General features: G+C 38.3%; 2 protein-coding genes across 28 annotated transcripts in view; both read left to right on the top strand.

Annotated features, from left to right (window-relative positions):
* LOC128025378 (vesicle transport through interaction with t-SNAREs homolog 1A) overlaps positions 1–5509 on the top strand; it is a 123655-nt gene extending 118146 nt beyond the window's left edge. For all 4 annotated transcript variants that reach the window (XM_052611694.1, XM_052611696.1, XM_052611693.1 and 1 more), the window contains one exon: positions 1183–5509. In XM_052611694.1, the coding sequence (XP_052467654.1) occupies positions 1183–1276 (94 nt within the window). In that variant the 3' untranslated portion in view covers positions 1277–5509. The remainder of the gene's footprint in view (positions 1–1182) is intronic.
* Positions 5510–25102: 19593 nt separating this feature from the next.
* On the top strand, positions 25103–111208 carry LOC128025372 (transcription factor 7-like 2). Of its 24 annotated transcripts, none has more exons than XM_052611665.1 (15): positions 25105–25608; positions 25750–25816; positions 25971–26095; positions 55444–55545; positions 62864–62923; positions 95656–95779; positions 97344–97446; positions 98810–98896; positions 103406–103543; positions 103637–103799; positions 104099–104207; positions 105215–105277; positions 105966–106016; positions 107703–107775; positions 110641–111208. In XM_052611665.1, the coding sequence occupies exons 1-15, from the start codon at positions 25420–25422 to the stop codon at positions 111074–111076; spliced, it is 1890 nt and encodes a 629-aa protein (XP_052467625.1). In that variant the 5' UTR covers positions 25105–25419; the 3' UTR covers positions 111077–111208. The 24 variants fall into 24 exon arrangements, with proteins under 24 accessions (XP_052467647.1, XP_052467640.1, XP_052467643.1 ...); XM_052611681.1 differs by lacking the exons at positions 62864–62923; positions 107703–107775 and adding exons at positions 107144–107216; positions 108340–108400 and having other exon boundaries at positions 95647–95779; positions 104099–104206; positions 105229–105277; positions 110641–110772; XM_052611667.1 differs by having other exon boundaries at positions 25106–25608; positions 95647–95779; positions 103421–103543.
* Positions 111209–144179: the final 32971 nt, after the last annotated feature.

Raw genomic sequence — 144179 nt, 5'->3', positions numbered from 1 at the left:
GACTTTTTTTGAGAATTTTTTTTTTGTAATTTTCTTTCTTTTTATATATATATATATACATATACATATACGTACATACATACATACACACATACACACACACACACACACACATGTTTGTTTTTGTGAAAAGTGGGGACATCCCATAGGCGTAATGGTTTTTATAATGTAGATACTGTAAATTCTATCGCCCTTCACCAACCCTACCCCTAACCCTAACCCTCACAGGAAACTTTGTGCATTTTTACTTTCTCAAAAAAACCTCATTCTGTATGATTTATAAGCGTTTTGAAAAATGGGGACAAGTGTTAAGTCCTCATAAGTCACTCTTTGTAATACCTGTGTCATACCCATGTCATTATACAGACACACACACACACACACACACACACACACACACACACACACACACACTTACACATATATATATATATATATATATATATATATATATATATATATATAAAGCATCACAATTGTTTTTAACATTAATATTAATAAGAAATGACCATCAAATCAGCATAATATCATGTTAGATAAAGACTAGAGTAATGGCTGCTGAAAATTCAGCTTTGCCATCACAGTAATAAATAACTTTTTTTAAATATATATTAAAATAGAAAAGTTATTTGAAGTTTGGTAAGGATAAGAAGCTTCTTTCTAAAACATTACTCAAAAAAAGAAAAAAACCTGAGCGACTTCAAACTTTTAGGTGGTAGTCTAAATGCTATATGCATATCAAATCATTTTGAGAATCCAGTAAGAAATAAATGTGCACAATGAGATTTCAAATACTTTTCTGCAGGCACAGATTGCCTTTTTGGTTCGGTCATGTGACAGTAGGAAAATCGGTTTTATGGAGAATTCCATCAGTAAATATGTGAAATCTATTAGCTTGAGAAATGCCACACTTTTTATTTTCTGGAGAAAAATAAATGCTCTAAGCATGTCTACAGACAGGTGGAGAGAAAAAAGGCTAAGTTGTCACGCCGGGTGACATGTTTTGCACGATAGATGTTTAAAAGAGGCGTCTGACTGAAGTGAAATGTGTTTATCGAGTTGCAGGGCATGTGCTCAATTACATGCATGCTAGTTTGTGGGCAAATGTTAAAATGGGTAGTTTTTACTATTGTCTAATCTTGTCTTCTCTTTCTCTCCACCTCTCCCTCTCCTCACCCACAGGATCATTCAGAATCGTGTCCTGGTCTTCATCCTGGGTGCCATCATCCTCCTCACCATCGTCTTGGCCATCTATTTCAATTTGCGAGGGCACTGATCTCCACTGACTGGCCCTGTGCTTGCATGTTTGAGTTTGTGTACGAGCGTGTGTGTTTGATTAATAGTGACAAAAGTGTTGGGCTGGAGTAATTAGGACAAATTGTTCACATGAATCATTCCTGGTGGGCAGTGACAGGGGGCCTCTCCTCACTGCTCTCGAGCAGAGCGGGACCGTTCTCACCCTCTCTCCCCTTATATTTATGCTGCATCCATTATTTTTTAAACTTACTGACCCATAGAGAAACCCAGCATGAATGTGTGGACACGAGGACCATGATGAGAACACCAGATGGATGAGGAACATGAAGAGGAACATCAACGTATGTCAAAACCTGCTGTTTAATGTTTAGATTTCTTTTTCTGTTGGTGGGAAAAGGGTATAAGAGTTAAAAGCTACTAGCAAAATTCAATTTATCAGGTATATGTGTGCGTGTGTTTGAGAGAGAGAGCCATATACAAGGCAAGGCCCCCGGTGCAGTACCATTTAACACACGGTGCAGAATCACACACAACACACAGCCCAAAGGTCACGCGCCCGTCTCTCAGTCCCCCTTCATCCAGGATTAGTAGCTTCTCACGCTGTTCCTCTAAGGTCAGCAAAGACCTCGCATGTGTTTAGTAAAACCAGCAGGACCGCTTTAAACAAGAACACATAATAAGAAGTGTTTCCTGTATTTATTTGTCTTTTTATCAGATTAATTTTGCTGTATTTTTGGCTGTAACTTTCTTTTGATTCATCTGGAATCTGTTGCAGCTATTAGTGCTTGACATTAAAATTATATCATTTTGTCTCTACTGTACAATAGTGTTGCAAATGCGCTTTATTATTACTATACAGGGACCAACTAACAAGCATCAGTATGGAAATATGCAAAATGTGTGAGTCTGCTCCAGGCTTTCACCTGCTGGTTGAGTATTAGTCTATCAGAAAGACGGTAACCTTGGCTGTCTACTAACAGTACAATTATTTCGTTTATCATGTTTTCATCCGAGGATTCCTTTGTAAGTTTTTATTAATAATGTTTATTGTCATACTAGCTCAGTTCCAAAACTTAGTGAGTTGTTTTGCTGTCTTATGCATGCATAGGCAGTTGAAGTCCAAGGCAGCATCACTAACTGAAATTAACCTAATAAAACTTCATAAATGACTGTTTCTAAACCCTCGACATAGTCAGCAACTTTGAACACATAAGAGACCAACTTCACAATTGGTTTAAAAAAAGTTAGCTGTTAGCTTGTTGCTAATATAATTGGAATGTTTTAAGCATAAAGTCAAATAATCAATTTGAATGAATCAGCCATCAAATTAGCCATCAACATTTCATTTTGTTTGCCATTTTGGAATAGTTTTTTTTATATAGTTTGATATTAGCATGTTGCTAAGCTAATTAAAATGTGTTAAGCATAAAGACAAATAATCTATGCTAGTGAATCAAGTTAGCTGTTAGCATGTTGCTAAGCTAATTACGCTATACTATAATAAGCACAAAAATACAAAGCACACAAATATTGGGTAAAATTAACCATTTCAATTACATTGAGTTGTCACAGTGCATTCTGTGATTTCTTGTTTCTCTCAGAGGGATATATGCAATGTTGTCTTAAAATTTGCCCAACTGAAGAAATCTTAAAGAGAGCAGATTATAAGGCACCTCAGTCTTTACATTGGGAGTGTGCCTGTGATGCTGCCTATGTATGTGACTCACTAGGTTTTGGAACACTGTTGATTAGCACACCGCCGGCTCTCTTCCCAACACCCCATGATCAACACCCCTTCCACATGGGATGCATGCGCACCCCTCAGCCAGTCGAGGTGCCTGATAGACAGACGGACGGACCGTCAGATAGACAGGCAGACAGCATTTGATATTCTGTTTCAGGCCGGGTGGATTGTCTTATTTTGGAAGCTGCCTAGTGGGGGGTTTCTCTGCCTCTGCTTCACAGCTACGGCTTCAAAGCACCAAATTAATGGCCAACAAAATAGTGCGTCTCCATCTGTCCCATGTGGGGCCAACCTATTGAGAGTTATCATTTAAGTTAAGGAAGGAAGAAAAAGGATGAGGGCGAGCTGAATCCTGCCAGTTTAACAAAGCTCAGCAATCTCTCTGATTGGAATTTGCATCGAAATGCGGAGATAAAGATCATGTGCAATTAAGTACGATAGAGATGAGATTTGTTTGTCCTTATTTTCTCACATGCATGTGCATGCGGGGGACGAGCAAGCATGTTCGGTTTCCACACCTGCGCGCGTGTATGCGAGACATCAGTCGGCTGTGCGTGTAATGACTTCGATGTGTGTCGGTGTGTTTTGCTGGCTCAGTCTGTGTGTGTGTGTGTGTGTGTGTGTGTGTGTCTCTCTCTGTCTCTCGCTCTCTCTCTCTTTCTCTTTACTCGGGCCTGTCAGATCCTCTCAGCAGTGTGTGGCTGGTGGAGAAGCAGCGTGGCTGCGGCTCTATTTGAAGTTGTAATGGTGTCAAAAAGTCAGAGCTGACTGACAGCCGTCAGTCCCACTGGGGCTCATTAAATCATAACAACTTGACAAGGAAATAATTGAGCGCTGACGATAAGTTGGGGCCCATTTAGATGTTTTTATTTTCTTTCATTATTAGTTGTGGCTATTATGTTCATTAAGAAATTGCATTAAACAAACATTGGGGGGGGGGGGGGGCTAATGATTTGTTTATATCGCCTTTTTTATTATTTAAACATGAGGTGTGTCATGTGACACTTTCTGCAGGCTGGCGCATCTATTTTTCCCCTTCTTTTTTTCTTTTTTTGCTCTTCCTTTTTTAGCCTTTTTTTTAGCCTCCCTGGCTCCTTCCCTCCTTTCTCTCTCTCTCTCTCTCTCTCTCTTTCTCTCTCTCTCTAAGCAGCGGGTGTCTTTAGAATATGAAATAGGTTATTCATTACCCTCTTCCCTGTAGCTGATTTGGTTTGCGTGTAGAGTCTTCTATGTGAGAAGGATGAAAACTTGTCAAAAATGGGTTATATCTTATTCCGAGGGGCAACAATAGTGGCAGTTACAGACACACTTTAATATTTCATTATGCCTGACTTTAACCCTGCTAAGTGACTTCGGCTAGCAGGCCTTTAGTGAGAAAGAGACTCTGATTAGCTCCTATCACAGAGCAGGGTCCAAAAAGACCCACTGCGGTCACGGCAGAGATGAGCGCTTGCTCATGATTAACTGACATCTCTCTGACATTTTTTTGAATAAGCCTTTACTAAGTTCTGCCCACCTTGGTTACAGTTGCTAAGTTGGAAATGCTTCATAGATTTATGTGAACAGTGCAATTTTATATAAAGTGATGAATACTGAATAAGTAATTATTCACTTGTTGGCTGTTTATTCTTTTATTCTTTAAATACTTGTATTCTTTATTACGTCTAAAATTAGAATACAATTAAAAAATGTTTAACCTGTTTATTTTCTTATTATTCATTATAAAATTTCTCAATTTTATGTTGGGCTTAGTGAAAGGTCAATAAAATTTGACACTAAAATTGATGTCACATTATCAGTCTGTGTAAATGAGTGTCAGTGTTTGCTGACTGCGCTTTTTCTGTGGTTACTGGAGAGCATGATGGGAGGTCCACAATTTAAACTGTGCATCTCTCGCTATTTTTACTCCCTCACACATCCAGGGATAATATTTCACCCCATAGATAATACTGATGGCTCTGTGTGTGTGTGTGTGTGTGTGTGTGTGTTAGTGAGTGAGTGATTGTGTTAGATTCAAGTTAATGTAGGGAGATCTGTGGCCTCTCTTGTTAAGCACTGTTGGATAATAGGTTTCCTTTTATTATTATTTTAATTTGTTATCTGGTTAACCATGCACAATTGTACATGTAAATGTGTTGCACAAATGCACACGACAATATCCTCATTCTCCTGTGAATAATGAATGCAGTTGATGTGACATGACATCCATCAATTATGTTTTTTTTTTTGGTGTCCCATTATGTGAGTGAATACCCATCCGCTGGAACCACGGATCTGATACTGAGTTTGCACTGTGGACTATTGTGTGTCAGTGGGTGTGACTTTACATGTGGCTGTCTGCTCCAGGCCAGAGACCCAGTAATGATCAGAACCCTCTTACTGCTTGTGTGAATAATCTCATGTTTGTTCAACTGGTGATTACTTTCATGAATAGTGTTTTCTGTAGATATAGTAAAACCTTGTCTAGGTTCAACACTGTCATTAAAGCAGTATTGTGTTTTTCACCCATGCAGTGTGTCCTTGCTCTCATTAGACATCTCGTTTTCTTCACTTGTTGCCTTCTGAGCCCTTTTCACAGGCCGACGTCTCAAAGGCTCCTTGTGGAACAGAAGAACAGAGTATAGCTGTGGTACTTTTTAACCAGATAAACCACCAGTCGTGTGCTACTAACTCTCTCCCTTTGTCTTGTGTGTGCCGTTGCAGTGTGAGCGTGTGTGCAACTGAACACAGAAGCAGGCCTGACCTATATCACGTAATCTAAACACTGCTCACCTCCACCCTGCACTTCTGCTACACTGACCTACTCTCACTTGTTAGGTTCCTTCTAGAGAAGTTACGTATACTGTGAAATAGATCTATGTGTAGTATATGTATATATTGTAACTCATATACTGTATGTTGATATTTCTATATAGTAGTAGTCACTCAGAGGTGTGTGTGTGTGTATATATAGTGAACGACCGTATGAATATCTGAAAGGATGGATGGATGTATAGATAATATCTAGAGATAAATAATTAATATATTGCCATAGCTGACTATAGATTGATAGAGGGATATAATATACTAGTCGACTATAGTAGATGTTCAATGTAGTTACTGTCCATTTAGTGTTTTCATGTCAAGTTTATTTATTATTATGTAGATGTTTCAGCAGGACCATGAAAGTGTTTTGCAGGAAGCGGAGAAAGAGATGAGTTCTGTGATGGATGGCGTGGCCTGACTGTCGGGTTTCATGGCATGACTTATTTTGCATATGGTGTCTTACCAGACAATATTCTAAATTTCCAACTGGGAGGCAACAGTGGAAAATCACTGTCTTCAAAAGGCAGCCTGCCATTCATGTTCCCCAAAGCAGGAGATCTGAGCGAGTGGTGATACCCTGCGACATCTCTCTGGAAAACGAGAGTCAATCAGCTTTGATGGAGCACATCCTCTATGACAGGCTACTGAAGAGCACACTAATGAACTGGGGGGGTTGGGGTGGGGGGGATCGCTTAGCAGCCCCGTATGTAGATTGCCCGGACTGAAGGGGGGTGTGGGGGAGCGCTGGATTCTGTGGTTGAAGCTTGTGTGTGATGGTACTCCATAAACACCAGGGTGGGGAGAGGCTTGTGTATATATGTGTGTGTGTGTGTGTGTGTTTCATTGTCTTGACGCGACGCCTGGAAAAGGGCATATCGGTGGGCCCCCCATGTCTGTCTTTCAGTCCCCCTCGGCGACACCTCCTCCTTAGCTGGGGGATTCGATTAAATATTCATGAGCGTGCATCCAATGGCAGCACTGGTCTGGTGTTTTTCTCCCAGGGCAGGAAATGGAAGCAGATTCATGCATGGGGGTCCCTGCAGGTTGGCATACAGGGTCAATTGAATGGATGGTTCAAAGGTTACAAAATCTGTATGATGTCCCTCTTCTCTTCCACGCTCGCCTGCCGCTGAAGATGACCAGTGAGAACAGTTGCTTCAGAAACACAACATTTTACAAAGGCTGAAAGAAGACTCCTGTCGGTTTGACTGCACCCAATTAGAAACTGTTGTTTTAGCGGCACGTTAACACGTTGTATTCTGACATGTAAACACACGCTCACCCACTTGCTCTCGCAAGCTAGTTTATTTTTAAAGATGGCAGCTGCTCTGAAAAAGATGTATGGTACTGGCAACAAATTTCACAACTTTTGTTCGTTTCAAGGATTCTGGATGGCCCAGGTGAATTGAGAGAAGTATTGATTTTCTTTTTTCCCATGCAGTGACTCTGGGATTACCGATTTTCTCATTTATTTTTAAAGACAACTCGTGTGGTGTTTTATATATATATAAAATATACATATAAAATATATATATATACACACACCCCTTTCTTCTTTTCTTTTTCCTTTCTGCTAATCTTTTTTTTCCCTATTATCAATTGTACCCATTCCTTCCTGTCTCTGAATCCTTCTTCACCCTGAAAATTGTAATTCTGCTATAGATCACAGCTGTTGAATATTAGCTTTTACAAAAATTGATAAATAAAATATGGTCAAATCGCTGGATCCCCAAAGGCCAGGGCAGAAATTCAAATGAGCGTAGGGGGCAGGAGGAACGGACGAGAGAAAAGGAAATGATCTGAAACACCTGCCCAGAACACATAATGTGGAACTGAATGGACTCACTCTCTTTTTGGGCAAATGAAATAACAGAAAAAGGATAAATGATCGTTTGGAAAGTGGATTTTGCTCTTTACGCGGCAAACCAGTAATTGGTCTAAAAATAATTCCATGATTAAATGTTGGACTTTGTCAGATCTTCAAGAATCCCAAACGTTGGCTTCTACTAAATGCACAAAATCCTTTTAAAGAAGATGAATGGCTTGACTCTAATTAAAGTCTTTTGAGTAAAAAAAAAAAAAATCTAACAATTCAAAAAGGAAGTAATAAAAAAAAAAATGCTTCCTACTATGAACAGACAGGGTTTTAGTAAGATTATCCCCACAGTATTTGTTGTCAATGGAAATCCTGACAAAAACTTCACTGCTTTGCGACCTTTCTGATTTATGCAGCTCATAATTCATAAGGTTTTACTGTAGCCCAGTAGCAGTAGTATTAAATAATATTTAAAATATCAAGAAAAAAATGTAAAGTATTGTAACGTAATACTAAAGTAAATCCACTGTAAAAAATAAAAATAAAAATAATGAAAATATATATATAAAAAAATTGTTTTGTGAGAAATTTCTATTTCAGTCTTTCTACTTCAAAATGTCATCTTTATTTTAAATCATTATTTACCATTTATTTGTAATTAGTCTGTGTACAAATTGTTTACGCTTTTAAGTGTAGGAGAAAAAAAGAAGTAAAGACATTTATTCTCATAATTTTGCCTTTGTTCTCAAAATAGAGTTTAATCCGTAATGTTAGGACTTTATTCTTAAAATATTTCTTTGTTTTTATTTTTTATTAATCCATCCACAGTATGAAAAGCGTGTTCTGGTGCTTGTTCTCTTTCACCATCCAAAAGAAGCCACCCACTTCTCAAACTTCATTCAAAAGGCTGTCTCAGTGACCTGAGTGATTGTTGTTTTATTCCGGTGGGCTTTTAGGTGAGTGTTTTATGCTCAATCGCCCTCTCTAGCACAAACCCAGAATTCACTGGCACCTCTCACAGGCATGACTGACAGAACACAGCCAACACTCACAGTTGGCGGCAACTCTCCAGAAGAACCATGCTGCTCAGCTAACGTTTTATTTATAGCAGATACCTGGTAAGGAATATCTATAGCCACCTTGAACTACAAATTATTTGCAAAATGTGTGAAATGATGTCGATGTAATTTTCTAAACATATATATATATATATATATTTTTTTTTTTTTTTTTTTTTTTTTTTTTTTGTGAAGGGTCCAGTCTCCATGTGGCCAGTAATAGAGTAATGAAGCCCAGGCAGGAAGCTAAACCTCCCCTCATTCTGTGCAAATATCATCACGAATGAGGTGAAACCACTTGACACTTTTCGAGAATTCTCTCCAACCTCAATTATCACATATTTACTCTTATAAAGACCAAACTGAAAAGAGAATGAACTGGCAGAACAGGCGATTAGCTCTCTGTCTTTAAGTTAAGCATTCAGTCTACACCCTACACAATAGTAAACCAAAGCGAAGATTGAATTAGTCATCATCGAGGTGAATGTGAGTCAGTTTTAAGAGAATGTTTTTACACAGGTACGTAAACACTTGAGGAAGCATGAGACAAGGATGATGTGTTATTTCTCTATGAGCATCTTTTGTACGCTGTGATAACTTTCACATGCCTGGATGAAGGACATAGCTCTTGAGAAATGGGTTTCGTTGGCAGTCAGAATTATAAGGGTAATTTTCAGTGAAGTGTGTGCTTTTAAGCAAGAAAAATAATCTTAGTCGACTGACAATAGAGGAGAAGAAGGGAAGTAGATGAAAGCGTAAAGAATGGAGAACAAACTAAGCAGACTTGCAGCTTTTACCACAAACACAACATTCAACATTCTTCTTTCCTTTTGTTTAACAAAAAAAAAAAAAAACTCGCATTTGCGTTTCTCTGTTTAGCCTTGAGACCGAACTGAATGCTGTGAATGAGTGTGTCCCTGGATTGAGGTTAAGTCTGTCCGTGTGAAGGACCAGGCGGATCTCTTCCATCTTCAGTTTCCAGGACATCGGTTTGAGTGACGGAGAGCATCTTCATATACTCTGGTCAAAGCTGAAGTCTGGATTGTTCTTGTGTCTGTATAAGGTGCTGTAAGTTCATCTCTTCTAGTTCTTTATTGCTTATTGGAAACTTTGGACTTTTTATGGACCTCTGTGCTTTTTGTTGTGTGAATATGTTTATTTAACAGAAAATTAATCTAGCATTAAAAGTAGATTGTGTTAAAAACATGGGGGCCTTTTTAAAAGAAATAACAGTTGATATATTTTCATTTACTTATATTCATATATTACAATATATTTCTAGAAAATTATAAAACCACCAAAAAAATATATATATATATATATATATAATATATGTATATATATATATATATATATATATATATATATATATATATATATATATATATATATATATATATATATATATGATCAAAAGTGACCTAACTAACTAAACAAATACATAAATGTTTTAATTTCTTTTCTTTTGAACTTTCTGTTCACGGTTAGTTACTATATTACGGTTCCCCGTCAAAAGTATTTTATTTTACATTAATAATAGCAAAAGCACCAAATCAGCACATCAGAATGATTTCTGAAGGATCATGTGACACTGAAGACTTGAGTAATGGCTGCTGAAAATTAAGCTGTGTCATCACAAAAAATAAATTGCATTTTAAAATATATTGAAATAGAAAACAGTTATTTTAAAATGTATTAATATTTTACAATATCAGGTTTTTCTGTTTTGATCACATAAATGCAGCCTTGGTGAGCATAAAATACTTCTTTTGAATAGTACTTTATATTATATTAATCAAGAAAATTAACCTTAGTTTGCATAACAAATATTACATATAAGATTTAATTAGATTTTCTAAGATTAGCAATCAAAACATTTTACATATTTACCACCTCCTTAAACTGAGCATTTGTTGAGAAATATAAAAAATGTTTTTTTTTTTACTTTATCATGGAATTAATAAATGATGTCCCTCTTCCTTAAAATTTTTCTGATATTTATTCTTTGATTCATCATTATAAAATGTATTACTAACAATATAAAATGATTTGGGTGTTTCCAGGGAAATATGCCATTAACCTCCTACAGGAATCTCTGTCCAGGTTCACGCAAGGCCTGGTGAAATCGGTCTGGGCACAGTGTGACTTTTAAAGTGTTCCTGTAGCAGCAAAAGGAGGATGCTGGGAAGGGAAGGTGAGAGGTTCAGCCGTCAGAGAGGTTCACGAGTGATGGATGGCGGTCTGAGCTGTGCACAGCACATCTACTGTAGCCTTAACCGCCGAAAAGGCCTGCACACAACACAGATAAATAAATAAATAAACACACACATCAAAGGAATTTTCAAAAAGAAAAACAAAGCCAGAGCACATTCGCAAACTCTCTCTCTCTCTCTCTCTCTCTCTCTCTCTCTCTCTCACACACACACACAACCGTGCCAGAAAAAAAAAGCAAGCAGTCAAAGGCCTGAAAATGCACACATAGATAACTGTCTGATAACGGTGGGCTTGAGGTAAATGAGACAAAACAAAACAGAATGGCGAGAAGCATAATTGTAATCCTGGATTCAGTTTGAAATGCTGTAGTGAGATTTTGCTGAAACGGATTGTTGGACCTTTTTGTATCCTCTTACAAAAAGTGTCTGTTATTGCTTGTATTGTGACCTGGGACACAACGAATGAAACAGCTGAACTGCAATTTGAACGGCCTCATGGTAAATTTGGTTTATGGAGTAAAATTGTTTTAAAATTAAAAGTAAAATTCTTTTTTGGTTGATGGAGGAAAAGTTCACCCAATATGAATATTTGCTGAAAATGTACTCCCCAGGACATCCAAGATGAGTTTGTTTGTTTCCACATCAGTCCATAATCCATGCTAATGCTTCCTCCAGAGAAAAAGCCCATCCCCTGTTGTCCTTTCACATCACAATCCAGACATATTTGAAATTTATTTAGAATAGAACTTTTTTTTTTTTTTTTTTTTTTTTTTTTTTTTTGCTTGCAAGCGGTGCTTGATCTGTTCATGTTTCTCTCCTGATTCAGATGAGAAGATATTTTCACTTAAGAAAGCGAATTCAGAGGTAGAGGGTTTGTTACAAACATAGCTTTTTGCTTCACAGTACTTTAATTAATGGACTGGAGTGGTGTGGATTATTGTGATGTTTTTATCAGCTTTTGTCAGTTTTACTCTCATTTTGACGGCACCCATTCACCGCAGAAAATCCATCTGCTTCAGAATAAAATTAAAACTAAAGTAAAAAAAAAAAAACTATCTCACACTGTAAGATACAGTATGAAGCAATAACTTTTTTATTAAATTTTTTTAGAATTTAGCGAAAACTGGATTCCACCCTTTTTTGTGTTTCATTGTTTATGTAATGTATACATTATGTTTACAGATTTTCCCCTCTAAAATCGCTCAGAAAAAAAAAAGAATCAAAGATTCTGTCTCAATCTGATCATATGTCATGCATACTTTCAGCGATAATGTTTCAGTAAATAGTGCATTATGGGATTACTATTGTCTCTTAGGAATAAACTGTGGTTCTGGAAGTGTGTTTCTAAAGCAACTACGAAGCATATGATTCCCTAATGGTTTGTAAATGGTGCTCCTGTATGTATTTGATATCCCTGACCACAGAGATTTGAGGCCTGGCGTACAATCTCTGTCGAAGAGACCAGTGCAGACCAGCATGTAAATTGAAGGCCTGTTAATAAAACAATTTTTGTACTGGTCTTGGAAAAAAATTCACAAGGGTCTATGCTTGTGTATCGGTTTTAAGGCAGGAGGGACGATCTGGGTCAGTTTGAATAAAAATGCTTTGAGTTTCCTTGAGACCAGGTTGAGATGTGGCCTTGAGCAGCTCTGGCCTTCAGGACAGGATGAAATATTAAGTGTGCTCAGCACCGTGGCCGAAAGGCTATGACTCTTTGTCCACACCGCAGCCGAAGGAGCTAGGTCCCAACGTCCCCTCAACATCCTCTTTGAGCTGAATCTCCAGTGGATCAGTCGGTCAGTGCTTCATTTTCCATTTTGCTTGCCTTTCTTTTCTCAACTTCTCTCTCTCTCTTAATCAGGGCACTTCTGTGACCTGGACTCAGTTTAGTACAGTTGAAAGAACACATCAGGTTGTGCTGCTCTCTCTGAGGGGCTGATATTACGGTACCTTTTACCTGTTAGGAGCTAGTGAGGCATCTTGCCCCTCTATAAATGAACTTCAGAGGTATGTGACTGACAGAAACACACTGTGAGCTCACCTGTTTGACTGGCGGCTCTCTCAGGCCCTCTCCTCTCTTTTTTTTCCACTCACTGACTCCAGAGCTCTTTTTGGTCTTAATGGCAAAGTGATGGCTTAAACAGACCGGCCTAGGACACACTCACATATTCACCACCTGAATACAAACACACCAACACATGGCTTGTTAAACCGCCTCTGGACTTGAAAGGTAGAAATCTAACATGCTTTTGCTCCATTTAATGAGTTATTAAATGAGCACTTCACTATAGACGGCGTGGATTCTAAAGTATCGTTATAAAAATCACTTTAACATAGCCATAATACTCTTTTTTTTTGTGTGTGTGTGTGTCATCTTCGGTATCAGTCATGAAGAAAACCTTTTTTAAAATCAACAAGTTTATGAGATGAGGTTATGAGGGATTTATGTGAACATGCAAGTGAACAACATAAAATACAGAATAGTACTTTTCAGCTATTCATCTTTAACATTGCAGAAACGTGAAGTAAGTGAAAGCGCTCCACTTGTTTCTTGTGTTTCATTGGCCTTGAATGCTAATGAGAGTTTTTTCAGCTCTAATAACCTGTATGATGACACTTTATCTGTAGTTTGTGCATATAATCACTAAACTAAACGGGACGACCCCAGGCAGAGGTTCACTGCCTGGCATTTGACATCTACATAATTAACTGGGGAGGTATGATCTCTTCCTTCAAATGACGTGCATATCTGCTCCATTTAATATGCTTATAAGCACAATGTATTATTCAAATATGCAGATGAAGGCTGGTCAGAAAACAGACTTTTTGACACAGGTTTCACAGTTGTCGGCAGTAGTTACCCCAGCCTGATAATGAACGCTAGTCCATCTGGAATTAACCCAACCTCATAATGACCTATAGGGTGTTTAACCCCTTTATAAAAAGTCGAAATTATCTATGAACTGTGTATACTGTTTGTTTTTCTACAATATTATTGGATTTGTAAACCGTGTAGACAGGTTCGATGTTTGAGTTCTGATGATTGCCTGCTGTTTGTTAATGTACAGTATACAATTTTGGTACTTTGTCTGGTGACTACAAGGACCAGGTGATCAAAAATAAATAAATGTGGGATGGGAAAGGAAAAAAATATTTGAATCCTTTTCTGTTCACTCACCAAGCTTTAGCATTCTCTTGCAAAAGTGTTGAGTTCCCCTGAGAAACTTAGCGTTCTCTCGCGAAAGTATTGCATTTCTCCGCAAAACATTGATTCTCTCGCAAAAGTATCTCCGTTTCCCGGAGAAACTTTGTGTTCACACACAAAACATTGGCATTTTCTCGCAAAAGTGTTGCACCCCTCCAAGAAACGTTGTCTTTACTTTCAAAAAAGTCGCGTCCAACTGAGAAACTTTGCATTCACATTCAAAAGCATTGAAATAAAATTCTCATTTTTAGGCGCCCCATAGGTTGCCAATTGATGTCCAATAATAAAAATAAATAAAAAAACGGTTGAGAACTACACTAGACGTGTGTTTATTTTGGATAAAAAATATATAACATCTCTGCATATGTTCCCTTATGGTCTTTTGTAGACGAACATACTGGCTGTCCCCACAGAGATGACTCTTCATTTAGGAGTCCGAGCACAGAGATGGTCAACCACTTCTATGATCTGAGGTGTTTGGAAGAGCCTGCAGTTGTTTTTATCTAAAGCAGAGCTCTTATTAAAGATGTGGTTTTGAATCGGGGCCGAGAGAAAGACTCTTTTATGTGCTTTTTTGGGTTGCGTTAGTGTAAAGCACAGGCTACTGGCTCGGCTTTGGCTTCACTGAGCCGGTAACCAGTACATGAGCCTCTTGTCCTCACCTCAGCCTTCTGAAAGCTGTCTGTCTCCTGCTCACACTCTAGACACTGAGCGTTAGAACGCAAGCACATGCTCTATTGCCTCTGCCTCTGTCTTTCTGGGACAAATTATAGATGAAATATAAAGTTTTAAATTATTCATCTTTTCACTAACAACATTATACAGCTACTCCCATTCAAACTAAATCATTAGTTGATAAATGCTCCTCATTGGTAAGGAACGTTACACTCTAACATGTTCCCCACACAGCACAGTTTATTCTGCAGACATGGGACTGTAGACCATTTATAAATCAATTCCAAAAGACAGTCTTTTCCATACAACAATGAATGATGATGACCGGCTGCCAATGTCTGGGTCAATTTTGCTTTGTTATAAATATACTACTGTTCAAATGTTTGGGGTCAGGAAGATTTATTTTTTAATGAAATTAATACTTTTATCCAGCAAGGACACATTCAATTGTTCAAAAGTGAGTGGGGAGACATTGATAATCTTACAAAAGATTTCCATTTCAAATAAATGCTTTTCTTTTGAAATTTCAGTTCGTTAAAGAATCCTGAAAGGCTTCCACAAAGGTTTTAAGCAGCACAATCATTTTCAACATTGATAAAAAAAAAAGAAGAAGAACTGAGCTTCAAATCCCCATATTAGAATGATTCCTGAAGGATCATGTGACACTGAAGACTGGAGTCAAGCTGAAAATTCAGCTCTGCCATACAGAAATAAATATACAAATTCTAACTAGTTAAATTAATAGATACAATTATTTTAAATTGAAAACAAAAATTAATAGTGATTCTCAATATTCCTGCTTTATAGTATACACATTTCAAATGTTATGTCTAATAATAAAGGCTAACAATAACAGCAGTAAATATAAACTTTGGAAACTATGGTTATATTTTGATATTTCCTTTGGGCCACACCGACAACTGGGTTCAGTCAGTCAGTCCATAAAAATACCTACCACTTCATTGTCAGTTTGTTTAAGATACTGAGACAAGCCACTATGTATTGAGTGAGTGCATCTCAATATTGGTTCATGTGCCAAACAGAATAATTTCCTTCCTGGGTCTTTTAAATAGGAAAAGGAGGGTGTAGAGGGAGAATGATGGGGAAAGGAAGCAGCCCATAAAAAAGCCCGTCCACATTTTGTTTACTTCTGGAGCTCATTGCAAATATCGAGCAGGATCGACAGCTTCTCCTCTTTTCCTTAAAGGATGTAAACATTTGTAAATTTGGGCTCACATGTGTCGAGGTGGATCAGTTTCCCCCGTCCACGAGGGGTTTATCGAGTGTGCTATTGTTGATCTGCGAGTAAATCCCTGCATGCCCCCTCAATGCCTGGAGCCAGCCCCCAGCCCCTACTGCTCCCCTGCTGCGTCTCTCTCTCTCTTGCTTTCCATCTACCTGGCCAGAGCTCCTTCTGTCTTGAGGTTTCCGCCCTTTTCTTTCTCCACTTCTGCCGCTATCAGTCCAGCGGCTTGTTTGGTTTTATTTCCTATGTGATGAAGTGAATAGCTCTGTCCCAAAACCTAGTCTTCTCACTATAGAGGCAGCAGAGGCACACATCAGATGCAAAAGCTGTTTCAAATGGTAGCCAATAATTATGTTGCCTCCTGAGATACTTTGTCTAATCACATTCATCCTTAACAAATGCCATCCCAGAATGCATTACAAGACATTGCATTAAAAGAACATGCACAACACCAACAATATGAGTGAAATATTTATTGTAATTTATAATTGTTTTATATTAATAGAATTGCAATATTTAATTTGTATTATAATGTATAGTTCATGCACTGAATGTAGAAATCTTTTTGCATTTGTAAATAAAACCAAGTAATTTTCTACTCTTTCAGTGTGTAATATTTTATTTAATACACAATATAGTATTAATAAAACATTATTTAAAAATCTTTTAAATTTTAAAACAATATAAGACTATGTATTTGTTTTATATTTTAATATAAATAAATTAAATAAGCATACCATCAAAAATACAGTAAAAACAATAATATTAAAATATATGTATATATTAAAATGTAATTTATTTCTTTGATGGTAAAGCTACTACTCCATTACTCCAGTCTTTAGTGTCACATGATCCTTTAGAAATCATTCTAATATGCTGTTTTGGTGCAAATTATACATTTATTAATATTATTATCAATGTTGAAAACAATTATGCTACTTAATATTTGTGTAATAATATTTTTCAGGATTCCTTGATGAGTAGAAAGTTCAAAAGCATAAAAAAAAAAAAAAAGTGAAATGTTTTGCAACATTAAAAATGACCCCATAGCTGGCTCGCTGTATTGAAAGGTTTTGAGTTGTGCTCTTAATATGAGCAGCGCTATTATATGATGCTCAAAGTTTATTTCTATAAAGAGCATTCCAAATTAGTCACTTATGATGTTCCATTTCAGTTCGGATGCTGCTTGCGGAGGCAGCAAGGTTTTGGAACAGAGCTTATTTGTCTCCGTAACATTCTTTCTTCGTCTTCCCATCTTGAAGTGATCATTTCATACTGTTTGCGTGAATCTGTGAATCCCACACTGTTCTCATTGCTGCAGTATTTGGAGTTGTGATGACACAGTGCCCATGGGAACTGTGGGAAAGCTCATGTGGTGTGTATCAACACCATGATTGAGTGCTGTTACATTCATAGCGTGCCTAACACAAGTATACATCATTAAGTCTGGTTTGGGCGGTCTCCGTATTTTCCTATCTTTAGTTATTTCACCAGGTGAACTGGTTTTATCTCATTTAATCGAATTTCTGTTTAAGCCTGAGTTTTCCTTAAATATGCTTCACGAGGAGATGTTGTTCTGCGATAAGTATAATGTCATATCGCTATCTTCCCATTACATCTTATGTCTTCTGATCTTAATACAAAAACCCACTTTTGTTGTCATGAGCGAACAAGGCCATTTTGGTCTGGCAGTTTTCCATTAGACTTCCCCCCCCCCTCTCTCCTTTGTCTTTGTCTTCTCCCATCTCTATTTGTGAGTCAAATCCCCCTCAGGTTTACCCAGCATGGCTAGGCTTTGTTATGCTGGATACTGTGCCCTCTCTCCATATATTTCAAGTAGAGGTTGGCAGAGACTTCAGTCACCCAAGGGAGCTGCAGCGGCCGGTGTGGAGATACAGTGAGGAATATCTCAGCATAGGTTTGACTGTAAAGGAATAGTTCACATAAAAATCAATATTCTGTCATTATTTGATCACCTTCATGTCTTTCTAAACCTGTGACATCCTTTCTTTAGTTTAATACAAAATATATATGTTTAAAGAATATCCTGGCCAATTTTTTTGTGAATGAGCTGTGGGGCTATCAAGAAAATAAAAAAATCTTAAAAGTGTTCCACACATCGTATGCACTATATTTCAAGTCTATTGAACTCATACAACAGATGCGTGTTAAAACCGACTGAAATTGCAATTCACAAATTTGAACTGTATGATTCATATAAAAAAATTGGAAAGTTTCAGTTTGGGTTCGAATCACTAATTCTGACAGATTAAATATCAATATCAGCTAATATATGACTTGGAATATAGCACATAGGTCTTATTTTATGGCTTCTTGTATGGTGCATCTATGGTTCCATATACAACCTTAAACATTCAATGAAACCTTTCAATTGCACAAAAGGTTCTTTAAATTGAAGAAAGGGTTCTTTGATTAAAACGTTATGTACATTAAGAAAAAAGATTATTTTAAGAAGTGTTCAAGTAAAGATTTTGGGGGGGAACCAAAATCGCCTCGTTTGGCACTTTGAAAAACAACAACAACAACTATTTATTGCATGCAAAAAGAGTTATCAGTCCATTAATAGAAATGTCTTCCTTTGTGTTCCTAGAATGTCATATAGGTTTGACACGAGAGTGAATTAATTATGACATCATTTTCAATATTTAGATGAAGCATCGTTTTCGTTCCCAGTAGATGTGCTTGTTGTGAAGTTACTATAACAGTACGTATTTTGTTACAGGGATGTGAAATTTAAGTCACATCGAACAACCAAACCCCAAACCTGGTTTGTTTTCCATTAACACTCAGACTCGCCGGGAACTTTGGTCTGAGTTGTTTTGAGCTTGTTCTATTTTGAAACCCTGAAGCTCTGTGGTATGGGAGCGCATGGGTTTTACATCTGTTTGTTAGTACGTTCAGCTGGACACATTGTCTCCAACATACCTGTGCCGTGACCTGTGGGCTGCCTCGCCAACACCTTCCAACGTTACAAAAAAAAAACACAATCGAGAGAACCAGTTTTTCTCTGTTCCATGTTCCCTTTCTCTCTTGCCGTTTCTCCTCCCTTCCATTTCTTTCCCGTCATTTCATCTCATTAAAGCACATGGATTGTCACTGTTATTTACCAAATATAGTCTGACAAAGAAGTGGGAATTTTTACTGATTGAAGATCAAAGTGGCAAAGTCTCCTCCTCAAATCCCACCCTTTCTATTAGAGCCCCTTAAGAACAGAGGAAAACATCAATTTCTCACACATCAATGGCTGCTTCATAATCAATTGAAAAAGACACTTGTATGGGGATGCAAATCTTATCTTTGTCTTATTAAAGCTTTTAGAAGATACATGCCAGGATTTAATGTTATTAAATAAAAGAGGTTGGTTTTTAATCTAAAGATGCAGAAGCGTTAGTAATGGTCTGAATCAAAGACTGGGGAGTCTCTTAATAACCAGAGTTTTCCTATCCTTATTGATATAGTGATAAAATATACTGTGATGTGATCTCTGTACATATGATGCATTCTGGAGATGGTTGATGAACAAAAATAGGATGTGGGATTCATTTCCCTGCGAGAGGATGGCATGGATGACCCGGGTGGAAAATGAGTTTAAATGAACATATGAACAAAAGCTCATGCAACTGAACACAGACCGCACTGCTTTTCCCATCTAACAACCGAGTTTTATTCTGGAGTGGTTTGTTTGTGTAAATAAATCACCTTCTGTTTGTTTAAAAATAAAAAAAAAGACAACGGCTTTGCCCTCTGACCTGCCTTTGTTCGGGTCATGAATTGCTTTCTGGAAGTATAATGAGTTGATTTTATGTAAAGCTTGAGCTCAAGGTTGTTGCTTGCAAGGAAATATTCATCATGATTGCAGTTTGACACATCTTAAGTGAATCACATTCATGATGCTCCTGGCATTATGTGATTCTCCGAGACTTTACATTTGCATACAAGCACACAAAAGCATCAGGTGTAAGGAAGTGCCATGCAGAAATAACGAACCATTCAAATAAAAGAAGGAAATAATATGATCAGGGACTGTACTGGTGTTCAAGTTCACAGACACAGAGACAAATACGCTTAAAAAATATTATATTCACGCAACCTACTGCTTTTATTAATTAAATGCATTTAAAATACAATAAAAACTCCAGCTATCGTTTTTCAGAAGAAAGCAATAGAGATGTACTTTGATTGGTGGAGGACATGTTAGCTAGATCAATTTTCTTGCATTAATTTCTTAATTAAACCATGGTATGAAGACCCTAGCAGGTGGAATCTCATCTAAGGTTCAGTAGAGAACCATGCCTGAGATTTTCTATAGACTTTCCAATAGGAAAAAAAAAAATGAATTAGGTCAATTTAATATGGTTGCTGTCTGTTCTAAAAAGCAGAGCGATTAAATGGTGAGCAAATTGACATTTCTATTTGAATTGAATGCTTTCAAATATTTAATCGGAGAACAGTGTGTCTCCTTTAGAGTTTCAGAAGATCTAGTCTGTTTTATCTCCATGAATTTACATTACATTAATATCTCAGTTCTCTTGTAGGCTACAATTGCCATATTTGTTTCTAATTTAAAGAGTTTCAGAAGATAAAGCTGAATAAATCTGAACTCAGACCTCCATCAAGTCTCCTGAGATTTGAAAGAGCAACCTGTGTCTATTACATTATGGATTGTTAAACACTTTAGAGCTGTATACATTTAATCCTGATGTTTAGAATGGAGCGGATACATGTTCATGATGTAAAACACATCCACTGAGACTAATATCCAAAGTCTATAGTTCAGAACCATGTGCACTGTGATCTATGATAGCTGTCAGCTATTGCCCCTACTGTGTTGAAAAGCTTTCCTGCTCTTTCTCTCTGGGAAACTGCCTGCTGTTTCCTGTATCTTGCTCAGGAAGAAGCTTTTCGGACACGTCCTTGAACTCAAAAAGTGATAAGGCTGCTGCTAGAACAAATGTTCAGCAAATAATGCAAACATATGAGATCACCAGCAGAAAATAGGCCTAAAATGACATTTATAAGTGTAAATGCTTTTATGCCATTTATTTTAAATCTAAAACCCAAAAGAGTAAAAAGAAAAAAACTCACAATCTTAAGGCTAGTCTATAAAGTTCTATATGTCTATATAGATCTTTAAAGGGTTCTATCGCTGACTTCATATTTGCAACTCCTAAAATATGATGGAAGACTTGTGAACTGATACTTTATCACTTAAAATTCATATAATCATATTCATAACACAACATTGATATAATAGGTAAGTATTACTATGTCTTAGTATTATTTCATAGATTTAATGTTAGTGTAAAAACATTTTGTACCATTTCTTTATTACTACTATAATTACTTTAGTTTTTTTTCCTGCAGAATTTTTTATTATTGGCATAAAGTTCTTTGAAGCTGAGTAAGAACCCTATAGGCTCTATATAGAACCCAAATGAGAACCTATATGAGAGCCAGCTGGTGCTTAGTCGCTTTTAGTCCAGTGTCTGTGCTTCTCTAAATTCAGTAAGATATCTACTCAACAAGTTCAACTAATCTATTATAGAGAAGCACTCATAAATGGTAAATATTTGGATAACAGAGAGCACAGCAAGCTAAAACACAAGCATTACAAAGATCCAGAGGACTTTATGTAATCATACAACATTAAGCTTTTTGCCTTCATGACAAACTGTTGTTGACATTAGTGTAATTTATACAGAATATATGAAAACTGTGGGCATTTGATGCAGAGGCTGTGCTCGAGAGATAACTCTGGGGTCATGGGTTCATCCTCTGAGTAATGTAGGTTTGGTGTGATGTCAGAGAGTTTCCTCTGTGTGTGCCTTGGCTCCAATATTCGATGTGACCACAAGGTTTAAGAGATGTGAGCACACAACGATGCACCTCTGCAGGTGGTCACATATTTGTATTGCTCCAAACCCAAACCTTGATAAATGGCAGTCGCGTCCATGTACGAAAACGCTGTTTGTTTTGGAAAACAGATTCAGTGCTCCTCCTTTCCCAAATATATTTCCCACTATGGAGTATTTGACAGACTCCAGGGGTGAGAGACATGTTCAGACTCAGTTAGTGTCATGGATGGGAATACAGTATTTGAACACACAGATGTTTTCTCCAAAACAAGTTTCTAGGTCTAAATGCTGATGTGGCGATCCAAGCTGGATTCACAGAACCAATTAAATGACACATCCCTGAGTCAAATCCTGTGGTTCATAAAATAACAGAAAGAAAGACTTTGTTTGGAACTTTAATAATCTATGAACATTTCCATTCCATCAAAACTCATTTAGTCACATTCAAATGATTAGCTTGACTCGATTCTGGGTCTAATCTTTTCAAAATGCTGAGGATAACACAATTAGTTTGATTCCGTTTTTCAATCTGCCTTTAAAATATACATTATAAAATTAAATTTTGCATAATGTTGTAAAGAAAATAATTCTCCTTTTGTTGGTTTGTGCATGCAAAACATGAAGATCCATTAGAATTGCATAATTGTGGTTAACCACATCATTATTCACAGGATAAAATTCATCTGAGCTCCTACCGGGAAAAAAAATGCTAAAATGGTACAAGGAGGCTCTCTCACAATGGGGAAATTTGCAATTGACTAAATGCGAAAAGGTTAAATGCCAAGTTCCACTTGTAAAAACTAAAAAACTTTTTTGTTTTTGTTTTATTCAGCTAGCTTAGAGGGGATCTGGCATAAATCATGTTGCATTCACTATTAACCCAGCTTTTAAAATGCACATATTGTTACTCTAAAAAACAACCGGGAAGACCATTAACAGAGCCCATAATATGCTAATTAAAAACAGAGCCATTTCATCCAGAGCAGGAACACGCAGGCATTGTGTACAGACACAAGTATCTTACCTGGTAACATTATACACAAAACACAGTATGGAGATATTAGGGCAAGTGTGCAGAAATCACCGCTCGTCTCTTATTTTATTGTCATTACCAGAATAAATCAGAGTGAGATAATTATTAATTTCCATTTTTGGCACAGAAAGAATAGGTCAGTCTGAAGCGTGGTTTAACACATGGATCAGTCACAGGTTTAGATCCAGCAGGGAAATAAATAGAGCAAGGCTTGGCTTAGCAAGGCTGATAAAACGCACCCAATCTAAGTGAACTCTCAGTAACCTGCAGAGGCAATCCAGGGAGATGCTAGCTAGGAGCTCAGCTGCTTTGGTCTGGTATCTGCAGGCTCCAGACTTCTGAAGTCAAAAAGCAATGGGGCATCTTTTAGCTGCTGACAGCACATTTTAAATACTGAGTCGTTATTGTTCAATCATATTGACTCACTCTACAACTAAGGATGCATATCTATCCAATAGATCTTATATTTATAAATAACTTCAAAGAATGTGAAGATGTGTCATGCTGTATTTCTGCAACTGTTTCGGGAGATTATAATAATCAAAAATCATATACATAATTTGTGCTATTTATATGAAATATTATTTTTAGATTATTTTGTCAGCTCTAATATTGCAGTCTTTGTAATATGGTTGCTTACATTAAAACATTTTCTAATTTGATAAAAAAGAAAGAAAGAAAAAAAAACATTATATACTGTATAGGCATGATGTATTTTTATATTCATGATACCAATACTGTTTTTCTTTTTAAGCATTATTTTATAAAGGCAATACTGCGAGTTCCTTCAAATGACGTTGTTTCTGCATGATTCCACTATGGTGAAGTTTGGGTAGGGAAATATATAAAACAATACAAAAATGTTGTCTTGTAGAGAAGAGACATGAGAGAAAGGATATTCAACTCACGACTTGTCTTTTTCACAATGAATACAGGTTAACTGGCCTCAATTAACCCATCTTAAAACCTATTTATAATACTGACACACACACACACACACACACACACACACACACACACACACACATATATGCATTGTATCACCATACTGTGTATATACATTGCATTGTGTGTGTGAGTGTCTATATATATATGTATGTATATAATTTAATTCAAAATAAACGTTTTAATATATTTTTAATAATTTATACATGAGTATTATAAATATACTATACATTTAGATAATTTGATCACTTTGATTTCTTACACACACACACACACACACACACATATTGAATCATATATACATTGCATTGTCTGTGTATATATAATTTAATTCAAAATAAACGTTTTAATATATTTTTAATAATTTATACATGAGTATTATAAATATACTATACATTCAGATAATTTAATCACTATGATTTAAATAAAAATAAATGTATTTCTATGTATCGATATGCAAGCATGAAAGTACTTAAATTGTACATGTAAGTATCCTTACATGAAAAATGTGTGTCTGTGTATTTATATATATAATAACAAATCTAATCACTCTTTAATCACTGCATGATTAAGTACAAAATGTGAAATTTATTGTGACAAGTTACTAGTATAAAAAATAAAGATGTTGATCTAATGATAAAACAGTACATAAAATTTTATACGTAGGATAATGCCAGTCTATTCTGCAATTTATCACATTTTAAAACACCAATAAAAAGGACATAAAAATCGTCATATAAATGATTGCTGTTTATTTCCCCCACGCATATTTAGCCTTTGTAAGGAAAATCGTTTTTGAAGTGATGTTTGCATAAATAGATTTGATTTAGTGCAATTCAGAATTGATGGTCATTTAAGTCCATGTTTGGAGTGAGTGGGGTTATTTCAGCCCACCAACACCTCCCAAAACATCTGCAGAAAATAAGGAAGCCAATAATTGTGAGCCGTTTCACTGCGCAGATACATGCAGACCAGCGCACAAGTGTCTTCCGCCTATTTTTCCATTCATTCCTGTACAAAAGCAAACAGGGGCGACTCGTTTTAACTGTCCTGCTCTTCACCAAAAGCTCTTTTCCTCTCCCTCTCTCTCTGTTTTTCGCGCGCGCTCTCTCGTTCTCGTTCAAGCCCTTTCCCCCCTCCAGTACTTTTTCCTGCCCCTCTCTATTTATGAAAACGTCACTTCAAGTCCCTCCCTGTTTGAATCTCATTAGTTTTTTTTTTTCTTGTGTGTTTCTCCCTGTCAATAATCCCGAATCCAGACTCTCTCTATTTCCATCCCTCTCTATCTGTCAATCAGCGCCGCCTTTGAACTGAAAACCACTCCGACCAACTTCAACTCCCTCAATCCGAGCGCCTCAGCTCCGTCTCCGGCTTCTGTTTCTGCCAAGATTGCCCTCTTCTTTTTGAGTTTTGAACACTCACCCAGCCAAACGACACTGCGAGTCCCTAAACTTGAAACTCGGGATTCGGGGATCACACCAAGATCAAGGGTTTAAAAACTTTTGGGTGTTTTGGCCCCCCGCAAAATTAGCGCTCCTCGGGAAAAATGCCGCAGCTGAACGGCGGTGGAGGGGACGATCTGGGTGCGAACGATGAAATGATTTCCTTCAAAGACGAAGGCGAGCAGGAGGACAAGATTTCGGAGAACTCCTCAGCAGAAAGGGATTTAGCAGATGTCAAGTCTTCTCTGGTAAACGAGTCGGAAACGAATCAAAACAGCTCTTCGGATTCCGAGGTAAGTGACAAATAACCGCGAATCCGCGACTTTGTCCAGAACTTCACACGCACTTTTCTTGTTTAAACACGCTGCTAACTAGCTAACGATCTCCTCGCTGTGATTATTCAATGCATTCCCTGTGTTTCGTTGCATTTCAAGGCGGAAAGACGGCCTCCGCCTAGATCTGAAAGTTTCAGAGACAAAACAAGAGAAAGTTTAGAGGAGGGTGAGTGCTTGTTTTCTCTAAATCATCTTTTTTTGCAGAGGACAACAACACGGTTCCTCTGTTCCGTTTGCTTCTGCACATACGTACAAAGTTATTTTTTTGGGAATGTAACTTAAACTAAAAGTTTTCCTCTTCTTTTCCCCCGCCATGTTAGCTGCGAAAAGGCAAGATGGAGGGCTGTTCAAGAGCCCACCGTACCCGGGCTATCCCTTTATAATGATTCCCGACCTCACGAGCCCGTACCTCCCGAACGGATCGCTCTCGCCGACCGCGCGCACAGTAAGTGTTTTTTAACGTGTTTCTGTAGCCACATGCACCTAGCTAAAGCACCACGTCCATGTTTAGGGATTGCTTTGGTCGGCTCGTGAACTTCTGTCACACTTCACTCTGCACTGTACAGCTGCAAGCAGAAGCAGCTCGCGCGGATCCACTGTGGCGCGTGGAAAGAGCCGCGCGGGCTGCAAGGAACGACACAGTGGAACGAATAATGTGCTTTCATGACGTGCACAAATACACGGCCACACTAACTTTTAACGCCGTTATTTGTATTTTTATTTATTTTTTTCTTTATATTATATTTTTAGATTTACATATTTTTCAGGTTAGATTTTTTGCTTTATATTCTGCATTTATTTATTTTAATTCAAGCACTTGAATAACTAACGTTAGTGGATTATTAGCTCGTTTGCTTTAGACTAAGTTAGACATTTCATTTACAGTTGCGTGTGTTCCGGAATTTTTAAAACGGAAATGTACAATAATGTTTGAATTTATAATAATAGTAGTATTATTACTGTCGTTATTATCGTTGTTATGATTTTTACACATGAAGAAAAAGCGTTTCTGTTATTCAAGAAGTTCAACCATCAAAAATTAAAATGTTAAGTTGAATTGCAGCCTTAATAGTTTTAAAATGAAATCACAGTGGTGCTATAATTACAAGCTGCGCCATTTCTGCCACTTTGAATTGAATTACTGCTGGAGAAAATCGAGTAGAAATTGTTGTGACAGTTTAAACGGATGGAAACAAAGATGCTGTTATGACATGACGATGAAAACATTTTTACAGTGTGCCACATAAAATGGCACATTAGTCATTTATCTGAGCTAATTCATGACTAATTTATCCGAGCTTAACATAATACTGCTGGTATTATTTACAGAATTTCAACGCACATAAATGTTATTGCCAAAGAGCATCATGGGAAATGTTTATGGTAATTAGTGAAAGACAGTCAATGAATTTGTGATCGTTAGAATAAAAGCACAATATTGCTCATTTCCACCCTTTACATAGTGTATTTGTAAAATATTACACAGTAGTGTCAGAAATATTCCAAAATCAAATAAACATTTGCTTTAAATGCACATTAAATATATGTTTTATATTTACATTTTGTCATGGCATGATGGACTTCTTATTTAGAGCATGCATAATGTTGATTAACATGTAATGAGAATATGTGCTTAGTTATGCAGATTTGTCCAACACTTTTCCTGGCACCAGAAATAATTAATTTTGATTTAGCAGGTTAATATTTTTATTCACAATTGATATAAATGTATATATATTTTTAAATGTCGTTGCTGTAGAAGCAGGACAATTGTGCAGTATGATCGTGCTGTCATTTCTGATTTTCATAATCCGCTCTAGGCTTAATCTAAAACGTGAAGGTACGCTTTATGACAATGACATGTGGGGTAACCTGAAATTAAGTAAATGACCACGTTCAAAATGTCCTGCTCTGAAATTGTGGATTAAACTTCTATTCTTTTCTAGTATGTGTGAGACATTTCTGTAGAAACATCTCTGGCTTTTTGCTGATTCTGTTCTTCACTTGCTGATAATTACTTTGCTGCTGTAAATGCACAATTGAAACATTCACGTATAAACAAAAAGACAGACAATTACGAAAGCATCAGTATGACCACTGCAATTGTGCATAGATTAGTAGGAATATGAAGGAAGTATTTGCTGTACAGCGTGTCTTCTGTATGGCAGGTTGTGAAGAATCTAAGAGATGCTGTTAGCAGAGCTCATAGTCTGATAGTTCCTCTCCCTGCTGGGATGGAGCCTTGTCTAAATCGCTGGCTTATTCATTTTTGGCTACAGAGAATATATTTAGCGATCTCTCACGGAAGTAAGGATCATTGTTTGATATCCTCCCCTATATGTGGGAGTCAATCCAGGTCTGTTCTGACCCTCTAACCTAAATATTATACCCATAGATATAGTCAGTTTCTTTATAGTTGTATGTTGTAATGTTTGATGTCTTACTGTACCAGGGCCTACAGATCTCAGCCTTTGACATCGCGCTGTATCGCTTCACCTCGCTTCTGTGCCATGAGGTCTGCTTCCTATGAGCTGCCTGGGCGTCCGACCCACACCGCTTTGAAGTTGAAAGCCGTTGTATTCATAAATGCATTACTTAAGTAGAGGATAAATAATTCACCTGAGCATCGATTAGCTGTCGCTACGTTTAACGAATGCATGGGGCTTGTTGGGTTTAGCTGCCGATGATGTACATTTTAACATTTCTAAGCGTTTTTTTCTAATAGTCTAAATTGTATAAAAACAAACAGGTGATCTATTCCAGTTTTATTGCATTTCAAACATTTCTGTATTTATTGATCAGATGTCTTGTTTTTTTAGGATAAATTTGCTAATGCTACATTTTTTAATCTGTAAGGGTTTATTTAATGGTGCATGCTTCTCTACAGGTTTATATCGGAGATGTGACAATTAAAAAAATATATATCTGATTTAATGTCCATAGGCCATGTGTCAGCTAAAGTTCCCTGATCTCCCGCTCATGCAATAGTGATGAAATGCTTTTCCCCTTGTGTGTGTTTGACTGAAGGGAGGGAGCGAGTTGAATTCATCTGACCTCTGTAATAACGGGAGCTCGTATTTCCAGCCACCTCCGCCGGAAAATCTTCACAATGATTTGGTAGCAATTAGCAATTTTCTATCGACAATGCCTGGATTCTTTTTTTTCCCCTCACGAAAAACTGCAGACAATAGCCACTCTTCCCCCTTTCATCGAGAGCAGTTTGCATGGCAGACACACAGCTGCGGACACAGTCTACGTGTGTGTTGTGGTTGGAAAGGTGCTGGGTTAAATGGGTGGCTGTAGGCTAAAACCACACCTCAACAGGTCTGTGGAGAGGGGAACGCGAGGTAGAGCAGAGGTCTGGCCGGCTGAGTTCTGGCAGGGGGCTTTATGCCCGTAAATCCGCTGGGTTTATTTACTGCCTCTCTGACTTATGAATGTTAAGATATTTGACGCCACCCCTGGCCCCATAATTCCTTAGGCCTGCAGACTTTTGGCAGAGGTTTCAGGTTTCAGCATATAATTATGCGTGGTTTAAAAAAGGAACATAATATAAAAAAAGACAAACTTGCAACACCCAAATACACTCTCTGTTATTTAGAGCAAAGAAACGGAGATGCATGGCGTATTAAATGTTTTTTCTTTTTTTATGATAGTTTTCATTTTTATAATTTAAATGCAAAGTATAATTGAATAAAACAATTCTAAATTGATTTTTTGTTTCAAATCAATTAATTATTATTATTATTTTTCAAAGATGTATTCAACTCTCATGTGGCCCTCATGTACATATTTTATTAAACCACGGCTGAATCTTTTTAGGCTGCGACGTCAATAACAATGCTTTATCGTATGGATTATGTGTGTTGAATAGCCTGTCGTGTGAGGTGCAGATGATAGTTTAATGCGGATTTACAGGGATAGACTCATACCTTATCAAATTGGCTTTACATGTTAATAGCCCCTAATTGCTATCCGCAGGGGGTTCACCGAGCTACGCGCTCGCGTTTTGTGCCGCCCTGCACACAATACAATCCCAGTTTATTTAGAAGGTTGCCATCCTTTTGTTTTGCAAATCACTTTTGTTTACAAAGAATGACGGAAGCAAGACTCTCTCTTTCTCTCCCTCCGCCACTCTTTCCTTCTCCTCCTGGTCTTTTTTTCTCCTCCTCCCATCCTACATGCAAAAAAAAATAACGGTTTCTGTTTGCTGGGTTTTGATAAACACCCATAAAAAAAGTGCAATCTGTTTCGGATTTGTGCGAGTTAAGTTGGGGAGCAAAGTTTGGCACCATTAAACTGAAAGCAGGGCCTGTGAGACATTAGCGGCGCACAGCACATTCTCAGGGCTTAATTAGTCCAAACTGTAATTGTTCATGGTCTGCCAATAGGAGTAATGCTCAGGAAGAGTGGAGTTGCGCTAAATCGGCCCATGGTTTTTAAAACAATAAATCACTTGCATATTTGTGTCATGATTCAGATAGAGTCCCGACCTCTCCCATCTCGACATGTGGTAAATTGTAAAGTCAATGAATCGCAGATGTGTGTGTGTGTGTGTGTGGGGGGGGGGGGGGGTGCTTGGTAAATGAATGGAAAAGATTTGTGCTGTAAATATTTACTGAGGTGTTTTAAAAAAAAAAAAAAAAAAATCTTTTTTCTACTTACTCTGCTCAATTGTCTTACATTGATGAATTTGGCAGGCTGCTCTCTATGACCGTGTGTGGAAAATAACCTGGTGTTATTTTTCTTTCTCTTTTCTTTTTCTCTCACTAGTTTAATAGTTAATGAAGGTTTCTTGTTCGGATGTGGACTGTTAAGAATTTCGCGACAGTATCGAATAAATAGAAATAGTCCCCTTTTTCACATTTTATTGGATGCCACTGTTGAGAGTTATACTTCTGTCTTTTTCTTGATTTATTTCCGTCGCGCTTGTTTTTAAAGCTGCGAACGCTATCCTGTCCTGTAATTGATGAATGGGGAACTGCTGTTGTAAATTCTGCATCTCATGGAGCTGCAGTGGCTCAGCAGCTGTGTGTTGTTGACCCCACCCCTCACCTTTCTCCTCTTCACCATTTATTACCATACACAAAGTTCAATACAAAGATCGTACTGTACGTCTGGAATGCAACTATTGTCATCTGTTAAATATAGTCCTGCTGTTGGCCTTCACATTGAGGGGCTCCTTAAACATGGAAATGAAATGACTCTTTCTCTCTGCGCAGCTGTATGATAGCTGCATGTGAATTATTTCATGGTGTGTGATGTTAAGGCCTTTTGAGGACTGTTTAAGAAGATCTTTAATATCGATTGATTACAAGATGTGCAAGAATTTAATACAATTTTCGGTAACACTTTAGAATAAGGTTCCATTAGTTAATGTTAGTTAATGTATTAATTAACATGAACAAACAATGAATAATACATTTATTACTGTATTTATTCATCTTCGTTAATGTTAGTTAATGAAAATACAGTTATTCATTGTTAGTTCATGGTAATTCACAGTGCATTAACTAATGTTAACAAGCACAACTTTTGATTTAAATAATGCATTAGTAAATGTTGAAATTAACATGAACTAAGACTTATAAATGCTGTAGAAGGATTGTTCTTGCTTAGTTCATGTTAACGAAAGTAGTTAACTAACATTAACTAATGGAACCTTATTCTAAAGTGTTACCCAATTTTCAAATCTATGAAAATACTTGTGCTGGTACTTGCCTTAATATTTAGATGATTTGGCATATTATTTTTATTTTCATTTGTAATGAACTTATACATTTGTAAATAATAAGGTGTTAAAAGAGAGAGGTTTTGTCAAAGCTGGGAAATTTGCATGGATGTAGTTTGACGTTGATGTAGTTAATCTACAGTAAAGTACAGAAAGCCTTCAAGAAAGAGTCAGATTAAATATTAAATATTTTATAATATTTTCATACATTTCAAATGTTTTATAAGTCCTTGATCTAAAATGTGATGTATAAATATACTATATTTAAGTATGCAAGGGCATACTTTATTTTTAAAAAATAATTTTCTGTAATGGCACATACTGTTACCTTAAAATTCTGGCTTTAAAAGGCTATTGAATATTTCCAAAAAAAAAAGATGTGTTTCATTAAACACATTTTGTTGCATTAGTGGGGCAAGTTGTCACAGTGTATGCAGACTGTTAAGCCTTTTTAGGAAAAATTTTATGAAACACAATTATGAAAATTTGTGAAACAGAAAATCTACTAAATTTAAAATACATATGTTTTCTCCTGAGTGTATGCTAGTGTAAAAATACGCAGGATTTATTAAAAATATCATATAAAATATAAGATTTTACAATCAGAACATTTTAGCATATCTACTTTACTCTGAAGGAATGTTTTCATCTGCTTGTTTTAGAGAAGTTTACCTTGTGCAGTATGCTGGACTGGAGTGGGCGATTAGGAGAAGCGGGAAAAAGCAGGGTCAATTTGCCCGCCATGGCATAGTGGGGGTGAAGGGAGATGCACAAAGACAGTCTGAATAGGGCGCATAATTGCTGCTAATGTGGGGGCAATGAGAGTGGCGACAGTTCCTGGTTAGATGTCCAAACAATAGAACCCCCAGGTCTCACATTTATCTGCTAAGGAAAAAAATGAAGGAAAGAAAAAAAAACACAGCAGGGACTGAAAATCGACAAGGAGGAGGTGACAAGTTTATAGTCATGTTTGATAGACAGGCCATGTGTGTGGCATCCCCCTCTTTTAAACTTTTTTTTTTTTATGAATCAGGTTAAGTTAGTAATGCTTCCTGATTCCCGCTTCGTCATCAAAATGTCGGCTGGAAGTTCTCCAGCTTAGAGGCTTGGGTGACGCTGTTGGAATTTGGTTGCACTAGGCTTTTGTTTGGATTGGAACATGCTCGGGTTGGGCCAAAGTGCACACACATGCTCTCTGGAGCTGCCATCTGACTTGTGTGCTTAATGATAGGAGCGTGCAAGTTTCCAGTGAAAAAGCACGTGTGCGTCTTGCGCTCATTGGCACAAAGTCTTTTTACTGTACATCATTCATTATCAGACTTTAAAAGATAATGACTGCCTTGTCATACATCAGGTGGACCCAATGACACAATCAGACTGAGTACGTGGTAAATATTCTCCTCTGAGAAAAGGCCTGATAGAGTGACCATCGCTGTCTTTGCACAGGAAGTCCATTGCTGACGTACATTTCCGGTGCAACTTCTGCACAGTTTAAACAAATACCTATCTGCATCTATTTTTTAAACACAAAAAAGGGACACCATTTTCTTCGTTAAGGCATGTGATTGAAGCTTCTAAAAAAAGATGAAGCTTGACCAGTCACTGTTTTGCTTCTGCGTTTATTATTCAGCCCTGTGAAATGTTTCTCTTTGATAAGGAAGTGAGCTGATTAAGTGTCACACCCACAAGTTTGTCTTCTGGCTCTGATTGCAAAATGAGATTCTATAATGTTGCATTGCAGAATCTTAAATCCTGTTTACTTCGATAATCTGCATCAATTCCTGTAGATACGTCGGAGTGTTTTGTATGGGTTAAACACGTAATTGAGAATGCATTAGGCTATAAAACTCAGCCTATGTATTTTTAATCTTTTAATTAAACTTCTAATTGCCAAGGGATAAGCTCTGAGCAGGGCCCAGTGTGTGTGTGTGTGTGTGTGTGTGTGGATGCGCGTATGCTTGTCTCTTTACTAATGAGTTTATTGCATGCTTGTTTCTTGCAAAGGTACTGCGTTTAGAACTGAACAAAAGGTGAAGGAGATTTTCTACCAGGGTAGAAAGAATCTAATCCACTAATCAGGGATTTATATTAAGATTAGAGGTACAACAGGTCGATATTTGTATGCTTTAAAAGAGATAAGTGCTTCAACTTTAGAAACCAGTATTTTTTTATTTTTTGTACAGGTCTTCCCGTCTATCAGAAGATAACCATCCTCTGTGTTAAATAATGGGTGTGCGATGGCATGCACGGAGCCTTACATTATTCTGTTTCTCCGGCCATATCCTGCTGAATGGCTGTCAAACAGTATAGATACTATTTCAGCTGATTAGCATTGTGGTTGTCACCAGTTTTGTCTTGCTGATGTGTCTGAGGATAAATATCACATTGAGACTCGCATCAAATTAGAGGGAATTGTCTAAACCTCCAGCGCACACATAAAATGTTTTTCGCACCGACTGTAGGAAATGTTGGTTTGTTTGTCTGTACATCGTCACCCTTAAGGATTAGCCTGGATCAACTGTCGCTGGCTACATCTCATTAGAGGACGGTGTGAACACTCAGTATGGTCGATTCCGAAACGCGGGGAATTGACTTCCCTTGCTGAACGAATTGTCAATTGCATTGTGAGCGAGGGGTATAATTGAATGGAGGTGTATCTTTGGCCGGCTGCCCCTAGGGCTCCGTGAGTCAGATCAGTGTTTGCCAGAGGTGGCAGATGTGGTTACTGATTGCAACCAATGTCCTTTCACAATATTAAGATCTGAACACTGACATAGAGGAGGTGTAATTCAACAGCCTTCTGAGTTAAATAGTGATGATGACTGCTTGCCAGTCATAGTGAATTGTGATCTCTTCTCCACTGACTATCTGCTGAACGGAAAGATTTGGTGATGAGTTTGGAGTGATTTATAAGGAAAGAGAGTTTAATCCTGACCTGGAGCTGTTTTCTTTGGCCAGCAATCAGCTTAAACGATGCTGGTATGGAATAGGCAAGCCACAGCGGTGGTGTTACATTCGTCTAGATGCCCTTTAGAACCGGCAGTTTTTCTTTATCATCAGCTTTACAGCACCTGTATCTTTATAGGCCGTCGCGCTTTGCATTTTTCAAATATCAGTAAAGATAAACGGCCTGCTTCGTCATAGCATGGGGCGCCGGAGTGAAAGATTTCAGGTCATTGAGGGGGAAAATGATCCAGGATTTGAGAACTGCGTTGAGTACCATGAAAGCTTAAAACCCAAGAATGAAGTGGTTTTGATGCAGAGGCCTTGACATCTCTCAGGTTCATTTCTTTGTGATGAAAGACATACGTGACGATGTTCCTTAATTGTGTGTGCTGTCTTTTGGAATGGGAGACGAAGACGTGAGATGTTAGGCGGTAAGCAAGAGCAGGAATTTGTCTAATTTGGTGGGTTGTCTAAGCCCAGATCTTAAGGTCTGCGGGGAAGGAAGGGCCACAGTGTTTACATAGCCCAATTGTCCTGTGAGTGTCTAATGCACTACTGTTCAAACACTTGTGTGTGCACAGATGACCCTTGCAGCAGCCTTTGACACAAGTGCTGTGTCAGGCGTGCAGAGAATGCATTTGCTTATGTGTGTGAAAAGTAGTCACAATTCCCATTTACTTGGGACTCTGTTAGCTGCTGGTGCCTAGTGGTTTGGATGAGTAGTACTAAAAAGCAGCTAAGCTCAGTTCATCTCAATAAGGTGATTGGATTGGGAGTGGGGGGTGTGTATAGTGACAGAATACCCACTTGCTCCATCAAACCCTGGAAGCCAGACATTGACATACGGGGGAGTTATCAAACTAATTGTAGTTTGAATTACCTGTTATGATCCAGTGACAAATCTCCTTCTCTTCTGCCATTGGAGCAGAAAATGTAGCCTGGATTGGCATGATGTTAGCAAGTGTGTAAACTGTGCTTCAACAAGATGGATAAATGCAATTATTGGCTAGGCCAGGAGAGGAAAAATCCATTTAAAGCCTGAAACGCTAACCAGGGGCCATGGTTAATTCATTTGGCCAATTTGTGGGTGATGTACGAGTGTCGTGGCACATTAGTCAAGGAGAATGTGTGTGTGGGTTTAAGTAATTAGTGTGTTTGTCTCAACCAGGGGCATTGGGGGTGTTTCATTGGAACTGTCTCCTTGTGACTACTCCCTGAAACCCCTCCTTTTTCCCATCAACCCCCCTTCTCCTCCTCCCCTTGTTGTCATTTCAGTGGATAATACAAATGGGGCATGAGCTCTCAAATGACCAAAAGATGCACTGAGAGCAAAAGAGCAGGATTGCAGTTCAAATGAGCCGGGAAGAGTGCCACGCTTCACAAGGTGGCTCACCGAACGTGGCCTAACACCCCCCGATGTCTTCAATCAAGACTAGTCAACCAACTAAATCACTCAGGGTGTGAGGAAGACAGGTTGAGGAAGCAGTACTGGGTCAGAAGCTTAGTCACGCTGAAGTTGGGTCCTCACTAACCTAGTCTGACTCTGACATTTTTCCTGAACTCTTCTCGGGTTACAATTCAGTTACAACTAGAGAAACTGCCATTTACTCAAGGCACGGAAAGCTGAGGCCACTGTGATGAGTGGAGTGCTATCACCTCTGCATGCCCATCTCCACCCATCTCATTATCTTTCTGAAGGGCACGAAGGTTTTGAGCAACCCTTCGAACAGAACTGTTGTCTAAACCTTAAGGGTAGTAAACTCTGGGGTCCTATCTGGGGACTTTCTCTTTTTTAACTTTACTTGGCATGTCTCTGTGTTAATAAATAACGCAGTTTTGTTTACTACTCGTACTGAAGCACGCTTGACGCTTTCAGTGATTTCAGCGTCTGCCGTCTCACTAAACATCTCTAGAACTGCTCTAAGAGTTAATTCATGAGCATTTGACTGTTTCATTAAACTATTCTCATATCATATTACTTTGTGTTATTAAATAACCTTTATTTTCTAAAAAAAATATTGTTTTACATTTTCATTACTTACAAGATAGATTAAATGAGTGTTTTATGAATGAATGTTTCATAAATCTAATAATAAGGCTGTTGTAAGAATAAATGAAACTTGTTTTATGCTTTAAAATAATTAGACATGCTAAAACTGAATTTTGCAACAATAAAACATAAGGTTGGAAAAAATAAAACATTTCATAGGCCCCCCCCCAAAAATGTCATATTTGATAACATTTTAATAAATTGATGTTAAATTGTTTAAGTTTCATAATTGTAATCAATTAATGCTTTTTGATTAATACAATTAAATTGAACCATTGAAAAGGAATCCAGAAAAAAACCAATCTTTTCCGCTTACCTGCGAATAAAGCACAGCTCTACTTTGTTTACAGCAGTAACCAAGGGAACATTATATCGTGGCTGGTTCATAAGTGCCACCTGCTGTCAGAGAGTGAATTTGCACCTCATTCAGACCTGCTGCTTTTGTTTCATGCAGATGTGATTTATTTTATACGGTCTATAGTTTTATGTTGCAAAAAAATAAATAAATAAATAAAACCTAAAGTCAGAACATTCTGTTTTTGTTTAAAACCATGAAATTATGCAATCTAATTCAAATCAAAAACATCTGCTCATTGCAACATGTGTGTAGCATCTTTGTTTGGATTGTGATTAAAATCCAGTGGTTGCCTCTAATTTCAAATGGTTACAGATATTTTGGTTTAAGGCCAGTTTTTATATTTATTAATATTTTAAATAAAGCAAATAGCCAATAAATAAATTTGCAATCAACCAACTTGCTAGGTAATTTTTGTTTTAAATTCTGATTCTGAATAGGCTATGATTGGTGCATCACTAATTAAAATACTAAATAAAAGGCCTCAAATTGAAAGTATAAGCTGGGATGTCTTTATATCAATTCTTCAATAGGTAGATCTTGTCGTTCATAAACCTGAAGTCAGGTATCTTAGGTTTAAAAATGTTGGTGACCACTGGCTTACACACTATTGATTTAGAGTGGATGAATATCCTCTATTCCATTTATGTAAAGTCTCGTTGGTGAGAAACCACTTGACTGTTACGCAAGATTTGTGGTATGCAAACACGGTGGTCACAGCCCGGGGAGCTCTATGAGGAAAAAGGAATCGGTTTTCAGAGCTCGGCCGCAGATTGAACCAAAGTCTTTTAGCAACACACTGAGCAAAGGGAAGATTTTTAAAGCAGAAAGGTGTGTGGGTGCCCTTTTGCCCAAGAGTCTGTGCTTGGGTGGTTGAGGACATGAAGAAGGTTTTAGATCTGGTCACCTGACTGTGTGCTTCTCAGACTGTGAGGTCAGGAAATCAGAGCCGGCAGGGAAGCAGCTGGCCCGGTGCCTTTCTCACAGCTGCTGTGCGGCCTAAGACACTCGTATACTCAACTCAATCGCCTCTGGGAACGGACTCCAGGAGTGCGACCGCACACTTGAGGAGAACCACTCATGTTGCTTTTTGTGGTCAGATCTTACTGATGCTGCTTAAGTGTGTGCAAATTTTATGTTGACAGTCATTTGGTTGCTTCTGTCTTATTACAGAACGGATAACCAGAGATGGATTGGTGGATGTGACTGCTGTTCCCTGAAGCTCTGTGGCTATTTCATAAAACCTCTCATTTCAGTAGCATCTACGTTAGTAATTTCCGGCTTCCCCCCAACTGTCGACAAGAAATTATGATTCATCCCACTGTGCATTCCCCAGGATCCTTTTCTTTTTAGGCATACTGGTTGGAATCTCAAAGTACCCTTTGCAGCACTCTTGAGGTCCTCTTCTAGCTCGGTATCTACCACTTCTTCACACATGACCAACTGCATGCAGTGTCCTATTGACCAATAATCAGAAAAGGATTAAAAGAAACTGCTTGGGCGTTTTGTGGGTGCTGCTTGGATCACTTTACAGCAACGGACATGCCTCTAGATGCAACTGCTCCAGTTTGTAGGGAAGCTGCCAGTCTTATCATTTCCAAGCAAGTATTTTAAACAGCTATTCTATATGAACTAATTTGATCTGGGATTAAACTAATTGGATTTTGTGACCGAGTTGTTGTCTTAAGACATGACCCTGTGCCCTCTGTCTTATGGTAGAAAAAACCTCCCAAAGTCTGGGAGCGCAAAGACAAAATTGTGCCTTTGCCTCGTTGTGTTTTATGAAATGGAAAATGTTAGTTTTATGTTATGGTGTGGCTTGCACCCCAATAATTAAATGTAGATTTACTGCTCCAGTGTTGGGCCGAGGAACTGCTCCCATCTGTGGCATGAAGTCTAGCCACCCAGCATGGAATACGACACCCTGGGGTCCAGCCAGAACATGCACCAATCAAACATACATTAACACCAAGCAACACAACAGGTGAGCAATCAGGCCTTTCTGCAAGCCAAGAATACAGGCTCCAAATATTTTTATTGACTTTCTTACAGCCTATGGCTTGTATAATCATGATTTTGACTGAGTTTGGAGTTTTATATTAATTCTGTCAAAAACAATTTTACGGGAATTGTTTGTTTATTGGCACAGAGCTATGTCTCTTCGCCAAATGATGTTGCAATCTGTAATTTATGTTGATGGACTGATTGGGAGGTTGCATAGTTTAATGCTCGGGTGCTGTGGTCTGGGACTCTGGAAGACGCAACCGCTAATTGTTGACAGAAGCCATGGGCAGAGGAAAAGAGACAGACAGACAGACAGAAAGAAAGAAAGAGCGAGTGAGCGAGCAAGAGGAAGAATGAATGGGCTCTGGCAGCAAGGTTGTGGACTGAAGCTTGGTGTTTGGTTTTTAGGAAAGAGTGGATTCTTGGGATGTTCCCCAAAGACAAACGGCGGTGCTGAGCAAAGCCCATAAACCAAACACACTCCTTCTTTTAAGAAAAGAAACTCTAGTCACTTCTCAGTTGCGCTTGTTATGTGGTTTACCAAACCAAGTCGGTTGGAAATGTCTTGTCCGGTAGAGGAATCTTTTTTTTTTTTGTATGTTTTTCCCAACTGATAATAGGGTTCTGCATTTGCTTGCACTGATTTTAATATTACTCATTTAAAACAGCCCCATATTTCCACTTCCCATCTTTACGCCTTCTTGATCTCTGTCACAGATCCTCGACAGGAGGGCACATCTGCTTTCACTAGCTTCTCGTGCGAGCAAAGAAATTAGCAAATAACATCAGTAATGATTCAACTGGGCATAAAGTCATTGGGTGTCTGCCTGTTTGCCATTTGTCTGATGGGATTACTGTTTCTATGTAATTAAAAGTGTGACCCCGTGGGGAGGACGGTGGAAGGCACGAGGCTGAGTAGTACACCTGCTGAAGGGAGGAGGAGGGGCGACCTCAGTTCAGCACTAAAGATAGGAGGCGCAACAGAGCGCTGCAGAAGTGCCAAGCTCTTTACATGGATGTGCACATGTGTGTCAAACCCCTGGCTCGTTTAACTTCAATTTAGTTGAGTAGAGCAGACACCCAAAGTCTGAGTGATCCCTGTGTGCAGGCAGTGTGTCGGAGAGAGGTGGGGATGCGGGCTCCTGCTTTTACTCTGATTTCACCTGGGGTTTTGTTTGGACTCTTGAGCCTCAGTTTCTTTTGGACACTTTCCAGAGACTACGAGCCTGGCTTTTTTCAAGGCTCCCTCAGAACTAAAGTGAAAGGCCCTGGTCGGGCCTGGAATTGGATTTCAGATTTGATCTTGTTGTGTGTAGTAAACAGAACATTAAAGGCAAGAACATGGTACCTAATGAGTGGATGCATGTCTGGGTGTGTTTGAATGATGCATCCCTGTCACTGCCAACAACAAATCAACAACATCCTTGTTTCTCTTTTTCTTCTTTATAGCTTTATACACGTACACATATACAATATGTGTATATATGTAAGTATATATATACACACACGAGAGAGAGACTGTTATTGTAGACTGTTATTACTATTATTTTAATTGTATTACATGCTAGTAATAATAGTAGAACTATAACAGTGATTATATGAATAATAAATTGTTTACATATTTTATTGGGATTTTTTTTAAGTATAAAGAACAGTATATAATACAAATGTAAAATATATCTATGTCTCTCCAGTCCTATATTCATAGACAAACAGGATGTGGGTCTCAAAAGGACATTAGAAAAGTAACCAGAAAAGACAGGATGGCGCGCCTCAATCATTCCGTCCAGCAGAAAAATAAAGATTGGTGAAGAAAAAGAAAAAAAAAGCTCAAACAAACAAAAATAACTAGTTTAATTAGCATGGCAGGCTATGGCGCTGACTCTTTGTGGTTGACCGGGCATGACCGAGGTGGCACTGGACATGGGCATAGGGCCAAACATACAGGGAAATTACAGGGTGCCCAGGCAAGAAATAAAGCCTCTGCTGCCTCCCTCTCATATTTCGCCATATCTCTAGCATAGCTACATATTTTAGCATGCAATAACCCATGGTCTGTTTTCTGGACCTCTTTGTCTTTCCCCCCACTCTACTCTCTGTCTGCTTTTCTCATACAGCCTCTTTATTCCTGCCTTTTAGACCTTTTCTTACTCTCTCCTCCCCTGCCATTCTGTCTTTCTCTCTCCTCCCAGTGTGCACTCTGATTACCTCTCCAAACTGGCAATAAGTTGATTGCTTTACAGAGATGATGTAAGCCCTTGCCCTAGGGTACATCAGGTTGGCTTTCGCCTGCTTTATCTTGTAAAGCCTAAATTAACAGCTGGTTTGGTTTGAGTTCTTCTGGATCTGACTAAAGGATTAGGCCTCGTTCTCATGCGAGTCAATCTGGTTTGATTTATTGCAGGTCTATCAAAAAAGATCAATGGAGGCCCTTTTGAAAGTAAATCCTTAATCGCTCTTTGCACTTACGTGTCATCATTGTGAGTTTTCTCTCCCTCTCTCTCTCCCTCGTTCTCATTCCCTGCCTGTCTTCCTCCAGCTCTCTTTTCTCTTCGCCTTTTTTCCATCTCATGTTGAGAACGCGGCGATCAGGAGTGTCAGTGGTATTTTGTTGTTATACGGATGGATTTTTTTGCTCTCATTAGCCATCCATCACCGCAGCTCAAATTGAAGCCTAGCTTTGCCGGCACAGGCCCCGATGGCGGCTTGCTGCGTATTTTTATCGAGGTGCAAATCTAGCTATACGTGTCTACACATCCCAATACCCACAAATCCAAGGGATGAATGCAAGTATAATCATTTTAAAACATGGGCCCTCATTTTCATTTTCAGCTGTACCTTGCAATCAGACTGGTCAAAAGTGAACAAGGTGCACAACTAAATGGGGCCTTTTTCTCTATTTAATCCTTAAATGCATACATTGGGGCTTTTGCGACCCGGGACGCTATTCACTACCCTCTCCCTCCTTAATTTTTTAAAGTTATACATCAACTTAGTATTCCTCAAGCTAATCATTATAAACAATATAACAAGAATTTTTTTTATTTTCATTAAATTTTTATGTAATAATGATTGGCAAAACATCCATGCATTTTAAGGGTTAAGTGTATCAGTTCACAGTTTACAGAAGTCCCAGCTATATTTTGCAAGTTTGTTTGTTTTTTTCATAAGGAAAATAATGTAAAGGTAAATATTAAGTCGTGAAACCGAACACACAGGTCTTAAAGGGGTAGTTCACCCAAAAATGAAAATTCTGTCATCATTTACTCACCCTCAGTATTTTCCTTCTATGGAAGTCAATGGGAACCACCAACTGTTTGATTACCAGCAATCTTCAAAATATATTCTTTTTTGTTCAACGTAAGAAAGCAATGCATACACGTTTGGAACAACATGAGGGTGAGTAAATGATGACAGAATTTTCATTTTTGGGTGAACTATCCCTTTCAGTAACATTTTGAACACTACCGTTGCATTTAAGAGTTTTGATGTTCACAGTCTGATAAACTAGTGAGAGGTGGTGCAGTGGCCAAAGGCATCCGGCTGGCACAAATTTACATAATGACAGCAAGTGCAGCAGCAGCAGCAGCCCTCGGATGACCTGGAAAGTGAAACGGGAGCTGCTTGTCTTTAATATTCCTCCCCTCTCATTCCCACTTTCATTCACTTGTTTCTTCTCTCCTCCATTATTTTAACAACAGGCCTATTATCCACGCTCGTTTTTCCCTCCCTCTCAAGGCCATGACTCTTAAAGAATCTGGTGCTGGAGCGTAGACACTGGCATGGCCTGGCTGACAGGGAGCCACACACAGACACACTCTGACCCATTACGACCGGTAATAGTGGTCAGACAATATGTGTGTGTCCTTTTGAGAAAAGGATCATGTATGCTGTTTTCAAACACAGGTGAAGGGGAAATCGTAAAATGGTCAGGATTAGGGATTCACCGATATATCGGCAGCCGATATTGCACAATTGTACCAGAATTTATAACCATCGGTATATCGGCTGTATAAGGAAAAAAAGCTTATTAATTATTTTCGTGAAGGCACTGAGTTGTATAATGTCTTTTGAATAATCCTAGCTCTGCTGTCTGCACTTTAATGCTAATCAAAAAACAAAAGAACACACACTATTCTCGACTAAATAACTTTTGTACCTTTCGTAAGTGTAGCGGACCTCATCTGAATGATGACCTAAACTTTACTGATGTTTTATTAAGTTTATTGTGTCCTTTTTCACTCCGAAAAATCACCATTAGAGCTAAACAAAACACAGTACGAGAAGTGCACATTAAACACTCTCTCAGCTGCATTATCATCAACATACAGCGAATACAAAACACTTATTACAACTAAAAGTAAACAAATATATACAGACCTCATGCCATTTCGGGGGGTGGTTAATAAACGGACAAACTTTAAATCTGAAGAACTGCGTGCTTTCATTACCCATACAGCTCCGTAGAGTAGAAAACCCATCGAAATAAGAGTCCCGTCTTAGTAAAGGAGATCTCATACATATTTAAACTTAAACTAATATAAAAATTTATTCAAACTAATTAGAAGATTAAGCATAAAGTATGTTACAATAAAAATGATTAATATGTATTTAATTTATATAGTGAAGTGTTATTTTACATATGTTTACTTTATTTCTCTACCTGAAAACTGTTAAGCCTATGTAAAAAGCACTATTTAATTAATATGTATCTTTATTCTGTTGTATTTATGTAGGCCTGCTGAATGTTAAATGGATCGAATCCACGTTCATTAGAAATTATTTGATGATGCAGCAATAAAACTGCTAGTGTAATTTAATGCAGATGTTTTTGAACTTTGCTGATTTAAAACATGATCAAAATACTATCTATTTTGATGTCGAAATTTCAAATAAGAGAGAAAGTGACAAATATCGGTATCCGTATCGGCCAATAAGTATTTGTTAAAATCAGTATCGGTATCGGCCTTAAAAAAATCCTATTTTAATTGTATTAAATGCTAGTAATAATAGTAGAACTATAATAGTGATTATATAAATAATAAATTGTTTACATCTCTATTATAGATGTTTTCAAATAAATTAAATTACAAAAGTAAAATGTGTTAATTTATTTGTTCGCACAACCACTCAGTATTTTACAGCAGCCTCCGCAGCATTTTACAATTCAATTTTGTAGTGTCATTAATATTATTAATATTTATTAACTCAATTTAAATTTATATTAAAACAATTTATTTCAAATATAGATTCAGTCTTTATTGCAATTTTTAAAAAACCCTTTTTAAAAGAACACTATTCCTGCAGCATTTCTTCTGTTTCCAGTATCCTCCCCCATTCATTTTCTGTAGACACAATTCATTTGTATTGTGGCGTGTGTGATTCTGCATGTGTGAGTGTTGCTGAGAAAAGCTCAGGCAGATCGATGTCAAGTTCAGGTGTGTCCTCCTCCCTGGCTGGGAGAACAGTGCCGAGGGGCCGAGCAGGCAGGAGGGAGGGAGTGAATTAGGGTACGTGGGAAGGAAGGGCTCGCTGTCAGCCAGACAGACCTCTTAATCCTATAGCCCTGGAGAAAGGGTGTGTGTGCATGCACATTTAGACCTATATTTCTGCATGTGTGTGTGTGTGAAAAACCTTCAAGCGGGGTTTAGTTGGTTTAAATACCTCTGCTGAGCCTATTGTACCCATATGTGTGGGTCTTGTGCCCGTCTTTGTGTTGTTTTTTTTTAAAGGACAGCATTTTATATGGCCAGTGTTTGTCATAAGTCAGACATCTGATTGTATATTTATGTGAGTTTGACACAATGAATGTGAGGGAAAGGGGGTGTAGTAGTGGATCTGTCTGTGAGGTATGATCATCCACATTTTGCACCTGCAAGCTTTAGCCTTTCTCTTGGCGTACCCTCATTGTTTTCAGCACTTCACTGTAAAAGACCCAGAGAAGAAGGGTTGCATCACCTCAGAGTTCGTTAAAGTAAAGCACACTATTTAGCTACATTCCATACAAGCCTGCTGTCTCTAACTTTCATTCCCACCCTCTCTCTCTCTCTCTCTCTCTCTCTCTCTCTTTTTGGCATAGACTTTTGCATATATCACAGGCTGCCAGGCTAAGAGCCTGGGACTTCCCCACGCCACACTCCAAGCCTTTGATCCCTTGCTTTGGAGGTAACATCAAAAGGAGAGGCATAGAAAGGCAGCTACTACTGTGAAGTTCAATGTTCAACTTGATGGCTTGGCTGAGGGCTTTTTTTTTATCTGTACTTCTTCCCCCAGCTGACAAAAACACACAGTTTGTAGCCATGGCTTTTTTTCCAGTGCATGTTAACCTTTATAGAACACATCTGTAAAAAAAAAAACATCACCCACCCCCAAATCTGCATGTCCGTGTCTTGCAGCCTTGCATGAAGGTGGCTTTGGAAATGCAGCCGGAGCATCAATATTGCAGCTTTGCATCAAGTAAACGACTAGATTGGAGAGAGGACACGATGCTGAGAAGCCAGCTTCATGCAAGTTCAGGTGCACACGTCATCAGCAACTGTCAGTGTGTTATAGGGTGAAACAAAGCATTGTAGGTTGGTTTTCAGCACACTATTACTATGGAACAAATGATTATCAGACTGACATTGTAATTGAATCATCGCTGTTTATTAAGGTCTTAAAGCTGCTGTCAGACAAGAATTTCACCACGTTCATGTACATGCAAACACAGGACAACAAAAACTCAAGTGAAGATTTTTTTGTGTTTTGTTTTGCACATCAGAATGTAGAAAAGTAGAGTAGATTCTGTGATTTCATATTTTGAATTGGTATTTTTTTTTAAGTTTATATATTTTTAATTATATATTTTAAATGTATATTCATTTTTAAATATTGTATACTTCTTATGTTATATTTAAAACATGCATTAAAAACAAAAGCCCTACAGTGTGACATCATATCCTATTAACCATTGTAGTGTAAAAAAAAATTGCATGCTCAGTGTCTAATGTGACCCAGGCTTAAGATGTCAGGACATGGTCTGTTTGTCGATTTGAATTAATGCATATAAAGATGTGTTCTTTCATATGGGAAAGCTACAAAAGATTGAAAGTATAGTACAGGATCATCCTATGCATCTTATGAATAGCCCTCTTAGTATGTTCAGACTTTACATGTCTGGAGTGTGTTACTGTTTAGTTAAGAATTGAGATTAGTTTTCACACTCATCCTGCATTAGTCATAGCTGTGTCCAGCTAACTAACCACCTAACTAGTCATTTCACATGCATACACAGATAGACAGAAAGGGAACCTGCATCTCATCTGTGCAGTATTGAATTGATCATTAGCGAGAAGGGGGTTGCATTGAACACTCAGTTTATTTTTGCTTATCCTTGTCCCAATGCCCTGTCACCCTTCTGTCTGTGGTTCGAGGAGACAGGTCTGTGGTTTGCCCAAGAGAGACACAGAGCCGGAGAGAGTGCATTAAAGATTCAGTAGTAATTGCTGTGTGTGATGGTGTCTGTTGCTGACATTTGTGGATGGATGTCAGCAGTAATTAACAGAGGTGGAGGCAGGGTTATGTGTGTTTTGTGAGGGGTGTGGTGGGGAGGGGTAGTGGCATTACTACAAAATCATTACTACAGTTTATTTGGAGGTGAAGGGTGCTCTTTGTGGGGTGAGGAGGAGAAGATAGGGTTCTCAACATCACCCACAGTGCTTTACCCATAGCTTCCACTGCACGACCTTCCCTGAGTCTTATTGTCATCTGTGCCTCCTCCATTTAAATGAGCTCTATTAACCAGTCCTTTATTTACTTATTTATCTGAGAGCAAAAGAACGGGCTTGTCTCTGAAGGTAGTAATGTTCTCATGGACAGGTCGTCAGCATTTTGTTACACTTTTTGTACCATCAGTCGATTGCCATTTGTTAGCAAAAATTACCCAGTGGACACATCACTAACCAACAAAAGGTACAGAAAAATATAAACCCTTCTGCCATTTATCAGGTAGTTGACAGCGAGATTGGTCTAAATAGACTAGCCTGTAGTATCTGTGCTTCACTTAGTGTGTTTGACGTTCCCGGAGTATGGACAGGGTTTGTGTTGTAGGGTAAAATCAGAAGGGTGTCCTGTGTTGATGCTTCTGACCTGCAACCTTTTTGAATTTTGAGGCGGATAATGGTACTCAGATACTCACAGGGACCAGACCTTATGAATATGGAGTTTGGAGTGCTTCAAGGTTTATTTGTGTGTGTCTGTCTGTGTGTGTGTTGGTTGAAACTCATTTGAAAGTTGTTGTTGCTGCAGGAGGTGAAAGTAGTCTTTATTTTGAACTTGAGAGTATGCACTAGTGTGGTAATTACCTCCTCGTGGTGGCCAGGGGTGACCCCTATCTGTACAGTAAAGCTGTTCCACGGCTGAGTGTGTGTGTGTGTGTGTGTGTGTGTGTGTATGTGTGTGTGTGTGTAAATGTGAGCTCCGAAGTCCAAACTCCTTGCCAACCCAATGTTAACTCTGCAGGACCTATGAGCAAGCACACCTAGCACTAAGCCCTGTGCCCAGGCTGAAGATCAGGTAGCTGGTAAGTAGGTCACTGTATGAGATTCCACAGTGTAGGAATGGTAACTCTCTTGGTGTTGAAACACTGCAGGCTGTGTAAGTGTGCAGCTCTTGGGTGTGTTGCTAGGCCTTAGCTGCCTGTATGTCTCATTATGGGCTCTGCTGGAGGAGACACCAGCCACGAAGACTAGAGCCTGCAGGGCTATTTATAGATCACTCTTAAGGGGCCCATAATCACCCAGAAGAGAGAAAGAGAACAAGAGGAATAAAAGAGTAGAAGCAGGGGGACATGCTTTTTTGGGAAATAATCCAAAAAAAAAAAAGAGTCTTGTTGAAAGAATTGTAGCAGACCATATAAAATGTCAACTTTAAGACCAAATGGAATCCTCTCTAGTTGCCTTCCTCACAGCAAAACAGACATGCCATGTCACAAGATTAATATTCATAAGCCAAACTGGTAAATTTTATGTCCACTTCATTTTCCAGATTGTTTCTAAGGCGCTTGGGTAGAAGGAAAACATCATAGAAAAGTCACATTAACTTGTTCCTGTTTACTTACATAGAAATAATAGGGCCTTTCGCACTGCAGTAACCTTTTCATAGCACCAGAACTAATTGTGGAACTACCCACTTTTGGGCGTTTTTGCACCGCAGGAACTGGGTGCGATTGTAGTACCGGACTGCCTTTTTTGAGAACCAAATTAGCTCCTACTCCAGATCAGGGTCTAACCAGCACAACTGGTACTACTCGTGATGCATACTGTATACATTGTGTCAACTTATTTCGCAAGTATGATGAACAGCGATAGTTGGACGGACGCTCAAGTGCAGGCACTTGTAGCAAATGTATCTCTGCCAGTTGTCGTTGGAGATTCTTAATCCTCCTTTCCGTTCTTTCTACGCTTTATGTATATGTCGACATTCCATGTCCATTATTGTGAAACCCGCGAGACAAACACAGCTCCGATCACAGCGTCCTCCATACTCCTGTTGTTAACGTTGTTCTTCTTTGTTAATGTTTTTGAACGTCTCGCACAAATAACATTGCTGTCGACCGGCTTACGTCACGTCCTAGTGCACACAATCGGTGCAAATGCAACCCTTTAAATGGTACTGGGAAATAGTTCACACAAAATTGCCGCAGTACTTTAGTACTGTACATTTAGTTCTGGAACTAAAGCGGTGCAAAAGACCCTATTAATGGATTAGCAATCTATGTAGTATTCCTAGGGTGTACATTTCTATGTGAGCCTACATGGACTTTAATAGAGGAACCTCGTCACTCTGTTCAATTGTTTCCATGAGAGACTTTTTATTTATTTTACTGCCTCCTAAAGCAAGGAGGACTGCTCTTAAAGAGCTAGTCTGGCTTTGAGGCTTGGCAGAACTTCTTTATGGACTTACTTCTTGGTACCATGTGCACATTAACACTACCTAACACAGTCTGATCTCTTCAGGTGAATCAGATGCTGTTTGCTGTTTGACTAATACACAAGCCAACACCTTCTATGTAAACAGAATACCAGCACATCCATATGCATCTCATGCTACCGTGCTACTGGTGCTGGATCAGATAATAATAATTTGGGAACTGGGAATGTTTTAGCTAAAACACTTTTTTTGATCTGTCTCTTTAAATGGAAGATATGCTTAGGTTCTTGCTTTACTGTGGCACCAAAAAATAAATAAAACTATGTCTTCAGAAAAAGAAAAGTAGTAATATTGATAACCCCTAAGAATTTTTTTTTGTCATCCCTCTGAGGAATAGTAGAGATAGCTTAACATGTCTGTGTCATTATTGAATAGACCGTTTTTATTCAGGTAGCTAACTACAAACAAGATCTAACATAATCATTTTTGTTTAAATTCTTGTTCTGCTCCAATTATAGCACCCCTTGTGGTAGGGCTGGACGATTATGGCCTAAATCAAAACCTCGAATAATTGAACATTTTACCTTGATTACGATTAATGAACGTTTATTTTGTTTCAGTTTTTGTTTAGTTTTTTTGCCCTCATAGTTCACTGACAAGGTTTGTACTGTAAATATGATTGACTATCAGCAGTTATTTTATCTATGTTCATAACATTTCTTACTAGGGTTGGGTGTCGTTTGAATTTTATCGATTCCGATTCTTATCGATTCCTAGTTTCGATTCCAATAAGATAAAATATCCAATATAAAAAAATTAAGTCAAACATTTAGATGTCAAACGTTTTTACAAAGCATTCTGTTGCAGCTGAATAACATGAGCACTTGTTTACGTTCACGTAAGACGAAAACGGCTGTGTTTATGATGATATACTGATGTACTTTTCTGTATTGTAGTTTCGACTCGGGACAACCTTTTCTACAGTTAAAATACACAGAACAGTCAGAGAACGGACACAAACCGGGAACCCGCAGCGCGACCGCAGACCACTGCTCTCTATACAAGCGCTTGTGCTTCATGTGCGCTTCACACAAACATGCTATAATAAGTTTTGAGATTCTAAGCTATTTTAGTGATAAATCACAGGACAGCAATGACAACTAGTTTCTGTGTTCCTCTGTGCGCGCGACTTTCATAGCTCCTGTTTATATGAGTGTTCGTGCTACAATGCAGCTGCGCGAACATGGTAGCTCGATATAAAAATACACATCCGTTCATCTAATCGCTTGAATGTCCAAACCATAAAACACGCGCCATCAGTATATGTTGAACCAAGTCATGTTTTGCTTTTATGCCACTGACTGGAGAGCAGAGTCATGTGGCTACACACGCGCTAGTATACTTTTATGGGGGAAGTGTTAACACAATAAAAAAAAAATGAAATAACCGACATAGGAAAATTACGTCGGTTAGAGGTTATGAATTTCGGTTTTGACTATTTTTCGATTAATCTTCCAGCCCTACCTTGTGGCAGTGCTGAGAATTCAATGTGCATTCATGTAGTTTTGCACTATTTCTGAACAATACATGAAATCAAGCTTGCTCATCTCTAAGCGTCCATGTTCAATTACTTTTATAGAGTATGTTTCAGGCCTAAGTTTCTGAAGATGCCTGCCTTGTCAACTGTTGGGAGGATCAGTTTTAGAGGCAGTGTGAAAGAAAAATGTCAGTGGGAGTTTATTATGAAGAGGGCCATGGTTAGAGGCGAGGGGATAGAGGAGATCAGGCTGGGGTCTCTGGCTCTGTGCTGTCAGAGTGCTGAGAACCCCCCAGCGGTTCCAGCTTTGGAGTAAATACGGGCCCCGCGGACCCTCTCCCGCCCCGGGGCACACAAACCCCAGGCCTGCCCACATTCCAGCTTTATTTTCCTGGTTGCAGAATGCCTCAGGCAATCTGAGCTGGTGGGGTGTTCTTTTCTCTTTTTTTCCCTTTATTTACTCATAAAATGTGTATTAGAAGAACTAAGCAAGTGTGAAGAGCTTTCGTGTAGACTAACTTTCAGTTTCATCTAGTGTTGAGCCACACCTCCTCCTTTTCCATCACCTCCACCCCTAGCCCCCACATCCAGCATGCTCCCATCCATCCAAAATGAAGGCTATTTGAATGTTTCAAGCAAACATACAAAGAGAGAAAGACACACACTCACCCAAATACAATTTCTCCTTTTTTTTCTTGCTCTCTACCTCTCTAGAGATGGGAGTCTCACAGATGGCCAGATCCCTTCTCTTTGGATCAGTGAATTTCAAAGAGACTGTCTTGATCATTATTATGTCCTCTCCCCCCAAAAAAAAAAAAAAAACTCCTCTTGAGAGAGTGAGTGTATTATGTGTTCGTCTGTATGTATCCATGCTTGCCTTTTCCTCAGCACCTGTGAAAAAAAAAATGGGCTTTTTATTGTTGCTTGTTCAGTGGGAGTGGTATATATCACAAATCTTATGCAAACATGTTTGGTTCTCAATGTGAACCTAGTATCAAGCACTTGTGAAAGCCTCTTAAACATACTCTTTTTAGATTCTAATTGGTGTTGCCACTTTTGTTTACAGAGACAGGAAATAACAAGAAGAGGGTAGGACCAGGAGATTACTTGATCAGCACTCAAATTTGGATCACCGCACTGTGCAACATGTTAGAGGATGCACACTACCCAGCAGGCTGATTAGTCAATTTCAGGTGTCTTAGCCTAAATAATGTCTTGTTTTATTCTTGCAATCAGCAAGAGGTCATGCTTTCACACCATTAGAGCATATGTGGACATGGTGATGGTTAGGTTGATATTTGGATGCATGTGTCAAGTGTTTTAGTAGCTGCATATGGTCTTGACCCCTGTGCACAGATGGTCTGGGATTTTCCGGGCCTGATTGAGCATCTCTAGTGGGAAACTGGCTCACAGAGTGCTTGCTGGACCCCCTTCCACCCTTTTGTTTTCAGGTTCATCCCATGCTGGAAGGCTGAAAATAAATACACATATATCTCTAGCCTCTCTGACAAAGTAGGCATCTGATTTGTCTGATTGTGGAAAAGCCTTTGCTCTTAATCCAAAAGCAAATCATACACGCTATTTACAAAGCTTAAATTTGGTTAAACCATTCAGTTGTGTTTGTTCTTGTTCACTTAAAGTTGCAAATGCTTCAATAATCCAGATGACTTCAGCTGTGGGCCTAACATTGTAAAGTGGATTTCTGGTTTGGAATGTTTTTCCATGGAAAAATAAAGGGTTTCTACAAAGGCCAGGTTGCAAAATTCAGTTTAGGTGAAAAGATTTTGCCAGAAAACCTGATTAAGCCACTTCTTTTCTCTCTCTGTCTTTCTGACTCCTCTCTCTTTCTCCCGGAAAACTCCAGGCTATAGAGGGACAGAGAGAGAGTTCATCCCTTTGGGAGGATTTAGAGGGCTCCCTTGTCTTTCACTTCATCAGAGACAATTGAGTCATTCATTCCTATTGTCGCTACTCTGAGGCAAGGCAGGAGAAGGCAAGGCAAGACTTGAGGGTTTGCTGAAGAGTAAGGGGGGCGAAGGGGAGCCCCTGCTGTTGGGGCCCCGGGACAGAGTAAGCACTCTGGATACTTCTTAAGGCTGAGTGGGAGGTTACTGAGTTCTCCGGAGCTCCAGAGCAATTTGTCACATCAGAATAGCACTTGAGTTACGTGGAAGGGGGCCTCCTAGCTGGAGAGTTTTTAGAAGGCAGAGAAGAGGTAGGGGGAGGTCAGAGGTCATGGCCTTCTCAAACCCCAAGTGGTATGTCCGTCAGTGGGCCAGGGGTGGTGTAGGTGGTTGGGCTGTGAGGGAACACTGCTGGGACTTTGGCACTGGTCTAGGCTCAGCTTTCCTTGGCATGCTTGTAAAACTTGCAAGAGGAATTAGGCCAAGGGAAAGGTCTGAAGTGGATACGCCTGTCAGAGTACGTGCACTAAGCTTTCAGCACCCACACCGGCAAGGTGTCACCTTTCACCCCATCCAAACTCAATTGCACATTGCTGGAGCAAAGGACATTACCTGGCTCTACCTACCAGGATATTACCTAGTCCGACGTGCACACGCATTTCAAACTAAGACTTATTTATGAATATTACATGTTATTTTTGCATTAAACTTGAGCTGATCCAAGTTCAAAAAATGTGTCATTCCTCTCCACCTGTCAACAGTAGGCTTCACCATACCAGCAGTTATTTGATTAGTTGGAGGTGGGTATGTTCAATTCAAGGCTGAGGTAGGAGTCCAAAAGTCCCTCCAGGCTGGACCACAGGACTGCACCATGCTGTGAATCCACCTCTAATTAGCTCCGATTCAGTGCTATTCTTGAAGATACATGAATAGTCTTAAAACTACAGTTTTACTTTATGGATACATGCTTAAATGACGAGCCGCAGAATCAGGCTCTTTTTTTTTTATCTTTGGCAATGTGGAGATTGGAATGTCCTCATAAGAAGAGTAAAATCTCAGAGGACTGGAAGTGAAAACTTCACTGATAGGCTGTGAGTGGGGAAGGCGTGAAGCTGTATGTTTGGATGGAGAAGGACAGAGAGTAAGAGCTGAAAAGTTGACCCTGATTGGCCAGATCTGGTCAGACGTGGGAATGAATGTGATTCTGATTTGTGGCTCACTTTGGCCAAGTTTTTTCAGTTGATTTGGAGCCCAGTGGTTGATGTCCTGGCAGCTTCAGAGACCAAGTTACAAGACTGACTGACTTGTCAGATGTTTCCTTTGGGGATCTGATGAAGTATAGCTATTTTATTTTTATTTAGAGGGTATTCTAAATTATTTTTTCATGTCATGGGCCCAAGACTGCATCCGAAATTGCACCAGGGTTAAGAAATCGAGCCCCAGCTGCTGTGTCTACCCTACTCTTTTTGTCTTCTTTTCACTTCTGTCCACCATTCCTCCTTCTTTCTGGCCATTCTTCATCCTTCCATCCTTCATTTGTTTGATTCTTTCCTTTCTTCTTTCCCATTCAACTTCAACTTTGCTTTCTTAAATATTTTTTTCATCGGCCAAGCCCACATGCAAATCCACTCAACCCTCCAATGTAGTAACATAGATAGTTTGAATGCTTATTTGAATCTATTTTGTCATTCAACAGAGCAGCGGTTTCCAATGGTCACTTTTTTTTTTTTTTACCTCAGTGTATGTTGCCGTTCAGGTTTCCCATAATAACAGCAATCGGGCCAGTTAACCTCTAACCTGTGTAAGACAACAGCCACACTTCAAGTGTTAGGAATGTGCAGACCCTCACACTTCTCCTGATGAGACACCCATGACTCAGATAGCCATAGAACTTTGAGTCCAAGTCTCATGTTCACAATCAGCTGGTTGTTTCTGAGCCACTATGGAAACAGGTTAAAAGTTCAGGGGGCCAGTTCACTTGCTGTGGGCTAATGGACTAAGAACATTAGGCAAATTGGTTTTAGGATAGTAACAGCAGGTTTGTAATGAGCCCCGGCATGTGATCCTTAAATGAGAGGTCTCTCGAGCACTCAGGGTACATGCAAACGTCTAGTCTGCAGAGCAGATCCTGCAGTCCATGGATGAAAACAGACATAAGAATTCAGAGACTGTGTCCATCAGCAAGACTTTATGTCAGAGTTCACAGAGATATTAGAGGCAGTAGAAAGATGGAATGATATGCAGACTTCCTTTCACTGAGTGAGCTGGATAGGAAGCTCAGATTGCTTACTATAGGGATGGGTATAGTTAAAATTTTATCGATACCTATACCGATACTGCTTATCGATACTATTTAGTGCAAGAAGAGATGATTTGAAAAGTTGTAGAACATTTCAAGTTATTATAATAATAATAATATTTTTTTTTTTACTGATATTGTTATCACTATTACCACTGATTGCACAGAAACCCACACCGCACATGTTCATGGATATCACACGCACGTTGAGCAAATGTCGGCTACATCATTCGGTGATGAAAACTGACAAGCAGCAGCTTCTAATTCTTCATTAACATTAAAGTATTCGAAAATAAAACAACGCAGTATCATTTGTCCTGAGGCTTATCGATAGTCCGGTATTGACCCGATTACGTACCAGTCCAAAAAAAAAAAAAAACCCACCATATGAATGCATTACATTTTGGTCAAATGCTTATTGCAAAGCATGTGTTTAAAATCTGTTTGCATATATATTGAGCTCTCAAAAAATTATTTGATTTTACAGTTTAAATTAGGAGTTTGAAAAAGTCTTGGAGATCTTCATGGTGATTATTTTCATCTTTGGGCTTTGAGAGCGATGTTAGGGTTCATGAAAGGGCTGTTTGCATGTGTACACCTGATAAAGTCCGGGTCAATCATTCACTGGGACAGTCGCGGCAGTCGTGCCACACCCTTATTATGTGTGGAAAAATGCTAAAGTCCACCTGGAATTCCAGAGGCCAATAAAACATTTGTGCATGATTAATACAGGATGAAGAATGAACATATTCACCTGAATGCTTTAGAGTGTGTGGTTCAAAGTGTACTGTTTTTTTGTGAATGACAAACATAAGGTGTAAATTAATTTTAACACAAGTAATTTACATTTTCAAGAAGTTCCACCTCATGCATCATTCGATCTTGGATCGTTTTGACATGATTTCTTTTTTGTTTACTTTTACTTTCTATGTCACCCCCCCCAACTCCCCCCCCCACTCAGATATTTTAGCTCTTATGTTGTGTTTCCCTTTGTTTTCTGCATTGTTAACGTGTTTTTCTTTTGTTTTTCTCCATTTTTCTTTCTTTCTGCCATCCAGTATCTACAGATGAAATGGCCCCTGCTAGATGTTCAAGCAGGAAGTCTTCAGAGTAGACAAGCACTTAAAGATGCCAGGTCACCTTCTCCAGCACACATCGTTGTAAGTAACACCCACGAGTCATTGCATTTACAAAGCTCTTTGTTCTACAGCACAGTCCATGAAAACCAAACTACTTCCGGTATCCTGTATTGTTGGGTTCTTTGGATCCTTACACTCCTCTCCTAATCCACAGCTGTTAGTCGGTCTAGTGACCTACAAAATAAAAAAAAACTGTAGATCAGATTATGTTGGAATATTATATATCACATGGGTGCTTGTTTAGTAATGTGCTTGTCTGTAATATGGCTTCTTTGTGGAAATGAGGGTGAGATTTCAGTGTAGCTCAACAGTTTTTCCCTTTGAGGGATAGCACAAAGTGGCAAGAATGTCTTTTTACCGTGGAGACAGATAATTAATGCCCATGCTAAGCAAGGTTCAGGGAGTGAGTGTCTGGAGTATGCTATGTTTATTTAGCAATTTTATATGCTGGATTTGCGAGTGCTGTTATCCATGTGTTTAACTCAAAATGTTATACTCTTTTAAAATCTGCAGATGATAAGGGCTTCAAGGTTAGCCACACGGCTGTGCAGAAATAATTTTGCCATCTTAAAACATCACGTTATTGATTCCTCTCCTTGGACAATAGACCAAATTTGATTTTGGTCTTTCCATTGTAGTGCAGGAGTTTGGGACTTCATTGCGTTTCCATAGTTACTGGAAGCAACAGAGTGCCTCCAAGGTCTTGTTTAGGAATACAAGAGAATAATCCATCCAATCCAGGATAATATTCTGTCAGAGAGATAAACACATTTTGAACATACTGGATTCAGTTTTATTAGTTGTTCTTACTTTAAATAGGTGTGGGTTGTTTTGGTTGGCTATTTACCATGTTAATGTGGTATAATGATATTTAATATTCCCAGTTACCTTTAAAGAGGAAATTAAAATAGTTTTTAGTATGTGCCTATTGTCTTTTAGTAAAATGTAGATAATCATGTTTGGCTGTGACATAAACTAAAAACTATTAGATGTTTTGAGTTTTTTCTCCACTTGTTGTCTAATGCAATTTTATATATACTACGATTAAATATTTTTTGAGGTTGGTAAGATTTTTTTAATGGTTTTGAAAGAGGCTTGTGATGACAAAGCTTCGAATGGTAGTGTATATTTGCTACTTCAGGTTTAAGTATTATTAAAGTATTATTAAGTATTAAATAATTCCTAGACTACATGATGAATGAATTGGGAACACTACTAAAGAGCCATATCATTTTTCTACTGAACCGGTAGTAAACTATTTTTGCATTTAAATGTAGGGTAGCCATCCCATGTGCTTTTTTAAGAGAAAGAGAAAAATGATGGTCCTCCCTCTCTGAATCATTAAATGTGTGGGAGGTAGTTAAGGACAGGCTCAGGTAAATACTGCACTTGAGTTTTATCCCTCTGACTCATGAGGCTGTAAATGCTTATCAGCAAATAGCAGTTTTCTCTATTGCCTTTTAAAACAGCCCTAAAGACCTACAGCCTGAGAGCAAGCATTAATGTTTTGCTGTATATGGTATGTCTAGCTATGTAGCATTTACAGTCGTTTATTTGGTACGATTTGTATCTTTTTGATCAAGACCTAACATGGTATTCTGCATTTTTTCTTCATTCTTTCGTCTTTCTCTCTTTCTCTCGCTCTCCCATTCGTGCTCCTTCTCTCTTTTGCTGACGTGTGTTTGATTTGATGTTTCCTTGGTTTGCATCATTCTGTTGGTGAATCTGTTTGGAGACAGTTGGTATTGTCAGGGATAGATAACTGTGGAATGCCCTGAGCTGATTTTTTTTTTTTTTTTTTTAACTCAGGCCTATATGCTGCAGTACGTGAAGGCCTTATCAATAAATTGTACCGTAAACAGTAGTTTCTCTAGAACACCTGCCCACCTTGACCCATGGCTCTGAAGACGCCTGTCTGCCGTGGGCTGATAAGAGCGCGCCGATGGGCATGAGATAAGGAACATAAGCCGAAGTTCAAGTGACCCAACACCAATGAGAGAGATACAAACGCACAGGTGGACAGCGGAAGAGAGGAGGTGATACCGTAAAATGATAGGGTGGCAATGAGGTAAATGAAGTGAGAGTGAAGAAAGAGACAGAGAGAGAGAGAGAGAGAGAGAGAGAGAGACAACAAACAAGTCTACAAGTTTAGCTAAAAGAGAATGAAGTAACACACAAAGCAGATACTTGACATAAGTTGTATTCACACAGAAGCAAATTACAGTTGTCAGTCCTGTTTTAGAGCGCTAAATATGGTTATTTTCATACGCAGATCGGTTATAAACTCCATTTTATAACCGAAGTGACTCTTAAAATTTTTATGGCTATCACAAGAACAGAAAAATGTCGTGACATGGATTATTTGTTCAAATAGAAAGTATACAAAAACAAAAACAGTGTGTCACCTGTGCATGGATGCCTGTTTCAGCCTCAGAGGAAAAAATAAAGCAGGAAATCTTTAATAAAAAATTTAATGTATTATATTAATTATTATTTGTAATTAAATGTTGTTTAAAAAAATAAGTTTTGAGATAAATATTTTTTTTTATTATTAATCTGATAGGGCTGTGTATTTGCCAAGAAGCTGGCGATACGATACATATCATGATACAGGGGTCGTTATACGATATGTTGCGATACATTGCTATACTGTCAGCAAGGCAATATATTGGGATATTTCTTATTTTAGGAATAGGATATATTTTTAGGAAAGCTGTCATTAAGGACGCAATTCATTTCAAGTTTATTTGTATAGTGCTTTTTACATACAAATAGTTGCAAAGCAACTTTACAGAAAATTAAGTTTCTACAATATTTAGTAGTTGCTTATCAGTGATGACTGTCAGTTTATGTACATATGGCAGAAATATACCGAAAAATCAATTAAAGACGCAATCAAACAGACAATAAACACTATTAACAGCAACATTCTGTGATGCAATCAAACTTATAGCAAAATTTGGTAGTTCTGTTTGTTGTAAGAACACACCACCATATACAAACCTTAGCAATAAGTAAATAAAAATGATTTAACCAGAACACAGTGGGATCTAGCAATAATCAGTCCCTGTAACATTAAACGTTATTGAACCAATCTTTGTGGAGTACGAGTAAAGGGTGGGGTTGTTGGGAATTAAAGTGCTTGAAGGATCCTTTAGTTAAATGCATAATACTTATAAGATGCATCTTATAAAAAGACCATATATATATATATATATATATATATATATATATATATATATATATATAATATTAGAACCTGTTTTAAAGGTTCACAGTTTCAGTTTACAATTGTGAAGTACAATGTAATAACATTTTGATCTGAACAAAAAATGACATCTTCTTAATATCAATAAAAAAATGCTTACAGAATTCCTAAAGAAAACAAAACTATTGTAAAACAATAAGATAAATACGGACGTCGAACCTTTCAACTTGGATTTCACAGGTTTTTCATTTTGTATTTTTGTTCTGCGTGGAATCGCCAAAACCGCGATGCGAGCGCCGCCCCAACTGCACAAAATGCCTTCAAAATGAGAGAAAACTGCAGCCGCGCCATGTCGCGACCCTACAGCCAACCTTGACCCCTTTGTGAGCCCCTCTTCAAACGGGACGCGGCGGGACCGAGGCGGCGCCCTCACCACAGTCCCGTGGTGGACCTTACCACAAAAGCCTAAATAACGGCACACTTCAGCTTTGTGAGACGAACCAGGAGCAGGGATAATTATTTCATCCTCCATTACTAGCAGCGAAAAGCTTAATGCTAACATTAGTGGCATGCCCTAATGCTATTATTTCCTGTTACTGTCATTCTCGTTCAGCGATGAAGACTGCCACCAGGGTGTCAGGATGTAAACTCAAAACGAAACAACTGCCATGAATCTCGTATTAAGTCTTTTTTTTTTTTTTGATATTCCGTTTTTGAGAATCGATACAGTATCGCCAAACAAAACATTGCGATACTCATGTGTATTGATATTTTCTGACACCCCTATTATCTGAAGTGGAATCCAACCACTAGTTAACAAGTACTGTTGTCAGTCTTCAACAAAAACTGTGTGACTATAGTCATAGAAACCGTTCACACATTATCTTTTTTTGTCGCGGTCACATGTGGCCATAGAGGTGCAACACCAGGCTGCTCTTTGAATAGAGCACAGGAAGTGACCATCTCGTTTGTGTCCACGCCCGTAGAAGGCAGTGCCAGGATGCTTAAAGTACTCAATAGCCCCGCAAGGTTTTCAAAGCCTATTAGTCCTACACAGTCAGCATTTACTACCTGTTCACAAGTCATAAAGAACACATTACTGCAAAGTACCACAAGCTGTTTATCCAACAGTCATCTCCACTAACTTTTAATGTGATTTGTGAAGCCCTTTCTTTATATAGACTGTAATACAGAAATGTCAATTCAGACAGGTAGACTGCGAAACACATGTGGTGTGTATTTGGCGTCGGACAGAGTCTGAACTCAAGGATGATATGAGCAGGGATCATGAGATTGCAATTCTAGTGGGAAGGAGTTGGAAACAACGGAACGATAGATTTACCCACATCTGTGACACATTGGCCATTCGTTCCGGGATCAGTTTCCTGTTCTCGTTCTCTTGCTCGACTTGCATGCACAGCTGTCCGTCAGTTTTTTCCTGTGTAGCGTTTCTTGTTGTAGGCCATATAGAAGTTTGGTAAAGCACAGAATAAAGTCTGGTCAGCTTTTTATTATGGTCAACAATTGTCTGCTTACACAGGAAATGTCAATTTCATTATTTTTTTTTTATTTTATTAATAAGTACTGATTATTTTACAGACAAAAAAGTAACTGGCAAAAAAAGATAAAAAAAAAAAAATAATAAATATTAATAATATTACAAATTACTATTATTAATGAATTTTTTTTTAAAGTTGACTGTGCAAAGCCAGTGCAGTCATTTTGCAGGTCGGGTGACATACTAAATTGTTAGTGGAAACTGTGTATATGTGTAGCAAATTATTTTATCAAACTAATGTTATTCAGATAAAATCAGTGAAATAGAAGTTCATTGATTGCTGGCTATCTACCATATGGTTTAAGTTCATATTTCAATGTTACTCTCTAAAATAAGGCTAAGGCAAAAGGATACACTCACACACACAACCTCATGCAGGCGCACTACACACACACATTGTCCTCTTGCACCGAGTCTTGTTGAGACTGGACAATGTCTCCATTGTTTTCTGGGCTTTCACAGGCAGCAGGGGACGGCTGGAGTGTTAACCATTTCCCCACGAGGCCCCACAACAGTGTGCATATGTGTGCAAGTGAACCAACAGCAGGAAAGCGCGGGAACAGTGAGAATGTAGAGAAAGGAGGAAGCGTATAAGGGGTGGAGCTTGAAAGAATAGCTGGAGGAGTCCTTGTCTGTTCCTGTATGGTAATTAGTATTTAGGAAGTGATGGAATGTGTTGTGTTTTGACAGAGCGGGACCTCCCACCTGAGCTGCTGTACGATGAGGGCATGATTGCTGTTTGATGTCACAACACAAGTCTGTCGTAGCTGAAGCTTAAACTGTTCTTAAAGTTAGGTATTGAGGTATTTAACGTTCAAAATAAAGAGTAAAGTAAATTATTGACACAGATAAAGTATGCAGGACCTTTTCCCAGACTCCAGCTGAGTAGGAGTAGCGTCTCAAGCTAGCACGAGGCCTGTAGTTTTTGCTGGGTAATTTGCTGCCTTTTTTTCGGACTGAATGGGGGTGCACCTGGACTGGCTTGACAATGGCTGGAAGGGTCAGAGGCATGCTGGGAAACCCCAGCCCCCTCGCTGGTAATGAGGACCCCCGTGTCAAAGCCACAAGACACTGAACCAACTTCTTTTTCTTCTCTCCTTCCTTTTCTACTAACTATTTCTCACTTTTCTCGCCCCCTCATTTTCCATAGGGCCTCCACCTTTTGCTTCCCGTCTTTTTTGGTGCTGTTTGGTGCATAGTGATGTAACCCTGGCCTGTTGTATGTAATTGTAACTGGAGTTGTGCCGCTCCTGACAGGACCGTGTGAAACCAGGAGATGTCATTTGTCCTGAGACCTTTGCCAAAGCTTGGAGAACATCTCAGCTTGTGCTCTTGTGTAGTGCATAAAAGGCCTCCTTAACCAAACTCAAGGAATGTCAACAAACGCTTTTATGAGGGTCCTGGTGTCAAGGTCATCAGCTCTTCTGTCTTTTATATTGTTATGTAACCTTGTGAGTGCAGGAAGCTCGCACCTCATGACAGTTTGCAGGGCAATGTTTCAGATCTCTTTAATATCTCTCAAATAATAGTTTCTCGTAGACAGCATTGAGATTAAATGGTGACTTTAAATCTCAGATTTAAATCCTGAGATGTCCTGTTTAGTCTCTTTCAGAGTGTCAGAAGTGATCTTAACTTACTTTAATCATATTTGTCAGTGTCTGATTTGCTTAGATTGTCTAATTTTTATATTAAATAGTTATTAAAACTGTTAATTTTTTTTAAAAACTTTATTAAAATATTAAATTATATATATTATTAAATTATAAATAAATATTAAATTATAAATATTATTAAGAGGCCAAAATAATTTTATAAAGATATTTTATAAAGATAAATATTTAAAAAAAAATGTAGGGTCAGTTAGATTATTATTATATATATATTTTTAAGGAATTAGTATTTTTATTCAGCAAAGATTAAATATATCAAAATTGAACATTAAAACATCTATAAAATTACAAAAAACTTATGTTTCAAATCAATTTAATTTGTTTAAGTTCTATTCGTCAAACAGTTCTGTAAAAAAAATTATCACGGTTTCCACAAAAATATTGTTTTGTTTTTTCAACATTTATAATAATTAGAAATGTTTCATGAGCACCAAATCAGCATATTAGCTTGATTTCGGATGGATAGTGTGACACTGAAGAGTAAATAATGTTTGTTTTTTTTTCTCTGTGAAAATGTAAGCCATTGCTAGTTTAACTTTTTCTCAGATGACATGGTGCAACAGGAACGTGGTATTCACAGCCTCAGTGCCTAAAGGCACACCAGTAGTCTTCTTGTCAGTCAGATGAACAGTATCACAACCTCAAATCACTGTTAATAAACATGCACTTGTGTATTCTGCATGTGTTGTGTGTTGTATGCGAGATATGTTTGGGCTTGTACCTGGCAGCGGCCTGACACTGCAGTCAGAGAGGGAACCGACAGGGAAGGAGAGGGGTGCCACACACAGCTAGACATTTTTGTGGTTTTAAAAGTCATGACTTTTTTGCCTTCATGCCCTGGTTGAGTGATGAGTGTACCATGTTCTCAATTTGTGACACGGGACGTCCGTCTTTGCCTTGCAGGGGCCCTTCTGCTTGGAATTCCCCGGACAGACTGATCTGAGTCTTCACCAATTTCATTTGGTGAGAATCCCGAATTCCAAGTTTCTTGCAGCTGGCTTATTGATTGTTTAAATGAATTACCTGCTGGAAAATCCAGTCGCAACTGGTAGCTGGTTTTCTAGCTGGCCTGGTCATTAGCTGGTCTGAGTTTGTAGACCGTCTTTGGCTTATAACACACCAGCTAAAGGTTTTCAGGATGGATTTCGGGACACCTTGGCTGGGTAACTAGCTAATGACCAGCTTGTTAGAGCTTTGACCAACTAGATAACCAGCAACCATGTTACAGTTTTCCAGCTTAAGCTGGGTTTTCCAGCAGGGTATAGAATAGAGAATATGAAAATCATTACAATGAGAGATGTCTTTGGCTTTGATTAAAGTGCAATGTTCTGCTGTATTTGATATTGTTTGTTGCTGTGTTCTTGCTCTTTTTCTATAAAATGGGATTGAATCTGCTTTGCGTTTGTACACAAACACGCTCACACATACACACACCCTCATGAGCAGACTTGGCCCTTGTGCCTTTTGCTTGTGTGGTAATTGTAAACTGTTGCTGTCCTTTGACACCATGCTTTTTCCCTGTGACGGTATACAGTGTTTGCGTATAACAGGAAAGCATCAGCGCCACTCCAGCGGTGCAAAATGCAGCATCTCTGGATTCCTGGCAGCCCGAAATGCCTCATGAGCTTCATCTTTGTCTGCTCGCAGGCCCCGTTTCAGCCTTGTTAATTATTCTCCTGCATCTTCCGGAATGGTGGCGATTATTTCTCTCTGATTTCTTTTTCCTTTTCTCTGAAGCAGCTGGTGTGAAGAGGATGCTTTTCATTTGTAGCATCTGGGGTTGAACGTACGCCAGCGAGAAGTTTTGAGGTGGAGTGGTTTGTGTTTTTGTGTGCACACGCGCACCCATGTGTCTGTAAATGTGTACGTGACTTGGTTTGCATGGGTCGAGGTTAAGGATGTTTGGATGATACAGAGCCGCCTTCTAAATGTCCTCTTTTCCATCGACATGAGGCGGAGAGGAAAAGAACGAGAACGGCGAACAAGAGTGTCTGCCTTGTTTTTGATGTGGCGCGGAGTGACACAACATGGGGCCACTGCTGCTGAGTGTCTCAATTGCACCTCGGCCCTCCTTGATGGACACAAACAGTGTGTGGAATTCAAAAGGGGGGCACGATGGGTGCCTTGGTCTGCCAGAACTCCACAGCGGTGCAAGGATCAGTGGGGCGAGCGATTGTTTACCTCATCTCCTTGTGTTTAGGTCTGTAGAGAAAGCTGTGGCATTGCGGGATGTGCTTGTCTTATTTTTGTCTTGTCCCTCAGGTTCATGTAGTTCATGTTGAGATGGTAACCCTCATTCTGTGAAAAGTCTTGTGAGATTTAAATTGGAGTCCAGCAGCAATTCCTAGGACTAACCTTCGGAGTAGCCAAAGCAGATCTCACAGGAGAATTATTGATCCTATACTAAGGTTTTAGGATAAAATATGTGCAATTCTTGAATAATTTTTCGATTCTCTTTATTTTATTTTATTATTTGTAAAAATAAAATGACAGTCTTTGTTGTTGTTTCAAGCTATTTAGAATTTTTTTTTTAAAGATCTAAACTTGTCTTTTTATATTATTATTTTTTACAACATTTTAAGATTTTTTTTCTGAAATACAAAACATTTTAAAATGTTTCCCTTAAGTTAGAAAATAAAAATAAAGTAGTTGTTTTATAAACTGGAATATTAAATAAATTAATTGAATCTGGCCTCAAGTTAGAGTATTGCTTTCCTACTGGTTTCAGCTCATTTTTACTGGTTTGAACAAAGTAGAGACATAATTTGAGTCAAATAGTTATTCTTAGTTATTAATATTCTTTATCTTAATATTTTAACTCTTTTCTGAAATATAAAATATTTAACATGAATATGAAAATAGGAAGAAAATGATTACCCTTCCATGGTGGTTTGCCAGTTCACACTGGTTTGATGCTCCTTGAATCTAGCTGGTTAACTGAAGTACAAGGAATTGTTGCTGGGTAAGCTAGTTAAGGAGCAGTATATAAAATCACAAAACAATTCTTCTTCATATGTTTCATTATCTGACACTCATTGACACTCATTGCTGGGGGCAGAAATGTTTTGTTTTCATGAAGCATTTCTGTCAGAACTTGCTTGACAAGTTTCCACCAAGAGTTCCTTAAGTAGTGTATATCTGTTTCATATGTGTCGTGAAAGTCAAACCTTGTTTGAGTGAAAAATCCAATGTGTTGAGCTAATGCCTCCATGTGTGTCGCTGCTTGTGTTTGTTTGTGTTGCTTCAGATAACTGGCTTGAAAATATCCAGGTTCCATGTTCTCAGTTAGGATTTCAAGCTTAGTTACACATGATTTCACACAAACCACAGCATGATGCCATGTTAGCACTCTTGAGTTTACGTAGATCACTCCTTATGGTCCGTCTAAAATATAGAGAGAGCAGAAGGGATGTCGGGTGGGGAGGGAGCTGAACAAGAACTGCAAGAATGTTGGGGATTTTCATTGGGGCCAAAACTTCCACAAAGACTTCCTGTGGGCTTCCAGTGGAGCCTGGCAGCATCGTGCGCCTCCTTCCCAAACTTCTGAGAATCTAAACTTTAATAGAAGTGCCATTACTACTTCCCCTCACTACACCTTTCTGTAACACCTCCCCCACCACACACGCATTATATTCGCAAGACGGTGTTAGCCAGGACTCGTACTGTATTAGCACTTGAGGCTATTTCACAGGGAAACTTGTTTTGACAGAACTCCAGGTGTCTCATTGTTGGGAGTGCTATGGTTCAACAGATTTACCAATTAGTGTCGGGATATGGGCAGACGAGGGGAGGGGGGCAGCTTTTCGATGGTTGTTTGGAAGACGTGAATGCGAGGGGACAGCGAGTGAGAGAGAGTGTGATGGAATGACATGGGGCCTCGTGGACTGCCGAAGGGGTCATATGGTCAGAGAGGGACGCTTGGTAAGTTGATATGTGACCTCCTTTCACAGGCCTGTTTTAGAGTAGCTTGGGAAAGTAGCTCAGAATGGAGAAAGAGATCGAGTAAGAGGAGGGGGAAGAGATGATGGAGAAAACTCCAGTTTTAAAGATAGTATGCGCTTTATTTCTTAAGAAGTTTTTTAAACATTTATAACCTTGGTCATTAAATTTTTTTTGTGATATGTAGGGCCTTATGATTTCTGCGGAAAACGCGGACGGAATCATGGAATCCAGTCATAAAATAAAAAATACTGTATAACGCGGAATGTCAGAGAATTTGCCATGTTTTGGATGTATAAAGTTGGTCAGTACACTACACTTACATCAGAATGTGATATGGACTAGTGTCGCAAAAATACTATTTAAATAAGAATCCTGAATGTTTTGTGTGTCTTAATGTCGCAGACACACTGTTTCGTTTACTACACAATACAAAGGTCTTCTCTACAACCGGTCAAAGTAAAAGGTTGGTTCAACTTGAAGAAACTGTGACAGAACTATATTACTTAATGTTGTGAGAGTACTACTATTTCTAGTAATAAAATTATTATTAAAATATTATTTTTAAAGGAATATTTACTAGAAAATTGATTAACCAGAATTTATTTAGCAGATTTTTTTTTATATACACAACACCATATTTCTGAAAATATAAATAAATAATTATAATAAAAATAAATCCTTGTTAAATATTAAAAATAGATATGCTTTTGATTATTAAAATGTAATGAAACCATTTAAATGGAATCCAGAAAATTCATGGAAAACAGAAAAAAATTTAATTTGTGAAAGAATAAAATGGATTTTATAGGGCCTCAGATATGTCTGGTTGGTGTCTCTAATTCATGTTACTCCGCTGCTCTCCAACCCAACTTTTAAAATCCTATTGGTTAAAAGCTGAAGTATTTTTTTGTTATATTTCATTATTCAATTAAATTATAATTTTATGTAATTATGTTTATTCGTTTGGTGCTACATATAGACAAAATAAATACATTATATGCAAAAACAAAAAAAATTTATGATTGAATATCCAGTCACAATTTATATTTTTGCATTACTTAAAATACAGAATAATGAATGAGCATATTAAAGTGTTATTCTGTTTACATAATCTGTTACTTTACAATCCAAAAGCATAGCCTAATTGTAGATATTTTCCGCCTATTGGTCTCCATACCTTCCAATATCTTTTTTTTTTCTTTCTTTTTTTTTTTTGAGAATTGCTGTTGTTTTTACCAATTAACTCTCTTTATTTTCATTTGAGCATGCCTGTTGTGCTTCCAGGAAGTTTTAGGTGAACTTTTGAAAGGAAGTTGAAGTGATTTATTCTCCATCCCTCGGGGTGGCCTGTAGAAAGAGCAGCTTTTTTTGTGCTCTGGTTGTTTTATTAAGCTTTTTTGCTCACCACGATCGCAGATATATTCATTGCATAATTTAATTGGAGTGAAAATGAATAGTATTCTCCATTAAATGTGTGGTTATGCAAATTCATATTTGGGAAGTCATGTGGAATGATCACTCATCATGTAGAATTTGGCTTCGCACGTGAAAGTAGTGGCGGTCTGGGACCATTGAAATCACGCAGAGTCCTGCATCACGTTCCTTTGCTAATCAATTGTTTAGGTTGGACGAAGACCCCCCCCCCCCCCCCCCCACACACACTCACACACTGCCGTGCTTCAGATGCAAATGCTGACTGCTTTATGGCCAGACAGTTTTGGCCACACGATGTGAGATGCAGAAGTTTTGTGTTTGTGTGTGTGAGCTGTGAGCTGTGTCGAAGTAAGTGAGAAAGAAAGAAATGCAAAGAATTGGGGAGGGGTGAAACTGACATTCCCAAAGAACATTTATTGTTATGGCTGAATGTGCAGTGACAGTTAAAGTTTTACACCTTCCCTCTTTTGGTGCATATGTGTGCGCTGGCCCCTAAAACGTCCTTCTAGTGAGCACTTAAGCTGACCAAAATCACATTTACTTCCATAGTCCTCACTGAGAGAGCTACAGGGATTTTAATTTTTTTTTGGAAGTCACTCAGTATCTTGATTTTGGAGCCGTTTTTGCATTGTCCTCTTGCGCTCTCTCCCTCTTTAGATTGTTTTCAGATGTGCTTCAGCTCGCCTTGTGTGAGACGAACTTCCAATTTATTTGACTTCGCTCCTCTCAGCAGTTTCTTTGCAGACTTTTTTTTTCTGTTTATTTGCGTCTTTGTTTTTTTGATGTTTCTCCACAGTAAGTGCGGTCAAAGCCAAGTTTTCTGTCTCCATTATGGCTTTAAAAAAGAAAGATGACACGGGACTGTTTTTCTCAGTCAAAAAATCTCTTTGTTTTTATTGTTTCTTTTTAGTTCGGCCCTTTTTTTTGGAATGATTCAGTGAGCTAAAGTGGTCTTGTTCTGGCACGCTGTTGCAGGTGTGCACATGCTCTCTTTATCATTTATTTAGCTTTGTTTCAGATATGAGAAGAATGTTTACTTCTGCTCGTCCGCACAACGCTGTGATGAAAACAGATGTGTTGTATTTAGGCTTAATTTGTGATAGGCAGCTAACTGGGCAGCCCTGACATGTCCGGGAGAGTCTGTCACTACTCTGACCACAACATACACGACTAAACAGAGGCTGGTGGGATGGAAAAATGACAACTGAGAGGGATGGAATGGAAAAAAGTTTTTGTTTGCTGCTGGAAAGCAAATTTTTTAACATTTATGTATAAGCTTTATACATTGTTAACCCTAGTTAGATGTCGCAGTTGTGGTGAGCACTTGATCCTTGGTGATCATCTGGGATTTGTGAGTTCCAAACCATTCCCAATGAATTATAGTTCATTCTATTTGATTTTATTATTTTTATTAATTGTACTATATTTTTTACTAATTCTATTTACATTTAAAATATATTTTATTTATCATTTTATTTAAAGTAAAAATTTATTTTACTTGACTTTTTTGATCATTTTAATTAATCATTGTTTTATTATTATTATTATTATTATTATTATTATTATTATTATTAAATCATTATTTTATTTTATTATTTTAACAGTGCACATTTTGACGACTAACGCCACCTAGCCCTTTTACGTTGAAATGTTTCCTGTCTCCTTTCAACTGTCTCTGTTAATTGAAAGTATATAACGCCTGGGAATAATAGATAGCACATATTGTATGTGCTTTTATTTGTTTATCAGTACTGTGAACTTTCGGAGTTCAGTAAAAATAACGAATAAAATGAATAAATAAAATGGCGGGTCATGATTGAAGTGAGACAGGCGTGCCGTCCGTGGACAGCAGACAGGAGACAAGGCTTTATTGGGAGGCTCATTAAGGACAGTGCAGCGATGTGGAGAAAGAAGCGAGCGCTTCACTGGCCTGTATCCCTTTGAACACCGGCCTACTCTTATCTACGACATGCTCCGTTCCTCCATAACAAGACATTTTTCTTCACACAACGGATTTTATTCTTTCTCCTTTACCCCTGATGCGAACAGAGAAAAAGCTGAGGTGTCACCACTATCCTTAAGATACAGAGGTTGCTCCTTGCATGCCTTTTTATCCCAATTCTCCCAGCACCTGTTGGAAAGCCCAGAGACTTTCACTCGTCTCCATTTTATTTCCCCCTTTGTAAACGACTGCCTTAATTGGAACTCTTTTTACACTGTCTCTATGCCGCATAAGATCTGTTATGGCAGCACAGCTGTTTTACGAGTGTTTTTCGAGGAGCATTCCTTAATAATAGTGTCAGACAGACGCATGAATGCTCTGAGTGGGTTTTTATGCGCTCTGTAGTTTGCAGGTTATTGAAAAGCCCACTGCCTCAACATGGACCTCTCTTTGGCAGTAGCGCTGCGATGCTATATTATTTCTGACATACACATGCATGATGCCAAGAAATAATCCCTCCGGTAATAAAGACCAGTTTACACTGTATAAAACTGATGTATTTTTATGCAGTGGTTATGAACTGATCATGCAGATAGCACCATAAACCGTTAGCTTTCAAGCACTGAATGTTTCCTGTCAGCCATCATATGTTTTGTGTCCAGAAGGAAGCAAACTGATACCACATGGCTAATTTAATGTTAGTAGACCCCTCTCATCCAGACCAGCTGTAGTAAACTCTTGTCTTCTTATAAAAGCGTCTGCAAAATGACTAAATGTAATGTAAATGTAAAAAACAAAAGCTAGCTGTAGCACGGCGCTGGTCCAGGAAGTGGAATTATGCTCCATCGTACATAGCCGCACGTCGGGAGGCACACCGCAAACTAAAACATTAGATCATTTTAACATCGAAGCTTTTTCAGAATATTATGGCTGTGCTATAATTTTATAACTAGTTGCCTGTGTGTCTAATTACCCTATTAAACCCAGCCCGCCCGCCGCTGGGTGTTCCTTTATAAACGTTTGGTTCTGCTGGTAGCTATGACTGTGTTTCTCTTCCATCCTCAGCTACTATTAGCTTGTACGCCTGTTGGAGGACTTCCCGTATGCTAATTTGAGCTCAGGATGCGCAGCCACACTGGCTGTCTGTCTGCCCACTGCCTTCTCCTTTAATTGTTATATCTCTCCGCCATTAATATGAGCAAAAAGAGAGGCTTCTTCCATGCACGGCACATCAAAGACTACCACCCCCAGATCTACAAGTTGGCCGTCTCTTTGGAGGACAGGCTCTGGAGATGAGTGCCGATTCCTGGCTGGAATGGTTTTGATGGTCTAATTGTAGCCCCCAGTGGACACAGCTGCATATCACAGAGAGCCAGGATCCGGTGGAGCAGAAAGCACCTTTAGTAGGTGCTACCTGTCCGTTAATCATATGGTCAGCAGCATCTATTATTGACAGCCTGATTCCATCCCACACATCACAGGGGTAAACTGCCATCTTCCTTTTCTCTCTGCTTCTGTCCTCTGCCCTTTTCCATCACCTGTCATTCTCTTTTCACCTCTGCTTTTCTCTCACTCCACATCCTCTACCTTCGCTTTAGCATCCTCTGTGTCTCTCTTCCTGACCAAGGATAGGAATTCTGATTCTGGTTTCTTTGATTCTAATAGTACGTTTAATGAAGCGTGAAGGTTGCATAACCACTTTGATTATTAGCCGATATTCAATAACTTTTTTTTTAGAACTTATATAGATATTGCAGAAGGATTGCACTTGCCTATTTTTATATTTAGATTACCTTTGGTGTCATCTAATGCTTACTTAATTCTTAAAATCACTAATAACTTGATAATACTGTTAAATTTGATCTTTAGCCAATCTTAAATCATTAAGTTTTTCATTTTGGACACAGTAATGCTGCAATACATAAATTTACTTTTAGCTTTTTAATGACTGCATTTCATTTTTAGTAGTTGTCGACCAATATATCGCCACAGCCGATATTTTTTTTTATTATATTTGTATTAAATATTTATTTATTCATGAAAATACTTTGTCATCTAAATTGTAAGTATTTTCATTTTACACAAATTTTTTTTTAATCCATTGTCAAATGATTTCAAATTTCTTAAATATTAATAAAGAAATGTAAAACATTATATCAGCTTCATATCGGCTATAAGCCCCCTGCTTTCCGTAATATAGGCATCGGTTGTCAAAAAAAAAAGAGTGGTCGACCACTAATTTTTAGTTTTATTTTTTTTATACATTTTTCGATAACCTAGATTTATATAGTGTATTTATAAGTTATTTTAGTATAGTGTTCTGTATGTATCAATAAAAAAATGCAGGTGTTCAAGAACTGTTAAAAGAACTGAACATGAAGAAAATAAATTTTTCCAAAATATATTTTTTAATAATGTTTTTTCAAATGGAATGGAATTTTAAATAAAATGTTTTTTTGTTTTTTTGTCTTGATTTCCAGCTCTTTTTCTCTTTAGTTTCTGAATGTGTGGCTGTAAGAAGTTGTCTGCGGTTAACCACAGTGCAGTAGCCAAACATATTCTCTGTGTCCAGCAGGGTGACATGAATTTCATGATTACCCCTCAGCGTGTGTTAATGTTGCGTCTCACTAAAGACCACGTTGGCCTCACCAGGTCAGGGTCCTTGCCACGGGGCTTCATCCAGAACAAAGGAATCCGCACTGATACTTTCCGTCTAGCACCGCTGCTTCCAACACAGCTATTCTAGTGGTGATCAAAAAAAGATCTCCTCAGCTTTGAACTCCTTCCCTTTTTTTCGGCTGTGCATCAAAAAGAAATCAATAGACGACACTTTGGAGCGCATGTATCAGTTTTTCTGTTTCTTTCTTCCCCTCCGCCTTCATCGTTTGTACATTCTGCCACTAGAGTAAAAGCCAGTTAAAAGAGGACTGGCGGTAAAGATGACACTGTTGCGGATGCGGTCCACACTGGGAAAGGCCTCGACTGGGAGAAATCAATTCACTGGCACTGAAGAGGGTGATGCAGATTCTGTTTTTAGACTGAAATGATAGATGGGTTTCTGGTACCTAGAGACAACACAATACGTTTGAGGGTGTAAAGAAAAAACCAAGCTCTTTGGTGAGGTGTAGTTGTGCTGTTAAGGTTTGTTTTATCCAGCTGTGAGAAAGTGCATGTAGCTGTCTCGCAGAGCTTTTTGTGCCGCTGAACTTAAAGCATTTCTTGTGGCATGTTGAAGGTCTCAGATGGGTTACGGTTTCAGAGGTTTGGGTCAGGGATCTGCTGTAAGGATGGCTGCTCTAAAGCCAGAGGAAGTTAGACACTGACTTTGTGTTGTAATGAAGTTGTTTGGAATGTTATATAAAAACTTAATCTTAAATGGCAGACAGGATACAGTAAAAAAAAAAAAAAAAGTTTGGCTTTTCATAAAAAAAATTAAAATACCTTTACTCAGCAGGCATGCATTAAATTGATTAAAAGTGGTAGTAAACATTTACATTTACATTTACATTTATTCATTTAGCAGACGCTTTTATCCAAAGCGACTTACAGATGAAGACAGTGGAAGCAATCAAAAACAACAAAAAGAGCAATGATATATAAGTGCTATAACAAGTCTCAGTTAGGTTAACACAGTACACATAGCATGGGATTTTAAATAATATAATAAATAAAAAGAAAACAGATAGAATAAAAAATAAAAGAATAGAGCAAGCTAGTTAGAGGTCTTTACACATACACACACACATAATAAAAAAGCATTATAATAAACATTTATATTGTTATTTAAAAATTTCAAATGAATGTTTTTGTTTTTATTGATCAAAGTGTATATATATATATATTTATTATATATATGATATATCAGCCGATAGTTGGCATTTTTCAAATATCGGCATTGTCGATAAGTTTTTCTGTTCGGCTGATGTGTTTGAAAGCGGGACTTTTATTTTGATGGCGCTGAGAGGAGCAGCGCCTGAGCGCACGCAGTGCTCACACTTTGTCTTGTTCGTCATCGTCATTAAAATGTAATGTTGAAAAAAAAAAAAAAAAAAATATTTGAAACTGTAATAATAGAATATTTCACAATATTAAAGTATTGATCAAATAAATGCTGCCTTGTTGAGCATAAGAGACTTCTTTCATAAAAATATATATATACATCATTCTGTGATTTGCATATGTCTTCTAAGTCTTGAGTCTATTATTTGTCGGTAATATTTGTACAATGTCTAAATTTAATGTAAATTCTCTATAGATGAATCCAATGATTCCTGATGATGATTTGTTCACAACAATAGAAGGTTGGACAAGCTACTTTTTTTTAGTCTACATTATTTTGTATTGTGAGGAAAAGAGCAGTGTGGCCATTTTTCTAGATAACTCTTTTTGTTTTCTTTGGGTAAAAAACTGAGTAAATGACAATTTGCGTTTCTATCCCTTTGATGATTTAACCACTAGGGGGGAATTCGTTATTATTTTTGTAGCACTCAGACATTACATTAGAGAATCACACTAAACTGAATGAATGTCTGAAGGTCAGTGTTTCAGTGTAACAGTGTATGCTGGTGTGTTTGTGTGTGTATACGCCAGAGAGCGGGATGCATGCCGTCGCGCTGCAAAAGGGAAAAGCTGTCTGCAGCGAGCATTCTCACTTTTCACTTTTATTGTTGTGCTTCCTGTTTTGAAAGCCATTAAGGAGACGGTTTCCTTACAGAAAGGGGGGAAAAAGACACCCGTCTTTTTGTAACGGGTCCAAGCGGAGTGCGGAGAAGAGGAGGGTGATAGCGATCAGCTAACAGCCCAATAACAGGAACACAAAGAGGAAAATGCTTCGCTCTCTCACCGCTCCCTGCGAACGACAGATTGATACAGGGCTGTTTTTTGATGCGCTAATGAATGCCGAAGGATGTGCTTGTTGTTTGTTCCATCACAGCTGTACGCCCAAGTATCCCCAGCGCAAGGTCACATGACTGAAACCCCAGAATGCTTTGTGACATCTACCCCTGCCATTTTCACCAGAAGGCAGAGACGTGCTATTGGTGTTTTGGGTGTTTCCTTTGGTTTATTTCATTCTCTCTTTATCGACAAAGATGAATTGGGGTCGAGCTGTTTTTCATAAGGGATCTCGGTGGCGATATTGATCAGATTTACGTATTCAGCACTGAAAGGGTCTTGTGCCCTGCAGTATCTAGCCAGAGGGAGAGCTCAGAGTACTTATCTCGCATTGCACAAGTAAAGTCCTGCGTGCAGTGACCTCTAACTTTTCCATTCGCTTCCCTTTCTTTCACTCCGTCCCTTTATATGGGGATCTCAGGCTTACCCTGGTGACATCACTGGGGTGTGTGAGGTCATCTGAGCCCTTGACCGATCACTCTCACAAAACAATGATGGGCAATCATAGTATCTCAATATTATCTCAATTATTATTTTACATTTTTAAATCTATCTATCCATCCATCCATCCATCTGTATATCCATCTGTCTGTCTTTCCATCTGTATATCTGTCTGTCTGTATTATGTGTAATGATCATTATAATATATATACACACACACACACACACACACACACACACGCACACACACAATATACGTGATATATACTGCATATTATAGTTTTATTTAATTAATTATAAATTTATATTTCACATGAGTTATTTATATTTAGTGGTTATTCAAAACTTGTAGCTTACAATGTTTTACTTGCTTAAAATATCACAATACAATGAAGATGTTTTTTTGTTTTTTTTTTACCTCTTTTACCTTATGATCTTCTCCTGTCTGATAATATTGCATGCCATTCATCTCTGACTTTTCATGTATACTTTTTTCTGGTATTGTACAATATGTAGCTATCTCCTTCTATTACATTTATTGTATATATGAAGTAAGACATAATTTATTGTTTTTATTGTGTCTGAATTGGTTTGATTTAGCAGTGCTGAAATCGACTTCTCTCTCTCTCTGTGTGTGTGTGCGTGTGCTAAGCTCACTGGCCCCGGAGCCTGGCCAGCTTGTAGCTGTTAATAAAAACCACAGACTCTAATTGGACTTAATTGCACCCTTTGGGTGTCATAAGCTCAAGTGTTACTAAACAAACTGCAGGGTCTGGAGGCCGGCATGCTGCATTTGCCACAGCGTTCCTCCATCTTGCCAGATGCGTGTGTAACATGCAGCATGAGACCAGAGAGTGTTTGTTTGTGGCGCTCAATGAGTTTAGACTTGCCGAGTGCCACTGCTACTAGAGGACGAGGATTATATTCTTCCTTTGCATCCAGCCAGCAGAACAAGAACACACAGGTCTAAAGTGATTCACACATTTACTTTCGCATGTACTCGCTCTACTGGTGTGTCAACAAGCGAGAAATCAACCATTGGTGAACCCGGTTCAGCCCTCTGCGGTTAAATACCGCCTGCCAGGAACATTCAAGAAGGGTGTTGATGTGTGCTGTGCCAGCTGCTGAAATACTTGTCTGTTTTAAGACTATAGTCCCTAGAAGTGTTGGAGAAGCAACTTTGATTACAAATCGATTTATATTTTCAATGTATTTATTATATTATATTGTTAAGTAATTGTGTGTGTGTGTGTGTGTGTGTATTTCAGGACCCAGTCTTCTTTTGTATAAAGGTGAACCATTTGAACAAAACGATTATCTCAAATGAGTGAGACCTACCTAGTTTTTGGTCAACCACTAATTGTTTCCGAAAGTAGCTTGTTGCTGGAAAAGCTAAACTATTTTGAAAACCTCTAAGCTTTTGTGACAAACTCTAAAATCAGAAGTTAGAAGTTGGTAACATTACTACTTTTAGTTAGTACCTTCTCATCTCAGTTCCTACCTAGTTCTTTTAGTAATTGACATGAGTGTATGTAAGTCTGTAAGTGATCTCAGTAGTTGAAGCTGTGAGTGTTTTTGTGTGTTTGCGTACAGATGCTCTCTTCCAGGCCATGCGTGAGGTGCGGTGGGCCGTTCTCGTGGGGGGCTCTCAGGGGTCACTGCACACAATCGATTGAGGGATCCAGACTAAATTCAATCATTGAAATGGCAAGGCCAGCCGTGTTTCAGCAGCACCACTGACCCCGAAACCAGGAGCCAGAGGAGAGTGGGATAATCACTGTGAGAGTGCCATGTTCCTTTAGTGGTTCGATCGGCCGTGCCGCTTGGCCGTCGCACCCCGCCGACAACATGCCGTTGCTAAGTGTACGCCGTCTGTTATCAAGATTTCCCAGATTTTCATGTGGACAAAGCCTCCATCTGCCCGTATGAAATGCATATTCATTTCTCTGAGATGGAGATAATTAGGAGTCGCCAGACGCTGATGAGACTATTGTGGTAAAGGGGTATTTGTCACAAAGATTTACTGACACTCATGTCATTACAAACCATTACGATGTTCGTTCACAAAAAGTATATATTTTGAAAACTGTTTCAACTGTTCTTCTCCTTACAATGAAAGTCAGAGGGGTCCAAAATCAACACTGGACCCCATTTACTTTCATTTTTGCATTGACGGAAAAACTTCTGAGACATTTTTCAGAATATCTTCTTTTGTGTTTTTCAGAAGAGAGAACATCATACAGGTTTGGAATGATATGAGGGTAAATGGTGTTCGTTTTTTGGTAAACTATCCCTTTAAAGCTACACTGGCTCATCCAATGATGTGAGTTTGAGGGCGGGACTACCAGTTTGTCCAGCCAATGTTGGACTGGTTCAGGAACTTTGTTACATGTTGAATGCAATTTCATTTGGTGACCGTGGCGGCACATAAATAACTTTCTTGAAGCTCAAAGCGAGGTGTGTAATCTCAAATGTTGTCGGCAAACACAGACCATGAAGTTTGCAAGGCTTTCATTTAAGGCCTTATACAGACTGTGCCTTCCCTGTGGAGGGAAAAAAACAGAACACATAATTAAGATATATGACCCGGCTGGGTCAGAATACAGCTATAGACTTAAAATATAGTGAAGCAGACAAGTCTCCGTTAATCAGTGGTTTGTGGTTAGTGTTTGAAAGCGATGTATATGAGACTGCTCAGAGTTTGTACGTGCATGTGTGTGTGAGGGGGTGTCTTCTTGATTTAAACGGTCTATGCAGCTATAAAAAGGTCTGGAGGAGTGTGTGTGTGTGAGTGAGGAGTCCTCTGTGAGCAAGCAATGTGTGTGTTTATGACTGGTCACACAGCTCTTTTTGTGTGCGTGCGTGCATGTGTGTGAGAGTGAGTGTGTGTGTATATGTGTATGTTCTCTCCCAGGTTGCTCCATGGTCAGTGACCCATAACTCTCCCTGTGTTCAGCCTCCTTGTTCAGACTATCGCTGTAATATATAAGCTGGGCAGGTGTTTGTGTGTGTGTGTGATCGCATCCTCCATTGACTCAAGAATTATCACATTTGCTTCTGCACGTTGAACTCAGTGTTTTGTCACCCACTAATGATGACTATCCATCAATCAGAGGGGTGGAGCTGAGGAAATGAAGATGGATTGAATTAGTTTTTAGTGTAATGGTTGGGTATTGAACATCCCCGTAATTACTCTGTCAGGAGGATTGAACCATATCAGCGAGAGGATAACCTTAACACTTTCACCCTACTGTTAATTACGGCAACTCTTATACAGGCAGATTCACCTCATGTCTCTCCTAATAATAAGTGAATTATACTGATGCCGTAATAAGAATTTGATGGGTCCTGGTGCAGATTATTATTATTATTATTTTATTTTATTTTTAATTACGGGCCATTCCTTTTCCAAAAATAATAATTATTCAGCAAATTATTATTATTATTATTATTATTATTATTATTATTATTATTATTATTATTATTATTATATTAATAATAATGTTGAGAAATTAAACTAATTATTTTAGTTCATAGTTTTATATAATAATATAATATCATTTTATATCATAATAATAATAATAATAATACAAACAATTATTATATGTTGAACATTTTAAGACTATATAAGGGATTATTATTTTTAGTATTAATGTTATAATTATATGTTTTTAGTATTATTATAGGTTTATAGGTTTATAATAATTAGTCATATTTCGCTGTTAAATTCACTGATTTTGTGCAGTTATGTGTTGGAAAAAATAGAAATTTTACAATGTTGAACAGGGAAAAAATGACAGAAAATTTGTCATTTAAATGAAAAATGACTTTTCCTGTTGAAAATAACAAATAACAGTGTGGAATTGCATTGTATTGGCAGAGAGAATATCCTCATGCTAATCGTACATGCTGCACACTCCAAATTAATTACCCTTGATGAATAAAATGCTTATTCAAAAGAAAGGAGAGAAAAAAAGGTCCCAATCCAAATGTACCACAAGTGTACTCTGTATACTGTGGGAAATTAAAATTGGGCTGAAGTGTTTTTAATTAAATAAGTCAGAGAAACTCCAGGAAATGGCTTAATTTCATATTGAGACACATGACTTGGGGATCTTAGCGAACCAATTAACCTCAGCGCAGCTCATTAAAAAGCTGCTTTCATGGCCAGGAGCTGGAGACTTATCTGCCAACATATGACATGAAAGCAAATTTGTAAATCCCAAACTCTAAAAGTAATTGGAAAGGTAGATGCAAAGGGTAGGACTAAAGTGACATGATTGTGCTAAAATTAACTAAAAAATTAGTTTTTAGAAAAGTAATGGTAGAAGGAAGAAGAGCAGATTTTTAAGGTTAAATTAGCCAAGGGATAAGTAATCAATATGTTAGAATAGGATGCCCAGACAGGATGTTATTTACAGCATACATATTGTACCGTGGCTAAATGTTTAGTTCATAGGAGAATGGCTGATTGTATTAACTTGGGGCACATCCTTATGAAATCACTGGGAATTTAAAGGAAAAATGCTTTCTGTGCTTTGATACATGAACATTCCCATTGCAATAATGTATAAAATATGTTTTTTTTAATGATATGTTGAATAAGCTGTCTTATTTATAGACCACAACTGCACATTTTGTTGGTTTAGCTGAATTAGACAGGGGTCACTGCCCTCACAGACCTCGCTGAAAACTCATCAGGACTGCAGAGAAAGGCGTTCCTTGGTCCCTCAATTCCCTTTTTTTTTTTTTTTTACCTCATTGAAAGTCCATTAGTGTCAGACTGAAGGACATTACTGTCACTATTTTGATTATTTAGATGTAGGGCTAATCATTTTTAAAGCCAGGCCGGTGGTCTGAACAAAATCAGGTGCTTATTTAGTACTCGTTATTAAAGTGAATTATTTAATGGGTTAATGACAAATTTGAAGATTTTTAATGTAAGGTTTGTTTTTGTGAATGTGTGTGTGTTGCGTGTTTCAGCATGTCAGTAGAATAAGAGCAGTTTTTGTGAGGGAAAGCCATTGCTAATCTCAAGTGTTTATTGTTAAGAAAACTCTGCATTATTGAAATAATCCATTTTCTTTCCGAGTCTGAGGTCAAAATACTCTTTACATTTCATTTCAGCGCTCCCTTTGAAAGATCTTCTCACTGATCCCCTTTGGTGATCAGTCATTTGATAAATGCAACCTTCGTAATACTCCGCTCTGAGGGGCAGACGGACAGGGAGCACAGACGTGCACGGGACGTGTATAGGTTACACCGCCGCAGCTCCACGACACCCATCCAGCGTTCGCTAGAAGGCAAATGGCATCCGAAATCTGATTAGGCCCCATTATAAAGAGTGATATTTTCATCCCGGCGATTCTCGGTACTGTGTCAGTATTCTCCACTGTTGCAGTGCCGGGAAGAGCCCAGTCCTTTGACAGATAGTAGATATCCCAGCCGTCGCTTGTTTGGACATCGCTGTCTTTCACCAAGTGAAAAAAACAGACAGCCTAGAAAATAGGAAGCAGCTAAATAATGTCAAAAGATCAGAAATCAATGGGCTGGAGGAATGTGATCCTACTTCTCCTCTCAGATGCACTCCACCAGAGTGTTTTTCATGGGCCACTGAAGTTGCTTGTGTTCACCCCCTTGGAGATGTAACATAAGCATAGGGAAGCGGTGTAATAATGTTTGGCTATCAGCAAAAATAACCTTTTACTTAAAGGTTACTATCAGAAGTTTATTGAGTTACATGCTTTTTATTTACAGGGACAAAATAAAAGGACGGAAAGCTCAATTTATTAATGCGCAGGATCGTGTTTCTTTGAATTTTGAGATACAAAGGAATAACAGGAAACTGATCGATAGTATGACAGAAAGAGCAGGAATATATATATATATATATATATATATATATATATTTATATATATATAAACTTTGTATATAATGTTATTTATTGCATCTTTGCTATTTGTTGTATTTTTTTTTTTATCAGGAAAACGTTTTATTCGTATGTTCTGCATTGTGATCTGTTATAATGAGAGAGCGAGAATGCAACACCATTATGCTTTTGTGTCACCCGTCGAGTGCGGGAAACAGACACAGGATTACAAAAAAAAAGAAAAAAAATCTGGACATTTCTGGGAGATAAATTTAATTTCTTTGCTATTTGGAGGTCTCCTTTGAAAATTGTAATGAACACATTCAGAAACCGGAGAATAGATTTACTCTTAGCTTCAAATAAGTCTGTGTTATCGTACTCTGTCATTCGCTCCTTCCTATTTTCGAGCTGCTAATTGATGTTTTTGATGTCGGCGAGAAAATTGAAGAAAATGTCATGTGTGAACCAGCGCGGAAGTTAATAAGATTGACTTCGTTGACGGAATTCACAATGAGCAAAGGAAAGCCGTATAATAGGGCCTTGCTGCATCGCCCATACATCTTCGGATGGGATGAAATCGACACCCGCCAAAACCCGGTGTGGAAAGATAGAACATTTGGGATGGCTATTCTCTTTCACGTTGTTTTTTTTCTTCTTCTTTTGTGGTTTGTTTTGTTTATCTCTCTCCACTCCGAGCATCTGACTTGTGTGCATAAGTAGCTGTGTATCCTGTAGGCTCCTTCCTCGAACCAGGCCCAACAATTCGAAGGAACTGTCTCCCAGGGAAACCCTCCCACTCCAGACAATACTTATTCTTAATGCTGTTTTGAGTTTGAAAAGGCACGGGGCTTTAAAAAAACACTAGATAAAGATATGTCTAAGAGATGCACAGATATCAGTTAGGGTCAATGCATATGCTTGGCCGATGTGGAAAAGAGCTTAAATTCAAATCCCCTTGAATAAAAGGATTGAAGCACCACTACGGTCACTCCATCTTTAGCCATTTATCGAACACTGGCCACAAGCCGAATGAAATCCATTGTTCGTGACGTTTGCATGCACGGTTTTGACATTTTCTGTTTATCATCTGAATTTCACAATGCGCACGAGAAATTACAAAAGTGGTTCGCTTTAATTTCATTTTTTTTCTTCAGTTGGCAATATGGCCAGGTGTAATGGGGTTCTGTGTTTTTAATTAGGGTGCAGATTAGCTGAGTTCGGTTCACTGGCTCTGATTATTTTGTTTCCCCGCCCTTTAGGGGAATGAGCTAAAACCCTAATGCGGCCAGTACCCCCAAGCGGTCCTTTTTTGAAGACACCGAACAAAAAAATAAAATCGTAGACTCTGCTAGTGTTCTGCCCTCCAAGGACCCACAGTAAGGGACATTATTCTCGGAATAGCCAATTAATTCCACTGGCAATGATCGGTTAGCGCTTCTCCCGGCCCCCCTCGCCCCCCGTGCTCCACTCGGCATTTGAAATGCTAACACAATGAAATATTTTTCTATTGGTTGGTGTCCCTCGGCTAAGCCACCGCCGCGGGCAGAGAATTTCATCGACTGATGAGACCAGAGGCGGACCCGATAAAAAGGTTACCTGTACGTGACATACACTCAAAATGGCTAGCGCTACCTTGAACTCGAAAGTTCTGTAACTTTTATTTGACTTCTCATCGTTAGCGAGGCAGCACTTCTGCGCCTGTGGAGAGTCGAAATGAAGGACGGCTACTTGTTTGTGTCCACAGAAGCATGAAACATCCTTGCTCGTTTTCGAAAGCGTTTCGTGTTCGAAAGCGTCACTTTTTGGTTTTGTGATTTATCTGATTAGCATATTAGCTAGCTATTTTGACATTTAGATAATTAGCAATATATAAGCCTTTTGTTAACTTGTCACATCAAAGATGTTGATCATAAAAGCATCCTTTCAAAAGACCACATATACGTTTTCCACATAGAAAATGGTTGCGTTAAATTTATTGTTTCCGAACGTTCGTCGTATTGCCATAGCCTAGGCTTTGTGTTGCGGTCTGGATGCTAAGAAAAGAGCAGTAGGGCACCTGTCATATCTACAGCCAAGGGATGGGGAGGGTGTTGAGGAGTAACAGGGAGGAGGTATGGAGTTTTTTTCTCAAATTGTTAGTTGAAGTAAAAGTATGGTGTTGGAATCCCCCCCCCTTCCCACCCCCACGACAGACACAAACACCATAAGCCCCTCACTCTTTTTTTGCAGCTCACCCTCTCCCGCACACACACACACATATTTTGCTGTCTACAAGGAGAGAGGCAGGTGGCTCCCCATGGCTGCAGCTTCATGACAACATGCCATTAGAAATAGCAGGCCTGTTGATCAATCCAGCCGACATGACAGCTTCGCCGCAAGGCCTGGCTCTTTGAGCACCATCTCTGCGGCAGCTCCCTCTCCTGTTTCTCCTCACTAATTGGTGAAAGTTCTCTTATATATGCTTGTGGCACAGGGCTTTTTTCCCCTCCCCTTCTTCTTCTCCTTTTGCTCTTGCCTCTCCTTCCACCCATCATAACCTCTTATGTATTTTTTCTTTTTGTCACAATGGAAGTGATAACTTTTAGTTAGATATTGCAAGTGGGTTAAAAATGATATGTGCGCTGTAGGCATTTTTTCGCACTGAATTTCTTATTGTGTTTTTTTGAAAAGCGAGATGTGCAGTAGGGCTATGGTTTGACATTGGTTCATGGCAACAGAAAAACAGATTTGAATGGAAAATAACTACAGTTTTTTTTAGCATGCAGTCCATTAAAAACTATACATGAGCATTTTTAATTTATCCTTTATTTACAGAATATTGAAATAAAGCGGCTCAGTTAAACTGATTTTGGCTTAGGTTTTTCCCCTTTATGCATGTTTTTTTTTTCTTTTTATACAAATGTATATATTTATTCATGTGAAAAAAAAATGAATACAAGAGCCATCAAACCAATTGTTAGAATTTTCATTCTGCTCTGTGCAAGCTGTCATGTTCCCAAGCTGTGTTTAAATCTGCTGTCATCTCCTGCTGAAGTGCTTAACACCCCCTCTTTGATTTCTCCTTTAACTAAATACATTAGCGCGGAGAAGGAAAGAGAAACACACAGCAAATGTTTAAATATCTCCTATTTGTCATAGTTTAGCGCTAGCATTCGGAGCCAAAGCACGCTCCTCTTGAGATTTGGAGCCAGAGTACAAACACTGTCCTTCCCATGATTAATTTAGTTGTTAATATTTAATATTTATTTTAGGCAAACCCTCTAGGCCAGTAACTTGTGCGCAAACCTGAGCCTTTTTTTCCTCCTATGTTTATAAAGAAGCTCATTGAAATCCATTAAGTAAGATTCTTTAAAGGAGGAAAAGAAGAGATAAAATCGACGCTGTTGCCTAGAGTGAAATTTAAATGTGTTCTATATTTTTGTGCATGAAACAGGACTTAAAAGGACCCTTTTCCCTACGTTATTTGTCAATGCATGCTAATCGTTATCAAGTGAATTGGTAATATTAACTGCTATCTCCACCCAGTGGCACGAACATAGCGGTGATCAGCAGAGCGCAAGTGAGAAGTGAGGATTTGCCAAAGGGATCATATTTTATTACACAATAATGTTTTTACCAGTGCATTATTTACATTAATACCCCCCTCCCCCCCATATGGTGTTTGCTTCCGTAGACAACACTGCTTATTGTAATTTTAATGCAGTTAGATTTACATGTGTCTGTATATTCTTACCCGAGTGTGTAGGCATGTGGACCCGTTTCGTAAAGCCCTGTGCATTTAGCTATAATTTGACATGTTAGTTTAAGTAGTGGTGGTTGTTCTGGAGGAGACGGGGGTTGAGGATCACACTGGACTGGGGGTCCGCATAAGCGGATCGGCGACGAGTGGAACTGGGGTTCCTCTGAAGCTCCCTCTCTTGCTTTGATCAAAGCAGGTTGTTTTATGTGGCTTGTGTGTGACTTTGAAGCCACCGCGTCACCTACGGCCCTCACTTCATCAAGTTCACCCGTGTCTTAATAGCAGATCAATAAGTTTCAAAGTCTGAGAGTTAATTTGATACCAGTGCTGATGTGATCGTGCTGGGTCGACACTCTCGGGCTCACAGCGGCTCCCTCTCCGCGTCTCGCCGCTCTTATTCATGGCTCACACAGACACACGCGCGCGCATCGCACCTTCTTCTCCCTCTCTCTCGATGCGCATTAAGGCACGGCATCTTTTCATCTCTGCCCGTTCTTCTCTACTTGACATCGATTCATGCAAACATCGCATTTTCAAGTGCTGCATTTTTTTAATCTCTACACACTGCATTGTGTATCTTGATTTTGGATATCGTGGACTGTTGTGGATACTGTATTACAAGGTGTATAGTGATTATTCGTTTTCTATTAACTATAAAACTGCTTCGATATATTTGTTCTGTTTTTAATAATTCTAACTGTTTTATTTATTTTGTATTTATTCTATTTTTAATAATGGTCATTTAGATTTTTAATTTGACAAGAAGCAGATAGGAAAAAAAATCTGCCTTTTGATTCTACAATTTTTAACAGGAAAGGATTAATTTAAAATCTAAATATATAGTATACATTTTTAAAATGCAATTAAATAAATATAGAATTGATTTTTTTGTGAGTTTTTGATATTGAACATACAATGTATTATAAACAAAATAAAAATATTCTTAAAAAGGAAAAATAAAACGTTCAGATTTTCGGTTGACATTGATAAATAACTTGGCAATGTTTAAATAAAGAGGAAAAATAAAGAAAATTAAAGGGGGGGAAATAATGCGCAGATCGCAGCCACTGCGGAATTGGAACATTAAAGGAAAACGTCCAACAATTGAAATGGTTCTTAAGCGGCTTTTCTTATTTTTGGTGGAGAAACGTGGATGTATGGACCACCCTTGGCTTTAGGGGTCAGGGCAGCACTCCAGAACAAAAGACCAATTTAAAATGTTCATCTAAGGGTTGCTAATGGTATTAGGTGACTGACCGATGAGCAGCGGTAGCCTGCCGCACCACAGCTTGACCCGAACCCACACTGAATTTACTAGCCCGACAAAATTTGTATGCTTGCATCTGTCATTTTACAGTCCATTCAAAAGTTTTTTTTTTTTTTTAGGAATAAAGAGGGAGAAAAGAATGTGACTGAGAAGTGATCCTAGTTTAAGACATTGTTTCTTTTTTTCTTTTTCTTTTTTAAAGCTGGTAAAGAGAGTCCGTAGAACAAAAAAAAAAAAAAAAAAGATTTTCTTAGAATCACAATTGCTTACAGATTGTAAAGAACATATTCTAATATTTTAGTTTGTCTCGTACATGGTTGTGCTGTTTACGATGGACCATACAATAGGAACAGATTTGTTTTAAATGGAATGTTACGATTTATTTAAATACTGAAGGTAAGAATGATCTTGATCAAATCATTTGATCAGTTCTTTTTATTTATATTATTTCAAGGAAAAAAAATTATTTTGCTAAAATTGTTGTCTTTATATTTGGTGGTGGCTTTTGATGTTTGTTGTATTTTACTGACAGTGTGTGTTAAGCCGTTTTTATTTCTGAATTCACTGCTGAGATTCAGCTGTCTGTGTGGTCTGGAACAGCCGGCTCTGCACCGCGGAGAGCGGCAGAACATGCTGTTCAATTATAATAATAATGATGAGCTAGAATTTCTGTTGAAAATTGATAGAGGTCTCCTGGTTGTTTTTATATCTCTTAGTTTATCAAAAAAAAAAAAAAAGGTTTTATATGATAAATAAAAATGTATTCTGAAAAAGGGAATATTTTTTATTTAAATTTGGAGCTTGGTGTTTTATATTTGTTCTTTTGTTTTGTTAAATTGCTTCTCTCTAAACATAAAATTTTAAATGATGAATCTGATCACTGCTTTTTTTCTGCTTTGTATGCACACGCACGATGAAATCTTGCTTTATTAAAAGTGTATTAATCTGGTCTCTTGTCCCTGGGAGGCACCTTAAGATGATATTGTGTCTTTTTCTTTAAATTGTTGGATAAAAAACATCTAGCAGATTTGGTCCCTGTCAGTCAGAAATAATTGTGTGCTTAATCTCGTCCCTGATGGATGACTTGGAGTTCAGCAACGGGCCAGCTCCAATGACAAATACAATATTAATATTCATTAACTGCTTTGACAATGCTAATTTTGATGCGGTAGTAAAGGGCTTTCTAAAGTTAGCGGCCAAAGCATTAGAGCTGCGCAAGGTGGCAAGATAATTTGTGCTGGTTTGCTGAGCTGAAGGCTTTTAAAGTCTTAAGCAGAAAAAAAAAAAAAAAAAAGAGAAAAGAAAAAAAAAGTTCAGACACATTGGAAGCCAGGACTGCAGAAGTAATACGATCAAGAGGGTGCCACACAAATTTGACACCTCCGATGCTGCATCTTTGAGCAAATATTTTTCCTTTTTCTCTTTTTTTTTTTTTTTTTTTTTTACAAAAAGTTGCAACAGAAAGAGGAACATAACATGGTAAGTCAGCACATTCTGCTTTTTGTTTAATCTTTCTGATCTTTTCAATTATCGCCATTTGAAGATCAATAGTGTTTTTTTTCCGCTATGGTTTAAAGGCTCACAGCGGTGGTTTGCTGTCTGGTCGGATCACGGCTTTAAGAGTGGGCTACCTCACTTCAAGCCATCACTTGGCCATGCTTAATTTTCCTATTGCTCGTCTTCCAGAAAAGCAACTAGCTCGTTTCGAATTTTGTCAGTTTCAGCAGTTGTGATAAATTTTGCCTTAAAATGTGTTTCACTTTTAAATTCGGGCACTTACTTTTTTCAGTGTGACGTCTCCAAAGATGCTCTTGCAAGTCGAAAATCTCAGTGCCCTGCCAAGTACAGATCTCTTTAATTTATAAATGTGAGAACCATCTTTAATTTTTTTTCCTTCTGCTTCCACGCGTTTTCCGTCGCTTGTTTTTCCACATCTAAATAGTTTGCGGTGCGCGACAGTCAGGACCGCGGGGTTGATTGGAGTGGTGGCCGCCGCTAGATTCTCCGGTCGGATCGGATTACTCGCTCTTTGGCTCCTTCTGCACCTTTTTTATATTTGCGTTTTATTTTCGCCGGCGCTGTGAAAGGAGCGTGGCATTGGGGATTACTGACATGACGAGGGACACCCTGCTGCTTGAGTTTAGCCAAGTTAGGGCAACTCCTATAGAAGAGCCTCGAGTACCTTTATGTATGCCAAGCCGCGCAAAGAGGAGAAGGAACGGAAAGCCTCGCGCTCTTTCTCCCTTTTTTTGTTGTCCTTTCAACTTATCAAAAAAAGAAAGAAAAAGAGATGGACACAAAAGAGCTTAATAAAGAGGATATGAAGATGAGCAGGGAGAAGAGAGAGAGAGCAAGAAGGGCTCTTTTCCTTTCCTGCAGAGTAAGAGAAGGACTAAGCCGGCGTATTTTGTTGAATAGCTGGAGGAGAGCAGCCAGTCTGGGCTCCTAGGACCTTGCTGAAGGTGGCCAGCAGCGGCTGCCATCGTCCGGGCTGTGGGTTGGGGTCTCTGGGTATTTTAGTGTTATCGGCTCATGCAATCAGGGCTGGAGGGCTGCTGTAGATGTGGTGCTGCCCTCCAGTGGATTAGTGGATGACATAGTGATGTGCATCTTGTTGTAGTCAAAGCGTCATGGCGAGTGCCAGCATGCTTGTTTTAACCAGGAACCCAGCAGCATCAGGACCCTATTCCATATAGAGCCTATTTAAATGGTAAGATTTCACATTTTCATGTCACATTATTCTTCTTGTTTCGATTTGGATTTGTCGAGGGATTTTATTATTTTTTGGCAGCTGCTTTTGGATATTTTTTTTGTTTGTGTGCATGTGCCTGACATTTAGCAATTTATATCACTTAAGTTGTTAAGTGACAGCTTGACACGATTTGAGTTTGATTTCATTGTCTGACAGTCTCTCATGTTTTTTTGTTTTTTTTGGCAAAGCAAAACATTTTTCAAATTTAAATTGTTATTTGAATTTTAACAAGTATATTTAAAGAAGCCAATTATGATTTAGATTCTTAAACTAATATCAATTTAATATTGCATTTATCAGTGCAATTAAATGCAATATTGTTAAATGTTAAAGGTAATGTTCAAAGAAACTGAAATCAAATATGCTGAGATTTTGAAACAAATACAAAATATTAGTCTTTTTTTTTTTTTTTATACATATAACTACTATTTATGTACACCATTTTTAAATCATTAGGTGTATTATTGATAGATATCTCATTGTTTTGTTTTTTTATATCCGTTTTAAAAATGACTATTTTAAAGACATTTTATAATTGTAATATCAAAGGAAGAAATACTTATATTACAAAAATCTATTTTTATATATAAAATCTATTTTTATTATAGTTTTATTATTAATTTAGTTTTGGGGGGATCAAAGTAAATTCACAGATTATTTTCAGAGGTCTTTTCACAATTAGAAATTACCTTGCTGATTTAGTGCAAATCATTTTTATTGGATGTTCTTAATAGTATGACAATTATTTTTCTCCTCATTATTTTTTCTCTTTTAAAAATAATAAGAATGACTGTAAATCTTGCCTTGATTTTTTTTATGCCTGCGTTTTGGTTGTCATTATTGTGGCGGGTGTTTGCAGGCTGCCGGTCAGCGGCGGCCGAACTGCTAGTTTACTTTAGAAATTGCACGTGTGTCAGAGGGGGGCCGTGGGAGCGTGGCGGTCCGGCTGAATAGAGGGAGGGGTGGCAATTAGCTGCCACGTTGCCGGGGCTCTTACTTGTCAGGCTGGCTTTTGTGTGAATCCTGTAGAGGACATTCCCAGGGTTTTGTTTGGTATTTAGGGCCGAAAGACAGCAGCCGGAAAGCGGCAAAGAGAGAGGGAGGGAACATTTAAGTGCTGAAAAATAGCAAGGGCACTTTCTCCGTTTCAGATAAAATTTAGGTATATTTGTTTCTTTTAAATATATGAGACAATTAAATTTTTTAAATTAATTTCAGATGTAATGACAGCTGGTTTTAGATTTTTTTGCAGTGTATTTAAAAATGTAAAATGTAAAGGTTTTAAATAGTTGGATATTTGTGGCTTTATTAAAAAAAATACATTTGAAATAAAACAAAAACAAAGGAAAATATCACTTTTTTTAGGTTGTGATAAAACAACGTTTGATCAGATTGAAAGTTTTTAATTGGTTATTATTAATAAGCATTCCTTCTTCCATTTATTTATTGCAATTCCTTGTTTTTTGGTGAAGAATGTGAATCCAGACATCTACTCGTATTTAGAAAAACGATTTAAAGACGGCAAAGTAAAGTAAAAAATACACACAAATAAAAGAGAGGATCTGTGGAGTAGGTGCACCGAAGGCCTTTTGTAGATTTGTCGGGGCAAGACCATGAAGAGTTAAACGTAGCAGCTTCTTTATTCCCCTAAAAAAGAAAAAGAGGGAATAAAACAATAGAAACAAGACCCCACATTGATGTCACATCCATGTCAAAACAGAGACAAATACCTTTCTCCCCTTTTCCTCCGTCCTCCCCCGGATGGTGGGCTTCGAGAGGGGACTGTCAGAATCACACAGATAAGTGACTGCTTGCCACACTTTGCTGATCTTGCCCTCCCTTTGTGAATGTTGTTTTCTCTTGTCTTTTCTCTCGCTCTCTCTCTCTTTCTGTCTTCTTCCCTTGCCTTGCTCGCTTTACCTTGTTGTAGCCAAGGCTTTTCAAGCTGCTAGTTCGTCTTTGGGCATCCTGGAGGCACTGCAGAACCCACACACACACACACACACACGCAAACTTGGACAGACACATGCACAACAATAATAAGCCTTTTTTTTCCTAGTGTTTTTTCATGTTTCTTTGCTTGTGGGAAGACATCTCTGCAGCTCTGATAACTATCAAGTGCGATTTCTCTTCATCTTTAAAAAAAAACAAAAAAACGTATCAGCTGGATAGACTGGACTGACCGCTGAAGGAAAACCCGACGGAGAAATGAGTGATTATCCGCTGGCGGAGGACAGGCCTTGCCGGACGTCCTGAGAAGCAGCTCTCCCTGTGATCCGCAAAAGACCCACTCCAAAAAAAAAAAAAAAAAGCGGCCTTGCGAACAATGGCGTGCACGTGAACTTCTGTGTGTGTGCGACTCTTTGGTGTGGGACACACACATGCGCCCGCTCAAACACAATAGCAGTTTTGGGAGAGAAGCTAAGGTTGAAAAAGAACAAGAAGAGAGGGAAGAAAGGAGAAATACTCTTATTCGTTGGCGGTAGTGAGAGGTGGAGGACAGGGGAGGGCCACGGAGTTGCTCATGTACCCGAGAGAAGGCCTTTCACTGGGGCTGGAGGAGAGGGGAGGAAAGACTGGCTCTCTGGCCTCTGGGCTGGCTCTTCTACAGCAGGTTGGCTGCTGGCAATTCAGTCTTAATGCCTGGGTAAGTGCTTAGCGTTAATACACACGCTGTTTTCACACTCCTGTGGCCTTTTTAAAATCGTCTTTCTTCTTTTTTTAGACATACTCAGTGCTAGGACTGTGGTTAAGGATGCACTGTCATCTTAAGATATCTTTGACTGTGTGTGTGTGTGTGTGTGTTTCATAAGGAAGAACTAAGAGTTAGATTGATATGGCATTTGAACCTGTGCATTTAGTTAAAAAAATGTCTGATGACAGGGTTAAGGGTTTGGAAAGGAAGTGAAGTCATAATATATGAATAGATTGAATATAGCATAAGTATTGTTGGTGCTTATTTTTAGCCTGTGGCTTTGATGTTTAAGATTAGAAATTTGCATTTAAGAAAATTTTGTTTGTTTGTTATTAAATTTTTCTCTATTGCTTAAAATTGACAAAGTATTCTTTCATTCACTTGATGTTGAAAATGCATCAATAGTTATTCATTAAATAATCCTGCACTTTTTAGTTGTTTTCCATTTCATTAGAATCAATGTTACATGTTTTCTTAATTTTTTTTTTTTTTTTACAAATTAGATATACATTTTTCTTTATCATAATTGCTTTTATATGAAAGTGCTAGTTTTTTCTGTATTGAGAACAGAGGAGGGAAGTTGCTATTTATATTTTGATAGAGTGTCAAAGTTAGGCGTTTGTTTTGTTTGTATCCAGTTGTGTGTGAGCGGTGGGCGGATGAGGGTTGTTATAGTGACGGTGACATCATCATAGTTCCACATTCTTTTGAAGTTCTTCTGGCTTATTTCGAGCTTTCTCTTCCGAACGGCACTTGGCTGCATCTATTTCTTGCTCATTTGAACATTCCCATACATAAACAAGCGTGGATGTTTTCTGCATTGTATCCACTGTGCTTGGATGCGAGCCACTGGCACGTACACTTCTCGAGTTCAAGTCCTTGGCAGCTTTTTCTGCTTGCTCTGGAATTTCGCAGGCCTGAGAGCCCCTCTATCCATCATGAGGATGTCACACCCCCTGCGTGTCCCCCCCACTACAGCTCATTAGAGCCCACAAGCTCGAGTGACAACTCATCATATCATGCTGTAAAGCAGAGAGAAGCGCACGGGCCCTCAGGGGCCACAAGGTCGCAACCTTCACATTTTGTCTTTAAATTGCTCTGCAAGATGCCACCAAGCGGAAATGCAACGCCAACAGCTTTTTCCTGCTGTTGTCCGGCCCTCTGTCTTCCTCTTTTTCCTTGTATCTCTTCCACAGGCCTCTCACAAATTAACCACTAATAAAACCAAATATTGCCATTTTTTTTTCTAATAATAAGCTTATGTAAGATTTACTTTGTATCAGTGTTCATATACATAATAAATTGTACATTTAAATTGTAATTATGATTATTATTTATTGAAATTATGATTTATTGCTATATCATTTATATAGTAAATGTAAATGTTTATAACCACGATCCAATCTTTAAATATTTTATTATCTAAAAAGCTTTTTATTTTTATAATATTAACTAAATATAAGGATTCTCATACGTTTTAAGCTAAACATTTTACATTAGAATTATTAACATTTATTCAAACGATAATTTATGGAATTTTGTTCTAAGTATGTTAAGCACTTAAAAAACCTCCTTCAGTCTTTATGAAATTATATATTTTTTAAATCGGGTTTCTACTTTGTTGTAAAGTGGCCTTGAGTATTGTGAAAACCGATAACTGAATTACAAAAAATATAAATAATTATATTTATGTAAGTATCACTACTACTACTACTACTAATTAAAATTTGCTACAAATTGTTAATAAAAAAAAAAACATGATATATTCTTTCTTTTATTTGACCGTGTGTATTTTGTGACTATAAAAAGTTATCCTTGTGATCAGTAAAAAAAAAAAAAAAGTCTGAAGTCTTATCTGAAGATGTCAAAAGGGTGAGTGCATGTGTGTGTGTGTGTGTGTGTATGAGTGTGTGTGCACACAACTTGGTTTGAAAAGAGAGAGGAAGAGAGAGTGAAGGACAGGATTTGATAGACGCTGCATCAAAATGAGTGTGACATGCTCTTCTAAGACAAACAGGCCTCTCCATGGCCTCTTCATTAAAACAGGCCAGGCTTTTGTAAGACCACCACTAGGGGTCACGACCCCAAGCACAAACTGTCAATCTCATTGGTTTGGAGGAGGGTACGTATGTCTACATATTTAGTCACACAATCAATGCTATACTGACAGATTTGTTGACACATATTAAGAGTATTTTATATTTATTTATCTTGTCCAAAACATCTACAAACTGCTGTTTTTCTGTTTTCGTCTAGTTTTCTATTAAAAAATGATCATTATTATTATTTACCTGGTTATGTGAATTAGTCCTTTAGCCTTTTTTCCTCTGTGTAGTTGTGATGGTTGTGGTGGGAGGTATTGGCAAACTATTAAACAGGAAGCAGCCCGCTTTCTGTGCACATAATAGGGAAAAAGACGCCCACATTTTTCCTTTGTGTTCCTTGTGTGGGTTTATTGTGCGTCTCGCTGGACCTCCGTGTGTCAGTCTCTAAACAAGATGAGTTGTTTAGAAGTAGGGTTTTAAAGAGTGCTTATTCTGCGATTGTTAGCGTCCGACAGTATGCGGTCGTCTGCGGGTATGCACGGGCGCATACGTAGGTGGTCTTCTTCACTCCCTTGAGTTGCTAGAGACAATTAGCTATGTCTGGAAGAACATGGTAACGCCATCGTACAATAGCAACGGGGTCAATAGAGCCAGATTTATTGTGAAGCTTTTCTTAAGACTCAAGACTTAATGGACTTGAATAGCACTCAGAAGGGAACTTGTTTAAAGAATGAGTTTTTGTACGGTGATTATCCATTGCGCCATGTTATTTTTGTCCCACTGTGTGTCTTGTTCAGAAGGCATTATGACAAAAAAAAAAACAGAAAAGGGCTTGCGTGTTTTAAAATAAGGCCTAAACGCAGGTCCATGTTTTAAGTAGTCTTTCTAGCAGGCGCGTTTCTCCCAGTGTGAAGAATAAAAGTTAAAGAAATTCCATTTTCTAGCTATTCCAGTCGACCTCCTTTTTTCTTCTTAGGGTCTTTCTGATCCGTTGACGTAAAGAAGCGGGCAGAAACGCTACTGTAGCGAACCGCAACAGCGTGCTGCTCTCCCTAGAAGCCTGATAAACGGCATGCCCGACTATTATTCGTGTGGCTGTGTGGCGTTTGAAAGGCGTTCTGTTAGACGCAGTGACTGTGATGTAAATCATTCGGCTTGTCTCTGGGTGAATGTGGCCGCAGTGGACAGCCATTTGGAGCTGTCCCTCAATGGAGAGGCCTTGGACAAAAGAACTCATTTAAATGGCTACTAAAGCCTTTCAGCGCAAGGAGAATTGACAACATTCTTTCACATCATTACTGAGGGGGAGGTTATGGGGTAGCTCGTGGTGGAGGGGTGTGCAGCAGTTGTCAGCTGTGTTTGGCAGCTGTCATCATCCCGTCTGTTTTTCTGATGATGGGTCTTTCTTTTTAAAATGTATTTTTATATCTTATATCGCAGGTTGTTTTTCCTCTGTGGCCTTGCTCTTTCCTTTTCACATTTCTCTTTCTGTCTCCACACTGTTTTCTGCTCTCAGGGGCCCTGAAAACATCCCCAGAGCCCCTTTTCTTTCCCCAAGCAGCTCTGTTCAGTTCATTAATCTTTCATTGGGAGTATGGCAGAGCGGAACGCCCCAATGCTGAAAGTGGCCTCTCTCTATGCCTATTTCTCCACTTTTAGAGGCCCTGGATGGATACTTCAACCTCTCAGGCCTAGGCCCTGGTGTCCTTCCTATTCTCAAAGCTTAGATATTTTAGTCCTGACAAAAGGATGGTTCACCTCTGCTTTTATAAATCACATCCTGATATCCAACCCCATTTCTCTTGTAACAACATCTCAAGTGCTGGATTTAATTTGGCATGTTTTAAATAAAGACAGTGGCCCCAGTGTGCTGCGGGACATGCACAGCCGTCAATCAGACACGCGGGCGCCTCAAAACCCGCATCTATGTGAACAACTCAGGGTGTGAGATGCTTTCCTGTCAGTCGGCTCGGTTTGTGCCAATTTATGCAGCGTCTACGGAAGCAAATCCCAGTCCACGTGTGGCCCGTCAAATGTACGGCACGGCAGTAATCTGGTTAGGTCGCGTGTACTGGGAATACACTAATGCCAGGCCATGCCTCAGCACCCCTCTGCTCGGCTGTAATCTTGGGTAATTGAAAATGGGGCCTGTGCCACTTAAGAACACAAAGAGCAGATTACATAGCTAAAACCAATTTGACCAAAATGCAGAAATGGATTTTCTCTCTTCCCCTCCACCCCTCCTCTTCTAGCTTTTATAATGCAAACCCTTTTCCAAAAGCAGACCCTGAAGGAAGAGGAAGGGGTGGGAGCGCGAGATGTGGGTAACCCAGAGAAGAAGGAGGGAGAGCGAGAGGGTGCTTAGAATGGCTGTGATTTGGTTTATTAGGTGGTTTCTGTGATTGTAAACGTGATGCTTTTTGGGTCAGAGGCACGTAATGCAATCAGGCTTTTATATATCCAATGACTGTTTGAATCAATATTGTGCGCCCCTGAAAGTGTTTTTAATTACAAACCACACTGTTCTGAGAATGGGCTTGTGGTTTGTGAAGGATGCATAGTTGAAATCGAGGCGCCGGTGTGTTTCTGCCTAAACCCAAACATGTATTAACAGCTGCTGCTTCTTCTTCCCACCCCCTTCCCTCTCTTTTTCTGTTTCTTGGCAGTCTAATAAGGTCCCCGTGGTACAGCACCCTCACCATGTGCACCCGCTCACACCTCTGATCACCTACAGCAATGAGCACTTCACGCCTGGGAACCCCCCTCCACATCTACAGGCAGACGTGGACCCCAAAACAGGTACATATGCATGCACGTCTTCCTTTACATTCATGAATTTTAAAACAGGCATGACGAAACCCAAGGCTAACCTTCAGGCCCGTTAACTAGCCTAACCTATTCAGGCGCTGTCACGGCTACACTGTATGATCTCGCCAGTCTGTACTACTGCATTCACAGCTACCTGGTAAGATGCATCAGAGCGATTCAGAGTTGTCTTGGCTTAGAGCCAAGATCGCACCCCTCCTTTTGTGTGCATGTTGAGACGGAGCTGTTGACCTGGGTCGGTTAAGCCTGTGGAGCCACTTGACTTCTGGGAAATGTAGCCGGGGACCTCTGTTACTTAACTGCGGGATCCCGGAGCAACAACACCTATGAGAAACAAAATCTCATTTTTTTCCCCCGTTTCGATGACATACAAATCGGACAGTTGTGGAATCTGGATTTTTACCAGGAGCACGAGGTTTACCAGAAAACCCGATTTGAAGGGCTAGGCTTTATCTGTCAGGATTTTCATCTCAAAACAAAAAGATTTCTGTTCAGCTGTGATATAATGTCATTTGGTGGTATGTTTCAGAATCCGATTATCGCACAGAGAGGCATTTTGTAATACTATACAGTCGAACAGCTGCTCTTCAAAGCTGTCAACAACCTGCATGTTGACTTTAAGAGGGCTTTTTCCGCTCTCATAACAGACTTTGTCACTAAGGGCCTCTTTAAGGACTCAGAGACTGTTTAATGTGCTGCTTAATGGCTCGCTTAATTGAGTTTAGTTTAATTAATTAACAAATTGCATTAAGACCGCTGTACGCAGTGCCAATGTGCTGTGGAGGCATTGTTTTCCTCCTCCTGCGCGGCTAGCATCAGCCAGCAGTATCAAGCTGAATTTCGTTAACCTTTTGAATAGAGTTCTTATTTTTACTGAACCATATTTAGTAGATTTTTAAGCAAAATAGTATCAAGTAGTCTAAATGGGAGTACATTGAGTCAGTTCAAAGTCAGCTAGTTTGTTAGCTAGAGGTTTATATTGTCATTCACATGGTGAAAAGTTGTAAGATATTCTATGCAAACTAACAATGCTAAATATTGTAAACCATCTCCCCTTCACATGTAATGTTAATAATTTGGTTAATTGGCTGTTAAACTCAATAAAAACCAACATTGGGACTGTTTTCACACTTGAACAGACATCCACCGCTAATGTGTCAGTCTCTCTTAACACATGCTTCAGTGTTTGCGTTGTTGACTTGTGAACCTCAATTATCGCCTGTTGTTAATCCTCTGATTCGATAGACAAATGTGACAGGGCTCTGTATTTTGTCTCCTCTCCCCCGTGTGCCATACAACATTGTGGCTGCCTCCACAAGCTTTGATCAGAACGTGTGATTTAGAGCTGTGCATGCGAGCTCAACCTCCTCCCTCTGATGTTGACTCTGTTCAATTGTGTATCTCACAAAGGATAAATTTAACACTTAAACTTCAGCTGGGAATTTCTGTGTCAGGACAAGAGCAGAAACATTTGCACACTTTTAAAACACATCTCTATATTAATTATTTTCTTTGCATTTGTATATTTCTCTTGCAGGAATTCCAAGGCCTCCACATCCTTCAGACATATCCCCCTACTACCCCCTGTCACCTGGCACTGTAGGCCAGATTCCCCATCCGTTAGGATGGTTAGTACCACAGTAAGCAACCCAATTTTATTCCTCTTCTTTCGTCTTTGTGATCCTTTTCATATTTTGGCTGGTCCTGCGACTTATAGTCAGGTGCAACTTATTTATCAAAATTAATTTGACATGAACCAAGAGAAATGAACTAAGAGACATTGAGAAATGAACCAAGAGAAAACATTACCGTCTCCAGCCATGAGAGGGCGCTCTATGCTGCTCAGTGCTCCTGTAGTCTACACTGAAAACATAGAGCGCCCTCTCGCGGCTGTAGACGGTAATGTTTTCTCTTGGTTCTAAATAAATGTCCAGTGCGACTTATATATGTTTTTTTTCCTCATCATGACGTATTTTTAGACTGATGCGACTTATACTCAGGTGCGACTTATAGTCCGTAAAATTCGGTACTTATTTGTGACGTTATAACGCAGTGTTCATTGGGGTACAAAGTTCCTTGATCTTAAAAGTGCTTTTAATAAATCAATCGATCAATTTTTTATATTTCTAGGGATTTTTTTGTTGTTGTTGAGAAATCCAACTTTTGGGCACCACTTTATATCTTGTGAAATACTTCTGCATTTATTCAAATGCTTCAAATTTGTTCAATATTCGCCAGGCCTCTGTCCACTTTGCTGTGGGCCTCTGGGTATTTAAGATGCAGTTTGAGACTTTGGCCATCACATAACACCAAAGCTAACTCTTCACCTCTGTACAGATTATTCATTCTGGAAAGGCACCGCTGGGGCCCACAGCAATGCACCCATGGCTTTCTTCATCCCCTAAACTCTAAATTGTGGCAAATGCTATTTTGCATGTCTCTGTATTGTCCAATTAGAGTAATGAACTGTGATTGCCAGTATTTTACCCACAATTCCACACGGGGGCTCTCCCCTGGTAGCTCTTGTCAACACTTGTTAATATGACAAAAGGCTACAAATTAAGCTCTGTTAATTTAATGTTTTTTCACCGCGATCTAAATACCGAGAGAGGCCCCAAGCGCAGCCACGGCCCTTTGATTCTCTGCACTTTATTTTGGTATAAATTTACATTCATTATTGTTTGTCTTTGGATGTGTAGACCTCAATTAGCGTGATGGCTCCATTAAAGGGACCGGTGCTTCGTCTTTAATTAGCACAACAAAACACCTAGTTTCAGCTCAGGGAGAGAGGCCTCCATCGACACCAAACGCAGGGTTATGAAATTTAATTAGCCATTCCTATCAGATTTGTGGCATTCAAATTGTTCAGAGTTTGCTTCCCTTTGATCCGCGTTCTGCAATCCCCTAGATTTTTGTTCTGATCAAATGAGAATAAAGCCGCCTGCATAGAAAGTGGCTTTTTTCACCCCTTCCTTTACCTCTCTTCCTTTCTTCTCTTCCTAGGCAAGGTCAACCAGTTTACCCAATCACGACGGGAGGTTTCAGACACCCCTACCCAACTGCCCTCACTGTCAATGCGTCCATGTCAAGGTGAGTTGAGCCTTGGGACGGCCGACTCGCTGAGAACGCGAGTGTGTCAAAACCCCTGCAAACTTCTCCCTTAAGGAGAGACCGTTCTCGCCTCAGTGTTCAAAAAGATGGTCCCATGCGATCCGCTATGTATTCAAATATTAATTGTTATCGTTTTATAATGAGACCCCTAAAGAACGCTTACCCCGACTGAACGTCAGAGAATAAGAGGACTGTCAATTTAGCTACAGTCAGATGCAGAAGTAAACAATCTCTTCGTAAAATGCTGCAGATCTCGGGGGCCGTCATTGGACTCTGAGCGAGAGCTTTGTGTGGGCTCTTGGGGTCTGGTTCAAGTGGCGATTTGGACGCAAATGTCCCCAAGAGAGCAATAATGGTTGTGTGTGTGGGGGGATTGTGGGATATGTGTGTGAGCGTATGTTTGTTTTAACTGTCACAGTGATTACTCCCTTGAGACTGTTCCTCATCTGTTATGTGAGAAGTGGGAGGTGTTTGCTGTAGATGACAAATCTCTGTTTGCTTTATTGCTTTTATGCCATTTAAACATAAATGCAACAAACCGCTTCATATGGTGGTCACTTTCTTCGGCCTTTCCCTCCTAATCTGAAACATATGATACTTTTTTCGCAATGATGATGATGGTGGTAGTGCTGAGGCTAGCCAGAGAGGCACAGAGGCAGATCTGGTTTATAGTTTCCAGAAATGGAGACCAACTCAAGCCCAGCCTGTGTCTCCAGACAGGGACAAACTCCTGTTTAATTGCAGTGTGATTGGAAAAGCAGCTCTGGAGGCCTGGCAAGCTTGCACCAGCGGACGTTGATGGATAAATGTGAGCAGGGAAGCAAGAATGGGAGGGAGTAACAGGGAGGGGTTTTGTGCGTCCTAAACACTTGCCTTGGTTTGAGAATTTTTTTGAAGGGAGAAAAGCTTTAGAGAACATACTCAACAAAATGTCCTGTTCAGGAAATTAGAATATTTAAGATGGTCAAACATTGAGTCCTCATTCATGAAACACGACTGGAAAAAAATTTGTGTGAATTGTGTCAAATTTGTGTCATTCTTGCATATGTCAAATTTACTTGATAATGATTTGATGAACAGTTCGTTCATTAAAAAAGCAGAAACAAATTTGTCTAAATGATTCGCAAAACTATTGTGTAATTATACTTTTTTTTTCACAAAATACATTGTATATCATCCGTTAAACATTTTTCTAGATTCATTCTCACTGATGCAACAAATCTAGTAAAAATTGCTTTGCTAACAGTTCACTCTTAAGTACATTGACACATTTGACAAACAGTTCATTCAGGAAATGAGCAGAACGAATTTCAGTAAAATCATTTATAAAATCTTAAAGAAACACATTCATTTAAAATCATTAAATGCAATTATTTTTTTATTTTGCAAAAGAATAACTTATGAACAATTCATTCTTGAACCACAAATATCTTCAAGAAACAAATCCTCATAAGTACGTCATAAAAAAATTATTATCTCAGTGAATGCAGCAAATTCACACAAGAACGCTGTAACAAACAATAAACATTCATTCTGCTTGCGTGAGTAAATGAGGCCCAATCTCGCACTTGCATCTAGAATATTTTCATCATCATCACACAGTTTAAAGTGGCCAGGCCAAACATAACAGCTCTGAAACCAATATTTAGCTCTGCAGTGATGATCGGAGTGCATTGGCAGCTGCTCTGCTTATGAGCACAGGGTCTTTGCAGCTGGTACTGACTCTTAAAGGTCTATTTTATCAACAGCTGGCTCTGAAACCAAGCCTTACACATTTGACACCAACAGCTTTCACCCTGTGTGTGTTTTGAGGTCTCGGCTCTATAGAGAAGTTGTTTGTACCCTGCCAAGGCCTGAAATGAGCCCATTCTGCCTGCTCCACCGTCAGGCGCCCGTGTGGGTCCGCAGCCTCTGCTCCGGCACTGGACCTTCAATTAAGCGACAGCTGATTCTGTTCTAACGAGGCCTTTATATTGTGATCATCCTATTTCCAGTGCAGGCTAATTGAATCTTCTGAATGGGGGCTAGGGGGATTGGTGATGTGCTGGGGAAGAGCTAATGCATTTTGATAATCTGTAATTGAATTAGCATAGATTAATAAGTGGTGGTCTTGTGTCTCAGCGGAGGGAAGGTGCTTTAGCATGTTTGTGTCAAAACCAACGGCGTCCTCTGTCATCGGCGTCATGCGCAAAATAATGAGCACCAGAAAAAGGCTCCATTAATTGTGTTTATGGTTTTTCTGTGAATAAAGAGGGCGAGAGCGAGGGAGAGGGAAGTCTTGCCTTTGTCTTCTTTCACAGTCAGTGGACAAGAACTCCAGGAGGCCTTTGGGATTAAAAGACGCCCATATGTTGCTCTCCAGTGCCTGTCTTCAGCTCAGAGAGATTCTGATGGTCCTATCTGCTGCCATTTATTATGCAGTTAGCACACAGGGCTTCGTGTAGCGATCTGCTTTTCACCCAGGTAACACTCCAGCCTCCTAAAAAATACATTTCCGATCACGAATGGCATTGACTCGGATCCAGCAAATGAGCTACATAATGGGGTTGGAGTCGTACAGGTGTATCGGCCGTCCCGGGTGACAGGGGGATGAAGTGTAGGCCCCTTGGCCCCTGCCCGTTCCTGCCCTTTGATATGTTCCTCCACCCACACCTCTGCTCCCATCCCTTCTTTTTCAGCAGAGGAAAAGAAAGCAAATGAGAGACAGAGCGCACCGGCGGGGTCATTATACATTAAACAGGCGCAGAGGCCATCGCTCCGATTGGCAATTAAATGGCACTCATTGACACTCAGCTGCTGTGGAAGAAGATTGAGACATTGGACCCTGCAGGGGCCCTTCTCTGCACACCTCTGTCTCGCTCTTCCCTCAGCAGGGCTAAATTGGTGGCAGGCTCCGTTGCGTGCTGATGAGCAGAATGATGCCCTGTGCTTCAAAGGGATGGCCGTCATGTTTAAACCATAACCTGGCCCTCACTATGGCAACAGATGCACGGGTGGGGGTGGTGCTGATGGGACAGTCAGGAGGAGAAGGAAGGAAAAATTGGACGGTGGAACAGAGGAAATTTTAACAAGTATGCAAGGACAGAAAGAGAATGAAAAAAGGTGGGGGCTAATGATCACGGCACTGCAGCCCCTCAGTAGAAGCAGACGGGTGGCCCGGATGACATGGCACAAACACAAATGTGTCAGGGATGAAGGGAAGAGAGAATAGGAGAAGAGAGATTGGGGGGAAACACAGTCCCCTGAGAGAACCTCCAACAGAAACTAGTTGTTCCTTGTGAGTTTACGCTCATCATTATATTCTGGCTCCAAGCCATATAGCCACACTCAAGCAGATAATGAGCTGTTTGAAAAAAAGAAAAAAAAAATATTCCTTCTCTTTTTTTTTTTTTCATCATCCACCATTCGTTCTCTCACAAATTTGTGTACGGCCACGCACAGCTGGGATGCACTACACACACACACATACTCAGGCACAGATATGTTCATTTGTACGTTCTGGAATTTATTCTGCCTTCCTACTGATCTTTATAGAATGCTTGGGGGATGATTTTATAGATATGTCCTAAATAGCCAGAGGGCATTTTAGTTTGATTTAAAGAAAATAATCAAACTGCAAATAAATGAGAAGAAAATGACCACCCGAAATGGTCCAGAATTGACCTCACTGGTCAAAAATATTATACTGAATAAAAAAATGTAAATTAAAACAATTTGACCATATCTAATTTATTCATAAATGCTTGTGGCATGTTTGTCATCAGAACACATTATTTGAAAGAAATCTCTTTTTTTTTTTTTTTTTTTTATACATAATATTTAATCTTTTGTCAAAATATAGTGTTTTCTCCACCACTGAAATAAGCAAGAACATGTGGGTGGGAAGAAATAATATTAACCAATAACTTTATATCCCACTTTTTATGATGCAGTCAAATCCAAACATTTTGATGTTAAAGACATTTAAAAAAAAGTAAAAAAATTACACATATATATATATATATATATATATATATATATTAGGGGTGTAACGGTACGCAAAAATCACGTTTCATTTTCGGTACCTCAGTTTTAAAGTCATAGTTCGGGTTCATTTTCGGTACAGTAAGGGAAAGAAATGCAAACATTAAACTGTACCGAAACAGTCCAGTACGAATAAACGTACCGTTACACCCCTAATATATATATATATTTATATATATATTTTTCGAATTATTCATTATTCTGGTCAGATTATATTCCATCTATTTTGTTTGATTTCGAAATGCATCACATTTTAGAACTTTTTGTTTCATGTTGTGAGTTCTAGATCTTAGATTTGTAATTTATTGCCATTTCCTTTCTTCCACATAACAGATGTACTGTGTTAGGTTACTGCTGTTTTGTCTTTATAGACTATATACACTGTGATGTGTTAAGTCTTTAGCTCATGAATGTATGTGTGTCCATTCATCATTTCACCCGTGTCCACTCTGACGATTTACACAGTCTTCTCTCCTCCAGGTTCCCTCATCACATGGTGCCCCCCCACCACAGTTTGCACACCACAGGGATCCCCCACCCAGCCATCGTCACACCCAACGTCAAGCAGGAGTCCTCTCACAGTGACATCGGCTCCCTCAGCTCGTGAGTTCACTTTACACTTTTCAGTTCTCCATTCATCCAATAAAGTCACAATTTGTTATGCATATGCTAACATCTTGTCCCTCCCATTGGCAGGAAACATCAGGATGCGAAAAAAGAGGAGGAAAAGAAGAAGCAGCCACACATAAAGAAACCTCTGAACGCGTTCATGCTTTACATGAAGGAAATGAGAGCCAAAGTGGTGGCAGAGTGCACACTGAAAGAGAGCGCAGCTATAAACCAGATCCTAGGCCGAAGGGTGAGCCCCACACACATTACAAGACTAAAACATCATACTGTCGCAACTACAAAGACCACAGATTGCAGTGTTGTCGGCAGTGGCAAAACACTGCTTATTCACATTTCTGTTTCTATGTAATTGTTAGCTTGCTCAATGTTGCTACTGAGTAAAAGTACAGGGGGACATTTTAATCATTGTAGTTTAAACCGTTCATGAAAACACTTCTGTGTTGTTCGAGTCTGAATTATCAGTGGTCTCTTCCTCTGTGTTGGCCGCACTTTTGACGGATGTCTGTGTGTGTGTTTCTCTATGTGTAGTGGCATGCTCTGTCTCGAGAGGAGCAGGCCAAATACTACGAGTTAGCCAGGAAAGAGCGACAGCTTCACATGCAGCTGTACCCCGGCTGGTCAGCACGAGATAACTATGTAAGTTTTTAAGTTTTCAACAAGTAACAATCTTTCATTCCCTCCCCAGGAGCCACAGAGCAGTTTAAAGCCATCTAGATGTGTATTGTACAAACCATGTGACGCTTAACCAAAAGCCTTTGGAGAAAACGAAAGGATTCGAACCTAAAACAACTGCCGACTGGTCTTTGCTGGTTTAAGATGGTTTGGCTTCCCAAAACCACTCGAAAACCAGCAAAACAGACCAGCAAGATTTAGCCAAGCTGGAAGACTTTAGCTTTATTTTAGCTCTATCCACTGTACATGTGCTTTTCCTCAGTGCAGTCAAATCAGTTTTTTTCTGCTTTCATTAGTATTCTGCTGGTCCACCTATAAAGAGAAAGACGAGCTGAGATCAGAGTAATTAAATAACCACAGGGCCTAAACGCCTCGCAGCTTTGATGAAAGAGAACATCTCTCTCCGCCACTAGAAATGGGGAACGAGCGCACCATTTACAGTTTCGCTAGAGTTTCGCGCCTGACTAACGGCCCCACCGCCCAGCCTGTCAACTCTCCTTGGAGTCTGACCACTTTTCTTCACTCGCCTAGTCAAAGTTCATCAACCGGAGCAAGATAACCGCTCCGTCCAGGCCCAGCCTTGGCCTCAACGCATTCAGCAGTCACAAGACACGTCCGGCAGAACCGCCGTCCATTTTCGAGGAGGACAACTGCAGTAAAAGTTCTCTCGCTCTGCTCTTCCCCTCCAGTAAACCGCGCCGTTCAAAGAAACCTCAAGAGCTTCCAATCGTTTCACAATGAAAGGAAAACCAAGCAAGCCGCAAGAAAACAAGGAATAAACAAAAGGAGAGAAATAGGACGAGGGGAAAGCTAGGGAAAGTTCTGTTTTGTCCTGCAGTGGCATTTCAAACCTTCAGGCTCTTATATGAATAAATAAATCAGTGAAAACATTGGGCTCTCTTTGTTAATTTCATGTCTTGGTCTTTTCTGCAATATAATAACTAAGGTTCCTGTCTATTTCTCTTTTTCTGGCGGGTAACTATCAGGGGAAAAAGAAGAAGAGAAAAAGGGAAAAGCAGGCAGGAGAGGGCAATGGTAAGTGAGCTGCAATTATCTCTCATATTAAAGCAGACCCATCATCTGTCACAAGTGTGACATCTCAAAGATGAAAGTCCAGCTTTTTTTTTTTCATATCTCTTTTTTGTGCCTGCCTCATTTTGTATATAGCTATGCTACCCAATGCAATATTTACACGATAGACTGCTTGTTATCCCCCTCTCCTCCCCTTGCCCCATGTCGAGCATTAATAACATTGAATATGCATGACCCCCCCCCCCCACCTCCTCCCCTCCCACCAGCTGCCCCCCACCCCTTGCCCAGCCCCCCTCCAGCATTTATGGTACTGTGATATGTATGTTTTGAGAGTGTGAGAGTTAATCACCCTTGTGACTGAATGCCGTCCTCCGAATGTGCCGCCCATGCTTGTGTGTCACTGTGCTTATGTGGTTGTAACTTTGGGCTGATCCTGCTGCATGCTTTTAATATACCTGTTTATATAGTAATAGTATATATAAAAAATATTTTGTTTGTTTTTTAAATTCACCCACATCTTTCAATTAAGGAGGTTTGCTGATTACATTGATTTGATTCACTTGACCGTTCTTTCTATGATGCTGATTACTGTGAGATATTGTCCAGGAAGAATGCAGAATCATGTATTTGCGGTCTCTCTCCATCATGGACACCTTTTGAAGGCCTCTGTATCTTGTTCTTTTTTTTCCAGAACACAGAGAATATTTTCCAAACCCTTGCCTTTCACTCCCTCCGATTACAGGTGCTAATGTCATTTTGAGTCTTAAATTACTAACTTGCTTTTTTTCCCCTACTTTGGTTCTTTATGTATTTGTTTATTTGTGCCTGTGCAGTATATCAAATATATAATGATCTTTCTTTAATGAACGATGTTCCGTATTATATGCTTTATATATCTTTTATTTGCTAAGCTCAGTAATTATCTTAAAGAATATGTTGCTTTATTTTGCTCCTTTTCAGTTGTTTCCTTTGCTCCATTTTTCATTATACGTATACTTTCATCAAGAGATGCTTCTATGTTAAAGTCATGTTATGATGTATAAAAATATAAAAATAGGTAAACTCTAAGCATGCAGCTGCAATATGTTTATAGGAAAGACCTCTTTATGCTAAAAATAACCAAAGATGTTGTTATCAGGGTAAACCTCCTTAATCTACTCTACTGCCTTCAATAGCTGCCCCTGCCTCCTCCAGGCCCCAGCATGATTGCGGGCTCTGCCCTGTCTCCTCCTGGTCTGCTCCACTTACAACCTGCCTTCACCCTCCTCAAAGACCCATCTACCCGTGAGCTTTGCCCCGGTGCTCAGGTGGGCTGTTTGAGGTGGATGAAAGTAGACCAGGCCTGTTTATGAGCAGCTTCCTAGTGTTTCCCTGGCTTAAACTAATGCTCCGCCTTCCTCCTATAGCTCCTCCCTGCTACTGCTACCTCAGCAACCTGTCCCTGTCACCTCCTCTAGTCTAGAACAACCAAATAATGGCCGGCAGACATGTATCCATATCTGCTGCATCCCGCAACGCTTAGCTTTTAACGAACGAGCATCTATTTACCCATAAAGAGCCTTGGTAATGAAAGGCATGCACTGTGTGCTAATGTAATTATTTCTGTCATCATTTACTTTCACATTTGTTTCTTGCCGTTTTAATTTTTTTTAATTGTTTGTATTACTAACAAAATATGGTCAAATATGACTTTAAAGGAATTACTGCACATTTGATTGCTACTATTTAAATTTATCTGTTGGGGGGGAAAAAACGTATTTTTTAAAGAGCTTGTTAGATTCACTGGATTCAATTTATCTATTTCCGCTCTCTTTTCTGATTTCATCTCTCCTCTGCGCTGGCTTCCTCTTCCCTTCTTCGTCCCGTCAGATCTGAGCGCCCCAAAGAAGTGTCGCGCACGCTTCGGGCTCGACCAGCAGAATAACTGGTGTGGCCCATGCAGGTGTGTATCTGGTGTGCCGGCAGGTGTGCTAGAGCAGGTGACAGCTGGGGAACTCTCTCATTGGTACCTCCTCCCACTTTTCTGGCTCTCTCAGACTCGCATTCTCTCCACGCCACTTCCTCTGCCAATCGGCTTCTGCGAATCTGGGCAATGGGTTTTTATTTTTCATTGCTAGGTGGGACGGAAGGGTTGTTTGTGTGGTTGTTTTTGTGTGAGTGTGTGAAAAAGGAGTTCATGTAGAACTCCTTGTTGAATTGAAAAGAGGTGGGGGTTAAATAAGAAAGGCGGGGTTTATTTCCCTCTTTTAAGGAGAGGGGTGTGGCCAGGGGGTTAAGGTGAGCTGGTCATGGTAAGTTTTTGAGGAGGCATGGTACCAAAGTCCACAGCTGAATCATTTGCTCTAGCTCCATGCCTTTTTGTGTCCAGTGACATGTGCTTTTTTTTTTTCTTTCTTTGTTGTGTTTTATGTTCCTCTATGGATAACAGATGCAAATACCCCTAAGAAGTGTCGTGCCTTGTTCGGGCTTGACCAGCTGGGTTTATGGTGCAAACCCTGCAGGTATATTCCCAGCCCCACTCTTGGGGAGAACGTCTAAACTACGATGATGATGATGATTTTAAGATGACACAAATCAACTTTTCTTCTCTTGAAACTTCTTCCATGGATTATATTTTTCTACTTCAATCTCTGAGGCCTCGTTACAGTTTATATGTCTTACAAAAACTTCTTTTTACTTGTTTCTGTCCTTTTCTGACTGTAGAAACACTTTAGACAAAGTGAAATCCTTGGGCAGAAAATGACAAAAGAATTATAATTGCAAAGGCATTGTGGTTTAAATTTCAATTCAAGCATACACTTTATTTGTTTATTTATTTATTTATTTGATTTTTAGTTTTTTTATATATATTTATATATAATTTGGTATTACTGTTTATTCTGCCCAAGGAACTAATCTGCTGTTTTGTACTGTTCTGCCCTGGTCACTTCTGTTAGAACTGTGTGATGTAGCCACTTGTTTTGTGGAGGGTAGGGTTGGGGTGATGCCATCTCATCCCTCCTCTCTCTTTTTTTCCCTCCCCTTCTTCTTCCTTCTCCACTCCTCTCTTATAACCCTTTATTCAGTCCCAACCTCTTGTCTTTCTGTTCTAATACAAGCAGTCTTTGAATTGGGAATATGTTGATGGTAGGTATTTGTTTCTGCTAAGTAATACCCTTTTCTGTGTCATGCTTGTGCACTTTCCTTCACTTTCCTTCCCTCATCGTGGACAACAGAAATTATGCTGTGGTGTTACTCCACTTTCCGTTTTCTACTTGCCCAACTGTATCCCCGTTCCACCAATTTCATTGTCCTTGGTAGTTTAGAAATCCATCTGATCCACTCCCTCTAGTCTGACCTCATTCAGGAGCAATAGAAAGCTTCTCAAATTTAGAGTATGTGACTCTGAGCGTTGAATGTTGGAAGCAAGTTCCAAAGTTCAGGTTTGCCGTGCATGCCAGTCGGGGAACTGAAAAGCAAATACTTACTTAAATGCTACTAATATTTCGTATTTTATATTTCAGTATCATTGAATGATTGTATAGCTAAAAAAATTTGCTTTAATGCTAAATTTTCCTTTAGATGTTTTTTTATGAGTTCAATATTGTCTGAAAAGAGAACAGTAGTTCTCAAATCTCTTTTGGAGACTGTTGAATTTCTTTCATTTGATTCGCTCACAAGGAAGAAATATCCAGCATTGTTGTTCGTACTTTTAAGTTGAAACCGCGCAATATTTAGCAATTTCTTGGAGAAATCTTAGAGATTTTTTTTTGTATAGATGTGTGTAGCTGGAGTTGCTGAAGTTGTATTTTTATTCAGAGGAACAGCCTGTGCATTTTTTGGGCTGTGCTTGAGAGAAACGTGTCTTGATTTAGGGAGCTGTAAGGTTAAAAGACCCCACTCAGCTCTGTTTCCTGAAAGATGCATCTAGAGAAATTCCCTCGGAGCCCCATAAATCAATAAGGAACACAGTGAGATACTTAGAATCAATATGGCTCTTAAAAAATGGATATTAGCTTATTTGCCACTGTTTGACAGGCAGTTAGCACCTTGACAGACCCAAACCGTTCCTTAATTCACTACCAAGCTCTTCATAAAAGCACAGAGTAGCAGGCAGATCAAACGAACACTTCTCTGCCTCTGTTCACCCATCTTTGACCCTGAAGTGCCATGTCTCCTCTGTATGAAGTCGTGCATGCCCACCATACACAAAGTCGGTTTAAGTGACCGTGGCAAGATTTCCGTCCTCTTTTTAAAAATTTTCTTCATCATAGTGTGTATCTTCCTCCTTGACTGTCTTTTTCGCAATTTCGTCTGAAACCAACACGCATAACAGCAGGCGGGGTATGACTTGAGAAACAATCCTTACCTGACTGTTATTTTCATGACGAAACCACGAAGAAGTTCCGGGTTAATTGATCCCGGTTCTCCCGCAACTCTCTAGCTCCCCCTGTCTTTGATTTAATTCCCTTTTATTTGACTCTCTGTATTTGTTGCTCTTTCTTTTCTCTTTTTGGAGTTAGCCTCGGCTGTATCACTGAGCTTGCCCTTTAGGCAGGATAAAAAAGAGGGGGCGTCGGGGGGTTCAGGTCAGGTAGGGCAAGGTATACTGAGGTTTTCCCTCTTTCTCTCTTAGTTTCTCTCGTTTTTTCTCACCCTATCGCTTCTCGGCTCTCTCTCTACCCCTACCTCACGGCGTGCTGGCTTGGCGCTGGTGAGATGTGGCTGGCTGGAATGGCTGGCCGTAGGCGTAGCAGACGAGGGAGGGTCCTGACCCGAGCAGAAATGCAAACATGGCACCACGACCTCTGTGCAGAGCGCTCACACACATGTCTTAGGGGCAAGCTGAGAGTAGCGCTTCCTCTCTAACCTCTTACCCCACCATCTGAACTTCCCCTGAAGGAACGCAAAGAAAAAGATAGGAAAAAAGAAGGGAGAAAGAGGAGAGTAATAATTCAAGCTGATGTGTAAACCGGATGGATCCCCTCGCGGTTTCGAAACCGGGGTGGAGTTCTTTTGTTTAGAGTTGTGTTGCGCCGCCGAAGGAAAACAAAGAGAGATGTAGGCCTTACCTCTTTCATCATCCTCCTTCCTCATTCCATCTGTTCATCTTCCTCTCGTCCTCCCACTGTCCTGTCCTCTCTGCATGTAATCGTGTGTCTCCGTGCGAAAGCGAGACGCGTCTGACCCTAATCTTGTCCAGCTCTAGCGTCCATTTTCATGCAGAGTCTGACAGTGGGTCCACCAAAAGTTGCTAATGAGATCAACATGGGTGTCCCAAGTTTAAGATATGTGCATTTAAATGGACGTTACGGCTCTGTGTGGTGCACTCTAAGGTTCAGATAGCGAGCTGTAATCTGTCCCCTCTTTTCTTGTATTTTTTTTAGGAGAAAAAAGAAGTGCATTCGCTACATTCAAGGTGAAGGCAGCTGTGCCAGTCCTCCCTCTTCGGACGGAAGCTTACTAGAGTCCCCCCCATCCTCCCCCTCCATGGTCTCTCCCTCCCCGTCCTCGAAAGAGTCCAAATCACAGACTGAACAAATGCAGCCTCTCTCACTGACTATGAAACCGCCCCCCCTGCTCTCGTCGTCCCAACACCAACACATCTCCATGGCCCCACCTTTAGCTCTGTTGGACAACTCCAGGGCGGGCAAAACATCCAGCTCGGCACACAACGGTTCCTTGGACCCCTCAGACGTATCGTCGTCCCGACCCACAGGCTCCACCTCCTCCCGGCCGACATCGGCATGTCATTCCCACTCCCTGCTGCCCAGCTCCGCCACGATGCAACCCCTTTCACTCGTAACCAAGTCGATAGACTAGCTTCGTTGTTGTTTTTTTTAAAACCAGCTTTCTCTCTCTGTCTGTCTTTTTTCATTCTGTGTTCTGATGCTCTTGTTTTTTCTGTGCGATATGGCTTTGAAAGTTCATTGGTCAATATTTGACCTTTCATTATCTAAAAAAAAAATGAAATTATTATGATTAAATATTGATAATTAAATACACTAAGTTCTAGAGTATAGCTTTGTGAATCTGCCAAAATTTTTATGCGTTTTTTTTTTTTGGTTTGTTTTTTCCTTTTTTTGGCTGTACAACAGCAAATACATAATTGTTATGTAGTTTTACATAGACATGTTTAAAGACAGATATACAAAGTAGGTGAGGATTCGGTGAGCCCTTTTCTCAAAGAATTGGTTCGCCTTCATTATTTGTATTAAATACGAGCTTGTGAACCAATCATTTTACAGCTGTCCAAAACTGAGGGCACGAGGACTGTGGAGACACCTCTCCGACTGAGGAACAACTTTAATCGTGATGTTACCTGTTCTTGTTTAAATGTACAGAAATATGGGGGGGGGGGTTACTGTGTTAATATGCATTGTTCCATTGCGTTGTCTGTTTTATCTTTCTTTTTTGTCGTTGTTTACCAGGGGGAGGGAGGTTGACTCGGGGTTGGGGTGGGTGGACTCGATTAGATGGGTGTTTTTGGGGAGGGGGGTGTTTTTTTTGGGGGGGGATATTAAAAACAAACTGTCACAATGCTAGGACCAGTAGTATTTATTGCTTTAGAGATTGCTTGTCGTATTTTGTATGTTGTCCCTTTTTGAAATCTTTTCATTTTCTTAATATGTTGTATAAATATTCTTTTTCTTAACGTAAGCAACTTCTATCTCTCTCTCTCTCTATATATATATATATATATATATATATATATATGATCCATTTTTACAAGGTTTTGAAGTTTCAAATGTTTTAATGTTTTAACATTAATTTTATTATTTTTGTTTTTATTTAAATTTTTTTTGGAAAACCAGGATTCCATCTAAACTACAGTGTAGATTCTCAAAAAAAAAAAAAAAAAAAAAAAACTAAAAGCGCAAAAACAACAAAAAAAAACAAACAGACGTATGCACAACTTAATTTCTAGAAACATATCTATAAGCCATTTTACAACAGTTGAAAAGGAAACTTGAAATGGGGACGGTGGGTTTCATGTCTTCAGTAGTCGAATTTCGTCTCGCGCCCTTCTTTTCTATTGCACAATAATCAGTCTCCGTCGGACTGTAGATTCATGTGCTGATTTTTCCCAGTGCCAAAATTTGTGATAATTTCTTCCTTTTATGATGCTGTAGGTTCTTTCGTTGTCCAATGTTTGTTTTTTCTTTTCATTTTCAACCATAATTTGCTGTGACGTTACATAGATTGCTATGTATGTAGTATAAATGTTGCTATAACAAATGTGTTTGGTAGCAGATTGTCAAATAATAAATTTTTAACTTAAAAGACGGACATCATACTGTATAAACCCTCAAGGGCCAAATTATGTATATTAGGAGGTTCATAAAAAACTATTAAATACTACAAAAAAAACACAAACTGCCACTTTTAAGTACACTACTACACTTGAGTAGATAGAAAAAATAGGCATGTTGATGTTGCAAGAAGCTGTAAAAAAGCTACAAGAGAATCATTCATTCGGTGCCATTGTAGTTGACATGACGCAACTGTAACCCGTCGATTACTTCTCTGGTTTATTAAGATGCTAATGATGAATAGTTTGAATGTTTCCTTAACGGCTGTGATGTTCCTGTTCTCTTTTATGCTCTTATCATTTTAATTTTGTTTCTTTTTGTTTCTTTTTCTTTTCTTTTTTTTTATTTCGTTCGTTTTGTTTTCTGTTTTGTTTCCATTATTTGCAATGGTTTCCAAAAACCATGTTTTGTAATGAATAAATGTTAATGCTGTACAGTCTCTGTAGCATGCAGTTCTGTATTAATAAAAGCGAGTTAGTATGTGAACTTGCCTTCTGTCGTCTTCTGCCCTTCATTTGAAGAATTTGACTGAATTACAATCCATATTTGTTCAATAATTTTAAATGCTTATTAAATACATAAAAGCCAGGGGTGGAACCAGAACACTGGTCACATCCTGGTTTCTTAAAAAAAAAAATAATGCATGCTCTGGCTCTGATAACAAATACAGACAGCATTAATGATGATTAATGCAAATGAAACCATGCCAGATCAACCTGAAGTTAGAAGATCCTTCTGTTATGCTGTCTACAGCTGGTTTCACTTACTTTAACTAGCCAGAGTAAATCAGTCATTTGCTTGTAGCTTTAGAGGTAATCAGAAATAGTATTTCATATTTTTATTAAAAAGGAAGACCTCTACATATTCTTGCACATTATTTTCTTTGATTTGACAAATCAAAAAAAGACACGGTCCAGTTGTATTTTTAAACAGATCAAGCAGACGTGGTATATTAAATACAACAAAACATCCAGAACTTGCTGCCTATTAAACAGACATTGCTATTTTCTGATGTAATGGCAGTATTTTGTTACTCATATCAGCGATGTCTGTTAGAAGAAAAGTTGTCTTGAAAAGGATCGTTAAGTCCATACCCTTTGAATCGCTAAAAGAATAAACAGACATTTCATTTATTCTTCTCCTTTATGTTAGGGTCACTATTATTATTATTTTTTATTTTATTTTTTTCTAGGACAGTCCGAATCATCTCGGTCTGATTGGATGTAAGCATCAGTGGATTCAGAACTCTGTTCAACAATACTGTTCAAAGCCTTACAAAGCTTCACCTTTCAAGAATAGCGACAATCCTTCAGCATTGTTCCCAAATGTCAAAAGATCAACTGAACAGTCTCTGTGTGCTTATCCAACATGCTAAGGGAAAAAACGAGTGGATGTAAATTATAATTCAAAAAGATTTGTATTACTTTCATTGTTGATTTTCATTAAAAATGCATTAAATGTGCATCTATATGTAATCTTTATGTAAACAAAATGCAGCTACTGCTTGTGAAACCTGCGAATTTCAAATAATTTTTCTAACATGTAGAAGTATGTAAAAAGTATGATGAAGGTCAAGGATTGGGGAGACAGTAATTTTATTTATTTGTTTGTTTGTTTACTGTAAATTGGTTTGTTTGGCGTTTTTATACCGAAGGAAAAATATGAGGTTACACTTTGCTAATCGTCCAGTTTTTTTGTTTGTTTGTGTGTTTGTTTTAAGAGGTAAAACCCTCAGAATTATTCATGTTTTTGTATCCATATTTTATACGCAGTTGTGTTTCAGTGTAGCTTTTCGTATTTGAGTGCATTTGTTTGGTAAAGTCATGAGACACGTCTATTTATCTCAATCTGACTCAATCACTATTTATATACACGAGTTTGGAAATTCACATTATGGCTCGGGGACTTTTCATGGTGTATCTTAGTGTAAATGATGCGTTCTACAATCCTTTGCATGTTTATTTAGACAAAACCTCAACGTGGCATTGTGTGCTTAATAAAAATACTGGATTCTTGCAAATTCACAAGACACTTTATTTGTGCTGTTTAGTTTTCCAGCACAGTCCCTATCCACTTTCTTTAAGCACACTTCCTCTGAAAATAGTCATTCTGGCTGATAAAGAAGGCTTTTATTGCTTAAAGATGCACTCAGGGTGGGTCCATTTACCAAACTACCAAATCTAAAGTAATTACAGTCTGCTTTAGTACACAACTCCACTATATGTGGTTGTGCTGAAGTGCCATGTGATGTTGTATGTTAGGATTCCCTCTTAACCTTGGGAGGACCATCGATTCACCTTTTGCTTCCATTCTTACAGTTCAGTGAATTTTCTTTCACTTCATGGGCACTCTTCGAGTGTTTTGTACATTCTCTCAAATAGATGCTGTATTGTTCTCCTTTATCCCAGTGAATGACAGCGATCTGTTGAAGATCTGTCTGAGAGGATGTCAAGAAGATGGGTTGTTATTACTTAATGCTGAGAGACCAAAGAGGTCAAACAGACTTTGGACAGATATGTTTAGAGTTGCTAATGTTCTCAGAAACCTTGCTATCTTATGTATAACAAGTTTATTTTACCAATAAATATTTTATTTACATGTAAAAAAATGTTGCAACTGATATTAATGCTTTATTAGTAGTAGTAGTAGTATTAGCTTTTTCTTTCTAGACATTTTCTGGACTGTTCCAGTTAAATAGATAGTTATTTCTTATGATATTACTTAGCAAAGTTAAGTCAAAATTTAAGATAAAAAATATTTTTCAAAATATCTGATTCCCATTATTTCAGATATCTTATTTTTAAATATTAATTTGTTAATGATTAAGCAATAGTTAACTCTATAATGAAATTGATTACTGTCATTGTTTCCTGCCCCTCTTGTTGTTTACATTGGATTCTTTTTTTAGACTTGGTTTAAATGAACAAATGAATAAAAAGATAACAAAATATTTGAAAAATTAATTTTAGTGTCAATTTATACTTTTATATACTTTTAATTAAGAAATAATTCATGTAACAGTTAAATTTCTGCCATTTTTTACATGTTGATTTTTTTTTTTTTTTTTCTGGACAACAGACATGATTTAAAAAAAAATTATTTAAAATTATAAAATTTTAGAAATGGCATCACACAAAAGATTTAAGAAATATTCTCAAATATCCATTCAAATTATGATTTTCATGTAGTGTTTATTTAAGGAATAGTTAATTAAACAATTACATTTCTGTCATTATTTAATATTGCTTACATTTTGTATATTGAACTTTTTTAAAATAATAATTAATTAAAAAATATCTTAACTTTAGATACAATGTGGCATCACACAATATATATATATATATATATATATATATATATATATATATATATATATATATATATATATATATATTTAGGGTCAATTTATGATTTTCATATAGTATTTAATTAATTACATTTTTGTCATTATTTAATGTTTATATTTTTATGGATAAATATGCTTTAAGAAAAACATTTTAAAATATCTACTTTCAGATACGGCAACAAAGATTTGAAAACATTTCTCAAATATTCAGTCTCAACATGATTTTCATATAGTGTTTTTAATAAAGGAATAGTTAATCCAACTAAATTGATTTAAATGTCTGCCATTGTTTCATGTTGTTTATGTTTCTACTGTTGTATGTACAAAAGTGATTTCACTGCTTAAAAAAAGTAACACTGATTTATAAACAACATAAGCGTGAGTAGACCACATAAAATTTTCGGTAGCACTTTATTTTACAGTCCTGTTCCTCATGTACATACTATGTACTTATCATAGTAATTACAATAACTATGTAATAACTAGGTACTAACCCTGAACCTACCCCTAAACCTAACCCTACCCCATGTAGTTACATTGTATTACCAGAACTTTCTTAGATAAATACACTGTAAGTACATTATAAGTACATGTTAGTACACGTACTGTAAAATAAAGTGCAACCAAATTTTCTTTAATTAGCCAGTTGTTGCTAATTATTATTTGGGTTTGGGGTCTGTATTGTATATTGTGATGTGCTTTCACTAAGCCACATGACCTTATCTAAGTTTGCATGCCCTTTGTAGATGTAGTCTGTGATGAACATGCCATGCACATTTAGTATAAGAAAAAACTTCATCAGTTCTGATGATTGGTTGTCCCTGTAAACAAAGACCATACAAAGGTAGAGAAAAGACAGCAGTGTATATTTTGTAGTATGAGAAATGGGAATGATGTTATGCAGTGGTCTGATGCTCTCCTCTGTGGCAGGTATGACATGGACATGGACATGGTTAATAAATCATGACCAGGTCAAGGGGGAAGTAGATCAAGCGCAGGAGAGAGGAAAAAAGGGGTAAATAAAAGAGAGAAATAGGAAGAGGTGATCATAATGAGTGGCTTCCAACTGTCACTTCATCCGGTTGTCGCCTCAAGCTGTCAGTACTTCCTGGGAGACTCAATACTTTTTAAGCTCGAAAAAACAAAAACTTGAAGTGTATATGTGTGTTTGAGCGAGTAGACAGAGACAGGGCCGGAATCCCACAGAGGCACTGTGTACTTTGGTAATGAGATGAGTGTTGCTGGTGGCCTGAATCTGCTGGGTGACGGGACAGCTTTGGGTGGAAGAACAGATGAGAAGTGAACTGACAGCAGAATGGTAATTCTGAGCTGAGGGGCTTGTGATGGCACCTTCACTGCTGCCGTGATTATGCGTCACACTTTACAATCAAATGCAAAGCATCACAACGAGGGAAGTGCACAGGGATAGAAAGCGAGTTTCAACTACGGGCTTCCATATTACACACCTCAGGCATTTTTTACAACAAATATATGCATTTCATATTTACATTGAGTAGGTCCCAGAACTGTGTCTCACACATAAATGACATCATTCTAAGATCAATGCCTCATTCAAAACCTGTACGTCAAAACAAGATGCTTTGAAGAATGTTCACGCTGCTTTGTGACCAGGGGTTGACCCAAAAAGAGACTAAACATTAGCATGAAAAGGATTAGTATTCCAAGTCTTCTGATGCCATGTGATAGCTTTTTCAGCTCATTATAAAAAAATTGAATTAAATGTGAATATAACTTTGCTAGAAAGTAAAAAATATTTTTTAGTACAGTAAGTAAATTACACAGACTAATTTAGGTCTGTTTAAAAAAAACTATGTTTAATATTTCATATTTCTATGGATTCTGTATTTTACGATTTAATAGAAATGCATCATCAAAAATGGTGTCTAAAAAAGTCATTCCATAAAACGATTTTACCAATATTTAAAAATGTAATCAATTTAAAATACAATTAATTTACAATAAAACGATAGGATTTTTTTTTTTTTTTTGTCATTCCACAGAACAAAATAAGTCATTCAGGTTTAAATAAATAAATAAAAATAAAACGTTTCACTTTCCGTAAAAAGATATACTTCAGGTATCTTAATCATATAAATATGAAACGCATAACAGAATTTTCATTTTTGAATGAACTATTCCTTTGAAAGGTTTATTTAACCATTCAATGCTTATTTTATTATATGCCAACATTATTATTTTTTTAAATAAATGCTTTTGATTCAATACAGAAATCTAAAGTTTTCTTAACAGGAGTAGAAGGGCGTTTTTAAGCATAATTCATAAATTTGTTGTATTCGTATGCACAGTATAAAAAAAAACTTAAATGGGATATTTGGAAATGAACTCTGTTCAAAATTAGATAGATAGATAGATAGATAGATAGATAGATAGATAGATAGATAGATAGATAGATAGATAGATAGATAGATAGATAGATAGATAGATAGATAGATAGATAGATAGAAACTAGCGTGTGGTATAGTAGCAAAAAAGTGCTGCTTTGATAGTTAGAGAAGGGGAGTCATGCGTATAGGAGGTGGCATGTGTTGCTTGATACACTGGGAGTTTTTGAAAGGGCTGTGAGTGTGTGACTGCAGTGGCCCGGCTGCAGACCTAATGATGGCAGTATGTTGTGAGCTAACTACCCTCACTGTGCTACGAGCCCTCGGGCTAATGCCACATCTCTCCGTCAAGGCCTTCCTTCATCCTGATTTACTCAACCTTTCCAAAGACACACACACATATAGATATATACACACACACACACACACATATGACAAATAATTCATATTATGTTGAGCTGAAAGTCTGCAATAGAGCCTCATTAGACAGGTTTCGTAGTGGAGTGACATTCTTGGCTTCCGCTGCTTGGTCAGGGTTTTTAAAGTGGGGACTTTCAAAAAAAAAAAAAAAAAAGAAATCTAATATATAAATAAATGGTAAACAGCAGTTTCTCTTTTCCACTATAGGGAATAGCTGATTTGATTCCAGGGTTTTGTACGGTGACATCTGAAGCGTCTCATTGTGGAGCCCTGATGTCATGCTGAGGTAAGTCCCACCAACTTGATTTGAGTGAATGGAGTCTAAAGATGGATGAAGCCCAGTGTCCCAGCAGCAGATTTTATGAATTAAGTGAAAAAACCACCATGGCAGTTTTCTTAGCAGTGGAAAGAAATGATGCAATCGAAGTATAACATCACATTCCACCATTAAACAAAAGCACATAGACATAATAATGCACCAATTACATTTTTAGCCCATTCACCATTCACTGAAAATGACATGAAGAGGTTTCTCGGGCAGGTTGAAATGTTATTCGACACTTCCAAGAGTGTCCCTCATGCATCATTTGCTTAATAGGTTTGTTTGGCGTAATAAAGAATTCTAAACGTACATATTGAGTTTGATCTCTCACTTAGTCCAGATTGATTTTTCTCTTAGCACCATGGTCCAGTGCCTTGCTTCAATCGAAGAGGCGAAAATAAGGCTCTTTGATTTGATCTGCAAAATTAAAGAAGATAGAGATAGGGAGGTATACCGGTGCTCTGGGTCGAGAGAGAGTACGACCGCCTCTCTTTGATGTGTTACTCATTTATCTGTGTCAACAAAGAGTGAGATGGAGGAATTGTGAGAGTTTGGAGAATGGCAATCATGCATTTCATACCTGCTCAGCTTAGAGCAAGCCCACCAGGCATGTGGCTAGGTGATTTCTGTCCTGCGGGCAAGAAGAGGGATTTTACAACTAGTTTGACTTTTTCAGGGCATGCAGAAAGAAAGGGAGAAAAGTTTATAGAGGCGAAGAAACTGAGGGCTTGTGCACATCTTCAGACTGTCGAGTTGCTTGTGTTTGCCTCGCATAATGAAATATTTGCTTACCCAAGAACTTTAACTACAGTAAAGGTGTTCAAGGGCCTTACGATATACGCCACCAAGATGCTTTCCTATAAAACCAGCCTTTCCAGAATATTATGAACTGTTTTTCCTTAAAAAAGATTTATATACTTGTAAATATGTAATGAACCCCATATGGACAAAATGTTAAGTATCATTAAAGGTCATAAATTTCCTGCCTAGGGGTAGCTAGGATTAAAACAAACAGAACCGAATAAAGAATATCTGAAACAAAATAATTATAGAAATAATACCCAAGTAAACAAATCTTATTTTTTAAATCTGCCGTGGGACAATCACCCAATACATTTGAATATCATTTTCTATTATATTGACAAATTGCTGACAGCAGTTTACAAATAATAATCAATGTTTTTGTACACACACACACACACACACACAATTGTCATGGCATTGATTGCGTAATATTGTATTATGCTCTTTTTTTTAAACAAAAGAGTGAACTTATTGTTTGCTGTCAAAAGCACAACAGTGATGGTTGGGCAGAATTGCATAAGCATTACTAAATCTTGCCTCACAGTGGTAGAGACAATTGCTGTGCTGAGTTTGGGAGAGTTTCAGTGGGGTCTGATGATTGCATTGGGTAAGAAATCTGGCTGTTAGCCATGAAACGAGAGCTGAGAGTGAAAGCATTAACAATAGCCCATTAATGTGTAATAACTGGGAGACCGGAGATATAATGACAAGTCCCCATTCTGACACCTTATATTATTATAGATAGTGTGACAATGCCCTGCTGTTATTTAATTTATTTTTATTCCTTTTTATGCTATAGTAGCAGATACTTTTCTTGTGACATATAATGATAAACATTTTTATGGAAGCTAATTTCCTCTAGGGAATTAAAAATAAATAAATACAAATTAAAAGAAATTGTGACTTTTTGTCTCACGGGTTTGACTTTTTCTTACTATTGTGACTTTATAAACATCATAAATCTGGCATTTTGTTTTTCTGAGATATAAATAATTGTGAGAAAAAAAGTCAGAATTGTGAGATATAATGTTGCAATTTGCTTTTTATTTTTTAAGTCTGCAATTTTTTTTTTTATGCATATAAATGAACTGCATACAGATCAAAGTTTAAGACTAAGTTTCATTAAAGGTCATGCATTTCCTGACAGGTTATTATTTTATTTTCTTTCATTTTTTTAATTCTGTGGCAGAAACAATTATCACAAATTAGCTTTTTTTTTTTCTTTTTTTTTTTTAGATAACTTCTCACATTTTTTAATTATATAACAATTCTGTCCAAAAATGATTCTTTATTAATCACTGACTTTTAAACAATAAAAAATATTATGTCCGATAATTGAAAAAGTTTATATTATTTCTCTAAATAAACTCTATAATATTAATAACCATTAAAAAAAACACACATTTTAAATGCTACGAGTGAATTTAGATGAATTCATCACAATTCATCACAACATTATAGTGTACAGTATGAAAGAGAAGCAAATCAAAACTAATAAAGTTTGCTTCAGAAGTGTTAATTCACTTAACCGTCTGAAAATAATTTTTATCAATCAGAGCATGCGAGAGAGATGGTGGTGGGGGGGGGGGGGGTTGGCCTGGGGGGCCCATTAAGCTGGAAGTGGTCAATAATGCCCACTCCTCTTCACCCTCATGACTGACAGATGTAAAATAAAGCTACATGACTCCAGGGAATCTGTTATTGACTCATGCTCTTGGTAAAGAAACTGTTGAGCGGCTAAATTAATTTCCAAAAGCCCTCTTCAGTCTGATAATGGTTATGTGTTATCATAGGGCATGTAGTTAACCCCCGAGGTGTCTCTCTTCTCTGTCCTTGCCCAAGCTAACCAAATTCTTCCACCAACCTAAATTCTGTACTGTGCCCCATAACAGAATGCATATATCTCCATTTTTGTTCCTCTTTTTGTCTGATTAGTCTGCTGAAGAATTGTTTTGAATCTTAGAAGTCTGCACTCTAACTCAAAGAACAATGTTTGTGTGCTTTTTTTTTTCTTGTTGAGAAACTGTAATTCTCTCAGTCAGGGGGCCTAGTATAAACCGACATCCCCGGCTTTAATTTGGGAATCTAACAATTCCTCATTAGCTGCTTCTTGATCTCACTAGAGTGGCTCTCACCAGCCTCTGCCGTGTTCCTTCCCTCCCTTGATTCATTGTGGTGACAAAAGTCCTCCTACACGTTGTAACAGGGTGTGATCGCTTTCACAGAGCTACACAGGAGCCGTCAGCAGTAATCTCTTTGCTCAGCCGCTCTCTGTCTGATTCCACACTCACCGTGCCATCAACATTCTAATTGTCTCTCAGTGTCTGCCGCGCTGTGCTGCAGAAAAGTAACGTGACACCAAAAAGTTGAAAATGTCAACCATTTAAAGTTACCCAAAAGAGAAAATAATGAAATAAATAAAAAAAATAAGAATAAAATATGCATAAAAACACTTTGTTGGATATCTTAATGATCTTTGACATGAAGTTCTTGCAGTTTTCAAAAATGAAACCCTAATTCACAGTTGTTGTTTTATATCTAAATATGTTGAATCTTATTAAGTATAAATTCTCTGCATGAGCTTTTTTGGGAATTAGTGTCTTAAAAGGAAGACCAACTAATACCACAGTAAACTAAGCTAAAGCAATAATTTATTTATTTTAAATACTATTAATTTAAAATGTAATTTATTAATGGATAAACAAATTAAGAAATTGCATTTATATCATTTTATATTAATTTATAAAATTAATATTTGTATAATTAATTTGAAATGTATTTTTATAGATACGTGCCACTCACTCAACAGGTTATTTTAGTATCACTGAGATGCTATTATGTTTTTTATTCATATTTTGAATTCTGAATTTTGACATTTTCATTTTAATTTTTGGTAATTTTGTGTTGTTTTTCGTGTTTTTATTTAATTAATTTTTTAGTAGTTTTGTTCCCATAGTGAGATATTTGCATTAAGGTTTATATTATTATAGCTAATGAAATTTTTTTTTTTTTTATGGTTTTAATTTTAATTTTAGTTTTAGTTAACTATAATAACTATGGTTTGGATGGCTAGTATGGCCCAATGAACCAGTTTTCAAGCAACAAATCAATCGTTTTCAAATAATATATTTCTATTATTTTATAATTGTATATGTTTTTATAATATTTTACTATCACTTTATTCATATTTGAAGGGGCTCTCAAAAGTGTAAAGTGGACAGAAAAAGAAAAAAGTGGGTCCCCTGTGGTCTATAAGGGCATTCTTCATGCCATAATTTTTACACACTAAGGAGGACTTGCTTATATTTTTGTGTGACAGGTTTTGAACATAATGCATTGTCAAATAATTCACAATATGAGGTAGGTGACACAGACACGCTCTCAATATTCAAATACAGCGTGGCTCATAAACCTGGCCACCTCGACAGTCTGTTCTCCATCAATCAGCGCCTGTCCCCATCGCTTGCCACCCATATAAATATATGAACGCATGACTGCCACAAACTCTCATAAGACAGTGACACAAAAGCAAGCAGAATGCAATCTTTTTTCCTGGATGGGAAAGAACGAATACATATTTTATAGTTGTAATGATAACACCAGTTTAAATTTAAGCCTATAAGAATTTAGAAATGTCTCCAACTGAATTCACTAAGGCATCACCCTACTGCTGTAGTGTATTAGACACAAAAACTAATGGCATGAAACAAATCCTCACATCACCCCAGTGAAATGAACAGAACGGAGGACATTGGATCATATGGAAAGAATGAAGTATATTTAGGAGAAATGACAGGTGTGTGTCAGGGGGAATGTTTATTTATCATGCCCAGCGCTCTTCAGATAGAGATGGATGGCGTGGAGCAGAGACTGATGGGTAGAGACGGGGTCTCAACGTGCGGCCCTCTCCACGAATTAGATTCAAAGGGAAAGGGAGCATAACAATCTGAGAAAATCAATGGTAAACAAAGCGAGAAGGAAAAGGGAGACTCAACTTTTAGGCATACATGATCAGCACATTGGCCAAATGATGTCATCCATCAGAGTGGACACAGCAATTTGCCATCTATTTCCTCATCCATCAAACCTGATGTGTGTGAGTCTGTGCATATGTGTGGGTGTCTGCACGGGGTATGGAGGCAGTTTTGGGAATGAAAAAGAGGATAGAGAGCTAGATCCCACAACCCTGTATCCACAAACATGTACCTTCTTGTTCAATCTTCTTAGATCCCTCATTGTTTGAACACAATGTCTGCACTAAGGAAATAAGATTTATTAATTCTCAGAACCACAAACAATTTGTCAGCTTATCAGCAATTTACCTTTACTATATGTAGTTTTCCTTTCTTTTATTTCACTGCATGAAATCATTGGCAAGCTTCTGGTTTCAGTGCTATTGATTATCCTTGTCTCAGTTCTGTAGCCATAACAAGACTTGATCGATATCTGCAGTAGATAAATAGTTCCTGTTTGTGGTGTAATGTGATAAATTGGTCTAGGTCCATGCTCATTAATGTTGATTAGTTTACATGACTTTTGCATGAATAATACAAATAAAGTATTTACAGTTACATTATAATATAACTAATTATTATTTAGTCATTTAAACTACAGTTATAATGTAGATTGTTGTTGTGGTATGAGAAGATAGCACTAGACCTGGTGCACATGGCACAAGCTTTATCTGTTTATCATTTCCATAAATTCAACATAACGTCTGTTCTTCGCTGAAACTTATCTGTGGATGTCGCCGAAGTGAAGATATGGCACGCGTATCAAAACAAGATGTCATCTCTGGCCTTTCAGCGATATCACGAATCCTGCTATGGCGAAAGAATATCTTATGAATATGCCATGCCAATATATAGCCTAATATTATATAATACTTCCCCCTAGTAATTTCAGTAATTTGTTATTTTTTAATCTAACAACCTCAATGTTTGTCACATTATTTCATTGGTCATCGGATCCCCATTTTCCACAAGCTGATATGATTCTTTAGGGTATTAATTAAAAATCTGTAACATAGTTGAAATTTCTCAATGATAGTGTAAAAAACCTTTTTTTTTTTTACCGTCAAAAACAGCTTTTGTTTCAGAGCAATACGATTTGAAGTGTTTTCCTTTAAATGATAATGAGCTCTGCTGACCCCGCCCCTCTCTTCAGAGCTGCTCTCTGAGGTTCTGTTTACTTTCGCAGCATTCATTGTTAAACTTTCTAATTAGCACATTATTAAGAAACTCAATTGGCAAAGATAAAATTTGTGTGAACAGAGCATTTAGGTAGATTGGTGGCGCATTCCCTTCAAAAACAATCATAAACCACTGTGTGTTCTCAGCGGCTCAGATGTCAGGAGTAAATGATGACTGCTATATGTTCATTATTACACCCAACAACAGAACACCTCAACTGGTTATGAGTCATTTTTGTCTACATCTGCTCTGGCGGTAAAACAGTGGAGCACTGATGAGAGCTCACTCAGGCCCAGTCTAAGGTAAGACGTCAGTACAGTCTGTGCTGAAATGCCACTGTCAATCAAATTATCTTGGGAGGGGCCTTTTTTGTGACGTCACACAGACAGGCACCTGAGAATAGCTTGATTTCAAAAAGGGGTAAAGATTTTTGTAGCGCAAAAAAAAAAAAAAAAAAAAGCACTGGGTGGATTAATTATAGGCTGGTTGTGTACACACACTGCCAACACACATTTCAGTTCAAATGAATGACCCCTTTAAAAATATACACCGATTTAAAAACCATCCTTTCATTTGAATTTGTCTGGTGAAAATAATATGATTCGTATGGTGTATATAGCCCACACAAACAGTAAGTGAATCTGTTTCCCAATTTTTTTTCACTGCTTTATCAATAATTGTCTATTCATTGAAACTAAATCTGATTTTTTTTAAATTGTGTTATATTAAAATGAATCATGAAAAATTTATATAAATAAATACCCTAATAAGACACATAAACACCCTCTCGCTGTAAGTGGTAAGGTCTGACCATTACAAAGCAACCACAAACACAACAGTAATATTTTTGCCACAGTTAATTTATGTATAGAAAAAAGGTTTTACTAGCATGCAATATTTAATTTTGATTAATTAAATCAATATTCTACAGCCATGTTTAAACAACACATGCACATAGCAGATTCTGTGCAAGATTTGTGCTGTGCAATGTTGTTGCATGCTTGAACCAACCGCTTAATGTTCCTGCTGGACATCCTGCTGAGAACCTACACATATAGCAATGACCTGTCAATCATTCTTCTAATGCATGCATAGGGACAGGCTGACGGAAGAGGATTACACTGCCATAGTGACATTTATCTTAATGGTGAACATAAGCTTAGCAGACATAAAGATGTGTGTTTATTCATATCTGTGCACCCATGTGTACAGCGCAGCGCTGTAGAATGAAATTCAGAGGCTGCGCTCGGTGAATTCAAATACACATACAAGAGTGTGAGGCATTTCACAAAACACAGACATAGTACATGTGGTATTATGGATCGAAAAGTCAACAAAGCAGTTAAATTTGGAGTGGTACCAGATTAAAGAAAAAGACAGGTTGGAGGAAAGGTCACTGTAGGACCTTGGGGTAAATTGTGAAGAATTAGATCCATGAGTACACACACACACACACACACACAAGCTGAGGAATAGATATGTTATGGGAATGTAAGTTTATCAGGTTTCTGCAAGGTTCTATAAATTCTTCCTCATGGCAGAGAATTTCCCTTGTGTTCCATCCACCTGTGTGCTCAGTATCTGCCCCAGGGCAGCTACCATACCTCCACGCACAAACACAATATGTGTGTGAAAACACTTTCAGATGAGCTTCATCTTAGTGCTGATCAGGCACAATTTATTGTTTAGGCATATATATATATATGGTATAAAATTTTATATATATATATATAAGGTGAAATTGTATTAATTATTATAAAGCAATACCCATCTTATACTCGAGATAAATTCGTATGTTCCATTTTAACAAAATAATATTCAGCAAGCTTGCATTTAATTGAACAGAAGTAACCAATCTTATGCAAAAATGTAAATGTAAAATGTAAAGAATCCTGAAAAAAGTACCATGGTTTTACAAAAGTATTAAGCAAATGAAATGTTTCTTGAACATCATTATATTAGCATAATATTAGCAAATTAGAATGATTTCTGAAGGATCATCTGACACTGAAGACTGGATTAACGACTGCTGAAAAATAATATTTTCCATCAAAGGAATAAATTGCATTTTAAACAGTTATTTAAAATTGCAGTAGTATTTCACAACATTACTGTTCTTATTTCTGAATAAATTAATGCAGCTTTGGTGAACATACAGGACTTCTTTAAAAAAAAAAGAACCCTGAAGTGTCACCACCAAGTGTTTGTTTGTAAACCGTAACAATATATATATTTTTTATATACCTATACCTGTTATTTTTTATCCTGATATAATATATAGAGCTTTTTCCTTTGTAAAAAGCAATTCAATGTGAACACCTCGACAGAGGGACATGAACCATGTCACTCTGAAGCCCACATCACTCATCCATGAACTTCTGTCTTTCTTTACCACCACAGCACAAAAAAAAAAGAGCAATTGAGCTTCCTTCTTCCCGAGGTCAAAGGCCAATGTCTGCCTGTCAGGACAAAACAGTCTTGGGTCAACAGGTTAGATCAGAAGCCGTGGCCTGTTGATTGGGTGAGGTATGATCAGCTCCGATGAATTGTGCTGGGGGGTGAGAACAACTGGTGTGACAGCACACGGGCGATGAGCTGTGAGGGAATAAGAGCTGACATGAGGAGATTCAGGGTGGGTGAGTCTTTCTGTCACTACCTGACACAATGACACCGAGGAAAGACAGAGTGTCAAAGAGCATGTTAGGAAAGGAAACTAAACAACATTAACAGGTGGAGAGAAGAATAATAGAAAGAGAGAGAGAGTGAGTGAGAGAAAAGCAATTCAGGGCAACATTTTACTTAATCAAAATTCTCAGTCAATTTAATATAACTTATGTTTCAATTTCTTTAAAAATTTAAGGCAGCGACAATTTTTTTTACAGTTCAACAAAAAGAATAAATGTTTTTAAGCATCAAATCAGCATATGAGAATGATTTGTGAAGGATCATTTGACACTGAAGATACATTTGCTTTTGTCTAATCATGATTAGCCTAAATAAACATGAATATAAAACATGAGGCCAAGACATTAAATAAACAACATTGTTTTCATTTCTGAAGCATTAGGAAGGATTAAAGTAAATCAAACTAGCTTCATTAACAGCTAAATGCTTAAAAACACTATTCAGAATGATGCTATACTCTCATAATAAAGGAATGCGGTACCTTGTAAGATAAATAAACCTTTTGTGTGAGTGCCTAGTCTGATAAAATCCCTTTACTTTTCACTTGTCTATTCACTGATAGAGCAGCTGCTACTCTATGTTCACATTGTACCAAAAAGAACAACAACAGCAACAACAAAAAACATTCTAGACTTATTTTCATAGCATATTTCAAGTGCATTAAAACAGACTCTTTTCTCTCTAGTTGCTTTATTTCCAGGTTTACCTCTTCTTCTTTTTTTTCAGTCCATTTTTCTCCTCTTCTAAAGTATGTCAATATGGACTTGACCTCTATGGGCAAATCATTTCCTGTGATGTTGAACCCAGCAATAGCCTTGAACACAGCTTTAAATTAAACAAGGGAGAACACAGATTGTTGTATAATTCATCTGGACCTCCCGCCAAGATTTCTCAGTTCAGTTATGTTACTGTCTAGATTGGAATTTCCCTTTTTCTTGTGTTTGTGCAATACACAATGTGGATCCTGGCAGGGCCCTGTAAATTACCTCTTTAAACATTCATTTGGCTTAAGCAAGAAGAGAAGGAGAAAAAGCTCTTGATTTCATATACAATGAATAAGTTAATAAAAAGGGACTTTTTTTCCATAACACTTTCTCTTTTTTCCCCCCTCATCATTTCCTCAGAAATCAAAAATATGTCTGAGGAAGAAAAAAAAATGCATGCACAAGAATGTACGCGTGCACAGACGTACAACAACAACAAAAAAGAGAGGGAGAGGAGAGAGAAAGAGAAAAGGGAAGGATATGCCTCACAGGCTCCCTCCTGCCTCCCAAAATATCCAGCGCGGGAGCCGAGCGAGGCGGCCCGCACTCCCCTGAGAGCCCGTGCCGCTATCATTAGCGAGGGAGACGGCAAGCTCAAGTGGCATACAAACTTCAGCAAAACGTCAAGTGAGAAAAGCACGCCACTGCCGAGCTGGCAAACTCCACCAAATTAATACCGCTGAAAATAAAAGGCAGGACAACTTTCAACCAGCCAGTGAGGCAGAGTGAAAGAGAAATGTGAGAAGTATGAGAACGGATGAAAGGCACGGGGAAGAAAGTATGGGTCTGTGCTGGGTTCGCACATGAGAGACGCGTTCATTTTGGAGATCTGTGCCGGAGCTTTTCTCTACCTCAGCGACTTGGCTGGCATTTGAAGGGAAGAGACGCTGAGGACGGGCGCTTTCCTGATGAGGTCATCAGCAGGGCTCAGAAACAGAAAACTTTGTAGCGCTCGAGTCTGGTTATTAGTATTCCGCAGGAAATAAATGAATCCCAAATGGAAATTTCAAACGAAACACAACTGAACACCGGTGGAAGCTTTAAGCAAAAAAGAAAACTCAAATGTACATTCAGTTTTCAGCCATGTCAAATAATATAATGTGAGGCTTCGGAAGGAAGTAATGCTCCAAAATATAAATGCTCTTACGCCTTAACATACAATCAATCAGTTATACCTCTTTAAAAAAATAAAATAATGAAAGGTCACTGTTTACTGATGCCATTGCCAACAATTTTGGTAATTTGGACATTTATTTTCTTAATCAGTGTCTGATACTTTATACTTTTTTTCTTATTTCCTAGGCAAGGCAATGCATGCTTATTTATAATTTATATATACACAACATACACAAAGGTAATTTAAAGTACTTTATATAAAAGAGATTTTTAAAATAATTATACAATAATCAAAGTATATAAGTAATAAAAATAAAAAGTAAGAAATAAAAAGAGGATTACATTTGATTTCAAATATATTAGAAAACAAAGATGAAATACATTAAAAGTACATGTTTAGTGATAAAAGCCTTACTTTTATTTTTAGATTTCAGACATTTTTCCAAAGATTACATGGACCTTATTTCCAATTTAATCGATCTAAATAAAAGCTATAAACTATTCCAAATGATTTTCTATGAAACTTTACACTGTGTTAGAGAGCTGCGCTGAGATGAACATACTGACTACCTTCTAGTTTGCTGGGAAGGAGGTCATAGCGTCTGTGCTGTAGGCCTTTAAATGTGTTTTACAGGTGGTCAGTGAGCCAAGGATCAAGAAACTTTAGTATGAGAGAATGTCAGATTTTAGTATCTCTATGAAGTCAAAAGTCAAATGTAATTTATAACCCTGAAACCCAGTATCGCAGTTTTGTAAATTTTTCACCCAAAATGATAATATGCATAAAAAACTATGATGATGTTAGTTTTCCATGATTGGTCAAAGATGTGTAAAACCTTTGCAATGAAGACTGGAGGCACACACAACCGCCACTGGAATGGAACTGCCCTTTTCCAGCCCTGCAGCGATCGGCGACAGCATAATCATGGACGTTAAATGACCGGTTGAGAGATGCTGCAGAATTTAGGCTAAAGCTCTGTACAATTCAGAGCCATAATTACCAGTTAGGTTTAAATAAACAAACAGCACTCTGACTGACCGCTCTTTCAGGAACATTTTGGCTGGTGGTGCTGGTGATTTCTCTGATCTGAATAGCATTTCTAAGGCTACATGGATGAAGTCCCATAGATATGCATTTGCATGTCAGGGAAAATAAAAAGTGCTGTTATATGTAAACATCTTTAATTAATTATAACAACCCTCAGCTCTGCCTACAGTATTTCAATGAATACATGCCTCTATAAACCTGAGAGGCTATTTTAAAGGAGCTATTTTCTCAAGGGATGGAAACAGTTTACTAGAAATACATATGTCAACGAACCCAACAATTTCCTCTTTTTTTTTTTTTTTTTACTCACAATTCCTCGAAAACCAACCGAGGGAGCCAATGGCCTGGCCAAAGCTACAGCATGGCACTAAACTGAGACTGTGTCAAGATTTTTTCTCCCCACACTAATTTTAGAACCCGAGACTAAGACTAACGCCAGAGGAGAAACTCTACGACACTGACGCTTTCTCCGAAACGTATCTGTGGATGTGCACCACACCGTCACTAAAGACTCTGAACACAGCCGTTCTAGAAAATTACATGTACTATGAGGCGGTTAAGTTAAGAAAGCTCTGTTTTTGTGGTTGGTGGGGAGGATCAGTTCTTTCCTGAAATGAAAAAAAAAAAATCATCAAGTAATTCTTAGAGGTGCCACTGCCACATTGTAAGTAAATACACTGATTACACACATCATTTTATTCACAGTGGTGGCACACACACACTTATTTTGACATACGATTGAGACCAACACAGCTCAAATTTGCACCATCCAGGCTAAAAAAAAAAAAAAACAGTTTATTGTTCAATGCAACTTTCTTTTTCCCCACCAAAGCATTCGGTGGATAGCAGCGACGTTAAATAAAAATCGGGGTGTTTGACATTAAAGAGATCAGTTTAGCTCTATTTTGGTCTGAGATACAGTCTGCTATTTATTGTTTTAAGTAGTTTCTCTCACACATGGGTGATACCGGCATTCACACAGATCCTTTCAACACAAGTGATGCCACATCAAATGCTTCTATTAGCTAACCTCAACAGGTTCAGGCAGGAAGTGTACGATAAAACAATTCAGCTTCACAATTGTCTGCAAACCCAACAGAATTATTAAACAGCTACTGGAGATAACCATGCACTATTTATATCTTCCAAAGATGTGATGGCCTTTTGTTTCAGAGGAGTTATATTTTTATTGCAACTGTATTTGCATGTGAATGTGGTACATCTTCTATTTTAATCTGCGAATAAACACAAAACTGCAATTTTTGACTTGAAAAAAAAAAAAAAAAAATATTAAAGCTCCAAAGACTTCATGTCTCCTTAGGAAACTGCACAGAGTTTATAATGGTCTCTCTTTCTCTTTTGAAACTTTTGTTCATGCAATGGCAATTGTATTGTTTTTTTTATTTTTTTATTTGCAGGACTGCTGGCTGAACCAGGAGTCACTGCTTACCAGAGAAAATATCACAATCAAAGTCCCCTTCGGTTCCATCATATTCACAAACACCGATAATCACTTTCCCTGGCTTTTTCTCCCCATGTGAAACATCTAATTTGCTTTGATTCTGCTGTTTAAATGATTAGCATGGCAGCTCTGCGGAGACAGGGGCTGATGGCACATGGAGTGTGTGTGTGGGGAGTGTGTGAGCCGCATCTCCTGCTGAGCTCACTGTACTGGGTTTGAATGGAGATGAGTTCACCCCGTCACATCACATGGATGTGAATAAATATGAACACACACTCCAGCACACTTACACACACAGGACCACACTGTATGATGTATAGACACAATAACAAACGCTTTCTTTCTAAAATGCATTTGTAGTTCCATCATCTGTAAGGCATCTATGACCACATCTAATCTCTCGTATATGAACTAAAGAGCCTCACAGTCTCCATGGTGACAGTGGGCACCCAACAGCTCAGGAGATGCTCAACAAATAAAATAATGACAAGACAGAAGAAATTATGGTGTAACTTAAGTTTAAGCAGGAGCAAAATAACATAAAAAAATTAATAAATAAAAACTATATATATATATATATATATATATATATATATATATATATATATATATATACTGTATATATTTATATATACTGTATATAAACACACACACAGTATTTAGATATCACACACAGAATATAATTGTGAAAAGCTTTTCTCTTCATTATGTGTCAGGAATGTTTTCAAATTTAAATTTAAATATTATTGCATCATTTAGAATACAATTATAGGTAAAATATATATATTTTTTTTTTTAAATTTATTGTTTATAATTTATTGTTTGTTACACACTTTATACACTATTTATTTATTTATTTCAGACTTTAGCAAACCACAAAAACATTTTAGGTTTAGCCAGACAAAATATTTATAGATAATATAGCATTGTTTAAAATTTGAACTTGAAAATTAACGTAAATTTCAACTGTAATACCCAAGTGTTTACATGCACATCACAGAACAGATGGCTAGCAGCTATGATTTCCACATATAACTACACATTTTATGTAGTCTATTTTACAGTTCATTCTAAAAATCAGTAACATAATTTGCAAATAGTCTTACAGTTGTTTAATCACTAAAGCACAAACTAATAACTTCATGACACCAGAGGTGGATAGGACATTGAAGATAGCATTAAAAAGAAAGAAAAAAAAAAGATATAAGTATATAATGTATATATATGAAGAGAAAAGCTTTTCACAATTATATTCTGTGTGTGATATCTAAATACTGTGTGTATTTAGATATCACACACAGGATATTGTATACACACGATATTGTATATATATATATATATATATATATATATATATATATATATATATATATATATATATATATACAATATCGCACATATTTAGCTGCTTAAACTGAATAATGTTGGGTAAATATAAAAACAATGATAAACTGCTTTTAATTTTCTTTTTACATTTATAAGTCACTGTCCTTTTCAAATCTCTTCGAATTTCCCTTTGAAGCGAATTGAAAAGTTTTGGCCTCGTATAATTCTTTCTGATGTTTCCGAACGGCGTGTTGTCTGTCGGCGGCTTTAAAGGAGTTTGTGGGAAACCGAGAAGTGCGTGTTTGTCTTGTACTTTACCGCCACCAGGTGGCCGAATGATGGAACGCGCACCTGCAGAGAAGCACTGGAACTGTTTAAAACTCAGGGAACTCTGCCATCCCACTCCTGTCCTACATGATGCGAGCCTCTCTTCAGTCTGTAAGCATAACACAGTTCACAATGAGTAGCTAAGCTAGTTCAGCTCATAAACCTGCCTACAGACATGAGAACTGCAGCTAACAGCAAATAGTGGCATGACAATCCCTCTTGTTTTCTACATTCCAGCGTCCAGCAATATCAAAGCAAACGCTCACTTTTACAAACAAATGAATGTCAACAAATATAGCTCCCGAGGCCAACACAAACATCTGATCACTGACAAACTGTCTTTCCATGTTTCCGCTTCGCTTCTAATCTAGCTTGGCACCAATGCCTCCATTTAAATTCGAGGATAAAGCAACAGAAGGCAGAGCAGTCAGCAGATATTCGACTGGAGCCCAGTGTGTCGTGAGATAGGCAGGCCAGCGCTCTCTCTTGCCATCTTTTCCCTCGTAGCATCCGCACCATGAAAGCCAAATAAAGCGCAGAGAGAAATGAAAGTGTTTCTTTTTCCCACCCAATTCCCTGCCAACATCTGTCACTGCCAGTGCTTTGCATTTGTGGTTTGTGTTTGTTTTTTGCTCTCTGTATGTGTGTGCATAATTGTGCCTGTGTGCTGTCCTGCATCCTTGTATACCGTTCTCTCTGTTGACTGCCCCTGACAGGTGGGACACTTTCTCTCTCTCCCACCTCCTGTCCATCTCTGCTCACATCCAGTCCATCTCCAGCCTGGCCCCACGAAAATAATGAATCCATCTGATAAGCGTTTGTGAGCGGCAGACTCAGCTTCATATTAGTGTCTGGTCCTGTTCTCATTGAGTATGTGCACAGAGACACGTCTCTCGACGCAATACCACGAATGAGGCCCTTTCTCAGTAAAGAGCGGAGGAAAAAACACGGCTCGTTTTTCATGCCTCTGGCGCTCACACACCTTCAGCTACTCTCTGGGAACCGGTAGCTGAAAGGATGTGTAGAGAAAGAAGAGAGAGATTGTTGGGGTCAAAGAAAGAAGAGAAAACACCAAAAGTGAATGTCTGAAGGTTGCGACAGACTAAAAGTGCAAAACTTGCTGCTTCCAATCTTCTTGCTGTTAGTTTGCTGTCTACAGTCAGATCTAGGTATGAATCCTCGCCAGTCCATCTGTATTCTATAAAGGATGTGATCGTCCGTAGATGAACAAACCAGGTCTGTTCCAGCAATCAAAACGTTCCCAATCCCAACATTTGAAATATCCATTATCTCCGAAAGCAGATCCAATAAGCAGAAAAAGTGGACCGAGATCTTGGATGAAACAAGGGTGACTATGAACTATAAATTTAGAACACCAGAGTATGTTTCGAGTGTCTATGTGACAAATCGTAATTTTCCAGTTTTAGTGAATTTTTGATCTTAAGTCGTCTTAATACAAAAACTCCCCCCCCCCCCCCCCCGTTTAAATTAAGGCAACGTGCGTGATTTAACGATGTTGCATGTTCCTAAATAGCATAATTAGTATGGGTCAAATTATTTTTATTTGGTGAGTAACCCTAACCTAAAATAACTAATAAATAGGTTAATATAATTATTTTATTGCACGATCAAATCTAGGTTTATCCTAAATAGGCTACACCGAATAGAAAAAAAACAAACAAATATTTCTGATTAAGTTTTTCTACTTTAAAATGTCGTTTAGGCTAATAAAGTTTGTTACTTGCTGCTTCTTATAGGCTAATAGTTAAATTTACTAGCAATTTATTTGTGAAAATTGTTCCTACACCTTTTGTTCTCATTGTACGTAAACACGTATGTTGATTTGAGAAATACAGTTATTTTATAATTTTGCTATCTCAAAGATTTAATTATAAAATAATCCATTGCAACATTTTTTTAATAACTGTAGCAACGAGTCGAAAACAGCAACAATATTACAGGAGTAGACCTATCATTAAATATTTTCTGCGTTTAATCCAGTAATATAGTCTGTGTTTTTAATTCGTAATTTTTACAAAATTATCTTCTAAATAGTATGAATGTGTGAATTTAATTAATCCGGGTTTTCTATTTTTTTTATGTTGTCATTGTCATGCAATTGTGTCGCTCGCTCTGCATTTCACAAATCATCTCCCGTACTGGCCTCAGTGAATAGTAAAGTGTGCACTGGATGCGCACTTCAGAATCTATCCTGAAGGTGCACCCCAGTTTGCATACTTATGCACTATTCTACACAATTTTATAGTATAGCTAAATATTTAACTGAAAAACTGAATTGTGAAATGTGGGACATTTCATGCCATCATCTGTCGCAGCTTTCTTTATAGAGGGAGTAGAGAGGCTATTTCAGACGCCATTTCTGGTTGACAAAATAAAATTCATACACTGAATAGGACATAAAGTTACATGGTTACAATCTTGGACACTGTTACAGCAACTGAACTAGTTCCCTTGTTGTAGTTATATTGCTGTACTACTTTGTGGCTACAGTTTAACCAAAATAAGGGAACAATGAACAAATTGTGGGAATTCATTTGTACAACATGGTTACAATTTAACTAAAATGAGGGGAGAAAATCAAAAATTGTGGAAACAAAATCTTTATTTGTGGCCACAATGTCTAAGGTTTTTTTGTGTTTTTGGTTAGGGTTGTATTTTTTTTTTTTTTTTTTTTACAAGTCATTGCTGGCACCAAAATTACACTGACATTCCTATTAATCTCTGACTGAAAGTAGATTTGAAATCTAAGATCTTTGCTCATGCTTATCCAATTTCCTAAGCTGTAAATGTGATGTGACTAAGAGACGAGACAAGAGTTTTGTTTGGTGTCTAGTGGTGCACATGATGTTATTATTTATACAAATAAATTATAAAAATTGAAATTGTTTTAACTTAAAATTTAATGAAAACTACTTGGCAATATTAATATTAATATAAATATTGTCTTTCTACTTATGAAAACAATGCAGGTGCCTGAAACTGCTCTTTGGCAGCTAGTTGTTTCAAAGCCTTATGTATGAGCAGAGATGTTCTTTAACCAGCCCTCTCCAGCACAGACGGTGTCCACTTTAACTGGCCTTTAAACAGAGCCTTTTCCCTCCCTGACTGCAGCAATCCACGGCTCAGATAAAGATCTCTTTATCTGCCTGGCGGCGTGCCATTCGTCCTGCAAGAGCTTTGTCCTGCGTGCTGATAAGGATGTTTTCTCCTCCACAGTTCTGAACTGCTACTCTAGTATTAATGATTGGAATGCAGTCTGCTTCCACCAGCAGCCATCAGGGATCGACCTCTGCACTCATAAACAAGTCCAGGTCAGTTTACGTCTCCTCCGTGTACATATGTGTGTGATGCGCAGGTGTTTCAGAACATATGTTTCATTCTATTCAAACCGGCCTGGAAGCTTTCCAGTATCAGCTTTGAGTTCACCGTAAACATAGCTATAAAATATCCGCACCCATGAGTGTAATCTCCCGAGATACTTGCTAAAAGATTATATTAGCTAAGGCAGTGCTGGGGCATATCTCCCCGTCTTTAGCTGGATAAACAAATCTAAACATCAAGACCTTTGCCACCCTGGTTTAGGGGTTTGGTCTCTACAGGGCCGTATGGTGTGAAATCTGCTACTTAGCCGCAGCACTGCCAACACATCTGCTGTTGGACTCTAGCCAGGTGCGTCCAACTCTTAAAAAAATTAAATAAATGTGTTTGGGGAAGAAAACAGGTTTGGGTTTACGGAGCCAGAGTAAAAACTCTGGCAGCCAAAACGCAGCCCTGAAGTTGGGGATGGTAAGGCAGTGAGTAGGCAGTGAGAAGTCATAGATCACTGTCAGAGCTCGGCCGAGAATAACTTTTTTTGACATGCTTTCTTCATTGGCTCTGCAATGGGAAAGCGCTTTCTCTCTGTATCGCCCAAACATCTGCAAACTGTTGCTGAGAAGGAACCCAGAGGAAAACATTTACCTAACAGAATACTAATTCTTTCAGGCCCCGGTGTCAGCACTTTGTAAATAACAGCAAGTGTGCAGGGCGGGTTTTTCACTCAGGCACATGTGGAATTGTTTTTTCAAGGGAAGTCTGGGAGAACTATTGCTTTGCTACCGCTGTGAGTAGCACATGGTTTAAAAGGGGAACAGCATTCTTACTCATACCATTCTCTCATCCTCGCTCACAACCTCGTTCTCCCTGTCTCTAAGTTTTATCTATCCACAGTCAGCCTTTTCTGTTGACTGTGGCTAGTCACAACATACTCTGTTCTAATGTTTCAAATCCTGTGCTAAGTTTTTCCAGGAGCGAAGAGACCAGACTGAATGTGAAAAGCTCAAGTTATTGAAACTGTTTCAGCTATCAAAGCAGTCAAAGTATGAAAGCCACACTATTAAAGGATCTTAAGTAGATGGTAAATGACAGACTTTAGGGATGCTGTCAGGCCACAAAGACTTCAGAATTTCAGGCATAGCTGGGGTGCAGGTGCTAAAAAAAGAACCATATTTCGACAAAAAATGTGAACAATAAAGTTTCTCATCCTACACTGTAAAAAACTTTTTTTCCCAGTTTAAAAATGTGCTTCATGTGGAGATAAAAACACTATTTAATATGGAAAAATCTGACTACATTAGATTACTCTAACAAATGTTAGTCCTGCCCTTGCTATATGTCATTGTTTTATTATTATTTATGATAGCATTTAAAGAGGTCATGAACGGCCCTTTTTATAATTTTTTACTGTTTTCTGAAATCCACTTATAATTATAAGATTTTTGCATAAAAAAACAAAAACAAACATAATTTAGAAGTATGCCTAGTAGTCCATTTTCAGTCCTGTTTTGACATAGATTTATATATATATATATATATATATATATATATATATATATATATATAGTTCTCAAACTGCAGTTCTCAAAGCAACAACGTTGAGAAATATATTTCATATTTTAATATGCTGATTTAGTGCTCAATAAATGTTTCTTATTATTAGTGTTGAAAACCGGGCTACTTAATATTTTTCTGGGAACTGATTTTTATACTTTGTGTTTTTTTATACTTATACTTTTTCTGCAGGATTCTCAATGAATACAAAGATCAACATTGGTTTGAAAAATAAAAAATCTTTACTGTCATGTTTGATCAGTTTAATGTGTGCTTGCAGGGTAAAAGTATCAATATATCCATTCATCAGAAGGTCAAATGAGAAATGGTTTAGAACCATATTTCAGGAATTAATTTGATATTTGTTTTACGGCACTGCTACCTTATAAATGCCGTCATGCATAAAACAGCTGCTTGCTATTTTCTATCTTATGAACTCAGCTTCCCAGTTTGAACACAACGTCCGCTGGGAAGAGCTCAGAGCCAAATAACGCTCGCCACCTAATGACAGCGACTGTGGTTAAGAAATGAATAAGTGACAGAGACACATGCATAATTCAGTGGTTTTAAGGCAGCTTAGTGGAAGTGGATGAACTGCAGCAAGAGAAGAAGATACGTCTGTGTCTGCCTCATCATCCCTTCCTCATCCTCTCCCCTGACATCTCTTTCAGCACAGAGCCTGATGCAGGCCAGAGACCGCTGAGAACAGGTGAACATGCAGGCACAGGGACCAGATCATGAATAAATGAATGCAGCACGCAGCAATAATTTGCATATTTAAGAGAAAAAAAGTGGCACATCAGCGCTTTATCTGCTGAGAAGTGGAGAGGTTTGCTTTATTTATTTAATTTTTTTATTGAGAGTGTTGTTAGTTTGCTAATAAAATGCCTTTCATTAACAATGGCATTCCAAAGGGTGTCACTGGCGATGCTGAATGTTGTCAAGCTGAACGCAATGTGTTCTCTCACAGTTTCTTCCCTTAATTAGGCTCTCACAGTTCACATCATAATGAATGCTGAAATGCATTTGTCCTTGCCTAATCCCAGGTACTCATTTTTGAGGTTATTATGCAAATCGATACTGTTTACAAACATGAAAGCTGGCAGTTGGCTTTTGATCTGCAGCAGAAATACCATCGGTTATCGATAGGTAAAGCCCCCTCTGCAGGTGTCATGTCAATAACAGCAGGATCGATAGGACTTGGTCATGGGGGGATTGGGACCGATGGGTCTCTAAGGAGTATTTAGTCTGTGAAGACCTGGACACATTGCAAATTCAAAGCCAAACCATATTGCTAACTGGCCTTTGGAGCTTGTCTCCAGAAACGCAGCACACACAAATTAAGGCTAATGGTTCTGCTGAACAGATTCTGACTGGTCGGCATGAAATATGTTGGGAGAGGACTGCACTACAGACCATCAGTATCAAATTATGAAAGCAGGCACATTTCCTGCCTGAGTCTAACACGCTTTCCTTTTGTACTTACCTGCAATATCCCAACTCGTGCATTGCTTTTTTTTCCATTCAAGTCATATGTCAGTCTCAGTCTACTCCTTCTTTGCTTACTCTTGGCTCATAAGTACTCTTTTCCCTTGCTCGAGTTATGTGTAGGCAATCCCCACTGAGTAAAGGATTGTGGGTCAGAGGCAAAGTCAAGAATGAGAGCGTGATGATGTTGCAGGGGGTATTTAGAAAATGCACTGTTTAGCAGCTAATCAAAATGCAATAAGACCCTGTTTCCTGAGATCGAGGATGTTTCTGAATGTTAATGAGGTGATATAGAGCTGTTATGGAGGTTGTGACTTAACCACAAAAAAAAACAAATGATGCACTCGGAATAAATTAATATGATAGTCAGTTTAGAAAAGATAGATCATAGAAAAATCATTTACTCATGGTCATATCATTTCAAATCTAAGTGTCTTTCTTCTGTGGATATCAGTTTATATATATATAAAACCGAATTAGACTTAAAAAAAAATTTTGTACATCAGCACATTTTAAAAATAAAAATTAACACTGTTAAAAGGCTGTCTCGTACAGATGGAAATATTATGTTTTTCATTAAGTGAAATACTATAAAATATGGCAAACCACTAAGGAATTATCAGCAAATATTCAATAAACATAAAATAAAAATTATCAACATAAAGCAGACATAAACATAAAAATAAAAAGCATTACGACACCCAAAAGTAACACTAATACCAGTAAATGACTAGTGCTAATTGATTTAGGAGCAGAAGAGGAATGAGAGCAGCGAGACCACCAAAGATGTCTGTGGTGATGTCTTCCACATGTATTCAAATTTCCCTTAATAAGGGGCTCTGCATCACATGCTTGATCTAATATTAGAACACACATACACTCTCCAACACATGCAAACTTCTCAGACCCAGATCAAACTTAAACATGCAATCACAGAAAGATGTACAGTTTGTGATCCAAGCATATCACGACACCCACACATGCTGAACTTTGGAGAAGTGGATGTTGTCTTAAAGACAGACTGGGTTAGCAGCTCAAAGGTAAAATTAAGTTGAGTTCTAAAAAGTGAACAACGCCTAAGACTACCATAGTAACTGATAATTACAGAAAGAAGAGCAGCGACTGGTAGAACAGTGAAATGCAATGGTTCTAGAGCCCCATTTACCCCACTCCTCACTCTTTCCTGTCTTTCAACCAACCTTGACAAAACACACCATCTCTCAAGTTTGCAGTTCAGAGGGAAACATAAAAAAGGCAGAGAAACTGTAGTAGAATACACAGAGTTTTGTTTTTCCTTTCTTTCATTTTTCTTTCCAATTAAGTGCGAGAGACACTTTGTGAAGCTAAAGTTGGATGACACAAGGGTACACTGAGGGACACACTCACTTTAGGAAGATTTTCAAAGGGCCAAGCACAAATAGAGGTTTGCTAAGTCATAACGGCTAATTGATACAAACTTAATGAATTCGGGTGGTACAGAGACAGATGCTTTGTGGAATGCAGCAGATTTCTGTGACTGAATGCCTAGCTTTGCGTCACACATCAAGACAACGAGAACATTTGGCAGGTCACAGAGTTACACAAGGAGAGAGGAGGCTTGCGAAAGCCAGAAAAAAAGCCTATGCGAGTCGCTTGTGTCGGTGTGTGTATCCATGGTATGTCTGCTCTTGAGCTTGCCTGTTTGTTTGAACGCACCGTCTTTTGTTTGGGCTTTCGAGGCTTGCCAGCTCTGTGGCTTGCAATTAGCGCTCAGGCCTCAGGGACCTAATTAACCGGTGCAATTAATTCACTTCTTATTTATTTATTTTTTTAATTCCGTACAAGTCACCCTGACATTTGTCAGCCAGTCAGGAGGTGTTCATCGTAAGAGATGATTAGCTCGTTTGCAGGCTCTTCTTTTCCCCCAGGTGGTGGTTAGTCAGGGGAGGAGGGGTGGACCACAGAGGAAGAGGGACAGCGATGGTGGGCTCACGTCTGCAGGGAGGCAGGCACAGGAACATCGCAACTATGGTGATGAGTGAAAGCAGGGGTCCGCTGACCTTTCATCAAGTCCACGATCAATATGGCGCGAGAGCCGGTGCCTTTGACAAGCAGGCCTTGTCTGCCTGGAGACGACCTGTGGCCATGGGCGCAAACGGGCGGGGGGAAGGAAGGTAGGAGGTCTTAGCCATCTTCTCTCATTAGCACATTATGACATCTTTGTCTTTTTGAGAAAAGAGGAGGAGGTGGGTTTGGATTCCCAACATTTAGCAATCTTTAAAACCAGTTCCCACCATCTGGGACCATCTGACCACACAGCAATAATGGAGATGGAGAATTAGTTGTTCAGTACTCACGAAAAATAAAATAAATAAAAATACATAAAATGAAGATGCAAGATTTTAAATTCACTTCTGGAAAATGCGATTATTGACTAATCTGTTGGAATCATTGGACGAATGTCCACCAAACGCAAAGGCCAAAAATCACAAGAGTGTCTGATTACCTGTCAAAATGACCTGTCTGATAACAGAAACTGTGATGTGGTGAGTAATGGTAGTGGATTTAACCCGAGTTGCAGCTTTTTTTCGATATCAGTCTTCTTCCTTTTCCCATTTAATTCTACCTCAAAAAGTTTTTTTTTTCTGAAATTCAAATTGAAGATAAAAAAAAAATAAAATAAAAAAACGTTGAAACCTGGAAATAAAGTGCTTATAAGGTATTCAATACATACAACTGAAATTGAATGTGGTGTCCCCACGTCGATTGGAAAGGCTGTAGGGGTGGCTTTAGGGATTGGTACAAGTAAAGTCCTAATAAGGCAGTATCAGTTTATGATTTTAATAAATATTAAGTGCAAAATATAATGCCTCTGCCAATATGTAAAACACACACACACACACACACACACACACACAATCTGTTGTACTTTTAGAGCTTTAAGCCTATGGTTAATGTATTTATTATATGTATTTCCAATATTTTTTTCTGATTTATTTTGGTTCCTTGGTTCCTTGTCTTCAGTTTTGGTTCCTTGCCACTGTCACGTCTGGCTTGCTTAGTTGGAGACGCTTGACTGATTGATTCATTGTGCTTGATTGCACAGACAGTATTGGAAGAGAGCTGGAAGAAACTATTTTTCTGTTTGACACTGTAAAGCTGCTTTGACACAATCAGTATTTATAAAGCACTGTATAAATAAAGGAAAATGGACGACTATGTTTTGAAAATTTAAAATGATTTCCTGTAGGAAATAATCATTACCATTTTAATGAAACTCTTTAAAAAATTCAAATAAACGGGGGGGGGTGAAATGCCCATTTTCACTCAATCTCCTGTTAATCTTGAGTACCTATAGAGTAGTACTGCATCCTTCATATCTCCAAAAAGTCTTTAGTTTTATTATATTTATAAGAGAAAAATAGTCTGTGCCTATTTTTTTCGGAAAAACACGAGCGTCTGGAGGCGTGACGTGTGGGCGGAGCTAAAGAATCACGAGCGCGAGTAGGCTTTTGCGTTGAGAGCGTTTGGAAGCTGTGACATTACCGTGAGGAAAAAAACATCATCCAAAACAAACCATGGCTAACAGTCATATTCAGTGTATATTTATGATCCAGAATCAGATCCCGAGGCTGAAACTGAACAAGAGCAGCAGCAGCAATGACTACAGCAGGACGTCTCTATGTGGTATGTGATGTGTTGATGTGCTTACGCGCCGATAGCTAAGTTAACAACACAGAGATATTTGAAGCAGTTTTACTCACCGGCTGCGGTTCCAACACCCGATCGTGACCCTTTTTCGTTGGGACTGCATTATGATTAAAAAATAAACGATACGCAAATCCAGCGTCAAACTGGGCCTTGTTTGTAAAACAAGCATCTTCGAAATGCAGGGAATTCACAAACAATATATTGAGCTGCACTGTTTCAATGCTTATAACACTATTGAACATTATTTATCATTTAATCAAAAAGACAGTCAATAATGTGTGTCTTAATAGTATTGACCACAGAATTAGGGACGAGGATTCTTTGTTGTAAAAACTGCCAAATGAACTGAAAATACAATATGAACTAAGAT

The sequence above is a fragment of the Carassius gibelio genome, chromosome A12 (assembly GCF_023724105.1).
Source record: "Carassius gibelio isolate Cgi1373 ecotype wild population from Czech Republic chromosome A12, carGib1.2-hapl.c, whole genome shotgun sequence".
NCBI classification, from domain to species: domain Eukaryota; kingdom Metazoa; phylum Chordata; class Actinopteri; order Cypriniformes; family Cyprinidae; genus Carassius; species Carassius gibelio.
The sequence above is the reverse complement of the archived record's forward strand: the minus strand, read 5'-3'. Positions and strand labels throughout refer to the sequence as shown.

Coding starts and splice junctions, on each gene's coding strand:
- LOC128025372 (XM_052611664.1), top strand. CDS start 25,420: ATGCCGCAGCTGAACGGCGGTGGAGGGGACGATCTGGGTGCGAACGAT. Junction 25,817..25,970: donor AAGAGAAAGTTTAGAGGAGG/GTGAGTGCTTGT, acceptor CCGCCATGTTAG/CTGCGAAAAGGCAAGATGGA. Junction 95,780..97,343: donor AGACGTGGACCCCAAAACAG/GTACATATGCAT, acceptor TTTCTCTTGCAG/GAATTCCAAGGCCTCCACAT.